The following is a 116,056-nucleotide window of genomic DNA, read 5'->3' on the forward strand; positions in this document are numbered from 1 at the left end:
TATTTTTTTCGATAACCAAAATTAGCTAGAAAATTTCTCATTAAGATAGATAAAAATTACCCAAAAAGAAATAAGTAAATGATATAGGCGTTAAATAAAATGACATCTTAATATTAATTAAAATAAAATAAAATTAAAATATTAAAATAAAATTTAACAAAAATAATTATAATAAATTATAATAATTTTAAAATTATATAATATAAAATTAATTTAAAAATTATAATATTAATTAAAATAATTAATAATTATAATATTCGAATGACCTTTTATAAAATATATCACGATTTTTACTAACTTATTTTATAATACTATATGAAGTTGAAATTTTGTATATATTGTAACATAATGTAATTCTTCATTTTAAATTTAATAAAATAGTTTTCTTAATCATAGCTAGCCATCATGGTGGCAGATATAAAAGTTTGTTAGCAATTCCTAAATTAAAATTAAATATAAACTTTAATTAAAGCATATGGATACTTGGCCAACTATAGATAAAAACTATTTAATTCTTGGAATAGATATTGAAATATTCAAAGATAAAAATTTCTTAGATGATATTTTCATGAAAGCTAACGTTGATCAGGAAAATGCAGACCAACCTTAGGCAATGAATGAATTTAATATGATAATATAATAATATACTGCGATATGATAATATTTATGCCTAAATATGATAAAATATAAGACCAAAAGACTATTCCAAGTTCATAATTTTCGATTAAACCTAACTGTTCCACCTCAGGTTCTGGATATTCAAGGAGGGGAAAGTTAAGGAAAATTTAAAGTAATTAATTAAAAAATAAAATATTTAGAGTAAATTAAGATTTAAATAGATATTCATAAATCGATGATATTTAAATTATTAAAGAATAGATATTTAAAATAAATTTTTTTACAGTAAATATAAATATTAAAATTAAATAATATAAACTTGATGATAATAACAAACTATTATTGTGATAACTAAATACCACGATGATGCAAATAAAAGAAATTATGTCTATATCAAATCAACACAGACGACGAAGATGATAGTATAAAAGATATTGATACCGCTTAGTTACATATAAACATCGATAACAACAAATTAACCCCACGACTAATTCTCGATAACAAATGACGACGAAATTACTTGCTATAATTTATTCGACGATCGCCAAAAACAAATATAATGGATTTCTCAGAAAGGGGAATGTTATAGACGTCAAATAAAATGACATTTTAATATTAATTAAAATAAAATAATATATTAATTAAAATATAATTTAAAAAAATAATTATAAAAATATAATATTAAATTAATTAAAATAAATTATAATATTAATTAAAATAATTTCTAATAATTATAAAATAATATTCGAATGACCTTTTATAAAATATATCACGATTTTTACTAACCTATTTCATTTTATTTTATAATACTATATAAAGTTGAAATTTTGTATATATAGTAACATAATGTAATTCTTCATTTTCAATTCAATAAAATAGTTATCTCAATCATAGCTAGCCATCATATGTGTTTCCACCAGTAAAGAATATATTTTATCTATAAATTAAATGTAACTCGAAAGAATATAATTACCAATGTAATATATCATAATTTGTAGGATGATTAACACTCAGTGAAAGGAAAATTATGGAAATCAATTTTCCTGAATAAAATCCATATCTTAAATTTTTTAAAAATAATTCAAACAAGCTGAATGTCAAACATGTAAACATAAAAAATGCTAAAGGGTTCAACATACTCCTCTACAAATTTTGTTAAACACATTAAGGTATATTATTTATATGATAATTTTAAGTTAAAATAAAATTATATATTTTTAAAAAAAATTAGAGATGCAATAGGCATTTATACCCAATATAAGTTGTATCTAAAAGCAGAAAACCAGCAAACTCTACCACCATAAAAAAAAATAATTCAACCCAGTATATCAGCTTTAATGCAATTAATAAAATAAAACCAATAATTATACAAAATAAAATTGATATAGAAAATTTCCATGCATAATCAGGTGCAATAACCTATACGATTTATGTCTTCACTGCTAAAATATAAATCACATTTTAATTTATTATTTGAAACAATTGATAAGGAAGCGAATATTGTTTATATTGAGAAACATTGTTAAAACAAACTACAAGGGTAGAGTAGTAAAGAATTAATGCCATTTGTGGTTAAAAGGGACTTAGGTAAACTTAAAAATTTAAGTTGCAATATTGTCTAAATCAAAGTTTTCCTAGATAGTATGGGCAAAAGATTTGGGAAATTTTTTTCTTATGATGTTGAATATAAATTATCACATTTATATTTTAAGAACTTATGAATTGTAGGATGATAAAAAAAATACTTTTATATTACTAAAAAAAGCCCTAAATGTAGTATCAGTAGTAAATAATCAAGAAGCTCAAACTATAACACCAAGATTAAATATCTAACACAGAAAATGATGATTATTTTTCATTTGCTGAAACAAATGTTGTTGAGTTCAATAATGCAAATAACATAGAGATGGAAGTTTAAAAGTATTTTAAAGACCGTCGAAATACATTAGAAATGCTTAATATTATCGTTCCATAAAGGAATTTTTTTAAAATATATATTGCAATATCTTATTTATCTCCAATTGAAAGGTTAATTAGTTTTGGCACAATGTTAAATACGGCGAAATGGCAAAGGCTTAATGATATATTATTTGAAAAATTGATCATATTAAAAAATAATAAAATAATTTAATCTAATTTAAATATGCTTTTGCAAATTAATATTTCAACTCACCTTAAAAATACTAGTTTCCCTTCCCGGATAAAACTAATAATAAATGGCCTGATTATTATATTTAACTCGTCATTAAATATTCTATTAATTATTGATATTCATTCTTATTATATGCTTATGTTATGTTCTTCCCCGATAAATAAAAAATTGTATTTATAAACTATTCTAATTAGTATTGATAATTTTATAAAAGTAACTTGTATTTAAGATATTCTCATTTGGAAAAAGATACAATTATTTCTTTAATATTTTGAAAGATACTAGTATCTGTATCTAAGAATCCATTTTTTTAATAAAGAATCTCTGTATTCATTTTCTGGAGGAGTTGCCTAACTCTGAAGATAAATATATACCATAAATTGAGCCTTTTAATTGTAAGGATTTTTTAAAATGAATTAGCTAAAATCATTATTAAAAAGATATGTTCATATTGCCTTAAACTTTACTGCAGGGGCCCCTACAACGGGGGGGGGGTCCGAAGCAACTGCTTCAGTAAATTTGAGTGGGGGTACTTTAAAAACAATTTTTTTTTTTTACATCCATCATGATCATCTGGTTTATAAATGAATAATAAGACCCCTCCCCACTTAATATTTAATTTAATATATTGACGGAAATTTTGGTCGATGTTTAGTAAATTTGTTATCCGAGATTTCTTGTCATAAATTATTTTTCCAATTTTAAAATATGCCTAAAAATATTAACCAAAAAAAATACAAATGCCTAATAAAAAATTGCAAATCGCATAATATAAGAGATGATAAATGGATAGATCACATTAGAAAAAGACAAGAAAGAATGTGTAGATAATAACCGTTCTATTATAAGAATTATAATAAGATGTTTAGATTATTTAATATCTCGTAGCCAAGCCTTCTGAGGGAATAAGCATCAAGAAGGCAATATGATGGCCCTAGTTAAGCTTATTGCAGATTCTGAACCTATATTAAAAATGTATATACAGCAAAATGAAGAAAGAAAAAAGGATAAAAAAAATAAGGGATTAAAAACGAAATTATATTCAAACCTATTATCATATAATAACATAAACATTCTCATTGAAACCATGAAAAATATGGTTATAAAAAAAATTCAAAATAAGATTACATTTAACAGATGCTTTTCAATCATAGTTGATGGCAGTTTCGAAATCAGAAGCAATAGCTTTGATAGTAAGATATGTTGAAAATAGTGAGACGCCGAAGCCTGTTGAAAGACTGATTGACATATATTGTACGGGAAATACCACAGGTCTCGATATAAAGCATAATATAATATCCAAACTTGGCTCGATGAATTTACCCCTTGAATATCTAGTTGGGCAAAGTTATGATGGCGCCTCAAACATGTGTGGAAGAATCAATGGTGTGCAAGCCTTGATTAGAGCAGAGGCGCCAAAGGCAGCTTTTATTTGGTGTTATTGTCATCGATTAAATTTAATCGTTGTTCAATTATGCCAATCAATTAAAGAACTTCGAAATGTTCTAGGAATACTAGATGAGATTTATGTCTATTTTAATGGTGTAAAAAGATATGAGGTACTCAAAAAATTTCAGTGTAATGATCTGAAAAAATCGCAACGATTTCTACGCGTCAAGAATACCACTCGGTAATAGTTCCTTATTTATTTAAATTTTAAATGTTTTTTTTTATTTAGAAGCTGGCTATCATCATATAAAGCTATTGTAAATTTTTTTCAACTTTATGATGCCTTGAGGGCAGCTTTAACAAATTTAAAGGATTCTGAAGATCCTGCCACTTCCACTATGCCTAGTGCTATAGTCTTTAGAATAGAAAAATTTGATTTTATCTTATCACTTTGTGTTTTGGATAAAATATTGTTGATAACAAGTTTGGCTTGTACAAAATTGCAAACCATTTCGAAGGATATAGGGTATGCAATAAATCAAATTCAATTGGCAAAAGATTGCTTGATTAATTTGAGAAGTATAATATAAATTATTGTCTTAATTATTTTTTAATCTAATAGATAATAACACTGAATTTTTGGATGTTTTTTCAAAGGCGCAAGATTTTATGAAGGAGAGAAATCTACCTTTTGATTTTGAAAGTTCTAGACTTCAAACATTACAATCCAAAAAGGAGAGGTATATATACTTTCATCATTAAATATAGAAATTTTTTTTAGCTTTAAAATAGGTGTGTTTTATGCTGCACTCGATTTAATTATTATGCAGTTTAACGAAAGATTTAAATGATTCCATGAAATTTTTACATCAAACATCATTTTTTACGCCAAAGGGAATGGCAGAAAAATCAATTATTAAAGAAGATATCGAGGATATCTGTGAATTTTACAATTTAAATTCAATTCAAATTTTCGAAGAAATGTTGAAGTTTAGAAATATTTATAAGATGGCCAAAATGGGGAATGTAATTATTACTCATGACCTAGAGGTTCAAGAATCTAATGATTTGTCAGATTCTGAGAATTGTAAATTTATTTAATTAAAATATTTTTACCAATACATTATTTAGCTTCTTCTGATGATGATGATAATTCAGGGACTTGATTCAGATTGGAAAAACTATTCATTTATTTTACCTTATAGTTTACTTTAAAATTTTTCTGCTTTCCCTAATTTAAGAATTTTATATAATTATTTATTAACCATTCCCACAACCTCATGTACTGCCGAAAGAGTCATGAGTAAAATTAAATTAATTAAAACAAGACTGCGTAGTACCATGAAAGATTCTTTTCTCAATAATTTAACCATATTATCAATGGAAAAATTTTTATTTAAACAATTAAATATACTGATGAAATTATAAATTCTTTCGCTTTCTCTTCCCCTAATTTATCTAAATTATTAATTTAAAAATAATATTTATAAAGTTATATTTTTTGCATTTTATTTATATTATATATTAAAAATTGATGCAATAAAAATTATTTTTGAAATTTATGGGTGTCATAATTATCATTTTTTCGAAGGGGGGGGGGACAACTTTTTAAAAGGGTACTTTTCATGGGGGTATTTTGCTTCATTCGCTCAAAAAGTGTAGGGGCCACTGCTTTACTGTATAAATATAGTTAATAAATTTAGAATCTAATAACACTGATTATATTTTACCAACTTTTTGATTGTATTCAATATAATTCTTGAATTCCAAATAATTAAAATTTATAATGATCCAGATTATTTATGGACTAACACATCGTTGGATACAAAAACTTCCCTCCAGCATTATATAGAATATCTCGGGTAGCCTGCTTAGGTATGCGATTCTTCTTGGTAAACCTAATTAAATCAATATTACAAGTTTGGCAATAATTTATTATGGTGAGAAAAATTATTTCATTTTACTTTTCACGTTAAAAAGCCCCACATCAGAATCTATCAAGGATAATTTTAATTTTTTAAAATAATAACCCAGATATAAATTTTAATAGAAAACAATATTCAGATGAATATTTGACCTAACTTATATAGAAAAAATCATCTCAATAATGTATTTTAAAATGTTTTAAACAAATTTTTCTTGATACAGACCAAATTTTCAATGAACTGCTTTCCAAACATATAGCTAATATTAAAGACCTCTATATAACCACGGAAAAAGTGTCTGAAACTACTATTTATCTTTAATAGACTATGTAGAAGGATTGGTTCTACGAGATCTTATAAATATTTATTCTATTACAGGCATTGACCGATCATTGCAATCTAATAATTGACGGGGATCTAGCTCATCCATTAATTCCCCTATTTTATGGAAACAGATTGAAACCTTTGAGGAAACCAAATCAAAGCATTCGCAATAGCTAATAGGTGTAAGAAGGATTATTTCAAAAATTGTTTACAAGCATACAAAAACCCTTATCAAAATTGCTGCTATCAAATTAAATAGAGTATGACATAAAAAGAGTTTAAAACAGTAAACCATATAGCAAGAATTACTCCGATTAATCTACTTTTAGATCACGCAGTTGTCAAACCCATAAAATTTGCATTCAATAAATGAAATCGTAATTTTTCAATGGAAAGCTTTTAGAAATATATCCAGATTATTTCAATTATATCCAGTCAAGCTATTGTACCCCAACCATATTTCAATATGCCAAACAACAATTTTATCTGCACAAGAAATAAAGCAAGAGGATCTACTAGGACCACTTATATCTGCTTAGCAATAAGCAGTATTATCCAAAATAAAAACTAATTGTAATCTGACTATAATGTATGGCATTTGGATAATGCACATTATGTGGTCATATAGCAATGAAATAAATTAAGCAGTAGATATCATTACAAATCAAAAACTCAACTCATCCCTAAATTATAAAAAATGTGACAATTATTCAACTTCAAATTTCCCGGTTAATAAACTTACCCGAATTAGAATAAAATTTCCGTTCTTGGGTTACTGGTCATAAAATCATTTTAAAGAACAAAATTGTAATTATTTTGTCATAAATTGTAAATCGGTTTATTTAAAATGTGAAATTATGTATTTATTTCGCGTATCTATGATCAATTCGACAAATACCATGGGCGATAAAACAGGTCAAAAGTCGATACAATTCAAAGGTGCGATTCGATAATTATAAAAGAAATGATCAATGCCAAAACTAAGATAATACTAACAACGCCCTTCAACTTATTAAATAATTAATTTAATTTCTTACTCTAACACTATGATTTCAGCATTAATCTTAGATATATGATTCCTTATTATTCCTTGCAAAGGTTTCTTCCAACTTATGATTGTAACGACACAGGAATATGTTTAATAATTTTATTTTTTATTAATTCTATTTAAAATTACAGAGTTAATTTTTTTTTTTTTTTTTTTGTGAATTTAAAAATTTTATTTATTATTATTTTTATTTTAACTCTTAAAATTTAATATAGTTTTCTCACATCAAATATAAAATAAAATAAAATAAAACATTATTATATAAAAACGGAGGTGGGACTACAAGTTCCCAAAAAACATGCGTAATTATATTTTAAAATTGTGATTTGAAGGTTTTGTTTTAAAAAATAAAATTCTTTAGGTTCTGATATAAGGGCTCTTGTCTTATCCCCAATATTTTTTAAAACTTTAAAGTTCCGCTTGACATATGTCCAAGGGAAGAGATAACAATCGGTGTAAAAATATAATTTGTGAATTTGGAATATTTCATTGTTTTTTTTTCTCGGCTATATCGACCGGATTAGAATTTAAATTTTTTGGGAAAGAAGATACGCATGTGAAGTCCAAAATTAAGGATTTCTCTAAAGACCAAGGCACGGAAGTTAAGCCATCTGGTCTTAAGCCATCATCTAACGATAAATTTGTAGGCTCCAGGATGTTTGGTATTCGGGCTTTGGTAAGAGAACGGCTTATAGCTAAATTAATTGCTACATGCCTTGCATGCCTGCCTTGACTATATATACAATTTAGACCATGTCTCCCTTTTGAGTCAACTAATATTTTACATTTGATGCATGTATGTGGTTGAACAATGTTACATCCAAGTCGATGGCCTATGGCAACTCTTAATTGTTCATCTGATAAGAGGTTACCTAGGTTACGACTTGGTAATGCTTCCAACCATTCATAACCACTAGTACAGTCAGCATTCTGTAATAGTTGAATATACTCCAAAGGGGGATTTGATGAGATTATATTAAAAATTTTTTTAATTAAGGGTTCGAAAATAGATTGGTGTGTTAAGATCGTGGGTAAGACAGCTTCAGGTGGAGCTAAAGATATCCAGGCTGTCAAGGCTGAGTTTAAAATGTTATCTTTAGGAGAGATGAAGATATCATGGCGTTATTCATCAAACGCGATGCCAAAAATGAGGAAAGAGATATAAGATTTAAAGGATATAAATCTAAACCACCCATTTTCGAGGGTAATTGTGAGAAACCCGAATTAAAATCTTCCAATTTAATATTTAAAATATTTTCTAATAAACTTCTAAAATATTCATGAACACGATTAATAATTTAATTATTTTAAAAAAAGGAAGAAGATCTAAAAATAAGTACAATCTTTGGTAAAAATAAATATTTTTTTAAAAGAAAAAAGCTCTGGTGTGAAGGAATTTCGTTTAAAATAGTTTCAAGTCCTGATAAGCCTTCGAAAAATTTTTCCACGAACACCTCACAGTTGGAAAAACTGCTTAAAGGTGAACCTAGAAGATTAATTTCACTTTTTTTGATGATTTTAAACCCTTGGCTTTGAGAGTATTTGAATTTAAAAAGCATATTTCCGATTTAGCTTTATTTAGAGTAAGGCCTATGTTTAGACAATTCTTCTCTATATATTCTATCACTGCAAGAATATTTTTAGAACGCAAATGGTACCATCATCTAGATACCATATGTTTAAATCTAAATTAAAAGAGGATTTTAGACAATGAACTAGGTTATGTATACCTAAGCTAAAGATCAGAGGGCCCAAAGGGTCCTATTGTTGAATACCTTCGTCAGAAGGAATTGTATATTCCCCCAATTTGAGAGGGGTTCTACTGCCATAAGACTGTTTAATAAATCTTGCATAAACTGGGAATTTTTCATAAAATGTTCAAAAATGTTTTTCTGGATAAAGAATTAAAAGCATTTTTAAAATCAAGCTTACAGACTACGCGTCTGGAGGAGGATCTTCTATATATATGCGAAGAGAGTGAGCGGCTATTTCGCATCCCCCTTTAGTACCAAAGCCTAGTTAATATGTTTGGAACATTTTTGAAGCATCAGGTTTGATGCGCTCAACGATTATCTTAGCTAAAAGTCTCCTAAAAAAAGACCCTATTGCAATTGGCCGAACTCCACCATCAGGCTTAGAAAAAGCAATTAATCTTGCGCCAAAAAGAATTTGGTGAATTTGACTAGGTAAATCATTGTTCAATATATTTTCACTAAGTATTATCAATGAATTTACAAATGAATCTTGATAAGGATTTTTAGGGTTAATTAAACATTAGAAATAAGAGGGGCGAAAACCGTCAATTCCCCCTGCAGAGTTTTTATTAAAAGATAAAACTGTTTTAATTAATTCTTCCTTACCTATTTCGATTAAATTAGATTTTATAGGGATGGGAAGATCTTCAGGAAAAGCCTGAGGGTGCAATTTTTTTAATAAAGTAAAAGTATGTTCATCAAATGGAGCCAATTTATCATTAGATGAAGCTAATTTAAGAGCTCCACATACGTCCCCTTGGTCTATTTTTTTTGATATAATTTTACATTTATGGGCAAAATCAGATGTAGCCCTTACATCAGGAACGTAATTTTCTATTTCTAAATCATAAAAATGGTCTATTTTATATTTTATACTTTCATGCAAAATAGTTTTTTTATTTTTATCTGTAGGTTTAATTAAGACTTTAAAAGGAAAGGTTAAAAGATTCTCCCAAGCTTGAAGGGAATTTAAATTTGAATTAACTTCCATAATAAGTGTTGTTAAAAAATTAGAAATTAAAGACCTTGATTTAAGGGGTAGGTGGATTAAGGTTGGTGGATTTTCCCACTTTAAAAAATTATCATAAAAATCAGGATAAAAATTTTGAATTACAATGGTGGTTGATTCAATTTTGTTGTACAAAATTTCATTTGAAGGGGGTTTACCAGAGTTTATACATGGTTTTGACCTGGGCCCATGTTTATAAAAACAAATAGTTTGGGTCAAGGTTATATTTCTATGGCAGCAGTGGCGTAGTCAGAATTGATCCATGGGGAGGGGGGGGGGGTTTAAAAAATTTTTGGGGGCTTCGCCCCCAAACCCCCTTATCAAAATTTGTCAATATTTTGTGTATTATACCCAGGCCAGCATAAATATTAAAAAATATTAGAATTAAAATTTTTGCCAAATTTATAATTAATAAGCGACTGAAAGCATTATTTTGAAAATGTTATCAATGTTTAGTAAATTGTATATTAATTCAATCTATTCGATGTAAAAAAAATTTGCCTCCCCCCAAACCTTCCAATTTTATGATCAACTCATTATATCTTATTCTATGTTAAAAATAATTATTTTAATTAAATTTTTGCATATAACAATATTTTGCAGAGATTTTATTTATTATCAACTTTATTTATTTAACTATGTATTTATTTTAATAATATATAAAAAAATAAATTTCAAAATATATAAATTTTATACAGATTATTATATTAAAAATTGAATGTAAATAACTATATTTTTAAAAAATAAAATTGCAATAAAATATGTAATTCTTGCTAAAAAAATACAATTTAACAATTTTATTTAGTATAAACCCTTTATTTAACTATGTGTTTATTTTATATACAAAGAATAAATTTCAAAATTAGAAATTTTATACAGATTACTATTTTAAAAATTGATTGTAAATATCTATATTAAAAAAAAATAAAATTACAATAAAATATAAGTAATTATTGTATGCAATTTAAAAAAATATAATTTAACAGTTATATTTAATACAAATGAGTATATTATATAAATAATTCTTATTGTAGGTGCAATACTATTATTAAATATAGTATAAAAATATCATGACTAAAAATTCATTATAATTAAGTTTTACATATAAAAATTTTATGACTAAGAAAATATTACAATTATATGATTTGAATTTATAAAGAGAGGTCTACTTTTCTCTGAGATTTGGCTAATTCATATAGAATCAAATTTTTATCTAGAATAATCTCCTTATAAATATTTAATAGAGCTAATCCATTTAAACGGGTTTCACCGGTGCTATTTCTTAAATAGGTTTTTAACCTTTTCAAAGTTGAAAAAGACCTTTCATTAGTACAGGTACTAATCGGTAAAGTAGCTAAAATAAAAAACAATGTTTTGATATTGGGCAGGGAATCTAAAGTGCAATTACACATGGAAAGGGCCTGCAAAGCATTTTTTGGTCTTAAAGAGTACTCTATTCTGCCAAGATTTTTATACCAAAATTCGACATCACAAAGTAACTTATCATACGACCCTAATAAATCATCAGAATAAAACTCTGAGATGTTCTTAATATCCTCTCGCGTTTCAAGTGTAATCAACAATTCAGACTCAACCGGCAAAAGAAAATAAAAGCTTTTTAAAATAAAATTGTGACTTATAAATCTTTCCTTTAATTGAAATAAAAATGTATCAATAAGTGGAATAAAAATGTTAATTTGATAAAAATCCTCAATCGTAGATGCATCAATATTTGAGCGATTGGATTGTCTAGAAACTACTCTAGGTTTAAAAATTTCAATCCCAAACATATTAGCGATCTCCTTTACTTTCTCATATATTTCGTGAAATTTTTCATCCACATTATCTCTGATATTTGTTAATATTTCAACAATATCCTTTGCCCTATTCATAACCTCCCTTAAATCCAAATCAATTTTTTGTAACATTTTGCTAAAATCATATGTATAATTAAATAAAAAATAAACACATTGAATTGAAATTAAAAATTGAGGCTTCGTAATAGCCTGTAAAAGATTTTCCGCATCTGCGGAATCTTTTTCTTTGCGTAATATGTATGATTCCAGTGCCGCAAAAATAACCTCATATAACTCGATGAAAACCTTCACCGATTGTTGTCTTTCAATAAATCTTGTGGGACAAAATCTTTTTAATTTTTTTTTTGAATTTTTTGAATCAATTTCATCGAACGTTTGGGTAAAAATCTCCATCTTCTTGGGTGGGGTAAAGAAGTCACAAACCGACGATATTGTTTCTAAATTTTGAAAAATATATAATATTATAAATAATACCATTACCTTCGTTATCTGAGGATACAACGAAAACCAACTCAACTGATGGCTGATTTTTACTAGCAAGAGCAACATCTATATCTATATATATTTCTAATTCAAATTACACAACTTAAATTTTTAAATACCTTTTTCTTTTTGTTGTTGACGAAAAAACTTACGGATATCCATATTTAAAAATTATAAAAAATTAAAATTTACAAACTATCTATATAGTTTAAAAATATATATTTAATAATTAAATTTATAAATATCTAATTTAACTATGCCAAGCCAGAAAATATTTACAAACAATATATCTTTATTCTTTTATTGTTATTTAATATTTTAGTTCATATAATTTATATATATTTTTAAACGATGTGATCATTTAAAATAAAAACTCCTTTTTTTATAAATATATTTCATTGTGATATTCATATTCATATTGTATTATATATAATATATTATCTTATTTCTCTAAATTGAAACCGTTTTTTAAATATAATTATTCGCAATAAAAAAATAATAATTTTTTATTTTATAAAAAAAAAAAAAAAAAAAAAAATTCCATGGGGGCCCCCCCCCCTTGTATACGCCACTGTATGGCAGGCATTACAAATGTTAGACATACCCATTTTAGAAGAATAAAAAAAAAAAGGAGAAGAGGGTAGGAGGTATGTATGAATGAATGACTTTTCAAAAATGTTATTTTTTAAAAAAAAAATAAAAAAAAATAAATGAAAGTTATAAAATTAAATTGAAAATTTAAATTTTGTTGTATTAAGAATAATTGAGTAATGTTTAAATAAAAATTTATATTTTAAAAAATATAATACAAACTAACTTAAAATCTATATTTTTGAAAAATATATATTAAAATTTGAGGTTTAGATGATTGTGGAATTTTGGAATGTTTAAAAATATTTTTAAAAATAAATATAATGATCAAGTGGATAAATTAACTTAAATCTATATATGATTGAGATAAGTATTTTCATCATTGATTGAATCAAAGACATCTTGGTGGTATGTTAGTGTTGAGCAAGCCACAATAATGTTCTTGTATTAATGATTGTTGTGCAGGAATATCATTGATTGAATCAAAGAAATCTTGGTGGTAAGTTGAGCAAGCCACAATAATGTTCTTGTATTATGATTGTTGTGCAGCAATATCTATTTAAAACTATATTTGATTGAGATAAGTAATTTAGAAATATTAAAATAATTTTTATAACAAGAAAATGATTTCAAAAATAATTAAAGAGTATAATTAAAAAATGATTGTCATTTAGTTTTTGAATATTAATATTTTTCTTTTTTACACCAATCAAAAACATCTAAAACTGTTGATTGACGTTTCATATATATAAATGTTTGTAATTATTTATAAAGCAAAGCGATGACATTAGTGGCGTAGGCATGGGGGGTGGGGTTCAACCCCCACCCCCTTCCTTTATGAAAAATGAAAAATTTAAATTTTTTAATAAATTCTTAATAAACGCTTGATTTTTATGTTTTAAATTTATTATAAATAATAATAGATATACACATTTGATTATTTTTATATTTATTTTTGTATTTAAAAAAAAAGGATAAAATTGAAATTTAATATTGATAAAAATTATTATATAAAACGCTATTATTTAAAACGCAATATTTATAATATAATAAAATTAAAATAAAATAAAATGCGACCAATCAATTCATATTATTTCGATTACTCAATATTTGATTAATTTATTCTACTTCAATTATTCTTATTCTTATTCAAATTCGATATTCATTAAATTAATTCTATTTCGATTATTCGGCGATTCTTATTCAATAATACATATATTCTAAAATTATAATAACAAATTATGATAATAATTAACAAAAGGATGACAAAGTTGAATCACATACTAAACCATTAAAGATTTGGAGGGAGCAAGGCAAGATAAGATTTTACAGCGAAAATAACTATCATTTGCCAAGACGAAACTATGACAGATTTTATGATCAAAATAGATGGGTAACTCCTTGAACACGAAAGATTTACATATAAAGAGAACCTAGGCGGGGTTCCTGAAGAGGGTGGAATGTTGAACATGGATTAATATTTTATTATAATGGTTATTATTTAGCGCAAATTTTTGTATCTTACATTCATTAAATTAACACCATTTTTTCATTTGAATTTGAAATAACATGTTACTGTTCAAAAAATTTTGTAGAGACCATGATATACATCACTTTCTGACTTCAGTTCACCATCAACAGTCAAACGAGAAACAATTTTTTTTATTATATAAATATATTTTAAAAATATTAAACTACAATTTAACTCCAAAACTATAATAAATTTATCCTTTATATATACAAAAAATCTATTAAACAATTAAATGAAAAAATGGTGTTAATTAATGTAAGATACAAATGCGCTAAATAATAACCATTATAATAAAATAATAATCCATGTTCAACATGTTCCTGGGCCAGGAGTGGGTTTTTGATAAAAAGCCTTATATTCGCATACTGTGACTGACTTAAAAATATATTGCATTTTTTTTCTTCTAATGATAATAAATTTCAGTATTGCAAACAAAGTGATTGCCTAAATACATTTAAATATGGTTTATTTTCATTTAAAGCAATAAATTAAATTTTTGGATATGAACTTGGGCCAAATTTTTAAAACTTATGATGGTCTTGGGTAATTTTTTTTATTAAATATGGAATGAGCCTGCAAATTATTTTTACTGCTTACCTGGGCTGGAGACTGATGAATAAATCAAGGCCCGTGAAGGTCTCTAATTTCAATAACTGAATTATTTCATTTCCCATTTAACTTTATTTGAACTTAAAGGAATGAGCAAACCATAGATATGCATTAATCATTTGCAAATTTTTTTTTGATAATTGCTGGATTCAAGAAATTGTTGGACACATTGAAATAAAGAAGGCCATTGTGAAATATATGATGCAAATATTAATCCATTTTTTTAGCATAAATAGTAAATTTACTAATGTGCCTGGGCCAGGACTGGGTTTATGATAAAAGCCTAAAAATTTTTCATTTAAATTTAGCATATTAAACTGTGACTAACTTAAAAATATATTGCATTTTTTTCTTCTAATGATAATAAATTTCAGTATTGCAAATAAAGTGATTGCCTAAATACACTTATTTATTTTCATATAAAGCAATAAATTAAATTTTTGGATATGGGCTTGGGCAAAATTTAACTTAAGATGGACTTGGGTTTGAATTTTTTTTATATTAAATATGGAATGGGCCTGCAAATTATATTTACTCCTGACCTGGACTAGAGGTTGATGAATAAATCAAGGCCCGTGAAGGTCTCTGATTTCAATAACTGAATTATTTCATTTCCTATCTACTTTATTTGAACTTAAAGGAATGGGCAAACCATAGACAAAAAAATTTCTGATAATTGCTGGATTCAAGAAATTGTTGGACACAAGGAAATAAAGAAAGCCATTGTGTAGTTATACATGGAGGAAATATTAATACATTTTTTAGCATAATAAATAAAAATAATGCTGGTTGTGACCTTCCCTTAAATTTACATATATTTTAGGGATTTTTTAAGAATCCGTTATCAAAAATATAAGTTACTAGCTGATAGCCCGTCAAGAATGACGGGGAATAAGAATTTTCTTCTTTATTGAATGGTGAACGAATAATAAATTTTACCTTTACAGAAATTTTCTTATCTTATGAAATGTGATAATTTATTTAGATGAGGGGTTATTCTAAAATTTTTAATTATATTTTATAAAATAATTGTCCTTAAGTCATCACTATGAATCTGATGTATGGACACTCTTTTTTTTAACAAATAAGCCGGTAAGTCACACTCAGCTATTAGTTGTTTTACAGATTGACATCTAAAACAGGGGCTTATACTAGCGGATTAGACTTTTGCACTCCATTTTTGTGATTATTGGATTCCAAACAATTTATCACTTGTTTCGGTCTCTTCGGAATGATGATCATCTGGAGGTAGAATGGACCACAGCCCATGAGAGGTAACTCCTTTTTATACAAATTTATTTTTATTATTTTTATATTATCGTTAATTTATTATATTTCATCACTTAACATTTATAAGTATTTTAAAAAAATTATGAATTTTATTTTTTAAAATTAAAATTTTAACTGATACAAAATTAATTTGTAAACACACAACTTAATCTGCTATATATGTAATTAACAAAAACATCTCTTTTTTTTTCTTTGACAATATTCACAACTAAAATCAAATATGAATTTTATTATCTTTTTCCCCACACATTTTAATAACAATTTCATAAGTTATATATTTTTTCCTTTACAAGACATATTTTACTGAAACAGAATTAATTTGTAAAAAAACTTTAATCTACTTGTAATTAATTAACTAAAACTCTGATTAATCTAATTTAAAATGAAAATATTCTCAAATATTTGACTTCCCCCATCTAGACTTTTATATCATTAAAATATGAAGAAGAATTCAAATTAATACTCGAAAACATAGTTAACCACCAAATTAGCTGGCTACAAACGAACTTCCCAACATAATCCGATGAACTTTTATAAAACATTTCTGAAATCCTCCAATATTTTTTTTTAAAGATTTATAAAAATTAAAATAAAGAAAAAATCAAGTCTTAAAATTATCATCATAATTAGAAGAAGCTAAATAATGTATCAATATAATTCTCAGAATTTGACAAATTTTTAGATTCTTTAACCTCCAGGTCATGTATAATAATGACATCCCTCGTTTTAGTCATAATATAAATATTTCGAAACGTAGACATTTTTTCAAAAACTTGATTTGAATTTAAAGGGTAAAATTCGCAGATATCTTCAATGTTATCCTTAACGGATTTTTCCGCCAAGACCTTAAGTATAAAAAATTAGGTTTGATTTAAAAATTTCATTGATTCATCACAAATCAAGTGCAGCAACGATCACCATTACCTCTAACAATAGTTTCTTTTATTTCTTCTCTACTAACAAATAAAATCTCATTCTTAAATTAATTAAACCTTTTGATAATATCATGTTAAACGATGCCTTTAAAAGATGGTTGGCTAACACGTCCATCGGCCCAATCTATCCACTATCTAGCTCACAAAAAGATGAGATGATGCTGCCCGTGTCATGCTTCTTCGATTATATACTTTTGAGCAATGCCAAGTAATGGTAAATCAGTTTATGAATGGTTTCGATAAACTTTTAACATATAAGGAATTCAGATAGCCGTAGCTCTCAGGCTAGGTTTAGAATCAACCTTACAACTGTCAAAGTACTGCCTGATTTTAAAGGTGGACATCCCCTACATTTCCTCGTCAACAGATAAAAATATATAAGGCATGAAAAAACATCCAAAATTCATTATCCAAAGCCGATGTTCTTTCACATCTTGAACCTCGAGATACTTCAGTTATAAATAATTATCGGTCTTATGGACGCATTTTAACTTTGATTTAAGGGGAAATACGTGAACTGGGACATCACATGCATAGACATATAGGTCCCCTCCAATAATAATTATGATTCATTAGGAATCACTGAAATAGGAAATTTCTATAAATATTAGCACTTAGCTGTAGTAAACTTGTTTTAAATTCATATTATCTTACATTTCTAATATTTTTTGCAAGATTAAATAAATATTTTGAATATTATTCATCAAAAAAATAATAATTAAGTTTCATATAATCTTAGGCAAGCTTTTGAGTAAATTAGTCAATACAAATGATTTTTATAAAAATTCTGTGAGAACAATATAAATAATTCAATATAAATTAGCGAATAGCAAGTACCCTGAAGTGCCATAACAATATTTTTGCGTATATCTCAGTGATTTTACTACATTTAAATTTCCCATCATTACATTTAGCGATCCGTGTATTTGATATAATAACTATTTTTAACTGACAGTAAAAAAAAGTCAAAAATCAATAAAATAGAAATTCCTTTTTTTTAATTTTGGTAATAATGGCCGCCCTGGTTTTTGTTATCGTCGTAATATCCTCCTGACCCTCCCCCTTGGCTAAGATTGTTTGATATATTTTTTCCCCTGTTGTTAGGGTACCGCATTCTTTGAATAGAAGCTGGATCGTTCATATTAGGGTGAAAATTATTAGAACCTAAGGCTAAATTTCTATTAGACATTTGATGCGACGGGTAATTATTATTTGGTTGCTGTTGCATTTGGTGTTGAGAGGGTTGATTATTGGGGTCAAAATTGTAAATAGCCTGTTGAGAAGGGACAGGCCCGGCAGCCATCATATGTGAAGGAAGTCTCCTTGTGTTGTTAGCGAGATTATTTATGTTCGCCGTGGAGAAATTAGAGTTGTTACCTGAATTATTTAATATAGAAAAGTTAGAATTATTCGCTTGATTATTCATATTTGCCATGGATAAATTAGGATTATTAGCTGGAATATTCATGTTAGTCATGGATAAGTTGTTAGGTGGATTGTTCATATTTATCATGGATACGTTAGGGTTGTTATTAGACCAATTTGCGAATCGAGATAGAGGATTATTTCTAATTTAAATTGTTGGTAAAGTTATAAAAATAAGATAGATAAATAAAAATAAGATAGATAAATAAAATGTAATTTATATAATACGGTTTGTGGTGATATATCATGGTCTGTTTATCTGATTGCAAGTCGGTTACAGAGGAAGAATACGAAGGAGGTCTTTTTATATTACCATGAGAATTTTGATGCATTGATATTTTTCTTTTGGGGGTATTTTCCATCATGTGTTTTGTATAATCTTAACCAAAAAAACCCATAAAACAAAGTTAATTAAAACTTTAAAATGAGAAAGTTGTGTATTGTGCATGAAACGAATTTTGATAATGGGCAATATAATGTTATATAGATCTTATCTAAATTTAACCTTCATTTCCAACGTTTTGTTGGTGCATTTTAGATAAACCGATGGCTATATTTTCTGTGGACAAAAACATTTTCGAAGCGTTTTCTTCATTGTCAAAATCAAAGTGGTCAAAGGACTGATCCAAACTACCTGTATATTTTAAAATATAATAATTGTAGCATTATCTAATGTGACATATCAGCCATGATGTAGCCGTTTTAAAAAATCATGCGCTCAACGAAACGTTTTATTGGAATATAAAATATTTTAAACATTGCTAATATAATTTAAGTGTACTGAGCACGCTTTAATCCATCCCCCGTTATGAATAAATAATTAGATAAAATAGGGATATTATAAATAACCTTGCTTATTTGAGTTATTAAAAGCTGCGCCAGAAACCTTGTTGGGATGAATGTGACCTACTAACTCGTTATTGTATCCGCTGGGTCTTATAAACGGTTGATTATTATTTTTATCTGTGGAAAAATTGCTTGTTTTGTTAGAATAAACTTGTTGTTCTAAGGACGGTTGGGGATACCGCAGCCGACCGGTGGGGGCTATGTTATATCCTTCGATATCGGATAAAACGCCCTCAAATCGATATTTGTCGTTGAAGGGATGCTGTTGCCTCATTTTTGAATTATCATAATTAGGATAAGGGTTGGCCCCTGGATGGCTGTTATACTGTAAATTGTCGCCGGAATTCATATTTCTTTGAGGAGGCGGTCCAAAGTTACGCGGTTTATTTGCCATTAAGGTATGGTTATTAGGTATAGATTGTTGTTGCTGATGGAGAGGGTGATATTGTGTGGTATTGTCCGGTCTAGGGGTCTGAGGGGTAAATCTGGAAGGACCACTACCGATGGAAGATGGAGGGTATCTGATGCTTTGAGGATCAATTCCTTGTCTAAGCGGTTGTTGATAAGCGAAAGAAGGGTTATTAGAGGTAGAGGTAGGACCATGTGAAGGATTTTTGGCTCTTAGCATAGAGCTCAGGGCGGCTTTTGAGTCCGTAAGATTAGAATTGACTCCCGATATAGGGTTGTTGATGTTCAAATAAGCTTGTTGCTGCCTTTCGTAACCTTTTAAAATATTAAATTATTATTTTTTTGTAATAGAGTTAAATGAATCGGTATGTATAAAAGAAACAATTTTAGATTTATTCAATCTCTATAAGAAAACTTTGGAAACAACGTATTTTTTTTAATATGCTAAGGAAAGTAAACTTTCATCCATAGAAGACGACATATTATGGTTAGTAAAACCAGGTTTTTTTTGGATCATATTATGCTGATGATGCATCATACCAGCGCTGTGCTGCCTAATTAGATATTGTTGATTTCCAGCTGACCCCATTTGTTGTTGATTAGTATAAGCGGAAGTGTGAACGACTTTTAACAAAGGAGGTTCGGCCTTAAATGTTGAATGAATCTGTTGTTTTGGAGGATTGTTTAAGGGATGATTATGAATCATGGGTTGATTTTGGTGTTGTTGTAATTGAAGGAGTTGTGCCTGCTGGTTTTGTTTAGCACTTGAAGCCTATACGAGATTGTGAATTTATTTTTGAAAGATATAGTGCTGAAGTCGGGTTTGAAAAAAAGGACAAAAGAAAATAAAATACGATTTATTCCGACTTTAATATGTGAAGCAAAAGAGATTAAATTTAATATTTTTTTAAAAAATTTTCAAATATATAACTTATATAATATTATATTTAAAAAAAATTAGAGAAGAGTAAATATGAAAATATGTTTTAAAAAAATTATATAAAAATATAACAAATAATTTAATAAAGAAGCCCATTTATTAATGAATTTTTCTTAATAATGGATAATAATGAATTAATAAACATTCTCCCATATTTTATTTTTATTTTGCAGATAACTTAAAAATGTAAGTATAATGAATACAATTGGATGTGATATCGGATGGATAATCGGACGATATCAATTTAATATCGGTAATATTGGATCGGGTCAGCTTCCAAAAAGTGGTATCGTTACTAAAAAAATTAATAACGAAAAAGTCCTAATAAGAAAATGAGGATTTCTCAAAAGGTATTCACTTTAGTTGATGAAGGAAGAGCATTTTTAGGTTGTCTTTTTCGACGTTGTTGCTTGGGCTTTTTGGGTGCAGCAGTAACAATAGGATTTAGACGTTGATTATTTTCCGCAATTAATAAAGCATTGGGATTGCTAGGCTGAAATTTTATTAAAAAACCAAAAAAACTTTAATTAAAATCAAAATACATTTTTTATATTTGATCAAATCTCTTGAGTATATTTTAGATGAAATAAATGTGCTTACGCTACAAGGTTTAAAGTCAATATATATTCTTCATACCGATCAAATCTCTCTTATGTTACAAAATTTAAAGTCATAATATTTAATAAATATAAATTGCAGATTTCGACATCACACATTGATAAAATCGCAGAATATAATTGTTCAAGGTTAAATTATAGAAAAATATATACTTTAAATTAGAGATCTGCAAAGTTAGGCCCGGCCCGTACCCAGTCCGAGTCCGGCCCGAACGGGCTTCGGGCCGGGCCTAATATTTTTAAAAAAATTCGGGTCGGGTCGGACCTTGAAAATTTTATTAAATATATCTAAATTTATCAATTTTATATTAAATTTTTTATGTAAAATAAAATTTTTTATGTTTATCAATTTTATATTAAATTTTTTATGTAAAGTAAAATTTTTTGATTTAATTTATTGAAACTAAACGCTATATAACATATGTCTTTTATTTTAAGTAATTATAAAAATTAATTTCTATATTTAAATAAATTCGGGCCTGACCGAGCCGGTAAATTTTTTTAAAATAAATTTCGGGTTTGGGCCGGCAAAACTTTTAAACAAAATTTCGGGCCGGGCGCTTTAAAAATTAGGCCCGATGTAGATCACTACTTTACATTGTGTTAATAATATTTATGTAACTAAAATGCTATTACCCCCACCCCTTTTCTCCTCTTTCTTAAAAATTGTCCAAAAAGAAAATGGTACCGGATAAACACTGGATTCGATGTTACATGCCTCGTATGCATTAATGCTGAACTCTGATTTGATGTCCCTAGCGATGACAATCGATTCTGACTTATCACTTATCGGTTCTTCTTTTATTCGAAGAGAAACGGAAGGAAGAATAAGGTGCCCACCTAATTATGTTCAATTGCAATATTATTTTAAATCGTCATTTGGTAAAATGTATGAAAACCTAGGGATTTTAAACACATATTAATAATCAATATTATGTAAGGGTATCAAAATAGTGAACAATATTCAAATTTGTTATGAATTTATATATAGTCCCACCTGCCGGTGTGTCCCCACTAGCGAGAAGAGTGGGCGATTGAGGTGGAGAGGCATCGGGAAGGGTTTGCAAAGAGAAAGCCTGGTGGTGAGAAAATTCAGCCGCGCCAACTAAATGGTGAGTGTGAAGCAAAAGAGATTCGTATTGTGATACGTAACTCAGCGGTTTGAAAGAAGCAGTTTTGCGAGCGTTGAACCATGATAAACTGAGAGGACCGCTTGCACCGCCCATCGATTTGGGGAGACCCTCGATCAGTTCCCATGGGTTGAGAGTCACGATCTCGGTGGCCTTGAGACCGATTACCTAATTTATTTGGGATTTTACAATATTATATAAATATGGTATTTTTATATAATGAATGCTAAAAGTTTAAATTAATAATTCGGATTGACTCCCTTTGTGCTATTTTTTTCACCCCTTTCATTATTCATTATTAAGATGTTATAAATTAGGCCTATTAAATCGAATAAATTTGTTTTATTTGGATATTTAAACCGATTGAATTAAAAATATTTAGTCATGTGATTTCTAAAACGCGGTTATTTCACAAATTGTTAAATTTTTCATTTTGTCACACTTTTACAGAGTTATAATGTCCCGTATCCATCTAAAACAAAGAAAATTATAATTAAAATTGTAATATTCATACCATAAAATGAATGAATACGCATGAGGTTATTTATGAATTAAATGGAATATAATTGATAATGATAATTCTTCAGATAAATAAATTATATATTTTTTTATGAAACGAAATTTCGAATTACTAATAATTTAGTATGAAATTAATTTAAATAGTGAGAATAATAATATTAATATTGATTACCCAATAAATTAATAATTTTGAAGTATGAAATGAATATTCAAATTATTATTAATTAATTTAGTATTTTGCATAATGATATTAATTTAAATGGTGAGAATACTGATATTCATAATGAAAATCCTATAAACAAGTTAATAATTTCAAATGTGAAATGAATATTCAAATTATTATTAATTTAGTATGGAGGCGCAGCCAGGAGTTTGCTTTAAAGGGGGACAATTTTTGAAAATATTCTAAAAATGAACATCAGAATGACTAAAAAAAATTAAAATTTCTAATACCTAGATAAATCTATAAAATTAACAATTATAAATTTATGCACAAAAATTCTGTTATAAAATATTTAATGAATATATATAACGGGCATAACTACAAGTTTTATACTAAAAACTTGGTTTCTGCATTTTTGGAATGGGAACGGTTAAAAATGATGACTATAAAATAAATTTGTGCTGAAAAAAAATTGTATAAAAATCTAAATTAGAATTATTGATTATAAAAAATGGCCCAAATTCTAATATACAAATTTTATTTAAAAATTTATTAATATATGGATTAATATACAAATATTCTTAAGAATTATTACATGTATAACCCGGCAAGGTATTTATTTATGAACAAAATATATGCAATTTCTGAGGTAGAGACAGGGGTAAAACAATTGTTTTTACATTTTTGTCATAACATTTTTAAACATAAATGAAACCAAGGAAAATTATAGATCTATATATAGCCAAATTCCTCATCTACAAAATGAAATAAAAGTGTAGCTCTCAAACTATCACGTTAGGAGCTGTGATTAATTATGTGAAGTGTGCCATTTTCCCCATTTTATACCATACCCAGGGTATAGTGGTAAGCATCAGGGTAAAAGGAATCAAATAAAATTGAATATAACTATATTGTTTAATTGAACAAAATATTGCAATTTTGTAATCTATTCATCACTTTTAAGTATAAACAATACAATACCGAGATGTAAAGAATTATATCAAAAATAGTACTTCGGAATGTCTCTCCCAAAATCCTACCTTCAGCCTCATCGTGGCGGGGGAGTGGCAACGTCTTTTGGCGGCTAATGGAGGTCTAAAAGGTTCCCTGTGATCTGGGTCTAGAATAGGATCACCGTCTCCTCGACGGGGTGTAAAAACCACTTAAAGACGTTGATGTCAGGAAGGGCATCCGATTGTCAAAACCTTGCTACAAAATTTCCCTATGGTTACAACAAAGCATGGGCGGGGTACAGCCTAAAGTACCCCGTGGGCCTCCTCATCCGTCTACGACAAAAGGAAGGATGGGAAACCTGGTGGAACCACTATTCATAAAAATAAAACTTATGACGGCCATAAACGACCTGATAAAAAGTGGAGAAATCAGTTTACGGGTGATCGAGTTAGGGTCGCGACATGGAATATTGGGAGTATGACGGGAAGAGCGGGAGAAGTCTTCGATGTATTGCACAAAAGGCATATAGATGTGTGCTGCATACAGGAGACTAGATGGAAAGGAAATGGGACCAGAATGATTGGCAAGACTAGCGAAAAGTATAAATTCTTTTGGCAAGGAGGTAATGATGGTAAGGCCGGAGTTGGGGTATTGGTTGCGGAGAAATTGGTAGACAAAGTAGTCGAAGTGAGAAGGCTAGACAACCAGATAATGGTTATCAAGATGATTTTTGGTAGAAAGCTATATAATATTATCTCGGCATATGTTCCTCAGGTTGGAAGAAGTGAAGAAGAGAAAGATATATTCTGGGACAGTCTATTGGGGGTGACATCGAGACTGGCAAATGAAGAGGGGATTATCTTGGCTGGTGATCTGAATGGACATGTGGGAGTGAGTAGTGAGGGTTATGAAGGAATACATGGAGGGTTCAGTTACGGCATGAGAAATTTGGAAGGAGAGAGGATTTTAGAATTTAGTGATGCGATGGATATGATTGTCTGTAATACAATGTTTAAGAAAGAATCAGAGAAGCTGGTGACTTATAAGTCGGGTAGTACCAAAAGTGCTGTGGATTACTTGTTATTAAGGAGATGTGATCGATGTATAGTAAAAAATGTGAAAGTGATACCGGGAGAGGAATGTATAAATCAGCATCGACTAGTTGTAGGAGATCTCACTCTTAAAGGTGCCAGGGTCACTAAAAGAAAGTTTAACCCAAGGCTGAAGGTTTGGAAATTGAAGGAGGAGAGTGCTAGACTTCAATTCAATATTGCATTGGCGATTAGGGAGGCGGAGGTGGCACAAGCATCTGTGGTGAATGACAAGTGGGAAGCCATGAAGAAAGCCTGGGTAATGACAACTGAGGAGGTATGTAGATGGACAAAAGGGCCGCCTAGACATAAGGAGACTTGGTGATGGAACCCGAAGGTAGCGAAAGCCGTGGATGAGAAACGGAGGTGTTCCAAAGTATGGAATAATAGCAAAAAAAATAGTGATAATGATATTTACAAGATGGCTAAAAGAAATGCCAAGAAATTAATAGCGAAGGCTCAAGAAGAAAAAGACACGAGTTCAGGGTTGGCAAGTCGGTCAATTGACCAGTCAAATTCAGTCAATTGACGGGTCAATTGACCGGAGGAGTATTTGACCTGTCAAATACGGTCAAATACTCTAAAAAATTTAAAGGAAGAATAAATTGAAAATATGTTTAAAAAAGGGAAAAAAGATGTAAATACATGTGATCACAATGTTTGCTTATTTTTTGTGTTCACAATATCAAGAGGAGAACTCACAAGTATGTGATATAATTCAAGAATTAGCTCTTTTACAAGGTAGTGATGACCAAAATATTTTAAGTGATATAATTAATTTCAGAAGCAAAAACAGCATGTTTAATATAGCAAATTATGCGGAAAGTAGTAATTTCCAGAAACAATCAATTCCGACCTCTAGTTAATAGATTAAACTTTGTCCACCCTGCCCATTAAGAGACTAACAATTCCTAGTTCTACTTATTCTTTAGAAAGAAATAGGTCGATTAGGGTTAATATTCTTATGAAAATGGAAATCGATTGAAGATCTAAGACATCAGGAAAATTGATTAAAAAATATTAAAGAAAATGATAATATTGAAAATGAATCAGAACAAGAACTCCGCTACAATAGCTACACGTTAGTTATTGAATGACAATGAATTTAAAAAATTAATATTATAGATTTTATTTTACTATTATATTCAAAATAAAGTTAATATTAACTTTAAAAAAACATATATTTGAATTTGACCACATTTGACCGTATTTGACCGGTCAAATATCGGTCAATTGACCGAAACGTATTTGACCGGTCAAATGCACAACCCTGCACGAGTTTGCTAAAGAAATGGAATGCGCTGATGGAATTGGAAATATATGGTTCGAATGGCAAAACAGATGTCAAAAAAGAGGCAGGATGTGATAGGTGTAAAGTGTTTGAAAAATATGGAAGGAAAAATGACGATTGATAGTAGTGGTATTAAGAACACCTGGAAGATTTACATGAAAGGACTTTTGAATGAAGAAAATGAATGGAATAATAATATTAGTTGTGCAAAGGTAGAAGGTCCAGGGTGTAAATTTGGCAAGGACGAGATAAAGAGAGCAGTGAAAAAGATGAAGAAAGGGAAGGCATCGGGTTTAACGATGGTGGTATCAGAGATGTTTAAAGGTTCTGATGATTTAGGGATTAAATGGTTAATGAATTTAGCAAATCAGATTGTCACAGAAGGTACTATTCCCGAGGACTGGCGAAGAAGTATAATTATCCCAGTATGCAAGGGGAAAGGTGATCCTTTAGATTGTGGGTCTTACAGAGCTATTAAACTCTTGGAACATGCAATGAAAGTATTTGAGAGAGTGTTAGAGAAGCGGTTAAGGGAACAAATTAAAATTGATGATATGCAGTTTGGTTTTACATCGGGAAAAGGCACGACAGATGCAATTTTTGTGGTGAGACAAATTCAGGAGAAGTATCTTGCGAAGGAAAAGAAACTCTATTATGCGTTTGTTGATTTGGAGAAAGCATTTGATAGGGTGCCGCGTGAGATTACAAGATGGGCCTTGAGAAAATCCGGTGTGGAAGAATGGTTGGTTACCGCAGTGATGGCAATGTATGTTGGAGCACAAACAGCAGTACGGACGGATTATGGTGATAGTGAGAGCTTTGAGGTGAAGGTAGGACTTCATCAAGGATCCGTGCTGAGTCCATTATTATTTATCTTAGTAATGGATGTGGTGGCTAGAGAAATCTGTGAAGGACTTCCCTGGGAGATATTATATGCAGATGACCTTGTAATAATGGCAAACAGTGAGGGAGAATTGAGGGATAAAGTTAGTAAATGGAAGATGACTATGGAAGCAAAGGGCCTGAAAATGAATGCATCAAAAACAAAGGTGATGATTGGTGGGGAAAATCTAAAGATGGAAGAATCCGGTAAGTGGCCTTGTGGTGTATGTGGGAAAGGAGTTGCTAGAAATTCTATCTAATGCACCAGATGCCAGAAATGGGTACATAAAAGATGTAGCGGGAAAAAAAGGCAGTTTGATGTTAGAAATAATGACCTTTATTTGTAAAACATGCATGAAAGGGATACATAATAATGATAACCTAAAAAATGGTGGTCTGGATATTGGCAATAGGTTAACCCTAGAAAAAGTGGATAAGTTTTGTTATTTAGGTGATATGCTAAACCCAGATGGTGGTGTAGATTCTGCCGTTGTTGCAAGGATCAGACAAGCTTGGAAGAAGTTCAGAGAGATGTCGTCTATTCTTACAAATAAAAAAGTTTCTCTGAAGTTAAAGGGGAAAGTTTACGTAAGCTGTGTGAGGAGTTGTTTAGTTTATGGTGGTGAAACATGGGCAATGAAAGCAACTCACGAAGCCAAATTAGAAAGAACAGAGATAAGGATGGTTAAATGGATGTGTGGGGTATCTCTGAGAGAGAGAAAAACTAGCAAGGAATTGCGAGCAAGATTAGGTATAGAAATGATTGGTATGGTAATGCGACGAAATAGACTAAGATGGTTTGGGCATGTGGAACGTATGACAAGAGATGACTGGGTAAAGAGATGCACAATGATGGAAGTAGGCGGATCAAGACCTAGAGGAAGACCCAAGATGACTTGGACAAATGTGATAGCGGCGGATATGAGAAGCATGAATCTTACAAGTATTGATGCTCAGGACCGTCAAAAATGGAAAAGAAAAATCAGAGGGAAAACTGGCCTACCCGGGTAAACCTGGAAATCGCCATAAAACGGAGAAGAAGAAGTACTTCGGAATGTGCCTTCGAATATCCTTAAAATTTTATTCCAAATAACACAGGAACTATTTATTAATGTTCTTTTTTCCTCAAAAATATTATTTTTAAGCGTTAATATTTTAAAATGATCTTTTTACAGCTTAAATCAGGCGGAACATTTTAACCGTTTTACCCAAAACACCTTTACCCCAAGGTGATATTGCGCAAATCGATATAACCTGACTTCTAGTTAACCTATAAACTTCCGATAAATTCTATATTATATGGCCCTACGGAACATGTAAAAAATTTAAATTCTAAGCCTAATATATTTTGAAGGCAAAATTAATTAGAGGGTAATTTTTATAATTATTGGGTAAAAAAAGGGTATTTTGGAAAAATATGTCAAACCAGGAAAATTTTTCAAAAGATTAACATAGGTAAGATATTAAATATAAAAATACACCCTCACACCAAATATAAGGTCTTTTGGCTCAAAAATTAAAAATTTATTCGCGTTAAATTGTTACCCCGTCAATCGCTTTATCTCGGTCTCCTTTATTACCTTCATACGTTTTTATTTTTCAGAAGAAAGTGCTAATAGATATAGTGGTTAAATAATTTTGATTATTAGGAAATAACTCTTATAGATTTGTTAGGATCCTTAAATTTAGAAAAACATAACAATTATTTCAACTACATTAATAATGAATAAAATAATTTGATATTTTGTCTAGAGAATTAACAAGAAAAAAGACAGAATCCTGATAATTGGAAGATTAAAGTCCAAAAACGTTATAACCTTAAATGTTCAAGGCGTGTCAAAAAATGGAAGTTAATTAACAATATAAAACTTCATTAAATACATATATAAATGCTCCTTTTAATTTAATTGAAAATAGTAAAGCTTCAATATACACAAAGAATTTTAGCCTTTGTCAATTGAAAAGAAAGCTGCTTTTTATAATTTTAATGTAAGTAGATAGTTGGAAAAAGTGACCTTTTGAAACCACAGCTTCTTCATACTAAAGATTATAACGTGATTAAATATCTCCCAGCGCTCTATTTCCTATTTTTTTAATAACTAGATGATAGATAATGCTCAGAATGATATCTAAGCAAATTATCATAGCTTCCCCTAAATATGCACATGTAACTGTAACTTGCTTTCCCGTATAACTCCCTATTAATGGGCATGAGAAGAACCAAGAGTGTTCTCACAAAATAAAAAAAAACAATGTGCTTAAGAAATGACGAATTCTAGCTTGCTCGTAATTTAATTGACTAGTTTAGTGGTATCATTTCTTCTGCAGAGTCAATTTAAAGAATGAACAGGGATATCATCAGATAAAGAGTTATGGTGTAACGGTAATTTAATACTAAATTCTTATAATTATGATGATTTTTCGTATGTATCACCAATTTTATATAATTAGTGTAAATCTAAAATTACCTGGTTTTTAGCGTGAGATGACTGAGAGTGCGAGGTTTTATCCTGTAGTTGATCAAACATAACAATTTTTTCACTGTTTCGTGGGAATGGGAACAATATTTTTAACATTTCCAATTTTTCCAATTCAATTTTTTCAGCTAATTCTTTCTAAATTTTAAATATAAATTATAATTAGTATTTTTAAAAAGATGAGTAAAAATGAAGGCATTTAACTCTTACAAATTTCTTTTTTTTTCTAACAAGCTTTTTAACCTTCAATTTTTTGCACAACGTATAATAGCATTTTTTCTGGCCTTCATCGAGTTGAACAAATAATAATCTTTCGGGCCCATCTTTAATGGTGGCCCCAAAACCGGAGGCTTTAGTCGACGATGCCCCAGCGAATCCTTGCAGGGTGTTGCAGTGATATTGTGTCATGCTGCCCGCTAGAGAATTTGGACCACCTTCATCAAAATTCCCATTTTCGTGACTAAAAAGGGGAGAATGAGAGGAAACATGGTTCGTGACGTTATTTGAAGGCGGAGGGGAGAGGAGCAGACAACTGGTAACCAAGGTTGTCAAAATATCGAAAATGGTGTAATAAAGTGGTGCACAATTCTCGTTGGCGTTGAAGGTGTCTAGTAAACTTCGACGTAGGTCTTCGGCAGAGTCAGAGTCCGAATTATATGAATTCGATAGGTAGGGCATATCTGTTTCATTGAATATATGTTGATATGTATGTTTTTAATATTGATATCTACCACCATTCTATCTATTTTAGCCAAATTTCCTCAAGGTGTCCCATTATGAATTGTGATTCAAAAATTACATCGTAAAATGCAAAAATATTTTGAATTAGGAAAAAAAGACACCTCAATGTATTTAGATGCAATTGATTTCTGAATTGGGATTCAAAATTCGATATCAAGTATTTAGTTTTTTTTCTTAGTTGATTGATCTTATTAAGTTTATATTTTTCAGCTGTTATATTTTCATTATGTATTTATTACAGTAAAAAAATATTATTTGAACTTAAATGATTTTAGTAACTAAAACATAAAGAATAGATAAAAAAATAACTATTTTATTTAATTTTTATTAAAATATTATTTTTGAACTCTAAATAATTTATTTTATAAAAGTTTTGTTCTCATATTATTGATAATAAAAAAAAAGGTAAAGATAAAAATGTTAAGTGTTATCTTAGAAAAATTACTAAAATTATGACAAAAAAATAAAAATATTTAAAACTAGTATTGGTTTCAAGGTCGGAATCAGGTAGCGGGCCTGCGGGGGCGTTAATGAGTATGTCGCTGGCCAGGATCTGAACTAGCAAGAAACACCAATCCAACACTAATTGATTGTGTCCCCCGCCCGACCCCCCTGAGGTCGTGAGTGGGTACATAGAGGCTATACTACTCCCTAGTGAGGAATCTAAATGGGGAGCGTTATTTCCTAACAATGAATTTAGTGCATTTCCCGACGTGACAGAGGCTGAGTTGTAACATGAAGAAAAAAAGGAATTGGAGGCATTGATGACAAGGTCGATCATCTCGGCTACAATAGAAAGGCGTAGCTCGAAGGCCCGCCTAAGTTCGTTGCGGGTGGAAGAGTTTTCGGGTAAAAGTAAGACGTGACGATCGTCGTGGCACGTTCGAAGAAGAGTAGTGAGTTGGGTATGAATAGAGCTGAGCAAATAATGACGCTGATCGGAAGTCGGGGAATCGTGTAAAGATAAAGGGGCGAAGCTTTAAAGTGTGTTTTTAGAGAAAGATGAGAGGTAAAATGTATTTTTAAAGAAAAGTAAAAAATTTTAATAAAAGGAAGCAAAGCAAGATATATGGATTAGCCATAATTAAGAAATATTTTGGTATTCTACAAGAATACTACCCAAATATTTTATACTATAGTAGGCCATTTAAAAATATCTCTATAAAAATAACCAAATTACAAACTTGGATGTGGCGATGTCGGAGTTGAAGGGATTATGATATGATGCATCCGGCCCTAGTGTAGAATTAGAACCGGAGAGGGCATTACCACAAGTAGTAAAGGAATCGAAAGATGGTAAGAAAAGAGCCTTAGACCTAGCTAAACAAGTTCTGACGAGTAACAAGAAGGGCCCATGGTTGAGAAGAGAAGCGCTTCGCTGTGCATTTTTTTCTCGCTCTAATTTATTGAGAGAAGAAGTGGCCCAATGAGCTCCACTTTCGAGTACCTAATGGAGAATTATGGGAGAATTATTAAATAAAACTTACTATCATTAAGTTTTAATCAAAATGATTCGTTTAATTCGAAATAAATACACCCAAATTCAAATAATTTGATTAATATAAATATTCTATATATTTATAAAAATGATGAAAACTAAATTATAAATATAATGAAGAGAACATAAAGCTTCATATAATATAACAAACCTGACCAGCATATTTAAGCACGCGACCTTGAACTCCAGCAGGAAGTTTAGATATTAAAGGGGCTACAAGCCATATGCCTTCTCGCTTACGTTTTCCTCCTAATACGCCACGATAAAATCCTTGTTTATTTCTTCTAATCTCAGCATGGCTTATTCCTGCTGCACTTTCAATTGGGCCACTACTCCCAACTCCCTTGTCGGGCGAAACCGAAAGGGGAGATCGTGGGCTCGCCTGTCGTGGAGTGATGGGACCTGTGGATAAGAGAGAAATGGGGCCAACCCCCAGAGAGATGAGAGGCTCAGTTGAACCTAGGCAATCTTCATAATCGTCGTATTCAATGTTGTTATTACTAGTCGTGTTGTGAAGGTTAGAGTAAGAGTCTGGTGAAGACAATGAAACTGCCGAGTCCAAAACATCATCGTCTTGATAGGCATTGTTAAGTACATCGATATTGTAAGGGGAATTGCAAAAGGTGCCTGAAGATGGTAAGGGAGGCTGTTTGGGAGATCGCTTATTGCTTTTCGAGCCCCACGAATTTTTGCTGGCAGGAACTAAAAGAAATATAAAAATGTCTCAAATTTTATAAGTATTTTGTTTTGAATTTTCAAAAGCAAGAACTTTATTTTCAAAACATTTTTCTTTTATCCAGTTATTAGAATACAAGAATACGAAATCAATATCTAATTTATTGTGCTACTATCTTTAGGACTATTGTTATTAAATCATTTCATGGCAGGTAAAACCCTTAATATTATTTTTTAACCGATTTAGAAAAATAAAATTTTATAAACAAAAACAAAAAATTCACATCCTTCCATATAAAAAAGAAATTGGAAAATTTAGATTACATAAAAGAAGAAAGAAAAAAGGGTTATATTTTTATTTTTACCATTTAATTTGTGATTCGGGGCTCCTGAAGTTGCGCTAAGGGGTGGCCTTCCTCTCTTTCTCCTTTTCTGTCCCGCGTTTGCTCCTCCCCCTCCTCCTCTTCCACCTTTACTCCTGCACGCTGATATGACTCCTTTCTCTTTTAAAGGTCTTCCCTGCTTTCCAATAGGAACCTTGTTGATCATCTCTAGCTGATAATTATCATTTTGATGATCGATTTCATGGTAGGAGCTTTGGCGATGGGGATCGTGATGGAGATATTCATCTACTTCGGCCCGAAACAAATTCCGTATAAAGGTTGCAGCGCCGTATCGTATGGGCAAATTATCGGCGGGGTTAAATTGTGAACGTCTCTGAAATAATTGGACTGCCGAGCGGGCCAGCGCTTCGTAAAGAGGAGCAGCGTCACTCTCGCGGGCTCCGCGCTGTTTTATAGCTAGCCTTAACTCGAGGTAAGAGGCCCGTAAACTCCAATGGTCTAAATTTGCGAGCACGCGGGATACTTGACGAAATGCAACGGGGTCAGAACGGTCCCGGGCGTTTTGGTATGGAGGATAGGGCAGGGAAGAAGATGGGCCGCCATCGGGATAACAGATGAGGTGAAGAAGTTTGAAGGCCTATTTGTTTAGTGTTATGATTTATGAAATAAAATGATTATAGGATATACAGCTTAGATGTCTGCATTAGGCGGGGTTTCGGCCAGCCCGCCCATCTAAGTGGGGGGGGGCGGATGGGCGAATGAAAAATTTTTCGAAAATGGGCAGGCGGGCGGGTTAAAAAAATTTGAAACTATGGGCGGGCTGGGCGGGCGGGTTAAGGAAATTTGAAATTTTTGTTCAAAAACAAACTAAAAAAAAATAATTGTTTAAAAACTATAATAACAAATAATCAAATAAATATGGATATAATGGGAAAAACAAATTGTGAAAAAAAAAATAGATTTAATAAAGAAAAGAGCTAAAAATATTATAATTGAAAAATTTGAAATCCATATACTTCATAAAATTTCAACATTTTTAATACCAAAGTTCCGACAAATGAGGATGTTGACGTCGGAAGAAATTAATGAAGTAAAAAAACATATTGAAAACATGTTGTATTTGATTTGCATCGAAGAATATAACATCGACGTGGATGAAAATCTGATTTTACACCTTTCCCCAAATGCAAAGAGAATAAAATTAAAGGGTATTAATAAATTATAAAATTGCTTAGCTCTATTAAATGCAATGTTTAAATTAAATAGCATCCGGTTTAAAATTAAACCCCAACATATGGGAGGATGAGGTTGTTACAGAGGAGAGTATTGTACCTAATGACATAACAAAATATTTAAATCTTAAAGTAACCAGTTTTGATATGTATAATTTAGCAAAATTTTAAGTTGCATATTATAATTAATTTAAATTACTTTATTAAATTTATTATTATTGGTTTCCCTTTTATTTAAAGATCTCAATTGAGGAAGAGGATATACTTCAAACGGATATCCTACTTTGGTGGAAACAACAAGAAAGAGATTTGCCAAAGCTATCAAGATTAGCAAGAAAAATATTGGCGATTCCTGCAAATAGTGCTTCGCCCGAACGCGGATTTAGCATTGCTGGAAGATTTTTAGAACAAAGAAGAACGTGTTTGAATCCAGAAAATGTCGATTCATTATTATTTTTGCATTATAATTACATATAATATTAATTTTATATTTATATTTTTTTCATATATATTCAATTTGATCAAATAAATTGTCCATAATTTACATTGATTAGTTTTATATTTATATTAATTTCCTAAATTATAAACTTTTTGTAGAGGAGTAATGAAATATTTTTATTAGATGCTTAAAAAAATGAAAGAATGACCATAATTAAATTTTATAAGCGGGCTTGGGTTAAAAATTTTTTATAAATAATGGGAGGGTAGGTAAAAAATTTTAGACTAATGGGCGGGCGGGTAGGGAATTTTAGACAAATGGGCGGGGCGGGCGGGTATATATTTTTTTTGAAAACTATGGGCGGGCTGGGCGGGCTGGTTAAATTTTTTTGAAAACTATGGGCAGGCGGGTTAAATTTATTTTAACATTGGATGGGCGGGCTTTTGGTCCAAAAACCCGCCCAATGCAGACCTCTAATACAGATACCTGCAAACCCGATTTCAAAAATCTGTACAGGGCTAAAAAACGGGCTTATCAAAAAATTGCAAACCTGAGCAGGACCGATTTTAATATATAATATCAATTAACCAGTTGAAAAATCACAAGATGGACCATTTAATATCATTTCGATCGCTTCTTATATTTTCAATAATTCTTTATAACCATTTATAAAATACCACCAAAATTATTTAAAATGACCAAATTTTAAAAACTCAAGTCAGGCCATAAAATGATCAAAATTTTATAATTCTAGTTGGATCAGGGCGGGTCTTACAATAAAAATTTAAATTGGGCCTAAAATAGATTTCTAAAGATTACATCAAAAAATAATGAGCTATATTTCTTTTTCGCTATGTTGATTGGATAAATAAATGATTTTAATAGAAGTAACTCTTACCCTTGATCAGATTGATAGTTAAACAAAAAATGTAAGTGCGCCCTTCCTATCATAAAAACTATTTAATATAAGTAAAGATTATAATACTTAGGAAAACGTTTCTTTGAGAACGCCTAAATAAAAAAAAATCAACTTTCTAATATCACGATAATAGTAGATAAATATTTTTAAAAAACACACTGCACACTATTTAACAAAAATTATAATAAACAGCTAGTGAGAATAAGAAGAAATGTTCTAATAAAGATAAATTCTTTTAAAAGACTCGAATTTTACTTGCTTATGAGACAATAAAGGGTCCAATAACAATTGATCCGAACATATTCCATCTGGATCCTTTAAAAAAAGCTCTTTCACCCATTCTTGATCGGTCAAAATAAGTAAAACTTCTTGAGAAAATTGATTAAATCTATATTTTTTTTTTGTAAATTATAAAACATAACATTTTTAAATTTTAGAAATAAAAATCAACATCATAAAACATCCTACTCTAGGTTAAAAAAAAATGTAGTTCCTTTATGTAAAGTTAAATGTTCGATTTTTTTAAAATTTAATAATCAACTTAATGATTACCTCAAACTTAAGATTTCTCCAACTTTTTCGAAATCCCAATAAGTATTATACACCGAATCAGGATCAGGTGTTTTACCGAATCTAGATTTGAACTTTGATACCCTTTTACGTCTTTCGCTATTTGATACTGAGTCAGTTACGGAGATCGAAGAAGCTTTAAATAATTTTAATTATTTTATGGAAAACTATTTTATTAGAGTAATCTAATAGTAGAGGTTGCTATTTTTGAAACTAAAAAATGTTTATGACTTCTAGGAATTAGACAACTTAAACACAAATGATTCCTAATAACCAATATGGAAAATTATGTATTGAGCACAATTTCACCCATCCAAATGTTAAGTTATTAAATTGTTGTAATAATCAATCATAGTATAAAACTTCAAGTCAAAAGAAATTCAGCCCCTTGAACTTCCGGTTTTAATATATAACGAAATAATGTTATAAAAAAAATGTTTCTTAAGGTTTAAATTAAATTATTTTAATAAAATTTTCCTAATTTAGCAAAATGTTTATCGAATATGCTTCCTAAATTCAATTATTATTTTTTTTACTCTAGCACGGCTACTTAATATGTTGCGAACTAACAAATTTGTTTTGGTACCGAATGAGTTCCCCCAGGAAGAGCTCAAAAGCAATCCTCTTTTAACATTGAATAATCCTAAATTTTAAATTAAAAATAAATGGAAAATAACTTAATATTAGCGCTTTGAAAACGGCGAGAAGAGCTCCTATAGATATGCCATGCTGGTAAGAGATCAGGTTCTGCCGCTCGTACATTTCGTCAAAAATATCGGCGAATGACCTAAGTTCATCTTCGTGTTTTTCTAAAATTGTGTTAGAAGTAGGTTCCTGGGTTGTAGTTATGTCTCGAGTTAAAAGCGTGATTATATCGTAAGGAATATTCATTACTTTTATATTAGAAACTTCGACAGGCGAGTTGCTAGCGGAATTGATGTTGTCCGAAATTTTTTCATGACTGTTATGCATTATGATCGAGTCACTATTGTTGGAGTGAGCCAAGTAATTATTTGTGGCTTGAGTGGGTTCGTCGAAAACATTATTTGGAACATTAATCGATATACCAAAATCATCATTTTGGGTAGTATTTTGGACTTTGATTCGATTTTCTGGTGTATTATTACAATACGATTGTTGGAATATACGGACCAATTTGGAATCGGAGACCAAGGCAGAGGCATCTCGGGGATCGGTATGATCAGTAAAACGAGAAGCGGGAAAAGATTTAAAAAGACGGTATAGTAGATAGCAAGTTAAACGAGCCCCTGACTCGGCAGGAATGTCCTTCAGGGGACGGTTAAAAGTAATTGGGTTAGAGTGCTCACCATTCTCATCCAGAGAGTCCAATTCTGGACTAAGAACAGAATTTGCGGGTATAGTATCGGAACGTTGATTAGAAGCGGCGGGTGGAGGAGGGCATGCGGCAGCTAGCAGCGAAGGCAGGGCAACATGCTTAATGAAGTCTTCGAGCGAGAAAATATGCCGAAGAACGAGGGTTAGACAAAGGGTGGCCAGAGCGTCGTAGAAAAGCATCAGTTTATCAAGACGACCCGATTCAGAGAAGGCTTTGGTCAAGTTACGGGCTACTACTACAAAATTGTTGTAGCCCACACTGCTAGTTCCTCCCGCTAGAGTAGAGGCGTTAAGAGGTGAAGATTGGAAATGAGGGTGTTGTAGTTGAGCATGTTGATGGTGCATATGGTGGGTGGGACAACAAAGGGCCTTGAAAGCTCCGAGCCATTCACCGTTGAAAAGAGGCGGGTTACCGATGGAAGAGGGAGGAAGCGGGAAGGTAGATGAGTCCAGAGAAGTAGAAATTTGATGTTTGAGGGAATTGTTTTTCTTATTAGTACGCTTGGCAGTAGAGAAACCGAGGGAATCTGCCCCAGCTGCTGCCAAGTTTTTGGGGTTCTGATATTGGCAAGTGACCTCGGCGCAAAACCTGATCAGAACTCGTAGATCAGCTAGTGTCTCGTAATGCATAGAACCACATTTAGCAATGTCCATCGTCTCGTGTTGTAAATGGGGAGGGTCAGAAACGAGCCGGCCCATCATCGTAAGGAGCGAGTTGCAAACGAAGCTGTACCTTTTAGATGGGTGGCCGTCGAGTTGCCCCAAGGCACTAGCATAAGATTCGTCCTTGTCTTCAAGTGAGGCTACCACACGGTACGAGTCATGAAAACTAGCTCTGTCCAACTTGAAATTATGGGGTGCTGCTGAGCTGGCCAAGCTCCAGTACTGGATATGACTTATCAGGTAAAAAGGGTCCCACCATGGATGGTGTAGGGTGGGCGGAGATGGCGCGGGGGCGACTATTCCATACATTGTGCGTTTAATTTCGGCCATCAAGGGCACGGCCACCTCCAATACAACTTTGTTCCAACTAGGCGAGGCTTCCCGCAACACGTAGCAAGAACTCCACAAATCGTACACGAAGCTATAAATAGAACGCATAAATGAGCAAGAGCCCTGTGGCACCTCACCTATCTCGCGACAAAAGGCCAATACACTACGAAAAACGCGTATAACATCGTTATTCTCACTACCATTTGGGAATGTAACAATGTTTGGCAGTGGTTGGGCTAAGGTTACGAATCTCGAAAAGTGAAACCTCAATGTCCCAGTCAGCTGGGCACATAGTTTAACTGGATAAAAGCCCCAGTCCGCCATTATGGCGGCATCATTGACGTGACTCTGCTGTTGACCTATTGGTGTTCGGACGGCTTTAATTGCGTCTATCACATGCCTGTGAACATGAGCGAGTTCTAGAAGAGCGTCTGATGCGGCATTGGTGATAGCAGCATGGTTCCCACAAGCATGTGCTAATTCGAATAAACGCGCTGTGGAGCGTAGGCATGGTAATAAATCTGAACGCGCATCGGCAAATTTACGAAGGGTGGCAACAAAAAATTTTAAGGCCCGGGTCGTGGCGCGCCATTTGTCAGCAATAGGAAAACAAGAGAAAACTCGTAAAACATCTAAAGGGTTTTGAGTAGAGTTGTGTTTTGTCGTATCTTATTCATCAATAGGTAAATAATTTTGTATAATATGTTTAATTTATTGTATGCATTTTATCTACTCTAAAATCCTACCTTCTGCCTCAATGTGGCGGGGATGTGGCAACATCTCTGGGTGACTACTAAGAGTTTAGGGTGGGAAGAAAATTAGCCTGTTCTAGTAATATCATTTTTATAAAATTTCCTCCCTCCTGCCAAAAAATAAATATATCACGATAAACAATAATCTGAGAGAAAAATAAGAAAAGTTTAATAATTTTTAAAATAACGACTATAATTCAAAATTCTAGAAAAAAGCATTTTTATATAAAGTGAAAACCAAAATTATTAATAATATAGCTAAAGGTCTATAATAAGTGGGCTTAAAGATTTCCAATAAAATTTATGACGGAAAAACAATAAATTGTGCCCTCCCATAGAAAATCCTGGATACGCCTATGGGCCATTCCACGTCAAATCGATCACGATTCGACCGACCCCTTTTAAAATTGTTAAAAATTTCTGGAATTATTTAGAAGGGTAAATAAATGAGAAAGCCGTTTATTTTAGCTCTCTAGCACACATGGTTCCCGAGATATAGGGGCTCATAGGTACAAAAAAGAGCCACTTTGGAATCTGTAAAATTTTTAAAAAGCTTATATCTCAAGAACTATTTATAGTAAAAAGATATATAATATATCATATTGTAGGTAAAAATAATCTCTAAAAGGCTATCAAAAAATAATAAAAATTGGCGCCAATTTGAATCTTTAACTTCCGGTTTATCTAAAATGCTTTACCTGTATTTTTAAGCAAAAAAGGGAGTTTGTTTTCGAAATTTTTTTATTGCTTTTTATTTAGACACCTTTTATAAATATATATAGGATGTCAAAACTTTGGCGACGCTATCGACTCCAAAAATTTAAAAAAATAATAGATGGCGCTTTATGAAATTACGGATTTTGGTTAAAATTTTGCTGCAAACTTATCAATAAAACGGATATTTTCACTTTTTATACTAAAAATATTTTAAATTTCTATTAAATATACTAAATAAATTGAGGGGCAGTGTGGGTAAATGCCCATTAGACACTTAATAATGTAATATATTTCCAATAATAAAATCTTTTGTATAATTTTTTTATTATTCATTCATATTAATAATATAGAAATAGAGATAGACAATCATATTCATTCCATAATTTAAAATTTGTGAAATGTTATATTTAATATTTGCGATTCTGTTGAATTAGAATAAAATTTTGTTTCAATTTTATCCTGAGAAATTGGATAAAAAGCATGAAATTTTTGCGTCCCTGGTATAGTACGGGCTTTGTCGAATCTCTCTTTTAAAATTATTTGTTCTTTCTCATATTCATCTTCCATAATATAGGAGAACTCTATTCCTTAATAAAAAAATTATAATATATATATTAATAAATTATAAATCATATACCTTTTATATTTTCCTTACAATAGGCAAAAAACTCTTTAGGAGAAGTTATTTGTTCTGAAGTAGGTCTTTGTAAACTTGCTCTAGCCACTAAACGCTTGACGGTACCTCCGACCCCCGTCACAAGCTGATTTGCCATGAGATGTAGCCCAGAAATGCCACTCAGCTTTTATCTCGAAATCATATTCATGGTGGCAAAGATTGATTAAATTTTTCCGATTTTTATATTGAGCTGCTGCTCCATCTGAAAAATAGAAGAATTTTTTTGGCAGGCATTGAAATTTCTTTGTTAAGTATTGAACTAAATATTTTTGGAATATATGAACCGCAATTGTATTATGAACGAGAGATTCAGATATTATTACGAAACTTAAATGATTTAAATTATTAAGTGACTTGTAATAAATGACAAAAGGATGAATGGTAACTTGAGATTTATTCCAGTGAAATCCCTGTACTTCATCTTGAACCACAAAGGCATAATTTTCAGCAAAATCTGCCTGCACGATATATTCTCCTTCCTTTAAATTAATTTTAAGAGAATTCATGAATATTGTTTGCTGCTTTGTTATGAATGAGTGTAATAGTAAAATATTTAGCTTTTCGAAAAGCGTTTCTAAAAAATTAAAGGTTGATGAAGTGATAGTTAAAAGATCTGTACGATCTGTTGTTACCCATTGCTTGTAGGTAATAATATATTCGATATCAATTGAATATAATATTTCACTTATCATGGCCTTTAAATTAGAAGATCCAGGGCATTGAGCACAATCACCAAAAAAACATTTTGGTATTTGGATATTTCTTTTCACGTAAGCGTTTTATTTTAATGGGAGATTCCCCAATTGATTGTAGGGATATATTAATGTTTTCAATTGCCTCTTGATTAACTATATGAGGAGGAGAATCAATATCATTGTCATTATAAGGAAGCTTTGCTAATTTTTATCGGCATGAAGAGCATATTAGCATATTTAAATTGATTGGTAAATTGTTTTTGGTCATCTAAGGTTGAATCTTTCTTAGATTTTTGCGATAATATGCATGTTTTTGTAAATTAAATGGGTTACAACATCTTGATATTTTAATATTTGGTATATCCATCTTTTATATAGAATAAAATTTTATTTAATTTGAACCTAGAATATGGCTTGTTTAAAATTAATCTGATCGAAAAAAAAATTATATTAAACAGAAAGAGAGATTGTTTTAAACTTTTAATTTTTTAAAATATTATTATCGTAAAATATAATCGATAATATGTCTAAAATATAAATTCTTTTTTAATGCAGCTGGTATACATTATCGTGCCAAAAAGTCATTCGCTGTTATAGTAGTAAAGCAGAGATCTAAAATATGTAAAAAAATTTAAGGATGGTGGGGGGGGGAGCAGAACTGGAAAATTTTATCGCATTTCTTATAAACTTATAAATATTTTCATTTTTAGAAATAATATTTTTTAAACATTAGCGCCATCTATTTTTTTTTACGATTTTTGATAAAAATGTATATTTTGGAAGAGTCGATAGCGTCGCCAAGGTTTTGACATCATACATATATTTATAAAAGGTGTCTAAATAAAAAGCAATAAAAAAATTTCGAAAACAAACTCCCTTTTTTGCTTAAAAATACAGGTAAAGCATTATAGGTAAACCGGAAGTTAAAGACTCAAATTGGCTTCAATTTTTATTTTATTTTGATAGTCCTTTAGAGATTTTATTTACCTACAATATGATATATTATATTATACTTTACTATAAATATTTCTTGAGATATAAGCATTTTAAAAATTTTACAGATTCCAAATTGGCTCTTTTTTGTACCTATAAGCCCCTATATCTCATCAAGAACCAGGTGTGCTAGCGAGCTAAAATAAACGGCTTTCTCTTTTATTTCCCCTTCTAAATAATTCCAGAAATTTTTAACAATTTTAAAAGGGGTCGGTCGAAAATGGGCCTTTTTTGATCGATTTGACATGGAATCTATGCGTAAATGAAATGGATGACATGAGAATAATGGGTCTTACTAAATAGCTATCACTAGGATTGTCAAAAGTAGAGAAAAGGGATCAGAGAAAGCTGGCTTAACCAAGTAAACCTGGAAAAGCGCCATTAGACGATGAAGAAAAGTATACATTATATGTGTTTTCCAAAAATTATTTATAAATGATATTTTTTGAATAATAATTATTACCTATACTTTTATTTAAGTATATATTTATAAAAATGAATATAAATAATTAAAATTTTGGCAAAAATGATTAAATGTTTACATTAAATTCGATGCCCTATCATTCCATTCTAATATAATATCATGGCCTTATTATTATAAAGTTCTAACTCCGATCAATTTAAGAAAACAGAAATTTTAAATTAACAAAACAACAAAAAATACAAATAAATAAAATTTCAATCCAGATGTGATAATTATTTTTTTTTAATTGTTATATTTTTGTGGCTTTTTTATCAAATTTATTTAATATTTTTAAAAAGTGAATGTTTTTGCTGTATTCGTGTAAAAGTTATTCTTTTAAAAAAACATTTTTCCATTAATTTTTCCTAATATTTCAGTAACTATTTGCTTGTTATTTTTATAAAAAAAAGGAACATGTATTTTTTTTTAATATACTAATTGATAAAGGTATCAAACTACCCGTTACAGTAGCCTCTTAAGAAGTTTAAAATTCTTACTGATGAAAAAAGTCCATAGTTGGAGAAAAACAAAAAAATATATAAGTATAATCAAAATAATTATAAAACGTTAATATTTTATTACATAAAAGTACAATTAAATATTTTAAATATATTAAATACAAAGGTTTAAATTGGAGGGGGCCTCATAAAGATAAGATTATGATACAATCTCAATTCGATGATGAAGCGAGAACCTTATAATAATCAAGCAATTTAATCATAATTTTATTAAAAAATGCATTTGTTAAATTATCAAATAAATTATTAAAATCTCTGATTTTAAATTATACCTATTATTATTTTTAAAAAACGTAATTAATAATTAGCATGTCGCATCATCATTTAAATATAACAAACTTTGAAATAGAGGAACGCGGATCGGAATTATAGCAGATGATAGCGTGTCGATATCTCGTTTAACGCGAGTCGCCATGTGTCCTATACCAAACAGAGTCTTACGGCGAGTGGTTACGTCGCGTGAAGCGAAAACGGGAAAGTGGTAAAGGTATTGATAATGTTTAGAAAAAGCGCGAATATTATTGTTATTTTGAGAGAAATTTTCTTCGGTAGTAGTATGAAGGTTACAATTCGGATTCCTTGAGAGACTGGGATGATTGGGAGAAGCGGGAGAGGGAGTAAAAGGGGAAGTAAGAGAGAGAGAAGAGGAACAAAAACCAGCCAAAGCGAATGGATGGATGAACACGTTAGGGGAGTCTGAATATTTAGATATAATTAATTTACATTAAAATGTATAACTAAATTAAACTCAATATAACTTTCTATTGTGAGAACCTTTTTAATTAGTATTTTAGCTTAAAATTAAAATTTTAATAAATCTGAAATCATTTGGGACAAAAAAGTGTGATTAAAAACCATAAGTGCTCATATTTATTAAGGGGTCAAATTTGTCAATATATAGTATATACCTATGAGAGAATGATTTAGATAAATCTCGTATCTTACGTAATAAAGGAGTGTGAATTAATTATTTGAATTGTTTTACAAATTATTTGAAACATACAATATTCGAATTATTAGAAAAAATAATGATAAAATTTAAAGACAAATATTTAACCCACCGAATATATTGTAATTTAGAATGGTAATTAGATTTCGGTGTCTATGGTGTTTTATATGTATCAATATCAATAATTTACAATTAAAAATACGAAAACATTATAAAAGAAAAGAAGCTACAAAAATTGTATTTCATCGGAAAATTTTATGATTATTGATTAAAAGTGTAAAGAATGAAAATGTTTGATTTTTTTAAAAAAAACGAACATTCATTAATTCGAAATGAAATAATTAATTATTGGTAATCTTAATAATTAAACCCGTATTGCGTATCTAGTATATAAATAATATCGGAAAATACTTATTTAATAAATTTGTTGGCAAAATATTTGAAGTGATATTTCAAAGTAGTAAAAACACTATAATACTATTTATCTTCATATATATGTCTATCTATTCGCAATTTTTTTTATTTTATGCATTTGAAATTTCGATATAAAAATAATAATACTCAATTAAAACCTAATATATATATATATATATATTTTTTTATAAAATTTTATTAATTTATATAAAAATCCATTTAAAAATAAAATATAAAAGGGCTTCATAAATTACGTCCATTAATCACAAATAATTGTCCATATGTTAATATTTCGTTACATCTCCATTCGCTTTTATAAAGGCGTTTACCTATAATTCCCGTATAATATAAATAAATATATCCTCTATAGTTTTCTTTAGAATCACCTTAGTAAAGCGGATTTTAAATTGTTGTCTTCGTAACTTCCCTTAAAGTTTTAATTGGATTTAACAGAGGGGACGATGCTGGCCATCCAAAATATTAATCCTTCTGTCATATAACCATTTTTTAACCGATTTCAAAGTATTATATGGTTCCCTATAATATTGAAATACATCGGACATTGATGATTGGGTGAATTTATTGATATTTTAAAATGTTTAATATGCCGTTTACAAAGGCCAAACTTCTAACAACTTTTGAACTCATAAATTCTTATATCATAATGGTCTCTAGATATCTAACAGTTCATTTTAAGCAATCGCTATGAAAGGCTTCATTTTTATTTCTTATTACAACATCCCTAACATTATCATTGTTCATTTCGAACCAGGATTCACCTGAATAGAGAACATATTCCATTGTTCTGTGTCCAATTACTGTATTTATGAGTCAATTTTCATATTTTTTTTATATAATCCTTAAAAATGTTTTATATAGCCTAAATTAAAGAATAGGTTAGGCGCAATAATAAATAATAAATAACAAATGAATAAATAATTTATAGAACGATAATTTTATGAATTTTCAATTGACATGTTGTTGCAGAAATCTATTTTACAATTAGAATTTCCCCTCATTTTTATATAATCCACGATTAAGGTCTATTGGACTTTTAAATCATTCGAAATATTTTTAAAAAAATAATGCAATATTTTTCAAGTATAATTACTATTAGATAAAAGTTGATAGAATACAATTCACAATAATTTAATCTTTTAATTCTAATTTATTCTATTTAAAATAGTTTTTTTTATTATTGGTTAACAAAAACAACGAATTAAAAAAATTTTACTTTTCTTAATTTGGGTGTAGTAAGTAAGAAAATATATGGTTTGACCACTTTGTTATATTTTTTGATATTATATGCAATACAGGGTTAAATTTAAATAACGGGTTTTGGATAAGTTGGTAATGATATATATATTTATCACTTTCTGATTTTCTAATCATTTAAAAGCGTCAACTAAAAAATGTTAATTTAAATTATTAAAACTGTATAAATAATATGTTAATCAAAATCTAGAGTATATATATATATATTTAAAAAATTACCAGTAATATGCATATTATTGGTTTTATCAAAGCTAATTTGGTTTTCCTTAGTTGGCTTATTTGGAATTGTAGATAATACCTTAAACAAAATAAATATTTATATTCTAAAAAACAAATCTTTCAAAATATTAGATTATTTTACAGATATAAAACTATAAAAATTATACTAATATTAGTGCTTTTTTTTGCTATGTTCTAAGCTGAATTTTTAACTTTTACTTTTGAAAACCAGTAATGAATTAGCATTACATATGTTTTTAAATTAAAAAAAATATATAATAAAATTAAGAATTTATACCAAATTAATACTACTATAATGCTTATAATAAAATTGAAACAAAATAACCTTTTTTAAAGTTTTAGAGCTCATGTATTTAGCCCAAGCGGGGTAACGCAAATCTGATGTATCCAAATCGCCTCGGCAAATGAGAATTTTAATGTAGCCATCATAATCAAATATATTCAAGCGGATTAATTCCCCAAAAAATATTACCAAATTCGAAAACATTACCATAGAAGGATTGTTTTCTTTTAAGAAAAAAAGGAATTTATTTTTAATATAATTAAAACCTCTATAGGTGCTCGCCTACGATGACCTTTTATAAATCGGTTTCTCTCTGCCAAATTCCTAATTCAAAATGTTTCATCATTGTGGCTATCTTTCTTAACAAAATCCAAACGGCCCTTAAAAATTTGAAATAGGGGGGGGGGGGTGATTATTAAAAAAAGTTTAATTAATAATTCTGTTTTCCTAATTTCACGATTTGATTATTTCTTTATAACATATAGAAATTTTTTTAAACCAGATAAAATAGGGGCGTATAAGTCCAAAAATTTAATAAGTATTTTTTGGAGTATAGGAGCAGCCAAGGGTTTCGGGTTACAGGCTAGGCCTCCTTCTTCTTCTTCGTTAAAGCCAGATTCCGACATATCGCTGTTATCATCTAACTTTTGTTTAAATTGTTATATGTATATATATATATTTATAATAATTGTTACGTAATATTTACAATATTCCAATTTAATTTTTATAAAAATAAATGCCATTCAGATTATGCGTCAAAAAGAGTTAGTTATATTTTTTTCAGCGTACCTTCATGGATACATTAAAGATTGTATGGGTATCTTGATATATTTTACAGGTATCGTTTAAAAAGGATATTGTCAACACATTATTATAAGATGACTCTTTAACACATAATTTTAAATAGGCAATGCATTGCATTTATATATTATATTTGTATTAATAATTTATTCAACAAAATTCAATTTAAAAAAATATATTATATATACCAAAGCATCCAAATGATTAAGTCTCATAGCAAAAAGGTTGGCAATGACCAAAGACCTATGGGCCCCACTCCGGTGTAAAGTTATTGCCCATTGACACATAATAAAGATGACTGGTTCTTCTTGTTTATGAACCAACTTTTTAATCATATAATTATATTTCAAAATTTACAAAAATAAAGAAGTAAAAAACAATTGTATTTTAAAAGGTAATTATTCCTCATAACTTGTTTGATATGTTTAAAACTTAACTTTCATATTTGACTATAATTATTTTTAATTTGGGAATTGCATTAAGATATATCTTTTCATAATTTTTGTCAATTTTACATTAGTTGATGTCAGATTGTGGTAAATCTCAAAATTCTAAACCACCAATGAAATTTTAAAGGAAAATTATTCTTTCTAATAAATATTATTTTATAAAAATATTAAACTCTGATTAAGTCCTGCGAAGAATGGCTATATGAATGAGGGAAGGGAGAAAAGATTTTATCGTATAGCGATTTCAAACAATTATCCTTTTCACATTTATTATAATCGTGATGGTCCAATGCATGAAGCACGTCTATTATAACGTTGATGACTTTACCTGGATGATATTAATAACGTTTTAAAAAAATTAATACAAACCAATTCTAATGCTGCGTAGCTAGCTTTTATATAAGGCGTAATAATGTTTTGCTCAAAGATAAAATTTTCTAGATGGTGATTATCTTTGATTGATATTTACTTTATAATCAAAATTATGTCTTATCATAAGGCAGCAGACCGGAAAATAAAGATAATATTTTAAAAACCATTTAGAGATTATTGTTTTTAAGTGACTCTAATAAAATAAGTATCTCTGATGTCTATCAATAATATTATATTTATTTTTCTAACCTATGCATGATGGTTTATTTTTGCCCAAAGCCCATAAATTTTCGGCCATCGTGCTGCGTTTTTTTATTAATCGTTCTTTATCTAATAAAGCGTTTTTCATCTATAAATAAATATTCATAGTGATTATTTTTAGAAAATAAAACTCGGTAATAATAAAAAATATGAAATATATGAGACACTGCTAAGTGCCAACTAAGGCTCGAACGAAGCCTTTTTTTGGTAAGTTCCTCAGATTGTGGGTTCGATAAGAGAAATACAAAGGAATTTGCTTATAGGAGTGTGTCCAAGCCGTTTTAAAGAGTTTTTTAAGGTGGGGGTGTGTCTGAGAAGTGTTAAGATAATAAATTGTCAGGGCTGCCTGTAGATTCAGCATTTAAAGAAGTTAATTGGTCAATTAAAACTTTGGATGAGACAAAAAACATTTTTTATCTTAAAAATTAATTTATTATTTGGTCCGAACCCTGAGGTTAATTATAGCTGGTTATTTGCTCTATTTCAACAGTTTTCGTGGGCTAAAAAACAAATCGTTTTTAGCGGAAAATTATTACCTTAGTCGTGGAGTTTTTTTGAGAGAAAGCATAAATAAATTACTCGCGCCTCAATGTTTAACAGATGTTTTGACATCCACCTATAGATTGAACTAAATTAGCCAATTTTTAGCTATTACATAACTATATTGCTAACAATGAAATAGAACATAAAAGTAAAATTATATATTTTGATTACATCGCCAAAGATCATTTTTACAAATTTTGAGTTTTAACCTTATTGAATTGAAACTTTTTGATAAACAAATCGGGTCATAATATTTAATTTACGATTTCATTTCAGAAATATAATAAAAAATCGAACTATAAAAAAATGTTATTTTACTTTAAATTCATATTTAATTAATCATTTTCCAAAAAAATATATTTTCTAAAATTAAAGAGTAGAATTTAGATTGGCTCAAAAATTAAAAAAAAACTATGGTTGTGGTGCGTGCATTAAAATAAAAAAAACTGAGTCATAATTTCCAGCGTAGTTAGGGGTCGGCAATTTGGATGGTTCGATAGGCAATTTATCAAGCGGTGACCCTTTTAAATAGATCGGATTTGTTAGGGAAAGGTCGGTACCGGTCAGCGAGCTTGTCCAGTCCCAAACCCCGTTCCATACCAAGCTGGAAGGGCAGCGTAAAGTAGCCGTCCGTATTATATTGCTCAGATTTAGGATGGCATTGCGGTGGTGAAGGCAATCGTGAAAACGAAAGCTAAAAAGTTTATTTTATAGATTGATTGTAAGAGTGGTTAAAATTTATAAATAACAAATATTATAACAATGATGATGATATAAATTAAGAATTGATTGCTATTAAATTTTAAATAAAATACCAGTTTTTTTAAACCTATTCTATGTGAATTTTGAATTTTAAAGAAAATTAAAGATGGCGGCCTGTATCATATCGATCGATACTATTTATTTTTTAAAAAATCAAACAATAAACTGATAAAAAAATTTTCCTAACTTTTATAAATTAATTATAAATGAATATAAAAAAATGAATTATATCAGTTTTTTTCAATAAAATAAACTACATGACTATTTTTTGCTAACGAGTATCGGTAGCATTAACCGATAGGGTATCGATTTTGGTGCCAGTATCGGCTAAAAAAAGTGGGACTGCATCTCCGATTATATATTGTTTCTTATTAGTATTCTATTATAAATAAATAAAAATAGAAACCTAAATTCATCATCGGCAGAATTATCTGAAATGGTATCGGAGACATTAATGTATTCGCATAAAACCGTAACGCAAAAGTAGACAAGGCGCCGACAGTGGAAATATGATTGGCAAAAGGTGTTCATATACTTTATTTTTTATATAAAAATAATAATACATTCATGTATTCATCAAGACAAATCCTTTTCTACAAGGACTTAAAGAGATTATTTCTTAGATAATCTATGCTAATTTGGATAGCATACCTCTCTTGAGGCTTGCTTACTATAGGATGGGAATATCGGAATCAACAGAGACCGATTTTCTCCATGTATCGAGGAAGGAACTGTATTGCGAAATTGAGGATTTCAAACGCTACGTTGAGAATGCAAATAATGAATTTCAAAAAGTAAGGCAAAAATTGGTCAAAATACCTTTTGACCTTAGGAACCTTTAAAAAGGCAAACTATTATTTGATAGTTTGGTTACGAAAACTAGTTTGATTTTTTAATTTTTTAATAAAATTGCATATTTTCTAAAGTTATTAAGAATAATTAATAAAACTTTGCATATCATTTTGATAAATTTCGTTAAAAAAATTGAAGAACTTACGGAGTGGAGTTATGAGTAAGTGAAAAAGTATGTTATTTCAATCGGACTACCATTTATATATATCCCTCTTTCATCAAATTATATTAAAAATTTCTTATTAACAATATATATATATACAAATATTTTAATAATGATTTAATTAAATTTGACACTTTGTCAATAAAGTAAAATAAATTAGAAGTGAAATCATACATTATTGATAAATTTACAATTTTTAATTAATTATCACATATTTTTATTTTTCTCTGTCTCAGTAAGACTTTAATTGTCTTCTAAAATGTAAATTAACGAATAAATGTCAGGATGGGCATTTTTTGCCATTCGCTGTAGGGAATGATGGTATCCCTCGAGATGATTATTACTACGTGGACCTTGTATCTTTGTACCTATAAAAAGCAAATCATTAAATGTTAATAATATTATATCAAACTTATATTTATGTAAAATAAATAATTTATAATAATTATCTCGTCCAAATTTGAGAGGAAACATAGCATCATAATTTATCCAAGTTGTATCTATATATATTAAGAAGCTTGATAATAACGAATCTACACAAGAATCACGAACTATTTCAATGTCTTGTCTCTTGTAGTAGGCTTATCCTTCGAGCGAACAATGGTATCCAGGCTATTCTCTATATTGCTTTACCAAGCCTAAATACTAAACTTTACGCCAAATGGCTTGCGTAAAGTGAAAGAAGCAGCATAGGAATAAAATATGTTAGAAATATATACAATTTAAACTTTACTCTTTACTAAATGGTTGGAAATACAAATTGTAGAGCAGATATTGCTTCTGCTTCATAATCAATTTGTGCCATTTCGGCAAAAAATGGATACCATTTAAGGTGCTCTATTATTATTTGAAATAGCTCAATATATGACTCCTTCCTTTTATCTGAAAGAAGTGCACATATAATAGGGATCATAGTTTGATTATACATATAGTATAAAATTGGCTAAAAAAGCGCAGGCAAATGTAAAACGCTCCTTCCATATAAATGAATTTTGAATATGATGACAAAATAACTAACGCGGCAGAGCCAAATACAATTAGTTATTATTTTTAATTAGGAAATTATCACCAATGAATGTTGTTATCAGGTCAGTGATCAATACAATCGCCTTATTGCTAGTGGAAATTTTAAGATGAGTTTGTTTTAAAACAAGGTTAATCGTATTTTTCACCAAAATAAATGGTGGAAAGACCCCGGGATAACTATATATATTTGGATCTTTAGCACATCGTTAGTTTAATGCCCTTAGATAGATATCCACATTTGTATCTAAAGGATTTTATTGAAAAATTTCTTTTACGGTTTGCAATGTTTTTATTTTGCGAAATAAAATTGTATGATTTTTATGCTCATGGATTTGGGATACTGTATCCCTGAACATATTTACACGTAACTTTACAGTCTGCTCTTAGACAACTGTAGTGTGTTGTATACCAGTGTGCTATTAAATCAGTAAAGAAAAGATAAGCAATGTTTTGCCCTTTTGTATCTACAAAAGTAGTCTCTAAATATATGAAAATTTATAAATGTTCATAAAATAATTTACCAAAAATGGGTATATTTTCATTAAAATCTACAATAAACTCAAAATTGAATAGATGATGTTTCTCAAATAGCTGGTCATTCTCATGAACAATCTTCGAATCTTCCAAATCAAGGTTAAATTTGATTATAAAATCTTAAATATTATAATTTTAGGTACAACATATTATAAAACAATATCTAAACATAAATTTTAAAATAGGTAATACTCAAAGTCAATCAGTTTACACATTCCCTCTTTGCTAATATATTTCCCCATATATTCCTGATTTTCAAAAGTAATATTTATAACAAATAAACTAATTATATAAAATATAGATGCTACCAATATATCAAATAATTCCTATACATCTCCTTTAAATTCAAAAATGAAAAATATTACATAATTCTTTTAGCTAAATTATAGGTGAATATTATTAAGAAAATATGTATAATTATGAAAATGCCGAATCTCTTATATATTTTAATGCAAATACACGTATTTTTGGTAAATTACTACATAAAAAATCTATAAAGAGGAGCCGACTCCATAGGGCTAAACATAGCTTTTCTTATAGCCGATTTAATGGCACATACAGATATATAATATACTATCGTTGTCTAAATGAAAACTGTAAAGTCACGTGTAAATATGTTCAGGATATACAGTATCCCAAATTCATGAGCATGAAAATCATACAATACTATTTCGCAAATTAAAAACAATGCCACGTAAAAGCAATTGATCAACAAAATCCTTTAGATACAAATATGTATATCTATCTAAAGGCATTAAATCAACAATATGCTGTAGATCCAGATATATATATAATTATCCTGGAGCTCTTCCGCCATTTATTTCGGTGAAAAATACGATTAACCATGTTTTAAAACAAACTCCGCCTAATATTCCCACTAGCAATGAAGCGATTGTATTGACTACCCACCTGATAAAAATATTCAGTGGTGATAATTTCCTTATAAAAAATAATAATAAACTAATTGTATTTGGCTGGGCCACGTTAGTTAATTTGTCATCAAATTCAAATTACATTTTTATGAATGGGACGTTTTACACTGGCCCGTGTTATTTTAGCCAAATTTATACTATCCATATAATGTATAATCAAAGTATGATCCCTATTATATATGCACTTCAGATATAAGAAATGAGTCATATATTGAGCTATTTCAAATAATAATAGAATATAACACCTTAAATGGTATCCATTTTTTGCCAAACATGACACAAACTGATTATGAAACAGGAGCAATATCTGCTCTACAATTTGTATTTCCAAACAGTATAGGGTAAAGTTTAAATTGTATATATTTTATTTCTAGGCTGCAAAGAGTCTATTGTGTACACCATTATTCGAAGGATGAGCGGACTTCCTCTACGCAAGAAGAAAATTCTTGCGGGCAGGTAATGACCAGTTATTATCAAGTGTCTTAATATATATTGATATAAGTTGGATATATTGTGATATGATGTTTCCTCATCAAATTTGAACGATGTAATTATATAATATTTTTAAAAATTAATCATTTGTTATATATAGGTACAAGATACAAGGTTCAGGTAGTAACAATCATCTCGAAGGATACCATCAATCCCTTAAGCGAATGACAAAAAACGCCCATCCTGACATTTATTCGTTAATTGGTATTTTAAAAGATAATCAAAGTCTTACCGAACAAAAGGTATTACACTGGTTAAACCATGATGGAGAAAAATAAAAAATATGTGATAATTAATAAAAAAAATTGTAAACATAACAAATTATGATTTACTTCTAATTTATTTTTAATTATTGACCAAGTGTCTGATTTAATTAAATCATCATAATATAAAATATATATGTTAAATGTAAAATATTTGTGTATATACTAAAAAAAATCTAATATAAAATTGATGAAAGAACGATATACATGGTGGTCCGGTTGAAATGGCACACTTTTACATTTAATCATAACTCCTTAAGTTCCTAAGATTTTTTATGAAATTTTACAGAATGATAAAATAACTCATTCTTAACAATTCTGCAAAGTTTTATAAATTATTCTTAATAGGTTTAAACTTTATTTAAAAATAAATAAAAAAGAGTTTTTCGATATCAAACGATAAAAAAAAATTGATTAAAGATGATTTATATTTAATTAAAATTTTACGATAACAACATTATGGTACCAAACGATTATTTAAGGAATTCCCAAATAAAGATTATGATTTGAATTAAACCTTTATTGCATAATTCTTTCTAATACTTATGTTGGATGTTATGAAAATAAAATTTATGGAAATCTAATTTGATTTAAGAATGAAATGTGCAATGATAACGAGATCATTGGTTCCCTCTACTTTAATTATAAACACACATGCAATCTCCTGACTCCCATCTTGCCACGACCTGGCATAAAAAAAAGGAAATTTGTCGATCCTTAATTATTTTCCCTTTTTTAACAAGCAACAAGAGTGATAATAGTGATTCAAAGTATGTCGATTACTTAAATGCGAGCTTTTAAACAAAGAGAATACACTCTTTGATTCCTCACAATTGATAAATATGAATTTGAGCACTTATGAAGTAAAGTTCTCCTATATAAATTTCAAAAAATGTTTTAAATCTGACTCCATAGGCAAATATTGTGAGAAGTGAAGGACGAATCCCACGGCATATCATGCATTAACAATTCAGCTACCTTGGAGCCATTTGATTTTCTTTTCGCTGATAATAACCCTTGGTAAATGGGGATTTTTCCCTTTCAAACTTAAATGAGAATAAAGCATAAAAAATATTTCCATCTATATTAAAATATTATATTCCTGCAAAATAATCCCTTTTGGACGAGTACTTTAGATTTTTTTTATAAAAAAAGTCGAATGGGGGGGGGGGGGCAAACAAACCCAAAAGAATAATTATTTAAAACAATGTACTATATATATATATTATCTCAACCAACCATATTGTTAGTTTAGATTGACTTTTGCGTATTTATATATAAATCTAACGCTATTTAATGAAGCTTTCTAAACTATAATAACGAACAAAAACTAAATTAAAATAATCATAATAAGGAAAATCTATCAAAAGGGTGTCTTAACTCTTTAGCAATGGTAAAAATTTTAAGTCTAAAAGGGAACCTGTGAATAATAACTTAGCTTTGTATTTAATCATTTTTTTATCTCTCGCCCTTTAGTTATCAATTTTAATCTGATCATAGTGGGTAAATTTGAAATATGAATTACTTTAAGAATGAACGGCAAAAGAAAATCCAGAGCCTCGTCGCGAAGCTCCCCGTCATATTTTTCTACCGATTTCTCCAACAAATCACAAATAAAGGTCAAAAGTTCTTGATTATCTAAAAGACCCTCCTATATTTATTTTTTTTAAAATTATTATTGATGATTGAATTAATATCGAATCGGGTACAGGCACAAATATATAACTGTTTTTCCTTTCTTTCTTTATACTTAAAAAATTTGACTACCTTTTTTAAAAATATTATGTTATAAATAATAATGTTTTTAAATAAAAATTGATGATAATATTTTATATTTTAAAAGGTTTTAATTAAAAATAAAAAGAATAACAAAGAGAAAAACAAACCGTAAATAAATACCACACGAGGGAGTCTAAATAATTCCAAATGTTAAGGGTAACTGTTAAATCGGACGAGAGATATAGAGGTACTTGAGACTCATTACCATGAATGACAGTCGCTAAATTAGTCATACTGCTAGAAGAACTACTGTTGTGGATGGGATTTGAGTCGAGACTAGAAAATTTGGCGAACACCTCATTATTGTTCAAGCTAGACGACTCCTTAGTGTTGGAGTAAAACTCGTTGTTATTTGGAAGGGAAGGATTACCATTGTAATTGAGCAGCATGTTGCTGGTATTAATATTAGTGGTGATAGGGATAGGTATTATGTGGGAGTTGGCCGAAGAATGCTCTAGCTTGACGCCGGACGATAGCTCGGTAGAAGAGTTATCAAGAGAGCTAATAGCTTTCTCCTCGGCTAAGGCTTTTTTATGGAGGGATAAAAGTCGACTAGCAAGTTCTTTCAATACCTTGCACAAAACTTGCGTCCAATCTGGGGATTTTTTTTATAGAATCATGTTTATAAGTGGATGAGAAATGAGTTATAAAGTATGAATTCATAATGAAAAAGTATGGTCGACTCCTCAGTAAATTTTGACTTTAAGTCTTTGATTTAGTTAGAATTCATTAATAAAAATCTGAGGTAAGGGAAAGATTAAAGACCTAAAATCTCTAAAACCTCTCCAATTCTAAAATTCTCAAAGGTGACTCGTGTAAATAAAAAAAAAGTTCCGGTGATGATTAACAAAATTAATCCCTTTGATAAAATATAATAATCATTTGATAAATAATGAATTTTAAATAAATTCCAACTATTATACTTTAAAATGTACCTCTGAATTACGTTTATATTATAATTTTAATAATAAAAAATTGTTAATTGTTTACTACTTATATATATATATATCTATTTCATGTTTGATTTCTTTTCGATTTTATTATATCAAGATATGGTCTTGGTATTATTGGATTTTAAAACTCATCAACAATATCTGGTATAGAATTAATAATCGTAGAAGATAAATCACCTCTAATATAACGTATTAGGGATCTTAAAAATTTATATAAACTTATAATAAAGTTTAAAGGAGAATTAGACCGTATTTCATCATTTCAATATCATTGTGCACTTCTTTATTTTTAGTGCATCGATTTAATGTTTTATAAAATGTGTAATAATGATTATTTTCTATATATCTATTTTTCTTTTACCCAAGTAGTAATGTAAAATTGTGTTTTGTTATGCAAATTGTTTTTGTTTTTTTTTGGTATAAAATGTACATGAAGGGTTAATTTATAATTTTTTAATATTCATTTTCAAGTTAATTGTTATATTATATTTTTCTACAAACAATTTATTTAGTATAAGAAATTAATTTTTGTAATATTCAGATTTTAGAAACGAAATTGCTTTATTTCTCTTAATTTAAAGATGAATTGGATGTTAAAGGAATTATTAAAAAATTTAAATATTTGTGGGATAAAAAAAAAGAGATATAAAGTATTGTTATACAAAATTATAATCACTATTATTTTTTTTGTAACTAAATTTCCATTCATTATATTTATATTGTATCGTAAATAAATTAATTAATTTCAACATAGTTCACACACAATTCTTAAAGTGGTGTAGGAGTGAGGAAAATTTAAAATAAAATTGAACCAGGGAAGGAAGATTTCAAAAGGAAAATTAAAGGTAAAAAAATACGATTAATTAATGACATATTTATGCTATTTTTTAGTAATAATTTTAATAGTATTTCTTTATTCAATTAATTTCAGTAGAATATTTAAACTTTTTTTGATTAAATTTTTGTTGTACTTTGTAATGTATAATACACAGATAAACATGTGGAATTTTTTAATAGATAACATATTGTTAATAGTAATAGTTCTTGTGTTGATGATTTTAGTTTTTGTATTAGGTATAACAATAGGGAGAAATACGGTATATATTAAGATAGAAAGTAGAGAATTAGAAAAATTGAAAAAATTAATAAGAGAGGAAGATAATATAAGACCTATAGATAATTACCGACAGATAAGGTGCTATAGTTGTGGTCAACCGGATCACATGTCGCGAGAGTGTGAATTAGCCAAAGATTTAAAGTGGGCGAGATGTGGCAAGAATGGCCACGTAGCAATAAAATGTAGAGTGAACAATTTGTTAATGAGATGCAATATATGTGGAAGAAGGACACACACAAGAAAGGTGTAAGAACTGACTAGAAAAAGATTTTGATTTTTATGATAATTTTGTTAATAATAAATTTTTGAATTTTGTTAATTATAAATCATGTGATAAAAATAGAAGTATAGATAAAAAGAGAGATTTAAAGATAGAAAGTAGAAATTTTGAAATATTAGAAGATTTTTTAAAGAAGAATAGATGCCCGAGAATCAAGATAAAGATTGAGGAAGTAGAAATATGTTTTTTATTAGATACAGGAGCTGAGATGAAAGATAAGAGCCAAACAATTAGATGGTAGCGTTGTGAAAATTTTAGGTTAGTATAGGATAAGGTTGCCTGGAATTAATAAAAATATAACTTTATGGATAACTACGTTACTTTTAAGAATTGTGTGTGTTAGAGAAAGAAATACAATGTTGAGATTAATTAATTTATTTACGATACAATATAAATATAATGAATGTGAAATACAAAATAAAAATATGAAATTTAGTTACAAAAAAAATAATAGTCATAATTTTGTATAACAATACTTTATACCACTTTTTTTTTATCCCACAATTATTCAAATTTTTTTAATAATTCCTTTAACATCCAATTCATCTTTAAATTAAAAAAAATAAAGTGCAATTTCGTTTCTAAAATCTGAATATTACAAAAATTAATTTCTTATGTTAAATAAATTGTTTGTTAAAAAATATAATATAACTATTAACTTGAAAATGAATATTAAAAAAATATAAATTAACCCTTAATGTATATTTTATACCAAAAAAAACAAAAACCATTTGCATAACAAAACACAATTTTGCATAATTTAGAACACCCCAACACTTAAGCATGTTTTTCACCTCCTTCGGAGTCCTTAGCAAGGATGAAATTACTGACTCCTGCCTCTGAAGATAACGTCAACAAAGAGTTATTGTTTGTCACATATATATTCGGGCACACTCGCATCACATGGTTTCCTTCACACGACCAGCATTCTAACCTTCTTTTCTTAACCATCTCTGATTCCCATTGTCTAGCGGCCACCATCTGTTTTGGGGGTCCTGTAGCATCTCTCCGTACCTATGTTGTACTTCTTCTTTTGCGGCATTCAACCGTTTTCTGAATATTCCACCGAACCATCGATCTCCCTAATTTCTATCTTTATAATTCTATTTCATACTCTAAAATAGGAGGCCATCTATAACAGAATTAAACTATACATATATATATCCTTACCCACATATTATTTTTAACCCTAAATATAATTTTTCTTTTAAATTTAACCTTACTGGATTCTCAACATTTATGATTCTCATAATTCTCTCAGACTTGTTAAAAACAAATCCATTATGTATATCATTACCACATAAAATTATGATTCTCATAATTATGACTTGTTACAAAAACAAATCAATTATGTTTATCAACAATTTTAAAACGCCCTCAGTTATGATTCTCATAATTTTACCCAACTTGTTAAAAAAACAAATCAATTATGTCTATCATCAACACTTAAAATTAAGATTCTCATAATTATCACTTGTTACACCAAAACAAATCCATTATGTTTATCATCAATTTTCAGACTCTGTTATTCCTAACCTACACACCTAGATCTTAATTGTTTAATATGTTTTGAATATATTCCATCTTGTCCTTTAATTTATACTTCTACCTTTTTTCTTTCTATATTCTTCCTTACTATACCCTTCCCCCATTTAATTGATTGGATTATCAAAAAGTAGAATCCACACTAAACTTTTAACTTTAAATTTCTCACAATATGTAATATCCTTTTGTTTTATTTCTTCTTTCAAAAAATCCAATTCAGTTTTTCTACCTATAAACATCTCTTCTGGCGAATTCCCTTTGCTAGTCTTAGTATTGTTATATTTTAATAATAATAACCACCATTTTCCTTCTCCATACTTTTCTTTTTTTAACCAACTTTTAACTATAGCTACCATTTGTTCAGCTTGTCCATTACTTCTTGGATAATGTGGTGGAGATAATAAATGTTCAATTTTCCATCTATCACAAAACTTTTCAAATGCTCTGCCTTTGAACGCTGGACCACCATCAGATACTAACGTCTTCATTAATCCATATTTACTTACAAAATCTTTTTCCTTATCCAAAGCTACTTTTGTTGATAGGCCTGATAACTGTTGGCAATCTATCCATTTTGTACCTGCATCTACCATAATAAAATATTTCTTTTTTTCATATTCTAAAAAATCTACGTGTATTCTTTCACATGGAACATTTGTCTCTGGTCATTTATCTTCCTTGTTTCTTGCTGGTACATTTGCACACATATTACATGTTCGACAACTCTTACCTAATTCTTCTATTTCACTATTCATTCTGGGCCATCAAATGTATTCTCTAGCTTTATTCTTCATTCTTTCTATGCCTTGTTGTCCTATATGTATAACGGCTAAGACATCTTTTCTTAACTTATTTGGTATCACTAAACGATATCCTCTCAATAAACAATTGTTTTCTATATTTAATTTATTCCTTATGTTTTTAAAGGCTTTGTCTTCACTTTCATTCTGCATCTCCCTTCAAACAAGTTCTAATTCTTATTAATTCTTCATCTCTTTTGGATATCTCATCCACTATTTTAAAAGTTATAGGTTTTTCTCTTATATCTATTTTCAAAGCTCTAACATTAATATTTAATTCCTCTTCTTCAATATATTCTAAACTATTGTTGCTGGATCTTTATCTTCAATGTCTTTATTAAATAATCTCGATAATATATCTGGTAAACACTTTTGTTTACCCGCTCTGAATTTTATCTCAAAATCGAAAATACCAAACCATTTTTGTAATCTCGGTGTAATCATAAGTTCTTTATTGTCCTTTTTAAACAAATCTACCAACGGCTTATGATCCGTATATAATAAAAACTTTCGGCCTAATAAATATTCACTACACTTGGTCAAACCAAATTTAACTGCTAATGCCTCCTTCTATATTGTTGAATAATTTTTTTAGTATTGTTAAACTGTCTTGACAAAAATAAAATCGGTTTTATCAACAATCTGTAACAAAGCTCCTCCTATACCTTCATTAGATGCATTTACTGCTAAAATAATATCTAGTTTCTCATTAAAACAATTCAAAATCGGTTTCTCTACCATCTTTATTTTCAATTTTTCAAAACTTTCCTTCTGTGCTACTCCCATTCAAAATTTTTATTTTTCTCCAATAATTCATAAAATGGTGTAGCCATTTCTGCATAATTTTGTATAAACCGATGATAATAATTCTTCGCTCCTAAAAATACTTGCACTTCAGTTTTAATATTTGGTGCTCTCATGTTCACTATCTTATCTATATTCTTTGCAATCGGAATAATTTCATTTCCTTTTATTATATGTCCTGAATACTTTATTTCTCTTACTCCAAAAACATTTCTTTATATTAGCTCTTAAACCATTTTCTAATATTATGTCTAATACTTTAATTAATCTATTATGTTCCTCTTCTGTTCTACCTGATGTCAAAACATTTCTAAATAATACATTATTCCACTTAATCCCTGAAATAAGGCAGCCATAGTTCTTTGAAATATCGGAGCAGATACTTTCAACCCAAATGGTAAACGACAAAATGCAAATAAACCTCTAAGTGTTGTAATCGTTAACATTCTATTTGTGTTCTCATTCACCTTAATCTGTAAATATGCGTTAGAGAAATCTATCTACAAAAAATATGTTGCTCCTTTTAGATTTGCCAATAACTCTATTCTCGGTAAAGGATATTTTACTATGATAATCCAAGGATTTAACGAAATTCTACTATCTATGCATAACCTTAAGCTATTATCTGGTTTTCTTATGGGGACTAACGGTGTCGCCCATTCGCTATGCACTATTGGTCGTATCATACCCTATTTTAACCATTTATTCCTTATCAATTTCTTCTGTCCAAGAAAACGTTAATCTTCTTAATCCACAAAATTTAGCCTGGTAGTTTTCTAATAACTTTATATATACTTCAACGTTCTTCCTTGTACTGATCTAAAATAATGTTTATTTCCTTAATGAATTTCCTTTCAACAGTCTCTTCCTGTTCTACTTTATTCTCAATTATCTGTTTGTTGATTTCAACTGAAGTTACCTCTATTAACTTTATATCTCTTAATACATTATTCACTTCTATTTTGTCTCTATATCTTATCAAAATTTTTGGAGTTCGATTTCTAAGTTTATCGAGAACTAAATCTGTTTATCTTTTATCCTAGGTAACTAAATTTTATCAAAATCATTCTTTATTATTTCGCTATTTACTTCATTAATTTCAGAAATTGTTTCAAAAAAATTCCACCAATTATAAACAGGACCTATCGTCTTTGTATCACACCAATAAGGAATAATATAGGAAGAAAAAAGGTAGAAGTAGAAATTGAAGGACAAGAAGGAATTTAATTAAACAATTAAGACCTAGGTGTGTAGGTCAGGAATAACAGAGAGTCTGAAAATTGATGATAAACATAATGGATTTGTTTTGGTGAAACAAGTGATAATTATGAGAATCTTAATTTTAAGTGTTGATGATAGACATAATTGATTTGTTTTTTAACAAGTTGGATAAAATTATGAGAATCATAACTGAGGGCGTTTTAAAATTGTTGATAAGCATAATTGATTTGTTTTTGTGACAAGTCATAATTATGAATCATAATTTTATGTGGTAATGATATACATAATGGATTTGTTTTTAACAAGTCTGAGAGAATTGTGAGAATCATAAATGTTGAGAATCCAGTAAGGTTAAATTTAAAAGAAAAAATATTTAGGGTTAAAAATAATATGTGGGTAAGGATATATATATGTATAGTTTAATTCTTTTATAGATGACCTCCTTTTTTAGAGTAGAAAATAGAATTATAAAGATAGATATAAGGGAGATCGATGGTTCAGTGGAAAAGAGGCACAACATTGGTACGGGGAGATGCTACAGGAACCCCCAAAACAGATGGTGACCGGTAGACAATGGGAAGAGATGGTTAAGAAAAGAAAGTTAAAATGCTGGTCGTGTAGAGGAAATCATGTGATGCTAGTGTGCCCGAATATATACGTGACAAACAATAACTCTTTGTTGTATCTTCAAAGACAGGAGTCAGTAATTTCATCCTTGCTAAGGACTCCGAAGGAGGTGAAGGGCATGCTTAAGTGTGGGGTGTTGTCAATTATGTAAAATTGTGTTTTGTTATGCAAATGGTTTTTGTTTTTTTTGGTATAAAATGTACATTAAGGGTTAATTTATATTTTTTTAATATTCATTTTCAAGTTAATGGTTATATTATATTTTTTAACAAAAATTTATTTAGCATAAGAAATTAATTTTTGTAATATTCAGATTTTAGAAACGAAATTGCACTTTATTTTTTTTAATTTGAAGATGAATTGGATGTTAAAGGAATTATCAAAAAATTTTAAATAATTGTGGGATAAAAAAAGAGATATAATGTATTTTTATACAAAATTATGACTATTATTTTTTTTGTAACTAAATTTCATATTTTTATTTTTTATTTCACATTCATTATTATATTGTATCGTAAATAAATAATTAATCTCAACATAGTATTTCTTTCTCTAACACACAATTCTTAAAACCCACAAATAATTCCAAATAATATCATCTTTTTTAAGACCGGCCATTGTAAATGAATAAGATTAAGAAAAAAATTTATAATTAAAATTTAATACAATATCATTATATAACAAAAATTTTAAATCTGGGTGTATTTAATCCTTCATCGCACAGGCAGGACTAAGCACATAGTTATTTAAAATTCTTTCGATAATTTTGTTTGGATTCCTTAAGTAACTTAATATTTTTAGGTAGAGTATATATGTGCCAAACTAAATTAGATTATTTAATATATTAAAAATATGAAAGCTAAAAATTAATTCAATTCTAAGATAAAATATATCTAAAATGGGGTCCAGGGGAGACCATCTAGTCTTTCGTGTGATTTTTTTTTCACCTGTACTATGGGTTAAGTTAGTGTTGTAAATTATTTATTTGAAAATTTAATATTAATCTGAATTTTTTAAGAAAAAAACTATATTTTATAATCAGATGTTTTTACTTATTTCAATTTTTTTAAAACGCCATTACTAGTTTATTCTTCTTCTTCTTCTTCTCCGTTTTATGGCGATTTTCAGGTTAACCCGGGTAGGCCAGTTTTTCCTCTGATTTTTCTTTTCCATTTTTGACGGTCCTGAGCATCAATACTTGTAAGATTCATGCTTCTCATATCCGCCGCTATCACATTTGTCCACGTCATCTTGGGTCTTCCTCTAGGTCTTGATCCTCCTACTTCCATCATTGTGCATCTCTTTACCCAATCATCTCTTGTCATACGTTCCATATGCCCAAACCATCTTAGTCTATTTCGTCGCATTACCATACCAATCATTTCTATACCTAATCTTGCTCGCAATTCCTTGCTAGTTTTTCTCTCACAGAGATACCCCACACATCCATCTAACCATCCTCATCTCTGTTCTTTCTAATTTGGCTTCGTGACCGTGAGTCGCTTTCATTGCTCATGTTTCACCGCCATAAACTAAACAACTCCTCACACAGCTTACGTAAACTTTCCCCTTTAACTTCAGAGAAACTTTTTTTATTTGTAAGAATAGACGACTCTGAACTTCTTCCAAGCTTGTCTGATCCTTGCAACAACGGCAGAATCTACACCACCATCTACGTTTAGCATATCACCTAAATAACAAAACCTATCCACTTTTTCTAGGGTTAACCCATTGCCAATATCCAGACCACCATTTTTTAGGTTATCATTATTATGTATCCCTTTCATGCATGTTATACAAATAAAGGTCATTCTTTCTAACATCAAACTGCCTTTTTCCCGCTACATCTTTTATGTATCCATTTCTGGCATCTGGTGCATTGGATAGAATTTCTAGCAACTCCTTTCCCACATACACCACAAGGCCACTTACCGGATTCTTCCATCTTTAGATTTTCCCCACCAATCATCACCTTTGTTTTTGATGCATTCATTTTCAGGCCCTTTGCTTCCATAGTCATCTTCCATTTACTAACTTTATCCATCAATTCTCCCTCACTGTTTGCCATTATTACAAGGTCATCTGCATATAATATCTCCCAGGGAAGTCCTTCACGGATTTCTGTAGCCACCACATCCATTACTAAGATAAATAATAATGGACTCAGCACGGATCCTTGATGAAGTCCTACCTTCACCTCAAAGCTCTCACTATCACAATAATCCGTCCGTACTGCTGTTTGTGCTCCAACATACATTGCCATCACTGCGGTAACCAACCATTCTTCTACACCGGATTTTCTCAAGGCCCATCTTGTAATCTCACGCGGCACCCTATCAAATGCTTTCTCCAAATCAACAAACGCATAATAGAGTTTCTTTTCCTTTGCAAGATACTTCTCCTGAATTTGTCTCACCACAAAAATTGCATCTGTCGTGCCTTTTCCCGATGTAAAACCAAACTGCATATCATCAATTTTAATTTGTTCCCTTAACCGCTTCTCTAACACTCTCTCAAATACTTTCATTGCATGTTCCAAGAGTTTAATAGCTCTGTAAGACCCACAATCTAAAGGATCACCTTTCCCCTTGCATACTGGGATAATTATACTTCTTCGCCAGTCCTCGGGAATAGTACCTTCTGTGACAATTTGATTTGCTAAATTCATTAACCATTCAATCCCTAAATCATCAGAACCTTTAAACATCTCTGATACCACCATCGTTAAACCCGATGCCTTCCCTTTCTTCATCTTTTTCACTGCTCTCTTTATCTCGTCCTTGCCAAATTTACACCCTGGACCTTCTACCTTTGCACAACTAATATTATTATCCCATTCATTTTCTTCATTCAAAAGTGATTTCATGTAAATCTTCCAGGTGTTTTTAATACCACTACCATCAATCGCCATTTTTCCTTCCATATTTTTCAAACACTTTACACCTATCACATCCGGCCTCTTTTTTGACATCTGTTTTGTTTCCAATTCCATCAGCGCATTCCATTTCTTTAGCAAACTCGTGTCTTTTTTCTTCTTGAGCCTTCGCTATTAATTTCTTGGCATTTCTTTTAGCCATCTTGTAAATATCATTATCACTATTTTCTTTGCTATTATACCATACTTTGAAACACCTCCGTTTCTCATCCACGGCTTTCGTTACCTTCGGGTTCTACCACCAAGTCTCCTTATGTCTAGGCGGCCCTTTTGTCCATCCACATACCTCCTCAGTTGTCATTACCCAGGCTTTCTTCATGGCTTCCCACTTGTCATTCACCACAGATGCTTGTGCCACCTCCGCCTCCCTAATCGCCAATGCCATATTGAATTGAAGTCTAGCGCTCTCCTCCTTCAATTTCCAAACCTTCAGCCTTGGGACAAACTTTCTTTTAGTGACCCTGGCACCTTTAAGAGTGAGATCTCCTACAACTAGTCGATGCTGATTTATACATTCCTCTCCCGGTATCACTTTCACATTTTTTACTATACATCGATCACATCTCCTTAATAACAAGTAATCCACGCACTTTTGGTACTACCCTACTTATAAGTCACCAGCTTCTCTGATTCTTTCTTAAACATTGTATCATAGACAATAATATCCATAGCATCACTAAAATCTAAAATCCTTTCTCCTTCCAAATTTCTCATGCCATAACTGAACCCTCCATGTACTCCTTCATAACCCTCACTACTCGCTCCCACATGTCCATTCAGATCACCAGCCAGGATAATCCACTCTTCATTTGCCAGTCTCGATGTCATCCCCAATAGACTGTCCCAAAATATATCTTTCTCTTCTTCACTTCTTCCAACCTGAGGAACATATGCCGAGATAATATTATATAGCTTTCTACCAAAAATCATCTTGATAACCATTATCTGGTTGTCTAGCCTTCTCACTTCGACTACTTTGTCTACCAATTTCTCCGCAACCAATACCCCAACTCCGGCCTTGCCATCATTACCTCCTTGCCAAAAGAATTTATACTTTTCGCTAGTCTTGCCAATCATTCTGGTCCCATTTCCTTTCCATCTAGTCTCCTGTATGCAGCACACATCTATATGCCTTCTGTGCAATACATCGAAGACTTCTCTCGCTATTCCCATCATACTCCCAATATTCCATGTCGCGACCCTATATCGATCACCCGTAAAATGGTTTCTCTACTTTTTATCAGGTCGTTTATGGCCGTCATAAGTTTTATTTTCATGAATAGTGGTTCCACCAGGTTTCCCATCCTTCTTTTTGTCGTAGGCGGATGGGGAGGCCCACAGGGTACTTTGGGCTGTACCCCTATTATGTTTATATTTTAATTTAATAGATAAGCTTAAGCATGGAAATTACTATTTCATCATTGATTCTGATTCTGAAAATTCAAAATCAGATGAATTAACATTACCATGGCCAAATATGATAAATATTTTATAAGTAACATCCTATATTGAAGGAAGTAATTTAATTACCAAGTGTAAAATGTGCACAAAAAGTATTCTATCAGTGTCAAAATCTTCAAGTTTCAATTTAAAACGGCATTTAATTATAATATTAATTATTTTATGTAATATAACTAAATAAAATCATAAAATTTGAAGAAAAAATGCATTTGGGCTATTTGACTCCAACAATAACGATAGTTATTTTAAAATTTAAAAAAATGAATGGCCTCAAATATGGTAAACCATTGATAGACGCAGTATTAAATGGATTTAATAAAATGTATTAAACCTATCACTATCAAATAAATTACATATATTTTATTTTTTTAAAGATTTGAACATATATATATGAAGATAAATATTTTCTTTCTGCAATTATACATTCAAGCTTCAATGACCATATAGATAAACCTATAAAAAATAAACTTATAGCGTTATTTGCATTGAAAACCCAAAAACTGTTAATTTTGAGATATCCATTTATTTGACGAGGAAGTAGAGTATGGATTTGAAGAGGATAACTTATCTCGATTTTTTGAGCAAAGAACCAAACAATTAATGTTTTTAATAAATTCCCCACGTTAAGAGTTGTTTACTAAGTATAATACCGCAATCCCCTCCTCTGCCCCTGTAGAGCGCCTTTTTATTATACCTAATGCCGAATTAACTGCCAAGCGTTCCTGTCTATCAGAAGAAAATTTTGAAAAATAATTGTTATTAAAAATTAATAAGAAAAATTTTTTATAAATAAAAATATCTTCTTATTTGCTATAATATATTGTATTTATAATAAGATTATCAAAATAAAACTATATTATTTTTTAACTTGGTTAATATATTGTGTTAAAAAATATTAGACATTTATAAATATTAGATTAAATTTTAAATAAATTTATCATAAAATTTTGAACTCAATGAACGTTGAACGCGATTTTTTCAGAAATGTTTACAGCACTAGTTACAGTTGCCAGATCTCCCGATTTTTTTACTTTAGTTTACGCCAAAACACACCTTTTATTACTTTAGACTTTCTCCCGATTTATAAATTATTTAACTATAGAATTAACTTACCCAGAAACTTACGCGAATATTTTTTATTTTAATTAAATCATATATTTAAAGGTATCTTGTTTTCGTTAATTTTTTATCCATATTTCGAGAAAAGGAAAAACAAAGAATTCTATAAAAAAAAATTATTTTTTCGATCTCCAAATCTTTCCAATTTATATCTTTTCATTTTATAAGGCAAATTGTTATGATAAATCATATAATTACTTCCTCTTTTTCTGATAATGAAAATGATTTATATGTGAATGTGAAATGATATTTTAGAAGTTTAAAGCAAATTTTAACAGTTTTATAAAGCCTAATAATTTTTTAAAATTAATTAAATAAAGTTTTCTCCTGATATTTCATTTCTTTTCCAGTTTTATTCCATTAAATCATAGTTTAAAGACAAGTTTAACATCCAAAAAGAAATTTAAATCGCAATATCTAAATACCTGGATTTTCATTTATTTGTGGGTCAGAGAAAATAAAGAAAATAGTTTAAATGCAATTTTTATAATATGCAATATAAAATTCAGTCATGGAGGAGTTCGTGATATAAAAAAAATTTAAGGAACACTTATGAAGTGTTTTAACAAAATGGTAATTATTAATTCAGATTAGGTTCTCGAAAGACTTTATAAAAATATTTCTCTGTTAATCTTATTTTTTATCCCACAAAAATCCCAATTCAACATTAAAATCATTTTTTTAAGATGAATTAGCCGAGGCTTATTCAGGCCTATGTTTTAATATGAAGACGACCTTAAACAACGTGGTTAAAAAATTGCAATCCAAAAATTGAATTGCAGTAGAAATGTTTTCACTAATGAATACATTAGTTTTAACTTTAAAACTCAAGTTATTAATAACTTCTTATGGGTCGTTTGTAAGAAAAACCTTATAAAATGTGATGGTCATGACGAACTCACATCATTTCAAAATGAAGCTAATAAATATATTAAAACAATCATTTCGTATTTAGAAAAAATACGAATTATAATAAATTTAAAAAATCTAAATGTTATGACACTTGAAAATAAATTCAAATTCGAGGAAGTTGAATTAATAATAATCTATTTTAATATAAAAGATATAAAATTAGAAAATTTCAGGAATTCGTCGTTTTAATAAATTTATTAAACAAACCAATAATATATCAAATTTGGCTCATGAAACCAAATGGATAGTTATTTTTTCATAGAAAATTGCGTCAAATCTTGAAAAAATATGCAATATTATTCGTTACCAAATTCAAATGCTGATTCAGGGTGCATATTTAGTTTAATGAAAAATTTCTGAGGTAAAGATCATAATCGGTTATCTTTATCAGCTTTGGAGCAAAATTAATGATCAGATATAATTTTAATTATACTAAAAAAATCTTCTGAAAAATATGGATGAAAATAAATATATGCACTGATTTTATAAAATATTTTGTGTGTATTTATCAATTTTATATTTAAATAATAATAATATAAGATCTTCCTTTATTTTTGCCTATTATATATAATATATTCATTTAAGAAATAATCACTGAAGTAAAAAATTAATATTATTTATTTTAAAAAAAATATTTTAAATTATGGGTAAATTTTTCCGCTTATTGTTAGGATGAAACTGGCAACCCTGGTAAAATATTTGATTTTTAAAAAAAATTCTAAAAATCTAGTTTTTTAAAAAAAATTCTAAAAATCTAGTTTTTTAAATATTTATATCATATTTTTTTTTATATAAATATTTTAAAGTGGAATTTTGCATGACCAAATATATAGCTGGATATTATCTTAGTAATTTTATGCATTCTTTTTCTAGATAATCCAATATTATCTAATTCCATTTTTGCTGAATTAAATAGTTATCAACTTGAATTTATGACTCAGGTTTATAATTTGAGTTTGTAGCTCGAGTTAATAACTTGAGTTTATGAACTGTTCACAACTCGAGTCAGTTTTGGTTCAATCTCCAATGTCAATGACGATTTTGCATCAGTTCTAGGTTTTATTTCTTTTATTTAAATTGATATTTAGAATTTCTCTGCGATTAAGACAAGGCATTTATTTTTATTTAACTTCATAATCAATTTATATTTTTATAAAGTATCTCACTCCCCCTCTGTTTTATTTTGCATGTACCCCCCACTCCCATACTAAATTACAGGGTCACTATTTAAAAATTAAACTTTAATTTTACCTATATAAGGGTCCAATACTTGTCGCTTCTTCATTTTGTTTTCAGCAATTGCAGCTATATGAACAGCATGTAATTTTATAATCCAGCAAGCTCTTTGAACAGGAACATTTGATTCATAAAGTTGCATAAACAATTCCTCTTTTTTGTTGAAGATTGGCACCTTATTAATAAATATAAATTATTATATAAATTTAAATAATTTTAAAATTTTTATATAATTCTAGTTTAAATAAATTTTATTTTTAATTTAACCTTCAATTTATTTATTTTAATTTAGGCATCAAACAAAAAAATATAAAATTTATTATTAAACTCTTATAATCACCAACTTTACATTAATTATATAATAACTTTTTTAGCTAATATATTTAGGGGTTTGTTTGCTGTAAGATCTTTAAACCATGCATCAACTGATATTTTAGATCTTGCTGTGGCCTAAATAAATTCCATATGCATTATATTATGTTTTAATTGAGTATACCGGCCAAAAAATATCTTTAATGTTAAATAAGAGTTTTTTTTTGTTATTATCTATACTAGTATTTATTTCCTTTTTCCTTTTATTAATATTATTGAAAGAATTTAAGATTGTTTCATGAGATATTTTGACAGATTTACCACTTCCATACTATATATAGTTATAGGATTATATAAAAATAGAATTCTAACTTCTTCAATAAATGGTGGATTATCAAAAAAGCCTTGTTTTACATTAACTGCTGATAAATCATCCTAAAATATTAATATAACCTAACTCTAATACAATATATAACCTCTCGTTGTTTTAACTCTTGTGGATAAATATCAGGTGGCCCAATCTTAGGTTTTTTAAGAGGCCTCTTATCGATAATTATTGGTGCACAAGCCATTTAAAAAAAATCTGTTAGATATATCCAGATGATCTTCGTTTGTTTATACTTATACCTTCGAAACATAGAATGACATTGACATTATAATAAATTTTTTATGATCTTTGTATTTACTTCTTTCACTCTTAATCTTATTACAGGTAAATATTATATTTTTGAGTGGTTTTAATATATATGCTAATTGTTTCTATTTTCCAGTTTTATTTTTCAAACTTATATTAGTTTTATTTAAAACTAAATAAATAAGGAAGTTAGTAGACACCTAGTATTTGATGGAATGGAAGCTTCTATGAACAAGAGTCTATATACTATTCAACCACCTTCTCTAATAATTATTTATTTATGAAAAAATATGGTTGTAAAAATTTGTGAAGGACTTCCTTCCATGTCCCATTAAGTCAATGATGATATTGCCAGGGGTTTCGCTAGCTAAAGGCTTTAGGTGCTAAGGCACTCCATTTTTAAAATTAACATCAATTTTAAAGCTGGATAAACGCACCATATTTTATAATAAAAATTGCACCCAATTTTTAAATAAATAGAACCCATTTTAAAAAATACATCAATATTTTATTTAAATATTTTTTTTACAAAATTTTAGTGTTTATTACCTTTAGGCATTATATCATTTTATTATCATATTTCCTTCTTTTGTTTTACAAAAACAAAATGGTAAAAAAATTAAGATATATTATATGAAATGAGGTATATAATATATTTAAATATTTATTAATGTTCTATATATTATATTATATAGATGATCCTACACAACAAAATGAATCAACCTAATACATAGAATCAGGGTTGAAAAGTCGTTTAAATAACCGGTCATATTCAATCAATTTACCTGAGGATTGACCTTGTCAAATATGGTCAAATATTCTAAAAAATCTGAAGAAAAAAACATGTTTGAAAAAATAAAATGCGATTTAAATACATGTGATGACAATGCTACTTATTTATTCGGCCCCATAATTAAGGGAGGCATCTCTCTAGTAGTGAATTTAATGAAGATATAAAAATTATTTTACAAAGTGTGAGAATGAAAATATTTCAAATGATATCATAAATTTCAGAAGTAAAGGGGTAACTTCCATATGAAATAAATAAATTCCAGCCTAAAGTTAGTTGAATGAGCTTAGCTCACCATGCCCATTAATATAAATATCATTTTACTAACAATTTCTATTTCTACTTTTACTTCGGAAAGAAATTGTTCGGTTTGAAGTAACATTCTTATTAAAACACAAATAGATTGAAAATCTCTATATTTGGAAAATAAATTAAAAAATATTAAAGAAAAGGAGAATAATTAATATGATTCAGGAAGACTGTGCAACGGAGAGCAAATAATTAGTTATTGAATGACGATGAATTTAAAAAAATATAAAAAAAATTATTATTGTAGATTCATTTTATTAATATTATATACATAATAAAGTTAATATTATCTTAAAAATAGCTCGGCTTTCGAATGGGATGAGTGTAGCCTGGCAATCACAAATGGTGCGGAATCAAAAATGTCCATGAAATACAAATAGTGGTGAGTAACAAATAGCGCAAAAATCACAAATCATGAGATATCAGAGTTTGAAAAAAAAATAGATATAGGGCTGAGTTGGTATATAAAAAAATGAGTATATTATTAGTAGATATTTTTATTAAGCAGGAACAATGAGAAATAAAAATTAAACAGTATACAAAATAATAAATATATGCGAATAAAGTCGAATATTGTTTTCATAACCTTCTGGCAAGCTTGAAGAAATTGTGTGTCTAACAATAAATGTGAAAATTAAGAGATGTATAAACTAACCATTAGAAATATATAGAAAATACAATACGTATGTGTTAATTGATTTAACGAGCTTAAAGAAAAATTCCACAAAAATGATATCGTATGGTTTATTCATCTAAAATAAGAATGGGTGCGGGCTAAATTTTTTACTCACGAACCGCCCACTCATGCCTACATTAAAAATAATTTACGATCACTCATTTATTTTTTTATAGCTATACCCGCCCACTCACCGAAGGCAAAATGATTAAATATATTTTAATTTTTTTATATTTATTTCCATTAGTAGATATTTTAAAAATAATAAAGGTAATATTATTTATATTTTAGTTGCGATCGTCTTTCCTCTGTTAAAAGATTATTGGCTATTGAAAATAATGATTCAATAGAACCCGAATCGGCTAGTGCTGATATACATTTACTCTCTAATTATTCAAAAAAGGAAGGATTAAAAATTGAACAAATTTCAAAAACTTTAAAAAAATAAAGAAATAATTTATTTTATAAAAAAAAAAAATTTCAAAAATCTAATAATATATTCATTTTTTTTGTTAAATTTGTTTAATTTAAAAAAAGAAGAAAAAAAATTCATTTTGAATATAGTCTCTTAAAGTAATTTCTGCGGTAAAATTGTTGAGGTTTATAAAGATATTACTTTTAAATATTTTCAGTGATTCAAGCAAAATTTCAAAACATGCCCGATCATGCACGATGAATTAAAAAAAGGCCCGCCAAGCCCAATCCCCGTTCGATATTCAAAATTTATACACTCTCAAGAACCAGGACAGATCACGCCCTCACCCTCCTTTACTCCAAAGGATAATAGAATATTTTTTAAATACACTTTTTACTAGTAAACACATAATATTGCGACGCATCTGATTCAGGATTAGGAGCTGTGTTGTTACATCAATTAGTAGACGGAAGAGCAAAGTCTATTTCGTTTCAAATTGCGTACTTTAATAGAATCAGATAAATACTACTACTCAGATTGATAAAGAAGCTCAAGCACTTTTATTTTGTATTTATAAATTTCATTCATTTATTTATGGTAAAAAATTTTTACTGCAAACTGCTCACAAACCAGTAGAGCAATTATTTGGGAAGAAAATGGATCTACCAAAAAGTAATAATTGTTTGACACGTTGGGCCTGGAAGATGGCTTCTTATGATTTTACAATAGAATATAGACCTAGTAATAAAAATGTAATCGCTGACGCATTATCAAAACTTCCGATATAGACATGGAAAAGAATCAAGATTCTAAACATGCTTTGGAGATTCGAAGTATTAATTTAGATGACATGCAATTGTCAGAAAATATTCTATTAAAAGAGTCGAAGCAGGATTTAATATTAAAAAAAATAGCAATTTACATTCAGCAAAACTGGCGAAACTTTGATCGTCATAAAGTTAAAGAAATGTTAATTTCTATAATCGATGGGAAGAGCTTTCTATCCATATCATGATATTATAGAATGATATGGGAGTTTGGTTATTCCCTAATAAATTAAGAAATGCAGTGTAAGGAATGATTAACCGGGGACATCATGGGGAAAATGTAATGAAATCGATTTTTAGATTGTATTGTTGGTGGCCCAGATGTGATATTGATTTATAAAATTTTATTAAAATATGCTATGAATTCCAGTAAATTAGACCTTGAATTCAGTACTTCTATATTTTTGGACTGCAGGCAAGGAATTTTGGGAGCAAATACATATTGATTTTGCTGGACTAGTGGATTCGCGATATTGGCTATATGGTGTCGATTCCTTTTGCAAATGGCTAGATGTTGGTCTAATGCAGAAAAACTCTGCTGAGGCTATAATTAAACGATTATAAAAATGGTTTGCTAGGTTTGGAATACCCAAGTACATTGTGTCAGACAATGGATCACAATTCATATATGGGAAATTCTGTCGGTACTGTGAATTAAATAACACGCGTCATATAAGTTCGACACCCTATCACCCGAAAACTAATGGATTAGCTGAGTGTACAATACGAACCTTGAAAGGTCGATATTACGCAACGAGAGAGTCAATTTCTGACCGAGAAGAAGCTTTGGTACAAGGTTTAACAACCTATCGATTGAGGGAGCATATCTCTACAGGGAGATCTCCTGCCAGCCAAGATTATGTTTGGTGGGCATTGAAAACTAGTTTGACTTTGAACTGGATAAGACCAAATGTAGAGCATAATTTTTGAAATGAAAATGAAAGACAAAGTCAAAATCATGATTTACATTTGAAAGGGAGAGAATTAGAGATTTCACAACCTGTGTGATTAAACAATGAGACTGCTAAAGGTTGGAGAAAGGGAATGATTAAAAAACGACAGGGTTATATTCTTATATTGATTGTGGAAACACGCAGATTAGCTAAGAGATCGTTCAATTATTCTAACTCATGAAAGTTCATCGTAAGTTACAGAAATAGTTGTACTAGTAAATGAAGCAGGTACAAATATTGCATTACGTTGTTCATCAAGAAACCGTAAACTCACAAAGAGGTTTATTGAAAAAATCTAGCTTAAAAATGTTTGGAGGAAATTTAATAAACTATTATTTATTAAATATTTATAAAAAGAATGGAACATTCTAAAAAATTAATATATGTGATGTGATAATTTTAAAATATAAATAAAACGATATAATTTAATCCATGGTGGTTTTTTAAATAGCTAACTATTAGTCGTTTTATTAAAACGGTGTCTCGTGGTACTGCCCGACTCTGTATGTGTTTTAGGGTGAGAAATATTTTTTATATGAGAAAATAATAATATAAAATATTGAAAAGAAATAATATATTTTAGGTAACATTTTTATGTAAGGTGAATAAGAGTGGTTTTGAATTTGCGCGGTTTACATGGAGTTTCATATCATACAATGATAATTTCTTCTATATAGTATAATGGCGTTCATATCAACTAGAAGATATCTGCATTATGTACAAGAGGCATTAGAAAATGGTGCATTGTTAGAGATACCATGTTTATATACTCATAACGACTTGAAATCTCTTGTAACATTTTCCAAACTGGAATTGAGGAATATAGGCTTACTTGATGGCTCGCAATCTAGTAAATGGATGTCAAGCAAACGTAAATATATTTAATATTTTGATAACAATTTATTTGTTATTAGGTTATACAAATGATTTTGAGTTTGAAGTTGAAGGTATTTTAGACTATGTTAGTGTAAAAGTAAAATAAATTGTGTTTCAATATAGTATATAGCCTTTCAGAATGTTCAATTCTATTATATTAAATGGAAAAATTGGGATGATACCTATAATACTTGGGAACCAGCTAAAAATCTCCTAAAATGCAAACATTTAATCAATAAATTTAATTATACACGAACTCATAATTCTTCATCTCCATATGAAAAAATCTTATTTTTTTTTAATAAAAATAAAATAGATAGATTTAAAAATATTATGATAAATCCAAGGACACACCAAATATACTCATATAATGATGTCAAAATATTATTAAATCTGCCATCAAATTATCCTACTCAACTTGATAAATTACACAAATTTGTTAAATTTCAAAATGCTCTAAAAGAATGGGAAATTTACATAAATAATATTATAGGTTATAATCAAATAATAGTTGAAAATAATATTGATAACTCTTATCCTCCAAAAAATTTTACTTTTATAAATGATTATATTCCTGGGGAAAATGTATTTATATCAGATGATCCTCCAATTGGATGTACATGTCAAAACAATTGTCAACCCATATTAGAAATTGACAATAAACCATGTGTAAGAAGTTTTCCACAAAAGTTATCTGGTTGGAAAAGAAATAAAGTGTGTTGCAGTTCTATGTCAGGATATAATTTTCCATATAATAAACATGGGAGAATCATATTAAAAGCAGGAATTCCCATATATGAATGCAATAAATTATGTAAATGTGATCCTCATTTATGTCGATTCAGGGTTGTACAAAAAGGAAATTCGAAATTTAAATTTTCTATTTTTAAGACTGATGATAATCGAGGATGGGGTGTCAAAACATTACAAAGAATATATAAAAACACATTTGTTATGGAATATATTGGAGAAGTAAATATTATAATTTATTATATTACACATGTTTTTTTAAATTTATAGTGGGGCATACTCCGAGTTGGGCAGTTCCTCCAAAAAAAGAATCTAGATACAGATTCTTTGTAAAAAATGAATCTTAGATACAGATACTAGTGTCTTTTTCAAAATATCAAAAAGATAAAGATATTTATATCTTTTGCCTAATTAGAGTATCTTAAATGTAAGATACATTTAAATTATCATTGCCAATTAAAGAATAGTTTATAAAATACAGTTTTTATTATTTATTTATGAAGAACATATACATATAATAAGAATGAATATTTACAATAATTATTAAAATATTTAATGATGAGTTAATTATAATAATCAGGTTTTAATATTAGTAATGCCCATTCTTAACATAGATAGGGAAGAGGGACTAGTATTTTTAAAGGGAGTTAAAATATTTATTTAAAAAGTATTTAAAATAGATTCATTATTTTATAAGATAATCAAATTTTTCAAATAATTTATCATTAGACCTTTGCCATTATAATACTTTCAATTGTAGCTGATGGAGGTATTGCAGTATTATATTTATAAAAATTTCCTTAATAAAAGGATAATAATTAAGCATTTATAATGTATTTTGACTTTCTTTAATATAATTTAAAACCTTCAGTTAAATGTTATTTGCATTATTGATCTCAGCAACAATTGTTTCACCAAAAGAAAAATAATCATCATTTTCTTTATTAGATGTTAGATCTATTGGTGTTATAGTTTGAGCTTGATTATATACTCTGGTACTATATTTAGGGCTTCTTTTATTAATATATTTTGAAAGTATTTTTTTTTATCATCTGACTCAATCCATAATCTTAAAATATGGATGTGATATTGATGTCAAAAAAAGACATTATATTTAAATCATAGAAAAATATTTTGTTAAAATCTTTTGCCCATATTTGTGTTTAACCATTTATCATTTTTTTGTTTATATAGGTTTTACATCTAGCTTGTACATTGTCTTTTTTAACTTTATTTTAAAAAAATTTACATATAAAATTTTAAGATTTAGATTTGATTCACGTGAACTTATTTCCATTATTTAAATTTCACTACCATGAGTGTTAATCATCCTACAAATTAAAAAAATATTACATAAAATTAGTCACGATATTCTATCGAGTTACATTTATATATAAAATATAATCGTTACATATTTCCTTTTGGTATTGTTATTTTTTATTTATCTACCTATTTTGATTGCCATTATATTTAAAATATGGTGGAAAAAAATAAGTAAATTAATACAAGATTCTTGAAGAAAATAAGATATATACTGTGATATGTAAAATTTTAAACATGAATATTAAAAAGAATCTATCTTTTGTCAAGAAAATGAAAAAGATACAAGATTCTTTTCAGAACAAAGGATCTTAGATACAGAGTATCTTATTAAAAATGTGAAAAAGATACTGAGTACAAGATACAAAAGGATCTTGTATCTTAGATACAAGTATTCGTGGTACTACCCAACTCTGGGCATACTTTTACTCTAAGAAAATTTTTTTTATAATTATTTATCATAATCTTTATCACAAGTTAATTTTGAAAAATTACTAGAAATATCTATTAATTATTATGCAATCTAAAGATTACTTAATCTTTGAATTGGCTCCTATATATTTTTATTATAATTCTTGATTATTTTAATTTTTTTATATTTAGAATGTTGAACAAATCATATAGTATTTACCCCCTCATTGTTAATTTTGATTTTAAATTGTATTTTATTATTATTAACTATGCATTCAAATTTTTGATCATTTATTTATTGTTCCAGTTTAAATTGATAGTTAGTTTTAAACTATAGTCACAGGGGTTCAGTAGTGGTCTGCTGGTTTTTGAAAGTTGCTTAATTTGTATCAAAGTTACTAATTTTGAAAAGTATTTTTATTTTAATCAATTTATTTTGATATAATTAATGTACATGTTAGCTGCAATTTGCTTTTTCTGGTAATATGTTATTTTTTCAACTTTAAATAATTTTTTGAGTTGTGTTTTTAAAATATTAAAAATCAAATTTTTTATGGAAATATATTCCAGCATTTTAGATACATATCATATGAATTCTAGGCAAATTTTTTGAGTAATTTATATAAAAAATCTATGGAAAACTAATATAAATTTTATAAGTTCAAAAGTTCATGGCAAAATTGTCTGTAATTCAACAAGTATATTTCATACAAGATGAAATTCTTTCCAATATAAATTTTAAAGTAATAACAAGATTTTATTCGCAGGGGCATTGGAGAGGCCTTATTGCATATTTAGTATACATTAAAATTACTTCTATTTCAACCCTTAAAACTAATAATAGTAGTTTAATATCATATAAATTTTCAAATGTTAATTATGGAATATTTAGCATATTATTGTATTTCAAATGCAAATTTCTTAAATGTGCAAAATTTACATGAGGTGGAGGAATAAATATATCGGGGTGTAAAACTGGCCCCAAGATGTTTCCCACATACATACGACCATGAATGAGAGCAACCAGAAATAAATTGATAAGTTTTTCTTTCCACATCCAAAAAAGGTCGTATTATTGCCAACTTTTATTTATTCTGAAATAACTAAATACTTGTAAAAGCATTTCGTACTTGCGACTATTGAATCTATTGTTTTTCTAGTAATTTGCAATATATTCATTATTTCATGATAATCAGGGATCCAAACCGAACCTTTAACCCGATATTTTTTATCTAACCGAACCGGAACCGTTAATTGATTTTCTATGCTAACCTGAACCGAACCGCTAAAATGTTTGTGAATCGGTTCGAGCCTCATGATTTTGTGATTATAAAATAATGTATGCTGCAATCGAATCAATTATGATTGATAAGTGTTAGCCACATTTTTTATAAACTTTTGTATATTGCCATTTTACAACATATTTAAGATTATAACCTAGAAATAAATTGAATCCAATATACTAATTATTTACATATAGTATTATAAATGACAAAATGTATATTTTTATATAAAAAATTTTTGATCTTTATTTTTGTATAAAATATTTTTAACAGTTCTAATCGAACCGATATCTTTATTTTTTATGAACTGAACCTGAACCTTAAACCGTTATTCTTATACAAATATGCATTTCGGTTCCGATCCCTGATGATAACGCTCTCAAAATTACTGCGTAAATGTATTTGCTATAAAAAATTTGTTACAATGGGTTGGCTATAAGACATTCGCAGTAAGGAAATCTCGATGTAAGTTTTGCTAAAAAATATTGATGATTTAGCCTTCACGATAAAAATTTTGCTCTTAAGTGTTTGCGGTTTAGGTCCGAAAATATATTCTCTATAATGGATTCACGATATTATCTTCGCTATAAAAGTTTCATGGAAAATAATTTCCTGTCATCTTTGCTATAAATGGCATGTATTGTAAAAAATTCGCCAAAAAAATGCATCGGATAAAAGTTTGTTGCTGATATAATAAAATAAGCTTATTCGCGTTAACTTGTTACATTGATTTTATTGTTTATTTTTAATTATTGTCTGAAATAGGGGTGTACCGATACCACTTTTTGGAGGCCATCCGATATTCCATATATTAAATTGATATCGACCGATTACCGATCCGATATCATATCTAATTTTGTATTCTGTAAAGATATCAATGGTTTTAATTTTTAATATACTTTTTATAAGTATAACATCTATAATTTAACTATACCATAACATATGTCATTTAAATATATTATAATGATCAGTTATCATTTATATTCAATTGCAATTCTAAAAGTATATAAAATATTTTTATTGATAAATCACTTATTTACATAATTAGTAATAAACAAATATATTATGAAATTTGAAATAAATATTTAAAATTAATATATCGAAGATTTCTTTTTTGAATACCAAAATTTCCAATTTATCGGAGGTCAGTCTGCGGTGATGGAAACTGTTAATATCACTAGCTTCACTAAAAACAGATTCTGAAGAGATTATTGCACACTTTTATAAACAGAATGCGAAAAAAAATAACAATATGGCAGAATGTTTATTAACTAATTATTACTATTAAAAAAATTAAACATAAAAATGGATTTCGATTTTATTTATAAAAATAAATGGTTACTTTTTTTAAAATTTTACAATATTTTATTTTTGTTAAAAGTACCATTTTTTATCGGATTGGAACATTTTATAATATTTGCCGATAACCGATATTTTAAAATAGATGAAATATAGGCCCGATATTCCGATATAAAATATCGGTTGATTCTTTCTATGTAAACTCTTTTCTTACTCAATCTTAAAGAAAGCACATTCTAAAAAATAATAAGGCATAAAATTTAAATAAAAAGAATGTTGTTTTTCAGGCTTAAACAACTATTTCTTAATGCAGATATCTTTGTTTTAGAGGATAAATATCTCACATTGTAAATATTTAGTTCTCTTATCTTTAAGAACCCCCCCCCCCCCCATTTTTCCTCCAAATTCAGACCAAGGTAAAGGTAATGATGATAATAATGTATTCTTACTACTTTCTATAATAATAGTAATAGGTCATTCCATGTTAATTAAATTAAACACCTTTCGACAGACCCCTTTAAATTTCGATAAAAATTTGTAGGCACGTTATATATATGTTATATATCTGAAACGAAATTTTAGCTCTTTAACATTTAGATTACTGGAGATAATAGGAATTAAAGGTACAAATCGACTTAAATTTAAAAAATCGAAGCCTATGATATATTCGAAATATTAATATTAAGTCAAATGGGCATACGATGACCAATATTTAAAGAAATTAATTTGTATGTTTCCCCCTTAGTTATCAATTATTGATAGTATTAATATTGGATTCAATATTCGAACTAATTTAGTTTTTAATTTAAAACTAAATATTTAACAACAGTAAAAGGTTAAAAAAGCCTATTTTTATACCTTTATTCCCCATTATCTCCGATAATTTAATTGCTAATGAGCTAAAATTTCGTTTCAGATATTACTAGAACATATATAACGTGCCTCAATTTTTTTAATCAAAATTCGAAGGGGTCGGCCGAAAATCTCGATTTTTTTACTCATTTGACATGGAATGCCCCAACACCATTTAGAATAATAAAATAAAAAATACTACAACTGAAAGGAATGTAATGAGATATAATTTTAAAAAATAATGCGTTGTTACCTTAATTCATGACTTGTTTTTAACACTGTTTTTTGGGGAAACGACGTCACTTACACGGCGTTATTAAATTAATGAACCGATCGAAATCAGGGTTACTATTATAAAATCCGGAAACGGGCATATTCTCGGGAATATTTAATTAATTATTTTGCCCTGCAAACATATCTAATCTTCATTTCAATGTTGAACTAACCAATGATGAAATATCATCTGATATGGCTGCAGTCAATGCCCTAATTGTAGAATTCAATATTGATATCGGAGTTGTTTTAACCAATTCCGATCAAAGAGTGGTTTTTGGGAAAACGTGGGAATAAGGGAAAGTGCATAGCATGTTTTACCTTTGATTTGATGGAAAGACCTTTCTCTACACCATCCTATAAGACTTTTATCAATTCCTCCAACGATTGCTGCTTCGGAGAGAATTTGGGGTCTTATTTTGGAAGAATCTAAAAATCATATTAGACTTATTAATAAACTTGTGGAAAAGTTAATATTCATGAAGTATAATATTTACAACATAAAATATTGATACTACATATAATTATCCAGTTATTTCAACTCCTGAAATTTTAGAAAATGGAAATAAGCAGATAATGTTATCATTATAGAAGAAGAATTAATTAATGTTATATATATTTCGATTAAGACTCTTTTGGTTTTATTCTATTCAGTATATCTAATTTATTGAGTCAAGCGTTGATCATTTTAGGCTAAAAAAATTTGTCAAAATTTATTGATTTTTAAGCCAATTTGGGACATTTTCAATAAGTTTACCAAAATGCCCGGGAAATTCCCAATATTGCCGTGGTGGAAATTTTTTTTTCATAATTCCTGGAAATTTTAACATAATTATTTATTTGTGTTTATAATACATTTCATTTTTATCTCATGATAAGTTATTAATATGCTTATTAAACATTTATTTTTAAAATTCATTTTCTTGATTTTTCTAAAAATGGAAGGGGGGGGTGCTAAATTATTTTCATATTTTCAAGGCACTATACTCATACTAAATACATTTTTTATGAAGATAATCACTAATGAAGAGGCAGAAAAAAGAGGACAAATTTATGATTCAAATGGCATAACCTATCTTTTTGATTTAGATTTCTGTGATCAAGATAATGCTTTTACAGTTGATGCTGGTTATTATGGAAATATATCACATTTCGTTAATCATTCAGTAAAAAAAATTTTTTGTTATAATATTTGAAAATTAATATAAGTGTGACCCAAATTTGGTCGTATATGCAGTATATATTAACAATTTGGATATAAGATTACCGAGAATTGCTCTATTCGCCCGCAAAGATATACTTAAAGGGGAAGAATTGACATTTGATTATCTTAATTCAGGTAAATTCAATTTTATATTATTTTAAATTAATTTTTTTTTGTAATAGCCAACAATAATTTTCAATCTGAAAAAGGCTTTATTACTAAATCTCCTTCAAATAGAATTAATAAAGCGATGGCTAAACATCATTACTACTTTATGGACCTCAATTACGCTAATATTTCATTAAATCGTTATGTTTCTCCTGCCCATAATCTAGACCTTCTAACTCCACCTTCCTCACTCGTATCCAAAGATTCAATGTCAAACGAAAATAGTGAATCATTGATATTGGAAGACATTAAACCAGACATTGAGTTGCTGAAAGCCGAAGTGGCCAATAAAATGATTAACTTGGAAGACACTCCTCCAGATACGGTCATAGAAAAGGAGGCATTTACAGACCATTCTTTGAATAACTCATTAATTCTATACCCCAATGATATTTTATTAAACGCACCAATTTCTAATGCCTTGAAACGACCTTCTCCTTCCGACTTCATTCCTAATGGTAACTCCAATAAACGTTCATATGATAACAAAAATATTATCTACGAGAAATTGAATCAATTCCCCGAACAAAAAAATTCAAAGTCACGACCAAATAGGTCTATAAAAGCACCTCGTTGCAACGAATCATACAAAAAAGCGGCATCTCTTAGAATAGCATGCAAATGCAAGTCTATAAATTGTAGAAAATACATTTTTTAACAAGTATCAAGATTTATTTAAGGAAATATATTATACGTCTTATAAAAATCTTTAAAACCAATTTAGAAAAAAAAAGTTTTTTACTTACAATATATTGTGTTTTTCTGAATTATTATCATAATATTAAGGCTTTCACAAATCTACTAAATTTGTATAAAAAAATCAATGCACCAAAGTTATTTAAATCTTATCAGAAATTTTTTTTTTCCGTATCCTTATATCTCATTAGGAATCCCAGAAGTAAATAAAATAGTTATAGATTATTTAATTTTTTCCCGCTAATCATGAAACGAACTACTAATTGTATGTATATTTTTGAGCAAAATTATTCATTTTTTAAAAATTATTTATATAAATTTTTAAAAGATACATATATTAGTTTATATACCCTTTATAAGTTTTTATACTATTAAGCATGTTTATATGAATAATTTTTTACTTATGTGAATGATGTTTTAGATCATTGTCGAATATAAAATAAATATTATATAATAGTACATGTTATGATTTCAAAAATAAAAATATTTTTCATTATGCAGCCTTCTTTTAAGTCTAAGGCTTGTGAATAAATAGTCACCAACTATGCATGAACTGATTCAAAAACTCACTGTTATTTTTCTTATATTTCCTGCAATTGAAATATGGGCATTTATAATATTAATGGTAATTTTGAGATTTTATGAACCATTAATTATTTAAATAACTTTTATGCTGTCTAGCAAAAATGTTTCCTAAAAAATTAATTATCGACATTCCGAAAACATAGAGACTTATTCCTATAAATTAGTGTTGTTAAACCGGAGATTTCGATAATATATGTCTAGACCTATGTTCCTTCTATGAGCAAAATCTTCAGGCTTGCGTAATATTTTTCTGGATAAAATATTGAGTTATTCGTTTTTAAAATCGGTTCAAAACGAGGCGTTTAACAACACTACTATAAATAAATAATATACTTTCTCTACAACTTAGATGCTTAGATATATTTAATTCTAGTATAGGGAGAGATTCTTTTGGCAAAACACCAAATTACATTATAATAATATAGAATTACGATGAAGTTACCAATGACTAGAGTATCAAACGGTATCTACGATAATTTTGAAAATTCAATATATCGTCATCATGGTAAGATGGATTGTATATGCTAGCTGTGTATTTTCCTGAAATGTGTTATTTTTTCAACTTTAAATATTTTTTTGAGTGAGTCTTTTAAAATTTAAAAATCTGATCTTACCGGAAATGTATTCCAGCATGTTTAGAATACCTAGCAGATTTTCCATTTTGAAATCCCTATTTTCCAACCTCATACGATTTTCCATCCTATGTTTATCATTCTTTTCATGAATTTCAGACACTTTTGAATTTAATATTTATATTGGGTTTGCATAGAGTTTTTATATAAATTATAAATGACTTAAAGTTTAACCGTAAAATGATCTAAAATTCATAAGATAGGTATTCTTAACATGCTGAAATATATTGTGGTAAAATCAGATTTAAACGCGCTCAATTTGAAAAAATAACACATTTCCGGAAAAATATCAAACACATTAATTTTTTATGAGATTTGTTAGTTCAAAGATAGATGGTAGATAAATAACAATTTAAATTGGATCGGTTATAGTGAAGGTCAACGGTCCGGTCTTAGACCGGGATCGGACCGATCTTTTTCTTGAGGACCGTGGTCCGGACCGGTCTTTTTATTTTTTACGGTCCAGATCGCGGTCCGGACCGGTCTTTTATTATTGTTTAAGTTTGCTTTACTATACAATTAATATAATTTTATTGTATATTTTATGATATTTTTCTAGAGGAGTCATTTTAGATTTTGTTAATTTTTATTTTACAATATGAAAAGCATAAGTTTGTCCAAGAAACATTTTACTTATAGTCCCAATAAAAACATAGAGTATGTGTTCACTGCAGTACAAAATTTAATGTATCGTCAGCACCTAGTAACAAAATAATTGTTTATAATTTTTTAAGCAATAAATTAATCAAAATAAGCAATAATATTATTAAAATATTTTACTTATTATATAGTTCTATTTTTTTAAAGAAACTGTCTGTATAATTTATTGTAAAAATTACTTAACCTTATTCTTAATAAAATAATTAGGTACCTTAAGCAGACATCTGATAAAACATAAAATATATACTTCTAATGATGAAAATGAAAATATCTCAAAAAACACAATCTACTCTTAATTTTAATATGCCCTCTATAAGCACAAAATCATTTTTTTCAATACCATTGGATAAATTTTATTGTTTATATAATACTCTTATATTTAATAAAATGATAAAACAAATCAAATTAGGTTAAAAAAATATGTTTTTTAAACAAATAAAAAGACCGGTCTTTTTATTTAGGACCACGGTCTGGATCGATCTTTTTCTTAAGGACGGTGGTCCGGTCCGGTCCTAGGGTATCGGTCCAGTCCGGACCAAAGACCGGACCGTGACCTTCACTAATCGGTTATCAGGTCGATTTTCTACGAATATCAGATCAAATTTTAAAGAAAAATTAAAAAAAGCCGGGATATATTTTAAAAAAATAATAAAACTAGCCGGGCTAATCGTGTATAAAAAATTTATAGGGCCATGCCGGACAATTAATAAAATATCACAATTACAAATGCGCAGCAAACAATTGATTTATAAAACGTATAAATATATAGTCATAGAGGAGAGATATAAAAGCCTTAATTGGCATCGGAAAAAAATTAGCTAACGATATTAGAAATGTAGACGAGAAAATTTGTACAAAAATATTTAACGAACCAAGGCAGACTTTTGGTACATTTTAACGGGCTAGGTCTGACTTATCGTATAAACGGATCGAACTGAGCTGGGCAAATTAAAAAAAAATAATACTTGGCCGGGCCTGGTTTTCGGGCTGGACAACTTGTGCAAAAATTCTTGAGGCTTCAGATCTCTAATATAAATGTATTTGTTAATAAATTATTTCTAAAAATGTTTTGAAGATTTTCACTTTTTTAGAATTTGTATCTATATGTGTTTCGACCATTTAATTTAAATACTGCCCATTTTTTAAAAAATTTCCGAATAATTTGTTGTCTTTTATAGATATATTTTAGAAGTAATTAGCACAAATCTAACTAACGACTGGCTTGAAATTAATTTATTATATGAGGTTACTATAAAGGTTAGCTAGATATGAGGTGAGGCAATTATAAATAAAAAAATAATTTAATTTTAAGTCTAAATATCTAAAATAATTATGAGTAAGAAATAAGGTAATATCAATCCCTCAATGACCATTTTTTTCTGAGACCAGGTTTTTGGTTTATTAGATTTCTTTAAACATTCCTTTAAAATAAAAATTTTAAATATTTATATTATAATATAAGGGGCTTTTTATCTTACATTAACGGTTTAAATAATAATATATTTAAAAAACGAATAAATTGTTATTATTAACAATAAATTAAAATATCTAATATATATTTAAATTAAATTATATGTTTGCAGAGCCTGGCTCGCTTAGATTTTCGCACGTTGTTCGGCCTGAAATTTCTTTTCTCAGGCATATAGTTTTTTAAAAAGTTCGCCCTGGCCCGTTAAATTTTTTGTACCAATTTTCAGCTATCACATTTTTAATATTTATAAATAAATTTCCCCAATGTTAATTTCTTATATCTCTCCTCTATGGCTAGCTATTTTCACAACAGTATAAATAATGTGTTTGTATAAGTATTGTGCATAAGTATTGTATCATATCATAAATAAATTGCTTAATTTGAATTTGCTATATTATTTATTTAAACAGCTCTTAAAATACAAAGAAATAAGCATATTGTAATTTATTTTCAAATATAATAAAATAAAAATATTAGCTTGAAATTTTAAAATATATATTAAAATTTCAATTCCAAGGCTGACCCATTAAAATTTTACGAAAAGAAAAGATTTGTGAGGCCCTGCCTGATAATGTATAAATTGTCCTGTCCTTTATAAAAAAAAATTCGCGGCTCGTTGATTTTATTTTGCATAAATTATAATATAATTTGATCAAAAATCAGATATGTATTTAATTTTTAATAAGATAATTATTTAAAATTTATAGATAGCAAGCAATAATTATTTACAGAGTTTAACTAGAATCGTAAACTAATATTTTTTTTGTATTTTTGATGATGCAAATAATTTATTAAATAAAACTATTTAATTTAAAGTGAGTGCATCACTGGGCTCTTTTTCATGTTGAAAGCGCTTTTTCCTGATATTTCCTTTCCTAAATTTTCAAGGATTTCAAATTTTGAATCGATTTTACAAAAATTAGGTCTAAATTATTAAAATTTATATATATATATTAAAATTAATGTGTAATTAATAAATATAAGGTTAATGTTACTACTTTGTCAACATATAGCAATTTGCCAAACAACCAAATTTGATAAACGACGAATTTCTTTAAAATATAATAAGATCCATTATTAATAGATATATATATATATTAAGTGATAGAATCAACCGGTCACTTCCGAACTATTATGTTAAAATAGATCGTATCACAAATCCACTTAGTTAACTTCAGATGATCATAACTGGATTCAGTCCAAGATTTTTACGGTAAGTGATATACGTGTTGATCTACAAGGCCGCAGCATCGGCCCACAGACGCTTAATGACGTGAGATATTACCCAAAGTTTTCAAAAAAAAATATTTTCTGTTGCTGACATGGCTAGAAACCGCTTTGAAAAAACGTTCAATCTGAAAATGTACAACTGATTGTAATTTCGAAATATTTAACTATTTGTATTTTTTGAATGCAGCAATAAAAACAGTTATTTTCATTACTAATTAGTAATGTCTCACTTAGAGTTAGTACTCCTGTAGTATATTTGATTATCTAGTGAAACATATTTTTGGAGAAAAAATAGCACACCTTTTAGACACCTATTTTGAAAATAGAATTTTATTATAACTAATTTTTTTTAGAATATAAATATCCTGTTATTTATATTATTTTCAGTTACAAGTATATTTGTAATATTTTCTAGCTACTTTTAAAAATGAGAATCATAAAATAAGCTTAAAAAAATTTGAAGTTTATAAATATAAAGCTGTCACTTGTTTTATAATAAGTAAATTTTATGAACTAGGTTCATAGAAATACTTCTAAGCTAATCCAAAATTTTACAAAAAATCTTTTAGTTGTAAAGACAAATCTTTTTGAAGAATTATCATTTCATAATCCCCATCAATTAATTTTTATAATAGAAATATTTAAAAATAAAAAAAACAAATTTATGTTTTAATAATTACTATATAACTAACACCATGTCATTTATAGTAATTATTAATTGTAAAATTTAGTTTTATAAAGATTAATTAATTAAAATAATGGATTTATTTTTATTGATAAATTAAATTATATAATGATTTAAAATATTGGGAAAATATGTTTATAGACAAATCATTTACTTGGGAAAAAATATAAATTTACTGGAAAATCTATTAAAATACTAAAAAGAAAACTATATTTAATGAATATTTTTTATTAGGCACTAAAATTCAAAGCCAGTGCAGCATAGGTTAAATCTTGAAAATTTTTCAGCTTGACACAGTGCTATTTTTACCTAGCCTGGTCAATAAAATATATTTTGTGCAAGTGTCTAACCAGCCTATAATATTTTTTATGAAGAAAAAGGACATAATTTGAAAATTCAAGCTTGACCTATACAAATATTTGACAAAATTTGCCTGACCTAGCCTTGGGAATATTTTTGCTTGGCTTCACTTATTATTAATTAAAATACTGACATGACATATTTTATTTATACTGGTAATTAATAAATGACAATTTTGTAATAAAACTCTGTGCTTCTAATAAAATACTGTAACAATAAATAATAGCCATTTCATATAATAGTTATTTTAAATCAATCTTTAAACAAATAAAAGTAATTTATTAAATATTAATCACCATAAATAGTTTAAGAGCTTTGATAACTAAAATAAAGCTTTTTGTGCAAAACAAATCTTTAATTAATGATTGAATTTATTAAATTATCTTTAGATTTTTAAAAAATTTTTATTATTCTACAAATAATATTAAAATTAATTGATATTTTTGTTAAAAAATTTGTTGTCTTTAATTATTCCTTTTGTTTCTAAAGCATTCTTGGTCTTTTCAAAGAGCTGTAAATTATCATCAGTTGAATCCTGTAAAATCTCACAATATTTTTCAACATATCTAGTGTTTATTTTTAAAAAATGTTAAAAAAAATATAAATCCAACTTTTGACATATCGTTTCTGTTTTTGGGTCTAACAAATTTATAATACCATTTTGTCCAATATTATCATAAAAATAACTGAATAAATCAACATTTTAAATAATCAATATATAATTACGCTCTTATATAATCTTCAGGGTATATTAGCTTTGGTATATGATTTTTAACAGATTGGGTGTTTATTGGCGGATATTTTTCATATATATCGTACCATAATGGACGATCTTCAAACCTTAAAGCACCACCTCTTATTAGACCTTTAATTCTATACTACTTTTATTAGGGTGTTAGCTTAAAAAATTACCGAGTATATATTGTTCCCAATTTTTCAAATTTTGCTTGAGCCATTTAATTATGGCACAAAAAGAGTTCGCTAACATTTTCGCTTTATTATCATAATTGCTAAACATTAGCCTAATGAATAGTCAAATCGACAGACAATAAGTGGTCCCGAGTGAAGGTATGCCTCCTAAACTTTGGTGAATACTTCCCATTTTTCCTATAAAATGCTCAAATATTAACAAGAGTAATGATTTTTATGATCTTGATTTGCTTTCAAGAAACTTAATATAATCTTTATTATTTGTTAGAAAAAAACTAATCTGACTTCGTTTAAAAGATTTATTATAATTTATATAACGTAAAAAATACTAATAATATTTTTACTGCATTAAAAAGAATTACTATTATTTTTACTATGTTAAAAAATTTACTTTATTAAGTTAAAAAAAATATACATGAGGGAAGCAAATTTAATATTGTTTATTTTTTTTTAATAAAGAGAAAATCATATGAATGTATTATGTAATTTTATGTTTAAAAAATAAGCATTGAAGAAGAAAATAAAAAATGCTTATTATAAAGCTCTGTCGAAAACTACCCCACAGCAATCATCCCAATATCCCTTCAACCTCACTCAACTTGTACTTCTCTTTTTACTTCTGAAGAAGTTAGGAAAGCTATCCTTCCCTTTCATGGTGATTCTGCCAATGGTCTAGATAAAATCTGCTCTATTTTTCTCCAGGAGATAATTTCCCCTCAACATACTCACAAACTCCCAAAAATAACAAACCTTTGCAATAAAATTTTAAAAGGTGAAGACCAAGCTTAGTTTCTCCAATTCTCTTCGGTGCTAGCCTAATTGAACTTCAAAAGCCCAATTATAATATCAGATCAATTGGTATCGGTTCCACCTTTCGTCACTTAGTTGCCAAGATGATATCTTCTCGAATAAAGCATGCTTCACGTCTCCTAAGCCCCTTCCAATTTGGTGTTGGGATCAGGGTTGCCCCCCCCATCAGCGGGAGACTCCCGCAATTTTTTAGTTTACACGCAGACATCTCTCTCCCGCAAAAATATCGCAATTGAAAATCTCCCGCAAAAATCTACCGCAATTTTTTATTAGTATTTTAACGTTTTTAATATATAAATAATAATTTTGATGGACATTAATTGATTATTTTTCATTTTTAAAATAAATTTTAAATATTTATTCAAAAAACATGTCTAGTTTGAAAATTTCTTTCTATCCTGTTTTATTTTTATCCAAGAATAAGTCTTTCATTCATATAAGTCAGTACAGGGGAGTAAATCTACATCAATTGCAATACAAAAATATTCTCAAAAATAGTAAATAATACAGATGCAACTACATTTGAGGAAATCGTAACATTCACAGAGCTATTTCTTCACAATGTGGGTCGTACCTGAATCCTAGAGATCAATTCTAGACGATTTGAAAGATGGGCATCCATTTGCAATTCTAACAGATGCATCTAATAAGTTAAATATTAAAACATTTCCCTCGATCCTTCGCTATTTCAATAAGAATAAGAACATTTCAATAAAACTGTCAATATTTTTTCCTCGGATAGTGAAAAATCTAACAATGTAGCTAGCCACATAATGGTAAATATAGCTGATTCAGGGTTATCAATGATTTGCATGTCCGCTTTCTGCGCTGATAATGCTTCTGTAAATTTTGGCAAAAACCAAAGTTACCGAATTGAGGTAGCACAATAATTAATACCAATTGGCTGTATATGCCATATACTACATAATTCTTACAATAAGGCAATGAATGTACTATCTGTGGATTTCGAAATAATTGTGATGAAATGTTTCACCGAATTTAGTTCATCAACTAAAAGAGTTAATGAATTAAAAGAGTTGGTGAAGTGGTCTGACTTGGAATGGTGTGAGTTGTTACGATATATACCTATCAGGTGGTTGTCATTAATACCTGCCATCGATATAATTTTAAAATTTTACAAACCCTTAAAAAAATACTTTTAAATAAAGATTTTAAAAGCTGTCCTAAAATTTGAAAAATCAGAAGCATATTTGGGATTAGTTTCACATGTAGGAAATCTACTTAATGCAGTTAATATTCAGTTGCAATCAGAATATTCTTTATTTAAAAAGATTTACAAAATCATGCTACAGCTCTGTTCATCTCTACAGTTAAAAATTGATAATAAATTTTATGGCGCTATTGCTAAAAATATTATATTAAAATGTTCAAATAATACTCTATTTAATACATTTTTAAATGATGCAGATATTTTTATTAAGACAATTTTAGAATATTTACAATCAAAATTTAATTTTAATAACTCTATTTACAAATGTATTAATATTATGACCTTGAAACAGCCATCAATTGATGGTTTTTATAATTTAATAAATATATTAAAAATGCCGAAAGACATTGTTGACTTGTTTGAAAAGATTGTAATTCTCTCTAATTTTTATGATTCGCCAAAATATTTAAAGTTAGATGGTCTAAAAGCAGAGGGGAAATGGGTAGAATTTTTTCGTAATAACGATAAATCCCCATGCTTGGAAAAATTATGCGAGTATGTCTTCTCCTTACCTCATTCTAATGCCTCATCCGAGCGCATTTTTAGACTGATGAGGACTGCCTGGAAAAAGGAGAGAAATCGGATCGCTTTAACAACATTAGAGGTCGAGCTAATGGTTAAACAAATATATAATATGTCATGCCAGGAATTTTATAAATATCTCAATAACGACGGTGTCGTAAATGATACATTTTATAATATAATGTCAATCAATATATATATATATATTTGTTTATATATTGTATATAATTAAAGAAATGTCAGTCATTTTTTTATATTAGAGATCGATATATATTGTTGATTTTTTGATAAAGAATCACTTTTTTTAATTTTTATAATACTTTTTCACTTTTGATTTTTACTTTTTACTTTTATGAATTTGATGAATATTTTACTTAATAAAGATATAAGTTCAAAAAGAAAAATATTTTACTTAATAAAGATATAAGTCCAAGTTTCAGTTCCGTGTTTCCTTTATTTTATAATTCTTAATTTAGCTCTTTAATTAGGTAGTTTTCTTTCTGTGTGTATTCTTATTTTAGAATTTTGTTCGTTTTAGTAATTTTCTATATAGTTAACATTTAAACGTGTTTTTTGACAGTTGTTGACCGCGACTACCAAGATAGTTTCGATTCCAGGGTTATTCGGTATTTTAAGGTAAAAAATATTTTATTTTATATTTTGTATCTCTACTCAGAACACAACGCAATCATATTTTTGTTTAAATTTTTAGAAATTTAACACGGCCGTTTTAAAGTAATATAAATTTTTCATATAATGAGATGAGCTTTATATTTAATTTTGATAGTGAGCCTAGCTTCTTTAATAAAATTTCGGAGTATCCGAGTATTAATTATCAAGATTTGTATCAAATGGTTGATAAATTTGATGTGAATAATGCATTAGTGACAATTTTATTGTTGGTCATACTGTATGTTATATATATATTGTAATAAAATTTTTGTTTGGAAATTGTACTCTGGTTGCGACCAAAGTATATGATAATTGGAAAATAGACACTTCGGTGTCGGCAGATTGTTGGAAAAAGATTTCGGTCTTGGAAAGTAATTTAAAAATGGTTTTAAATGAAATCAAGAACAGCAGACCAGCAGGGTTGGGCAAATTTTCAGAAAATTGTATTCGGATACAGATACAGATACTTTATAAAATTTTGTATTTAAGATACAAGATACTAGATACTTTAGAAAAATTTCAATAAGATATAATATACAAGATACTTGTATTTTTTTTAAAAAAAATCTAAGATACAAGATACTTTTTTAAAAAACTTTAAATAGTCAAAATCAAAATGTATAAAGCTTTATTTTCTTATCTATAATATAAATTTATAAAAAAATATTTAAAATAAATTGTAGAAAATAACAAATTTATTATAAAAGATAATGCGATATTCCATTTAATAATTATATAATTAGTAAATAATAATAAATCAGCATTATTTTTTAATATTATTAATTTTTCGTTCAATCTTTGACGATTTGGTCTATTAACCATATTAGCAAAGCTAAATAATCTTTCAACGGGTGCTGAGGAGAGTAATATTGTGTTATATTTAATAAATATTTCTTTTATATATTTATAACTATTTAACATATTTTTACTCCGCCTGTCATCTTTCATATAATTTAGGACCTCTATTTCAATATCATTTATTGAATTTTTAGAATTAGATGTGGTACTTTTAAGGCAAAGGTAATCATCATCTTCATCGATTGAAGATTTTGTTGAAGTATTAATTTCAATATTATTTTTAAAAACAATTAAAACTTCATGTAATAACAAATCCTGAAGGTATTTTTTTTCTTTTTCACCATCAATCCAACGATTTTTAAAATCGGGATGAGAAATAGTTGCCAAAAATGCACTTTTAAAATTGTTATCAAAATCATATATATTTTTGAATCTTTTATATAAATAATTTTCTATGGCAATAGCTAATGGTTTGCAAAATTGTAGATTGATTTGAATTAAATTTGTAATTTTTTTTAACGACATTTAAAATTGGAGCTGATTCTTCATAATAGCAGTTGATTTCACTCTGTATTTTGTCAATCGATATAGCCAATGGGGCCATTATATTGCATTCTTCTAAATATTGAATTTCAATATCTCTTAATTTAGGAAATTCTAATTTTTAACATAATTTAGGAAGTTCGCCTTTAAATTTTAATAAACTATGAAGACTATCATACAAACTATTCCATCTAGTGCAACAAGGTGTAACTAATTGTTTTCCTAAAGCTGCTTTGATAAGTTCTGCAGTTTTAGGCCTATTATTTACATTCCATAGCTTAGTACATTTAGCTATTGCAGGATGATGAATTTTAGAAATGTTAGGAGAATCCTTAATAGCTCTCTCGACATCTGTTGTGGCAATTAGACTTATCGTATGGCACAAACAACGAATGTGTTGAGGCAATGTTATTGAGGCTTCTTTAGGCCCTTAAATAAACAAATAAATAATTTTATTTGAATAAAATTTTTCACTAAATTTATAATATCATAATAAATTTTAAAGAAGTATTAAATAATACTTTCAATGATTTCGAATTCTATACATTCATCATCATTGATGTCAAAGTCATTCTCTACAGCTTCCATAGAATATCCAAACTCCTTGAAAACTTTCTTAAAGTTAAGGCCGTTATCTGTAACAGTTGCTATAACTTTTTCGTCAATATCAAAGTCACGATGAATTTCTTTATTATGATCATCTTGAAGTACTTCAAAAAATTTGCCATTAAGTATGCTTAGTTTAAATTTATTGTTATAATTTTCGGTTGAAGAATCATCTGAAGACGAAGATAAACATATTATTCTATTTTCTTCTTCCATAATTTTAAAATAGACAGATATAAACGATTCAAATATGGTAGTTCTAATTGTTAGCAAATTGCTATATGACGACCAACGTCATATATCAAAAATTATCTTAAAATATCTAAATTTTGATTAAATTTTTCATTTAAATCTTAAAACAATATCATTTTAAATTTTAATACTATTTAAATTAACCAATATAATTTTTTTTTAAAATTATCTGTATCTTTTTGAATACAAAGTTGGTTAAGATACAAATACTTTTAAATAATATGTATCTTAGATACTGGATACAAGATACTTTCCAAAATTTTAAAAAAGATACAAGATACAAATGTATCTTGTATCTTAGATACAAATATCCGCGATACTGCCCAACCCTGCAGACCAGTAATGGTAGAAACTTTGGAATGTAATAACGATGATCGTTCGGATAGTGTGGAGATATCTGTAATTATCCTCCAGGAATTAAAAGAACTAAAAGAAGTGATTAAGATTATGTATCAAGATATAAATAAGTTGGTTATAGCTAATAGTAGTAGTAATAAAGGCCAAGTATGTGGTCCAACAGGGTCAAATGGAAAGAATATCTCCGTTGAAAAAAATGGTTTTTCTGATCGTAAGAAAGACTTAGAGGATTTGAAATGTACCCGCTGTGGGTATAGGGGCCACAAGGTAGAGACCTGTGTGGTCAAAGAACAAAATTTTCGTGAAGGTTTTCCGTTAAAGAAACTGGCATTCGAAAATTCTAATGTTAGAAAAATTTCTGGTACCAACACGAACAAATTTGAGGTTCTACGATCGAATTATGGCAAATCCCGTTTATGTTTTAAATGTAACAGACCGGGACATGTAGCCATAAACTGTATCAAAAATTGACTATATGATTGCAAGTGTAATCATATAGTAAATAAGAGATCGGGAGGGAGAAATAATAATAAAGTAAATAACCATGCTGAAATGAGATCTGATTCTCGTAAAAGCAGTGGTTTTAACCGAAGGTTTTTTTATCCTGATAATAAAAATAAAAATAATAAGGATTCTAATGATTTTAAATGGGAGAAATATCCTAGGGGTATTGTTAAATATTCCGATGAAAGGAATATTAATACTTTCAGATGGGAAAAATATCCCAGTTATTGCAAAAAAAATATGAATATTGTTAATGAACCACTAAATTCCGAGTTGAATTTATGTTCAAATGGGAATTCTCATAAAACTGATGTTTCAAATGAGATTAATATTGATCAGTCAATTAAAACATATGATATTTTAATGACTGAGAGATTAGTCGAACCTTGTCCTTGTCCAAGAGTTACGGTAAGAGTTGATTCGAGGGACATCGACATGTTGTTCGACACAGGGGCTAGCATTTCCATAATGTCTAGAAGAAATTATTATAAGTATTGGCCTGGGGGTAAGCTCGAAAAAGAATCTATGTGTGTCAGACAATTTGATGGGTCTGAGATAATAGTTTTGGGAAAAACTAAATTGGGCGTAATTCTCCATGATACCACATTTTTCCTAGATTTATGGGTAGTAAAGAAAGATGTGGAAACCAACATGGGGTGGGATTGGATTGTTCAGTTAGGTCCTTTCAGTAATTATTGGAATATTTTTGCCCTACATAATGGTTCGACCCTAATTAAGACGAAAGACCAAAATATTGCTAATAACGCTCGAAAAGATATCCATGAAATAGAAGGGAAGGATTTAACCGTAAAACAAGATGATTCCACCCGTAATTCTGATAGGTATGTAAAGTCCACGGAATTAATGGTTGAAAACAACATTAGCATTGATGAAACCCCAATATGGTTGCTATTGGTATTCATGAATTACATAAAATGAGTGAAAAAATATCTCGTTTAATGAAGAAGTATGAAATAATTTTCGAAGACAAATTAGGTTGTCTGAATGATTATCAAGTAGATATAAAATTAAGGGAGGGATTTTCACCTATTTTTCTAGCGTGTCGACGAGTTCCTTTTGAATGGAAAAAGGAAATTGACGAAGAATTGGATCAGTGGGTTAAAGATGGCATTATTGTTCCAGTGGAATATAGTGTGTGGGCAACCCCTACCGGTTAAGAAATCAAATGGTAAATTGAGACTCTGTGCTGATTTCAGAGTAACCGTTAATCGATGGGTAGCAGAAGTTAAATATCCTTTACCTCGAATTGAGGAGATTCTGGCCCAGTTGAAGGGAGCGAAATATTTTTCAAAGGTTGATTTTTCGTCAGCCTATTTACAATTACCTTTGAGGGAGGAGATTCGTAAATTATTGACGATCACGACTCCCAAAGGGTTGTTCGCTTTTTGTAGATTACCATTTGGGTTGAGTGTGTCAGCGCCTATTTTTCAGCGCACCATGGCGTCCGTTTTCCAAGGACTAGAGGGTGTATTTTATTACATGGATGATGTGCTAATTACAGGGATGACGCCTGAGCAGCATAACCATCGTTTGGAGGAAGTTTTTAAAAGAATTCATGGTAAAGGCTTGAGAGCCAGTAAAGAGAAAAGCATTTTGGGCGTAATGGAGGTCGAATATTTAGGCCATCAAATAAATGGGATTGAGGTGAAGCCATTACAAAAAATTTTGAAAAATATATTAAATTTGAAGCAGCCCAATAATAAGGCTGAAGTGCAGTCCTTTTTGGGTATGGTAAATTACTATCATCGTTTTATAAAGGATTTTGCGAAGGTAGCTGCCCCGTTATATGAGTTATTAAAAAAAGGTGTTCATTTCGATTGGAAAGTAGAGCAACAAGAAGCATTTGAAATTTTAAAAGGAAAAATTGGGGAAGAGCCAATTTTAGTCTGTTTCAACAATGATTTAGAAATTATTTTAGCTGTTGATGCCTCCAACAAAGGTGTTGGAGGAGCCTTATTACATGTAATTGAGGGTGTGGAAAGACCCATCCTTTTTTCCCCGAGTTTTTCGGGATGTCGAAACGAGATATTCGGTGATTAAACAGGAGGCCTTGGCCGTGATTTTCGGTTTGACGAAATGCCGTGAATATTTAATTGGTAAATAATTTGAAATTTTTACTGACCACAAGCCGTTAATCCACCTATTCCGAAAGGATAATAGGGAGTTAATGCTATCTCCCGGTTACAACGTTGGTTATTTTTAGTGGGCAGTTTTAATGTGAAAGTTAGATATCGTCGGGCAAAGAGGATCATTTGCCTGATATTTTGTCCCGGTTGGGTTCTGGCTGTGCAGACCCGGAAATAAGCGATAGTATAAGTCTTGATAGAGAGAAAGCCCTAGTGCGTTCTCTGTCTTATATTTTAAAAGGGGGTCCTACCAGGATTTGAAAACCAATACTGTGAATGACAAGGTTCTGGGTCAGGTAAAATTAAGTCTAACAGGAGATAAACCTTGGAAAAACAAATATGATGCATATAAAAAGATACAGAAAGAATTATCAATAGTTGATGATTGTGTTATGAGGGGAAACAGGGCCGTAATTCCTTATAAGTTACGGAGTAAAATTATGAAATTATTGCACGCCGGTCATCAAGGTCGAGACAAGATGAAATCTTGGGCTCGATAATATGTATGGTGGCCTGGTATGGGCAATGATATTGAACGAATTACCAGGAAATGCGTTCCTTGTAATGCCTGTGCCCCTATGCCCCGTAAAGAGGTAGGGCAGTTTTGGCCTAAATCAAAGAAACCTTGGGAACGTATCCACATTGATTTCTTTGATCTTGATAAAAAAACATATTTTTTAGTGGTAGACTCGTATTCTAAATGGATAGAATATGCAGAAGTACATGGGTATACCACAAAAATTGTTGTTAAAAAATTAAGAGAATTATATGCTCGGTTCGGTTTCCCCGACACGATAGTGTCTGATGGGGGTCCCGCCTTTGTCAGTGAGGATTTTAAACAGTTTTGTGTTGAGTCACAGACAAAACATATTCTAGCTCCCCCAGATCATCCCAGCTCGAATGGACAAGCTGAGAGGATGGTAGCCATTGTTAAAAATTGGATTAAAAAGGCTGGAACTCATAAAGAGGAGGCTTACATGTCTCAATTATATTACCTCAATTCTCGCAATCGAGAGGGGGTTACACCTGTAGAGTTATTTTTAGGTAGGCGAACACGGGGTCCGTTTGATTTCTTAAAACCAAAAAGGAAGATTATTACCTCAGGGGAAGTAAAATTAGGGGTACGGTTTGCCGTGGGACAAAAAGTGTGGGAAGGTCATATTGAACCGGGGTTCAAAATTAAGTGAAATTTTGTTAATAACAGGGGTGACTGTGATTCGTCATCACGATCATGTAAGATTGGGATAAATAAGTAGAGTCTCGATATTTTTGGTTTGGTTCATGTCGGTCCGGGTTCCGAATAAGTGGTCATATTTGTAATAAGTCAATATGCACAGGTTTGGGGGTCAGTTCGATTAAAATCATAGTTCAATTTAGACGGGTTTAATAAAAAGTTTGTCAACATGATTGGAAAGGTTTCTTCGGTTTAGTTCGTTAAGGAATGTTATTTGTCTGCTTTGTTAAATAACTAACAGATTTTTGTTAATTTAATGAGTAGATGTTTTTATCTTTTCTTGAATGAATAGAAAGTTTTTTTAATGTAATGAAAAGATGTTTTTATCTTTTCTTGATTGAATAGACAAGTTTTGTTTTTATCTTTTCTTGAATGAATAGAAAGTTTTTTTAATGTAATGAAAAGATGTTTTTATCTTTTCTTGATTGAATAGACAAGTTTTGTTTTTATCTTTTATTAAATGAATAGAAAGTTTTTTTTTAAGGGTATTCAAATAGCTGGTGTTATTAATGTTGGTTGACTTAAACATTTGGTAAGAAGATGGTTGTTGTATTAAATATTTGTTTCTCCCAGTTCTATGGTTGCAAATTTTTTTTCCTTACTTATTTTTAAAAGTAGTAATGAATAATATTAATTTTTGGGGATTCGCGTGAGTGAGTTAGAGTGTTATGTTATTTGTTTCACTTGACGCTCACCCCAAGGGATATTGTAATAATATTATTGAGAAAATTGAAGCACATGGGAGAAGTAGTTTTTGCTTTGTTATAATGTGCTTTGCGCCGTAAATAGTATACATTAATATAAGTTTTTTTTTAAAAATATATTATAAGTTTTTTTTAAAAATATTATAATAGATTTTTCATATAGTTTTTTTTAAAAAAGTATTATAATAATTTGTTTTCATACAAATACCCACTAGATCTCTATTCATAAAAATTTTTGTTAAAATTTTTAAGTAAAGTTTTTTTTAAAAGTTTGTTTCTCCTTCGTGTCCAGTTGATTATCAAGCCAATGCTCATGAATTATCGTTTACTCCACCACTCTACCTTTCGGAGCAATTACAACCACCCGATTACGATGTATAACGTCAATGTAGATAAATAGAGATCCAATCCCTTTACGCTATGGCCACGTCATTCAGTGGGGCTACATTCCTCTACGTTGCCGCTTTTTACATCTTGCCAGAAACAGGCTTTTTGAAACATTCGTCTTATAATAACAACGTCTTCGTTATCCCAAAACTCCACAAAGGAATACCACAGTACCACCAATGATGAATTTAGGCAATGAACATTCTTTATTACGAATGGATATCACAGACAAAGAAAAATCGAAGTGGAAAACGAAGCAGATGATTTGACAAAGATTTTATTATCACCGACAAAACAACATAATGTTGATGTTTAAAATAATATTAATGACAATTCAGAAATTTGATGCTTTAGGAAATATCTATTGTCCCTTTCGAGTTTGGTGTTGCCCATAGTTATTCACTATCACAATGGATCATTCACATTGAAATTGGCTATTTTTTTTGAAATATTTAAGGTAATCATGATATTATTAAATTAATCAAATAAAATCGAAGGACTTTATATAATTTTACAAATCTGTTATAGCAACTTAATTGATCATGCAACACCGTTATATATCGACCATTTTTTGTGTTCCAAAATATATATACCGTGACAATTTTTTTAAAATATATATATATATTTTTGTTTGTTTATTGGCGTGCCACAGCCAGGGTTGCCAGGTCAAAATTTTCAAATTGTGGGAGAAATTCGATATTTTGTGGGAGTAATATAAAAATTGTGGGAGAAATATGAAAATTGCTAAAAAAAAATTTGCCGGCCAGTACGACACAAAATTTCTTAAATACTATCTTTATTATTAAAATAACATATTGATTTATTATAATATATAAATTGTGTTTAAAAATAATAACCAACGATCTTTTTTAAATACAAAAGAATGTAAACAAGATAAAATTTTATAAAAAAATTGTAATTTTACAATGTAAAAAAATATATTTTATGCTAATGTATAAATAAGATTTTATAAAAAAACAAACAATTTTAAATTTACAATGTAAAAAATAATTATAATCAGTGCAGGGAAGTTGTTCTACAGTATTTAGTTAATACAATGGGGGAAGGGAATATGATATTTTGAGGCATCAAAAATCTTCAAAACATAAATCAGTACAGGGCAGTCTATCAAGATCTATTTATTCTTCAAAAATAAGAAATAATCAGATGCAACTACAGTTGCGGAAATGGTAAATACCTATCATGCAGTACAACATTCAGAGAGCTACTTAAACAATGTTGGTAGAATCTTTCCCCATAATATTTAACGACTAATATAAATGAAAAGTATACTTTGTAGAACACAAATGAGCAAGGCTATAATCAATGTTTTAGGGTATAAATCCAGAAGGTCAATTCTTGACGATTTGAAAGATGTGCAAATATATGCAATTCTAAGAAATGCATCTAATAAGGAGATATCAAAACATTTCCCTTGATCCTCCCCTATTTCAACAAAATTAATGTCATTTCAATAAAACTATTAAAAAAAAATTCTCCAGATATGAAATATCCAAAGACATAGCTAACCATATATAATGGTAAATATGGCAGATTTGGCATTACCAAATTGCATGGCAGCTTTCTGATCTGATAATTCCTCAGTGAATTTGGCAAAAACCAGAGTGTATTTACAGAATTGAGTCAGCATAATGTTGGTTGACAGGTTCCTCCTAATACGCGCCATCGTAGAATTTTAAAATTTTACAAACCTTTAAAAAATAAATAGATTATAAAAGCTGTCCTAATATTTTGAAAAAATTTTGAAAAATAAATGGCAGAAGTATATTTAGGAATTTTACATATAGGAAATCTACTATATGCTGTTAATATGCAGTTGCAATCAGAAGAATATAATTTAATAAAGGTTCGCTAAATTATGCTGCAGAAAGACCAAAGTAAGAATATTATTACTATTATCGGATAATTATTAATAAGATTTAATATGATTTCATGTTTGAGGAGATTGTAATGCTTCTTTATTTTTATGATTTGCCAAAATATTCAAAATATTAATTTTACAATGTAAAAAATAAATTTATTTGATTTAATGCAAATGTATAAATAAGATTTTATAAATTATAGAAAGTCAAATAGTTATAGTTAATTATATTTTATTTGAGATTTAAATAATGGAACTAAACGTTTACCGTCGTTATTAAGATATTTATAAAATTCCTGGCATGACATTTTAAATTTTGTTTAACCATTAACTCTACCTCTAATGTTGTTAAAGCAATTCGATTTCTCTCCTTTCTCCAGGCAGTCCTCATCTATTTTTAACTGTAGAGATGAACAGAGCTGTAGCATGATTTTGTGAATCTTTATCAATAAAGAATCTTCTGATTGCAACTGAATATTAACTACATGAAGTAGATTTCCTACATGTGAAACTAATCCCAAATATGCTTCTGACATTTCATCCTCGAAAAAATTTTCAAAATTTTAGGACAGCTTTTAAAATCCTTATTTAAGAAGTATTTCTTTAAGGGTTCGTAAAATTTTAAAATTCTCTCGATGGCAGGTATTAATGATAACCACCTGATAGGTACATATCGCAACAACTCACACCACTCCACCAATTCTTTTAATTCAGTGACTCTTTTAGTTGATGAACTAAATTCGTTAAAACATTTCATCACAATTACTTCGACATCTACAGATAGTACATTCATTGCCTTCTTGCAAGAATTATGCAGTATATGGCATATACAGCCAATTGGTATTAATTCATTATTGTGCTGCCTCAATTCGGTAAATAAACTTTGATTTTTGCCAAAATTAACAGAGGCATTATCAGCGCAGAAAGCTGACATGCAACTTAGATAACGATATAAAATATATTAAGTAATTTAAAATATATTTATAATAATTATACATACTGTTCTAACTTCTATTCTTTCTAACACAAAAATTTTGAAAATGTCGAGTGGAGAATTGGAGAATTTAATATATTTTAGAGCGGAAAAATAAAATAAAAGAACTAGACATATTTTTCGAATAAATATTTAAAATTTATTTAAAAAATATAAAAATAATCAAATACTGTCTCTCAAAATTATTATTTATATATTAAAAACATTAAAATGCTAAAAAAAAATTGTGGGAGCTTTTTGTGGGAGATTTCTAATTGTGAGAGTTTTGTGGGAGTGAGATGTATGTGGGTAAACTAAAAAATTGTGGGAGACTCCCACTGATGGGGGGAGACATGGCAACCCTGGCCACAGCCCATAAAGGGGTGGCATGTCGTAAATGATACATTTTATAATATGTCAATCAATTTATATATATTTGTATATAATTAAAGAAATGTCAGTCATTTTTTTATATTAGAGATCGATATATATTGTTGATTTTTTGATAAAGAATCACTTTTTTTAATTTTTATAATACTTTTTCACTTTTGATTTTTACTTTTTACTTTTATGAATTTGATGAATATTTTACTTAATAAAGATATAAGTTCAAAAAGAAAAATATTTTACTTAATAAAGATATAAGTCCAAGTTTCAGTTCCGTGTTTCCTTTATTTTATAATTCTTAATTTAGCTCTTTAATTCGGTAGTTTTCTTTCTGTGTGTATTCTTATTTCGTTCGTTTTAGTAATTTTCTATATAGTTAACATTTAAACGTGTTTTTTGACAGACGGTAAACATTTAGTTCTATTATTTAAATCTCAAATAAAATATAATTAAGTTTTAGCAATGGCGCTATAAAATTTATTGTCAATTATTAACTGTAAAGATGAACACATCTTCACCATAATTTGTGAATCTTTATTAAGATTCTTCTGATTGCAACTACACATTAACAGCATGTAGTAGATTTCATACATGTGAAATCATCCTAAATATACCTCTGCCATTTATTATTGAAAAAAATTTTCAAAATGTTAGGACAGCTTTTATAATCTTTATTTAAGAAATATTTTTTTAAAGTTTATAAAATTTTAAAATTCTATCGATGGCGGGTATTAGGAACATATCGCAATCAACATTGTGCTGACTCAATTCTGTAAATACACACTGTTTTTACCAAATTCACTGAGGCATTATTAGATCAGAAAGCTAACATGCTATTTATTGATAATCTCGAATCTGCTATATTTACCATTATATGGTTAGCTATGTCTTTGGATTTTTCACTATTTGAGGGGAAAAAATTTAATAGTTTTATTGAAACAACTTTAATTTTGTTGAAATAGCGGAGGATCAAGGGAGATATTTTAATATTTCCCTTATTAGATGCATCTGTTAGAATTGCATATGTATACCCATCTTTCAAATCGTCAAGAATTGACCTCCTGGATTTAGGTCCTAAAACATTTATGATAGCCTTGCTCATTTTAGTTCTACAAGTATAGTTTTTATTTATATTAGAGTTCGTTAAATATTATGGGGAAAAAATTCTACTAACATTGTGATGATAAGTATCTCTGTGAATTTTGTACTACAAGATAAGTGATTACAATTGCCGCAACTGTAGTTGCATCTGTATTATTTCTTATTTTTGGATTACATATATTTAAACGTGATACGTGATAAATAAGCGCCTATCCCTATAATGTTATACACACACATGGTAGATTTCCAATTGCGATCGTTTTGCGGGACATTCGCATAAAATGTATTTTTAAAAAATTAAAACCGTTTTTTTTATATAAAATTTTATCTTGTTTACATTCTTTTATATTTAAAAAAGATCATTGGTTTTTATAAATTAATATATTTTAATTAATCAAGATGATATTTTCAGAGTTGTTAAAGTATCTAGATTCAGATATAAAAATGTAGTATCTGTATCTAGATAGATTTTTTAGAAAAGTATCTGTATCTAGATATTTTTTAGAGGTATCTGTATCTTTTTAGATACTTTTTAAGATACATTTTATATACCCCTTTTTTTAAAATAAAAATATTTGACTGTAAAATTTATTTTATTTCATATGAGCTTATGAAATAAATAAATATATATATATTATATATTAATATTTATTAATACTATAATAAAGAATTATATATACATAAAATATTAAAACTTATATATAAAAAATATATATAAATATTCATTAATTTAAATATTATGTCCGAGTTTATCAATAAACCATACAAATTTTAATATTACAATATGGAAATGGTAAATTTTATTTTATAACTAAATTTTTAAGTTTATATATTTATTTAGATCTATATCGATGAAGAAGAGGAAGCAACAACAAGTTCTGCTTTACCATGACCTTTTCACAATATAATATTAATTTAGGTTTATGCATACCTATAAGAGCATAATAAAAATGTATCTGTATACAGATACATTTAAAAATTGTATCTGTATCTAGATCCATTTAAAAAGTATCTTTTAACAACTCTGGATATTTTATTTTGAAAAATAGTTACAGACTTTGTATTTATATAATCTTAATTATAAAAAATAATAGGCGGATAATTAAGTTAATTCAAAATCCCGGGCCCCCGAAAAAATTTATTTTAGCAATTTTTATATTTCTATGGCAATTTTCATATTTCTCCCGCATAATACCAAATTTCTCCCGCAATTAGAAATTTTTGACCTGGCAACCCTGGTTGGGATCCCCGGTGGCTGTGAAGCGGTTGCACATATAACTAGATTATATTTAGATAATCTACCCTTCAATGGACCTTTAGTTAAAATAAACTTCTCCCCTATAATACACTTTCCCGGAATTCCTTCCTGAGTTCCATTTGTCCCTAGTTACGCAAAATTTTTACATTCTTGTTATCAACTGCCTTCCACCCTACAATTTGATACTTATATTCCTTCCATCAAGGACATACAACAGGGAGATCCTCTAGGTCCCCTATTTTTCTGTTTAGGTATTAATGACTTTAACACGACGTGCTCATTATCCTTACATCCTTGGTATATTAATGATTGATGATGGTATCCTTGGTGGTTTGAATGATGAGGTCAATTAAGCTGTGAATTTAATCAAAGAGGTTGGGTTTGCTATTGGACTCTCTGACAACCTTAAGAAATCCGAATTCATCCCTATCAATTCAATCGAACCAAATTTAAACAATTTCAAACTGACCACCCTTGATGAACTATATCATTTAGGTGCCCCCGTTGGGGCAAACCCATCAATTTCTTCCTTCCTAAGTCCACACTCGAAACACTTTAAGTTGGCTGATTTATTTTCACTTCTCGCCTCCCATAAAGCCTTTTTCATTTTTTTCAATATTCCTCGTATCCTATATGCCTTTTGATCAACTCCCATTTTTAAATACCCTATTCCTCTCGGAGTTTATGAAAATGGGAATTAAAATCCTAATCGAAAATATTCTAAAACCTTAATTTAGATGAAATTTCATGGGCAAAAGTCTCTTTACCCACTAAGATGGGTGGACTTGGTATCAGATCTCTATCCGATCTTGCCGTAACGGTTCCATGTAAATTCAGCGAAACTTTTATCGCGAAACACTTTTTCGCGAAACTTTTATCGCGAATGTCGTTTATCGCGAATGGATTTTATAGCGAAACTTTTATCGCGAATCCATAATAGCGAATACTATTCCGCGAATGCAATATCGCGAAACAAATATCGCGAATTTTTTATAGCGAAACCTTTATCGCGAAACCTTTAATGCGAATACATTACCGCGAAACTTTTATCGTGATCAATAATCGCGAAAATTTTATAGCGAAATCTTTATCGCGAAACCTTTAAAGCGAATACAGTACCGCGAAACTTTAATCGCGAAAATTTTATAGCGAAGTTATTATCGTGAAACATATATCGCGAAGATATTATAGAGAATTTAATATCGTGATAATTGCTAATAATGACTAATTTATTTAATCACTTTTTTATAATTAAATTATTTGAATAATATTTTTTTAAAATAGGTTGAAGATTGATTCACAATGGTAGTTTGTAATTTTCTTTTAACCTTAAAAAATTTATATGATGATTAATAAACTTAGATCTGGTTTATGAAATTTGTTATTGAAATACACTTTTTAGCTATCCTATCCTTTTTTTTCGAAGTTCTTATTTTATAATAATCGCGCACAAGGAACTCAGCTTTATCAATGTATTAATCATTGAGTTTATTAGTAAAATCTTGATATTTACTGGCGAAATTGATATCTGGGTAGCATTCCTATTTAATGTCTGATGACCTAATTAGTGTTGTTAAACGGCTCTTTTTGAGCCGATTTTTAAAAACGACTAACTCAATATTTCATCCTGAATAATATTAAGCAAGACTGAAGATTTTGTTTGTAGAAGGAACAAAGGTTTGAACATCTATTAAAAAATCTCAAGGCTTAGGTAATATTTTTCTGGCTAAAATATTGAGTTAGCCGTTTTTAAAAATCGGCTCAAAATGAGCTGTTTAACAACACTAGACCTAATATTTATAAATTTATCAATCAATTTTGGCCAGGGTTAGCAGTCAGTCAATTAACCAGTCAAATGACTAGATTTTGACGGGTCAATTAAACGGGGGAATATTTGACCTGGTCATATAGTCAAATATTCTATAAGATCTGAATATAAAAATATGTTTGAAAAAGAAAAAACGATATAAATAATGTGATCACAATACTGCTATTTATTGAGTTCCTAATATTAAGGAGAGCATTTTACTCATAGTGAATTTAATGAAGTATGTAATATAATAAGAGAATTAGGCATACTACAGGTGGTGATCAAAATATTTCAAGTTATATTTTACGATCTTTATAGATATCTTTTTATCCTTTCTGTTTATTTGGGAAGAGGGGGGGCGTGATTTAGTATAATATCTCGGCATGAATCTCAATTAATTTAAATATAAATGAGTTCGAGGTTCAAGTTACGATGGAAAAAAAATTGCTTGAATTAACTTTGTTATATTATAGCTCTAAAATTCCTTAAGGTTCATAATTATATAAATATTGGCATTTTGTTAACTTTTTTAAATATACTATATTCTCATTTGATTTGATAACAATGTAATTGAGCTTAGGTGGCTTCATGTCATGAATAATAAAAATAAAACTAAAATTAAAATACATCATTTTTTTTTGTTATATTTTTTTAAAACATATTTTTATTTACCCGCGAAGAGTGGCATTAAAAATTAAAAAATCTCGCTGAAAAATAATAAATCTAAATTTTTTTATGAAAACTAGATTTAAGAAATTTACGTAAGAAATGTATATGAGATGTCTTACCTTTTCACTTATTACAAAGAACTTATAGGAATTTTGAGTTATTTTCTCTAAAACATCCACCAATAATTTTAAAATCATTCTTCGCTAGGCTTTATTTTAATTGTATGCGGTTTTAGATGAAATAATTAAAATGCTAATGTAATTATAAACGATTTATTATTAATTATGGAGAATATGGTAAGAATAACTATTATCAGCTTGGATTTTACAGTTTATAAAATCGTTTTTAAATAAGTGTTCTGAACAGTGGCGTAGACAAAGGGGAAGAGCTAAACCTCCCTCACTGGGAAATATGATTAATGACAACTTTCTTGTAAATTGATAAAACTCCTTAAAACAACATAAAAAAATCTTACTAATCTAGGAATAAACAATACCATCATTTTATTTTATAATCCATTTTCACAATTTTTTTTACAAATTATAATTATAAAACGGAACGCTTCTCAGAGAGGTTAAGCGCACTTAATATTACGTTATTAAACAATAGCTCAACCTATTCACTTGATGAAAATAATTAGCTATCCTAATTGTTTTAAATTTTACCATAACCAATCCTTCTCATTTTGATATAACATTTTCCAAAGTTGCCGCAAGTTATGTCATCTGTCGGAAAAGTTTCCAAGCTTAATTTTCTTTTGGCTAAAATATCGAGTATCTTTAAATCCTCATATTTTGAAATAGGAAAAAAGTTGATTTTATAAATAAATATAGTAATATTTTTTTAAGATATTTCATTTAATTTTATTTATTATAATTGCTTTCTTTAGATTCTTTGTTTAATCTTATAATGTTTCAAATTTTTGAAATTCTAATACTTTTTGGTTCATACTTAAAGGTTTGCTATTGTCTATTTCGCTTATTAAAACTAGTTTTTGTTTATTGCCTGTAAAAACTGATTGATGTAATACTAAGTAATAATCTGGCATTTCATATAGTAGAGCTTACCCAAAAATATTTGTTTGTTTTCGCATGTTGTTAATCTTGGCAATTTTATCTTATTTTGTCAGTAAAAACTATCTACCAAATGAATTGAAGAATCAATGTAATAATTATTGATTTAAGTTCCAGATTTATTGCTTCCAGAAATTTGGTTGATTTTACGCTTTAATGGGTGATATAGATTTTATTTTTCTTATAGCACGGTTGCCTTTTTGTGTGTGAAAAAAATGACTGAAGAATTAATAAATATTAGCGCAAACCAGCTATTTTCCATTCTATCAATAATGCCTGAATTAGGCAATTTTTCTTATTTTGCTAATAAACTTTTTCTTTATACTGTCTAATCGAATTAAATTATAATTAATAAGGAACATCGATAAAATTTTCGGAATAAATTATTTCAGTCTTCGCTATAACGAGTTCGCGATCAAAGTTTCGCTATAATATATTCGCTATAAAGTATTCGCGGTCAAGGTTTCGCGGAAATAAATTCGCGATAATAAGTTCGCGATATTGTCTTCGCTATAAAAGTTTCGCGGAAAAAAATTCGCGGAATTGGTTTCGCGATATTGCCTTCGCTATAAAATTAATTCGCGATAAACGACATTCGCGATAAAAGTTTCGCGAAAAAGTGTTTCGCGATAAAAGTTTCGCTGAATTGACCTGATACGGCCGTAACAGCCTTCATATCCAATTGTCTTTTAACAAAAAATATAGTAAATTCTCATTTGATAAAACCTAACATTTCCTATAATGATGATATTATCGAGTGGAAAGCACGAATTATTGCTGATCACCTTCTTCCTGAAACGAATACAGAAAGACTGGGATAGGCCCAGCGTCTACATGAGCGGGAAGGGTAGGAACAGTTAGCATCCTATTTTTTTGAGGGGGGGGGGGTAGACTGCTTTAATGGTGGTAGGATAAATTTTTGAGGGGGTTATCTATTAAATTTTGAGAATAGGACAAAATTTTTAGTGTAAAAATTAATACTTTTATTATAGAATTATTATAATACAATTCATTGACCAAATCTATATATTGCAAACAATCATACACATTGTTTCCAAATAAAACTTTCTGCTATCCTTTTAAATGTAATTTTAAATGTAATTTAAAAGGTTTAGATATTTCAGCAAGCTCATAGTGCCATAAGAATTAATTCCTTGTAAATAATGGAGGTTTTAATTGAATTTATCATCTAAAAAATAAATTCTTTATATTCACAAAATATCGCTGGTAGTAGAGATAGATTAATTTAAGTTATCCTTTATAAATTCTCTGAAAAGAGTATCAATAAATTAAAAAGGCGAAAATAATAATAAGCAGACACCGCCGCCAAAGATGGCGGGAATTTTGTAGAGGGGTAGGCAAATGTTTTTGAAGGGGGGTTTGCATCCAGTGGAAATCCTGTCATGTAGACGCTGGATAGGCCTATTATTGCAAGCTGCGTTGAATCACTTCTTTAAAGAATGCAATTATTTGACCGTCCTTTATTCTCCTCACTACTTAATGGTTCAGGCCATGAGTTCCTTAAAGCTATTAATTTACAATTACAACTGAACCAAAATGAGCTCACTCACGCGATTGGTATTGGTTTAAACTGCCTAATAACCAAACCCCATACATGTTCAGGATGCAGTACAGCCGTTTTGGATAATGGATGACATAGCCTTCATTGTCGTTCGTGTAAAGGTAATATCGTTAGACATAATATATGAAATTTAATCATTGTGATTTGCTCAAATTCCCTCTATTCTTGAACCTTCTGGTCTTTTCAGATCCGATGAGAAACGTCCTGAAGGGATTTCTCAAATTTCTTGGAAGAGTGGCCAATTATTGGTCGGAGATTACTAGTGTATTGATCCTCTGGCACCATCCAATTAAACCCTTAACATTCTTGAGAAAAAGCAGTCTCTTAAAATATCTAAATATTCCGAAATTTCTCAAGAATACATATTCATTCCCATTCCACAACCCTTACAACTTTTGGGAAATGTGCGTAATTTTTTTTCAAGTAACTTGGCTCTCAAATACGCAAACTTATTGATGAACCTCGCGAAGGCTTCTTGTTAAAACAAATACTCGCCATAGCGATTCACAAGGCTAATTACATTAGCTTCATAGGCTGCCTCATCCCACAAGATGATTTTCAATACTTTTTATGCCCGATCTCCTCCCTCCCCCCCCCCACCTCCCCTCTTTATTTCGCTTTTTTTATATGCATAATTATTATATATATATTTTTTTTTATTAATATGATGTTATGATAATTTGGAATAGTTTTTATATTATATATTATATATTTTCCATACTTTTTTAAAATAAAAATTTTTTTTTTAAAAGCAATAATTAATGTTTAATATTTGTAATTATATTATTGAAAATATATTAAGATTATTAGAGTTGTATAAAAGGTATCTGTATCTTAATACTATTTCAGAGTTATCTATATCTGTTATAAATAATTTTAAGATAGATACATTTTGATATACTTTTATTTAACGCTTTTTTTCTAAAAAATAAAAATATTTAATTGCAAATTTGTTCTCATGTGTATGAGCATATAATTTAAATAAATATATATTTTAGAATATTAAGACTATAATAAATACATATATATGTTGTAATTTTTAAAGGGATCACTATTCAGGATCATCAAGGGTATCAAAAGGATAACTAAAAAATTAGGGTTTGAAGTTAAAGAATGATAATACGGTATTATCACGTTTTAACTTTGATAAAGAGGAATCTTATTTTTAAAAACGTATTATGCGCCTTTCCTTTTAATTTTATTGTTATTTATTAATTTTCAATGTTGTTTTTTGGCCTTATGAAATAAGATATGTCTAATTGAGGGTAACAATCGATAAATCAAAAGATCTATTTAACCCCCCTTAATAAGCGAATCTAGGTATGGGGGTGGGGGGTCAGGAATATTTTTATCAAAACAAAATATAATATGGGTATCAAATAAAAGGTAATTAAAAATATCTTTTGATTGTAATAATTATTACTCTAAGTGGGCGGGTCTAGTTTGAGGGGGAGGGGGGGAGGGGTGTTAGGAATATTTTTCATCATAAAATATCGATATGGGTACCAAATAAAAGTTAAAAGTATCCTTTGATTAAAGTATTTATTCTTGGATAGTAATAATAATAATCACTTTAAGCGTATGGTCTAGGTCTTGGTAGGTTAGGAATATTTTTATCAACACAAAATATTGATATAGGTATCATATAAAAGCTAATTTAAATATCTTTTGACCGAAAGCATTTATTCTTGGCCTTGATGAGTAAGATTTGGTCTGGTGCAGGGTGAGTAGGAGGAGGGGTAAAAAATTTTTTGATATGGGTATCAAATAACAGGTAATTAAACTTTTTGATTGTAATAATAATTAAACTCTAAGCATCAGATCTTGGAGGCTCAGGAAATTTTTTATCAACACAAAATATTAAATAAAAATGATATATCAAATTTATGCCCCAAAAATATTGAAGTCCAAATTATCCAAATGGAGGGCGAGAAACTATGGGTTGGAACTAATTTGGGAAAAATTGATTCCCCATTTTAAAAAAAAACGTTCATAAATCAATAGAATTTAATAATTTAACCATTCCTAATAAGACCATCTCCATAAAGCATCAAGAAGTGCATCTTCTTATGGTAATTATAAATCAAATTGCAATTGCCAAAAATGTTGTAACAATAAGAGATATTGCATTAATTGTTCCACAGAATGTCACTTGATTTGAATTCATAAAAATATATATTATAAAAGATTATGTCGGGAATATTTTTGTGGTATTTCTTATATTATATATCATTCTTACTTTACACGTGCATTTTTTTTCACAAAATATGATAAAATGTGAGGCTTTTATTATATAAAAGATTTTTAGGGTGAATACAGAGTAAAAAATTTAAATTAACTGGTGTGATATTATAAATTCCATATTTCTTATTATTCTGAATCCTGGTTCAAAGATTCACTGAACCAGAAACACCTTTTATAGAACGAGTGTTCTCAGCCATGGTATATTCATTTTTGTGGAGGAGTGAAGTGCATGGTGATAAATTTTGTTAGCAAAATTATATTTGAGAAAACTGACAAATTTCTGACCCCCCCCCCCTCCCAAATAGACCATAATATCACCTAAGGGATGGAAAGTTACCGATCTTTTATTTTTATACAAAAATATGTTTGATTGAATAAAATATTTAAATATTTATTTTAAAAAAACATAGTTTTTGTAACAATCAATATTTTAGAAAAATGTTTTTTTAATCAATGATATAATTCTATATTTATTTTAATATTCTCGTATTTCAAATGTATGGACAATCC

At 28.7% G+C, this 116,056-nt stretch overlaps 3 protein-coding genes across 4 annotated transcripts; 1 reads left to right on the forward strand and 2 right to left on the reverse strand.

Annotated features, from left to right (window-relative positions):
- Positions 1 to 18,278: 18,278 nt before the first annotated feature.
- On the reverse strand, positions 18,279 to 72,127 carry LOC135924852 (mediator of RNA polymerase II transcription subunit 12-like). 2 transcript variants are annotated; one of them, XM_065459974.1, is made up of 33 exons: positions 71,988 to 72,127; positions 71,884 to 71,946; positions 71,696 to 71,842; positions 71,566 to 71,649; positions 71,215 to 71,374; positions 56,297 to 56,784; positions 55,936 to 56,061; positions 50,555 to 50,682; positions 49,834 to 50,080; positions 48,832 to 48,931; positions 48,384 to 48,538; positions 47,950 to 48,084; positions 47,460 to 47,604; positions 47,003 to 47,184; positions 46,657 to 46,735; positions 44,139 to 44,495; positions 37,314 to 39,653; positions 36,619 to 36,772; positions 36,322 to 36,454; positions 33,498 to 34,113; positions 32,609 to 33,159; positions 32,144 to 32,406; positions 31,440 to 31,936; positions 30,462 to 30,898; positions 30,210 to 30,356; positions 22,709 to 23,009; positions 22,400 to 22,551; positions 21,453 to 21,587; positions 20,695 to 20,926; positions 19,750 to 20,469; positions 19,406 to 19,534; positions 19,129 to 19,279; positions 18,279 to 19,043 (listed from the first exon to the last, which is right to left on the reverse strand). In XM_065459974.1, the coding sequence occupies exons 1-33, from the start codon at positions 72,081 to 72,083 to the stop codon at positions 18,473 to 18,475; spliced, it is 10,221 nt and encodes a 3,406-aa protein (XP_065316046.1). In that variant the 5' UTR covers positions 72,084 to 72,127; the 3' UTR covers positions 18,279 to 18,472. The 2 variants fall into 2 exon arrangements, with proteins under 2 accessions (XP_065316046.1, XP_065316045.1); XM_065459973.1 differs by having other exon boundaries at positions 18,280 to 19,043; positions 20,614 to 20,926.
- A 4,615-nt stretch (positions 72,128 to 76,742) lies between these two features.
- Positions 76,743 to 85,571, forward strand: LOC135924131 (histone-lysine N-methyltransferase SUV39H2-like). The gene is made up of 6 exons (XM_065459179.1): positions 76,743 to 76,986; positions 77,030 to 77,088; positions 77,130 to 77,963; positions 84,193 to 84,345; positions 84,389 to 84,518; positions 84,566 to 85,571. Exons 1-6 carry the CDS (start codon positions 76,797 to 76,799, stop codon positions 85,207 to 85,209), a joined length of 2,010 nt encoding a protein of 669 aa, XP_065315251.1. The 5' UTR covers positions 76,743 to 76,796; the 3' UTR covers positions 85,210 to 85,571.
- A 5,447-nt stretch (positions 85,572 to 91,018) lies between these two features.
- Positions 91,019 to 91,847, reverse strand: LOC135924850 (small ribosomal subunit protein mS23-like). Its single transcript, XM_065459971.1, has 4 exons — positions 91,783 to 91,847; positions 91,597 to 91,743; positions 91,482 to 91,556; positions 91,019 to 91,436 (listed from the first exon to the last, which is right to left on the reverse strand). Exons 1-4 carry the CDS (start codon positions 91,824 to 91,826, stop codon positions 91,301 to 91,303), a joined length of 402 nt encoding a protein of 133 aa, XP_065316043.1. The 5' UTR covers positions 91,827 to 91,847; the 3' UTR covers positions 91,019 to 91,300.
- Positions 91,848 to 116,056: the final 24,209 nt, after the last annotated feature.

Source organism: Gordionus sp. m RMFG-2023, chromosome 2, assembly GCF_954871325.1.
Source record: "Gordionus sp. m RMFG-2023 chromosome 2, tfGorSpeb1-WG-v2, whole genome shotgun sequence".
NCBI classification, from domain to species: domain Eukaryota; kingdom Metazoa; phylum Nematomorpha; class Gordioida; order Chordodea; family Parachordodidae; genus Gordionus; species Gordionus sp. m RMFG-2023.

Excerpts from the sequence above, each read along its gene's own strand:
- LOC135924852 (XM_065459973.1), bottom strand. The coding sequence starts at position 72,083 with ATGGCTTGTGCACCAATAATTATCGATAAGAGGCCTCTTAAAAAACCT. Across the intron at positions 56,062-56,296 it reads TCGTGTGGTATTTATTTACG|GAGGGTCTTTTAGATAATCA; the intron begins GTTTGTTTTTCT and ends AAATAAATATAG. Across the intron at positions 23,010-30,209 it reads CATCTCACGCTAAAAACCAG|GTAATCGGTCTCAAGGCCAC; the intron begins GTAATTTTAGAT and ends CAAATAAATTAG.
- LOC135924131 (XM_065459179.1), top strand. The coding sequence starts at position 76,797 with ATGGCGTTCATATCAACTAGAAGATATCTGCATTATGTACAAGAGGCA. Across the intron at positions 76,987-77,029 it reads TAAATGGATGTCAAGCAAAC|GTTATACAAATGATTTTGAG; the intron begins GTAAATATATTT and ends ATTTGTTATTAG. Across the intron at positions 84,519-84,565 it reads ATTTGATTATCTTAATTCAG|CCAACAATAATTTTCAATCT; the intron begins GTAAATTCAATT and ends TTTTTGTAATAG.
- LOC135924850 (XM_065459971.1), bottom strand. The coding sequence starts at position 91,826 with ATGGCTCAAGCAAAATTTGAAAAATTGGGAACAATATATACTCG. Across the intron at positions 91,744-91,782 it reads TTGGGAACAATATATACTCG|AATTAAAGGTCTAATAAGAG; the intron begins GTAATTTTTTAA and ends AAAGTAGTATAG. Across the intron at positions 91,437-91,481 it reads ACAGAAACGATATGTCAAAA|ATATGTTGAAAAATATTGTG; the intron begins GTTGGATTTATA and ends AATAAACACTAG.